General features: G+C 44.2%; 2 protein-coding genes across 2 annotated transcripts; both read left to right on the top strand.

Annotated features, from left to right (window-relative positions):
* The first annotated feature begins 13,764 nt into the window (after positions 1–13,764).
* Positions 13,765–69,887, top strand: GUCY2F (guanylate cyclase 2F, retinal). Its single transcript, XM_036743925.1, has 18 exons — positions 13,765–14,542; positions 17,580–17,881; positions 19,646–20,000; positions 23,368–23,452; positions 23,957–24,047; positions 24,162–24,290; positions 25,455–25,535; positions 27,745–27,921; positions 29,211–29,367; positions 30,889–31,038; positions 37,353–37,501; positions 40,467–40,630; positions 45,424–45,616; positions 54,214–54,388; positions 56,064–56,162; positions 59,421–59,515; positions 61,869–61,954; positions 69,776–69,887. Exons 1-18 carry the CDS (start codon positions 13,765–13,767, stop codon positions 69,885–69,887), a joined length of 3,378 nt encoding a protein of 1,125 aa, XP_036599820.1.
* Positions 69,888–108,478: 38,591 nt separating this feature from the next.
* Positions 108,479–142,163, top strand: LRRC32 (leucine rich repeat containing 32). Its single transcript, XM_036746375.1, has 3 exons — positions 108,479–108,645; positions 123,275–123,365; positions 139,890–142,163. The coding sequence occupies exons 2-3, from the start codon at positions 123,279–123,281 to the stop codon at positions 141,813–141,815; spliced, it is 2,013 nt and encodes a 670-aa protein (XP_036602270.1). The 5' UTR covers positions 108,479–108,645; positions 123,275–123,278; the 3' UTR covers positions 141,816–142,163.
* The last annotated feature ends 2,016 nt before the right edge of the window (positions 142,164–144,179 follow it).

Raw genomic sequence — 144,179 nt, forward strand, 5'->3', positions numbered from 1 at the left:
AAAAGGCAAGATTTGAACCTAGTCCTCTGACTCAAGTCCATTGACTTTCCCTCATGTTACAGTGGCTTCCATTACTGTGAGATTTCTGGATTCTTCCTTTGGTGTCTAACCTTTTGATGAATGGAGAGCATATCAAGGCATGTGAGTTGAAGGATCTGGGGAAATTTTACCCGGGAAAAAAAGCCCAGTGGAAAAAAGCTGTGTTTCTCTTAACAGGGACAGCCTACATTGAACCACATAACTCCTTAGCCTGGTATTTGAGGCCTTCCACAGTCTGCTCCAAGATTCCCTGCAAATATTATAGTACTGCCCTTGGAATCCCCCAATCTCAGCATTAAAAAGATCCTCAGTGGTTTGTCTAGTCCAACTCACACCAGAACAAGAATCCCCTTTACGACCTGCCTAACCAGTAGCATCCAGGTTCTGCTTGACAAAGTCTAGAAACAGAGAGCCAGCTACATCCTGAAAGAAGCCAGCCTACTTTTGGACAGCTCTAATTCAGAAGCATCTCCTGACATTAAGCCTAAAGTGATTTCTTCAGCTCCCACCCATTGTTCTTAGCTCTGCCCTCTGAGATCAAGCAGGCAAAGTCTAATCCCTCTACCATATGACAACTTTTTAAGTGCTTGAAGACAATTATCGTATTTCCCTGAACCTTCTCTTCTCCAGGCTTCTCCATTCCTTCTCCATTCCTTCAGTTGATCTTTAGATGTCATGGACTCAAAACTCTTCACCATCCTGCTTGCCCTGCTCTGGATACTTTCCAAGTATGTAATGTCTGCCTTAAAATACAGCACCTAGAATTAAACACAATACTCCAGATATGGTCTGACCAGGTCAGAGTACAGTGGAGCCATAATCTCTTTTGTTTTGAGTCTCTCTTAATTCTGCCCAAGATTGTAATAGCATTTATAGCTTCCATATCACACTGATGAATCCAACTGAGCTTGTGGCCCACTAAATCCACCAAATCTTTTCTAGATAAGGCAGTATCTAGAAATGTTGCACTTGGGAAGCTGATTTTTTTTTAAAACTCAAGTTTAAAACTTTATATTCATCAAATTACTAAAATTTCATCTGATTAGATTTGAGTCTGTCATTCCATAGAGATCATTTTGGACCTTCTCTCTATTATCCCATGTGTACTATACCTCCCAGCTTCTGTTCATCTGAAAATTCAATACGCATCTCATTTATGCTTTTGTCTAAGTTATTGATGAAAAGACTTTTCCTCAACTTGACATCAAACCATTAATAATTGTTCTCTTGTCTGGCTGTTCAACTGGTTTTGAATGAACCTAAAAGCCTGTCTCACTTACATCTTTCCATATTGTTCTCAAGTATAACACAAATGGCTTTATCAAATAGTTTGCTAAAATCTATGTAGATGATATATAGCATGCTGGTCTACCAGTCTAACATAGCTGTTAAAAAAGGACATAAGTCTACTATGGTACGACTTATTCTTGATGAAGCCATCCATCCAGTCTTCTCTCACAAATTGTTCTTGTTATCTCTGAAAACATGTCTCTTACATTCCAACTCCAGATTTTGCTCATGTAATTCACCTTCTCTGCTCTCTTCTGTCTGTCTCATTCCATCTTTCCAATTCTCCCTATTCTTCCCATACCCAGATAAAGTCCATCAAACTAGGACATTAGGGGCTAGCCCTAGAGTCAGTATGCGAAAAGATTTTCACAGACTAGACTAATAGGATGAATCTATTAGTTTGAAATTGCATAAGGATAAGTGTAAAATTTTGTGCTTGGGCTCAAAAAGTCAATGGCACAGGTAGAAGATAGGGAATCCATGGCTAAACAATAGTTTATCTGAAATGGCCTGGAGGTTTTAGTGGTTACAAGTTCAGTGTAAATTGGCGAAGTGACATAGCACACCAAAACACTAATTCAACCTTTGAAGGAATGTCATGCGAAAGAAGTATTAGATATGGAAATATGTTTTGCAAGATTTCAAATGTATAATTATATCATATTGCTTGCCTCCTCAATGTGTGGGGAAAGAGTAAGAGGGAGAGAATTTGGAATTCAAATTTAAAAAAAAAACTCACTGTTAAAAAAATAAATAAAATATCAGTCAGAAAAAAACACACATTAGATTCATTCTCATGAACCAGGATTTACTACCTGCCCTCCTACAAGGAGTAAAAGATGATCTCATCTAGCATCCTAAGTCTATAGATGGAGAACCTAAGGCTCAGAAAGGGGGAGTGCCTCAGTCATTATCATACAAGTTAGTAAAAAAAAAAAATAAAGAATTGGGTTTCAAATCCAGTTCCCCTCACTCCAAATCCAGTGCTCCTGACTCTTGAAATTATAGCAAGGTACATTTCAACTTGATGTGAGTAAAATTCTTAACAAAGAAAGGTGTCCAAAGTTGGCATGGACTGCTTCAGGGGACTGTGGGTTTCCAGTTACTCAGCAGAGGCTGGATGACTATTTGTCAGAGATGTAGAGATAATTTCTATTCAGGTGCAGGTTGGATTAGAAAACCTCTGATGTCCCTTACAACTCTGAAGTATTATGCCATGATCTCACCTCCTGGGAAGTTTTGTTGGTCCAGTCCACTCTACCCTCTAATACCAGAAGCTGCCTGCCCTTCTCCTACATTTAATAGAGCTGTCTGTGGTGCTGAAAGATAGCTCAAGTCTGTTACTGTCCTTCCTTCCCTCTCCTTTCCACCAGTGTTTCCATCATTAGCTTCTAGAAGGATATTGGGCCCTTGGAGTTCATTTTTCTGGATCATTTATTCTCTCCTGAGGCTTAAGGCAAGGTCAGGGAGGAGGAGAGTTGTAATCAGCCTCATATGAAAAACATACTGCAGAGAGCAAAGCATAAGAACTTCTCAGGGGTACCCAGTGCCAGAAGGCTTCACTGGAGTGTATCAGCAGCTCGCTGTTCAGGCATTTAGAAAGAAAATCAAAGGCATGGATGAACTGCAGCTGTAGATTGATTGTGACTCCCTGTGGCAGCATAGTGGAAATAGCCTTGGGTGGTTAGGCAGAAGTCCCAGTTGTTCTGACTTCTGTCCTTGACATACTGTGTGACCTTGGGCAAGTACCTTCCCCTTCTCTTGGCCTTAGTTTCTTCCTCTGTCAAAGATTGGACTGTTGACTTTTAAGTTTCCTGCCAGCTGTAACATTCTGTGACTATAGACTCAGATGTGGTGTACTTTCAGAGAGAAAGCAACAGGTTCACCAAGACTAAGGGAGCTAAACTTGGATTTGGCATCCAGGCTGATTTAACTCCCCCCACCCAGACATGGCAGGTAAGTGTCTTGAAATGGTGGGTAAAGGGGATAATTCATAGCAGACCCATCAGGGATGCTCCTGAATGCAGCACACCTTCCCTATACTTCCATGATTTCTAACATCTGAAGGAGAAAAAGTCTCTGAATAACTTGACCTTTATTTCCAAGTGTTAGATCTGGGGCAAGGGAATGACAGAATAATTGGGTAGCAAAATAAAGAATGACTCTGAGGGGAAGGCTTGAATTGCTTTGACAGATCTTACTCTGCTTATTTTCTTCTCTTCTTTCCCCTTCTACTTCCTTCCCCACCCCCTCCTTTTACTTCTTTTTTTTTTTCCCTTTTTTTTCTCCCTGTACTCCAGTATGAATCCTTTCTACAATATTCCTGATGAGTAGTCAACCAGCCTCTGCTTAAAGTGAATGGAAATTCCCAGCTTCCTGAAGCAGATTTAATCATTAAGAAGTTTATCCTTATATTAAGCTGAACTCTGCCTCTCTGCAATTTCCAGAGTCAAGAACACTGGATTTGGAGGCACGAAAATTGGATTTGAAATCCAGCTCTGCTCTTTACTAACTTGTATGACTGAGGCACTTTCTCTTTCTGGGCCTAAGTTTCTTCATCTGTAAGTGGAGGATGTTAGATGAGATGATGCCTTGCCACTGGCAAGAAGGCAGGTGCCTGGTCTGCTACTGAAGGTCAGTCTGAACAAGTCTAAACACCTCTTTTGTGACATCCCTCTGAGGACTGAATTGGCATTTTGGTGGGCCATGTTGCTTTGCTAATTCACATCAAGCTTGCAGTCCACTCAAACCCCCAGGGCATTTTATATAACTATTGTTTGGCCATGACTTCCTTATCTTTTACTTGTGCCATTGATTTTGGGGGGCCCAAATGTAGGATTTTTCCTTCACACCTACTAAATTTAATCCTATTAGATTCTGGCCATTATTGGTCTAAACTAATTTTCAAGGAGATTGTTACTCAAGTAAGGTTTTGCACCTCCTGCTTTAAGTTGTTTATTTTTCTAATTCTTTCCTCTTGAGTCCTCATTTCCTTTCCCATTTTTATCTCTAGGGGTCTCATTTCATTTAGATGATCACTCATTTCTTCCAGGAATTCCAGTACAGCTTGTGGCAGATTTGTGATTTTCTTTGAGGCTTTACTTATAGGTGATGTGGAATTATTTTCTTCTCCTGAGTTTCTGTATTGGGCATTTCTGACTCCATACTTTTTTAAAAAAAAAACTTTTGGTGTGTTTATTCATTTTTGCATCACTACTTGCTGAATTTGGACCTTATTTTGGGGCCAGGCTGTACATGGAGGTAGTCTGTAAGGAGTGGCCTGTAATGATAATAATGATTTTTAACCTCACAGAGAACAAGAGATGAAAACCAGCACCAACCTAACCCATAGGTTGACTAGTGGGTTGTCTATTAGGCTCTATGTAAGGGGCCCTGGAAAGACTCTCCTTCACCCAAGGCCCTAGACTGTAAAATATCTCTCCACCCACCCAGGTGCCAGGAGAGCTGAAATTCCATAATTAGAGTTTCTCTCCTTTGGCGCCCTCCATTTTGGGTGCACCTTCAGAATTCAAATACTTTGGGATGGTCAGAACAATAACTCACATTTTCTAGTGCTCTGTGATTTACAAGGCACTCTCCTTCTACAACTCTATGAGATAGGTTGTACAAATTTTATTTCCCCATTTCACAGAGGTTGAAACAGAGACCTAAGAGGGGAATTGACTTACCCAATATATTCAGAAGGTATCAGGACCGAGACTCCAATCCAGATATCCTGACTCCAAGATAACTGAACATTTTATTACATTGAGCTTGTTAGAGAATCAAAGACCCAGAATCAGAAAGAGATCTGAGAGGATATCTACCACAATTTATATCTGAACAGATATAAACAGGTATACCTTGTACCATCTCTACTTCTGAGACACACACCTTTGCTATCTTTATCCCTGATTTTTCTCCAGCCTTATCCGTCTAGTTTGCCCAGCCTTTTCTTAAAGTGACAGGAATGTGAAAGGAAACTTGCTACTTTTTTGAGACAGGGAATGGGCTATTCTATGACCAGACCTGCCAGACTGTCAGATCCATTTGGGCAGAGGCCATATCTAAATCATTTTTGGATCATATGCAATGCTTAGCACAGGTTCCCACGCACAGCGGGTGCTTAATGGGTGGTTCCTGAGTGAATGAACAAATGAACGAATGAGTGAAATTAAAACACACCCAAGTAATAGTGGTATAGCAGATTTCTCTTCTTTTCATAGAGTTCCAGCAGGAAAAAAGGCCTGGGAAAGCACATGAAAGAGAAAGGGGAAGGAGTTCTTATTTCAATAAATTGATTTATAGACAACCATGGGAGATAAATGGTGTGAGTATCATTATCCTCATTTTAAAAAAGAGAAGAAACCAAGGCACAGAAAGGACACATGACTCCCTTGCAGTTACACAGCCTGTAAGTGTTAGAGCCAAGACTAGAACCCCAGGTCTCCTTAAACCTAGTCCAGTGCTCTTGCCATTATATTGTGCCAAGGGAGAAGAAATTCTCAAGAGGAAGAAGGTTTCCTTTATTGCCCTAGATCTGACTTGGTACAGGACTGTGCCATGGAGCAATAACGGTAGAGTTTCATGTATTGTGGCTCTAAGTGGCAAGAAGGTTGATTCACTGAGGACCCCTACTCTATTCCAATCGTTATTAGTCAATTTGATGTGATTTCACAGGGGTGGTGATTATAAGTTCTGTGTGTCAGGCTCCAGAGCTGTGAGCTACAGATTGTAAGATCACTTGCTTAACCATAGGAAGTTAACTAGAAGACCTCCACTCTTGTTTTCCCTTGTTATGGTGACCAGACCCAGGGTGATGGAGGTGATTTAACTACATGGAAAGTCTCCCCAATTTATTTTTGTGCCCCTGGACCATTCTCTCTTGTCCAACAGAAGCAGGTGACCATCTTCTGACCACTTAGTCAGTGGAGATGCCCCATGCTTCACCCAACCTGTGACCCTGCTGATATATTGTTTGTTTATTTTAGCCTATGCATCACATGTCAACCAATGGAATTATTCTGTATTTGGTATAGGTATTCTTGAATGTCTAGCTATCTAACCCCATAAAATTGGCAAGTAGAGAGAAGTCCCCTGCTCAGGATCACATCTAGTAAGTACACATGGGGTAGGATCAAACCTATCTGGCTCTTGCTGAGTCCAATCTAGCACCCTATCCACTGTGCCAAAATTTGGATAATATCCAAGAACTAGTCTGAAGGCCCTGGAGCCCTAGAAAAAGAGCAGCAGAGGGAATATTACAAATTATTTCACCTACTTCACAATTTTCCCTTCAACCAGTCCTGCACCTGGTCCCAGATGGTTGGAATAAGTGGAATAATTGCCAATTAATCCTGGGCATGCAAGCACATATGGTTCAAGGGCACATAATCATCATTCATATCTATATTGTGCTCTCAAACAGAGGGTTTGGATTCCCATCATGACTATAATATTTACTGGCTCTGATAACCCAGGCAAGGCACTTTCCCTTGCTGGGACTCAGTTTCCTTAGCTGTAAAATGGACATAATAATCCCAGCCTTGCCTCCCTGACAGGGATCGGTCAATCTATCCACAAGTATTCATGCAGCATTTATTATGTGCTAGGCACTGTACCAAGTTTCAAGGTATAAATACACAGTGAAATAGTACCTGTCCTCGAGGAGCGTATATTCTACTAGGGGAGACAACATGCATAAATATAAATATAGAGAGAATCTACACAAAGTGAATACAAGGTAATTTGGCACTAGCAGCTGAGGCAGATATCAGGAGAGGGTTCATGGATTCTAAGATCATAGATCTAGAGCTCAGAGGGATGACAGAGATCATCTAGTTTAACCTCCTCATTTTACAAATTGGGAAATGGAGGTCAATGGGTGAATTGATTAGCTTAAGATTGTGGAGGTAGTAAGTGGCTGAGGGAAGATTTGAACCCAGGTTGTCTGACTCCAAATCCAACACTCTTTCCTGGAGTCCTACAACTCTTCCCTTCATTTTTATGTAGGTGTCCTTCCAGGTCCCAAAACATAAACATATCGCAAACTGAGTACAACACCTCCATTCCTCCATGACCTTCACCTGGAATATGATGGTTCTCTTCAAGTGTTTTAAGGGCCAAAGTGAAAGAAGGATCAGACTTATTCTGCTTGACCTCAAAGAACAAAATCATCACTAATGGCTACGTGTAGGGGATCTGGAACCCTCTAAGTCTTAGCCTACTGCCATCTTCCCACAATCCCCAAATAGAGGCAATGGGGGTAGAAAAACTTACTAACTGTTTATTGTTGCTGTTGCTGAGTTGTTTCAGTTATATCTGACTCTTCACGACCCCATTTTTGGGTTTTCTTGGCAAAGATACTGGAGTGGTTTGCCCTTTCCTTCTCTAGCTTGTTTTACAGATGAAGAACTGAGGCAAACAGGGTTAAGTGACTTGCCCAGGATCACACAGCTGGTAAGTGTCTGAGGCCAGATTTGAACTCAGGAAGATGAGTCTTCCTAACTTCGGCCTCAGAACTTTGTGCACTATGGTGCCACCTAGCTGACCTTGCTAACAATTAGAGATATACGAAAAAGTGATATGGGCTACTTCAGAAGCTAGTGGGTTCTCCCTCACTTGTGGTCTTCAGACAGAGGCTAGATTTGCCAGCAACACAGTAGAAGGTAACATTATGGGTTGGGTTAGAAATTGACCTCTGAGATTTCTTCCCAATTTGGAGATTCTAGGATTCCTCAGAGTCCTCTTTGCCCCTTTCCTCTCCCCCACATCCCTGTGTCCAACCAGCTGCCACATTCTGTAGGTCCCACATTCACAGGATTTCTCACACTTGTCTCCTATTCACCTGGTGCCACCGCTCTAACCCAGATCCTCATCGTTTCTCACTCAGACCATTTCAGTAGCGTCCCCAAAAGGTCTCCTCACTTCACTTTCTCCTTCTGATGAACCTTTTAATAATTACCCAAGTGATCTTCCTAATGCATAATTTTGATCATGTCACTCTCCTGTTAAAACAAACAAACAAAACAACCTTTAGCAGCTCCCTATGGCTTTTAAGCTAGATTTCAAACTTTTTATCTTGGCATTCAAGGCCCATCACAGTCTGTCCCCAACCTACCTTTCCAGCCTTATCTCTCAGCATTCAACTTCACATATATTTTATATATGTGAATTCAGACACTGTTTCCCAGTTTTTTCCTTCTGTCTTCTACCAGTACACCTCAGCACACGATGTATCCCCTATCTGGAATAGATTCCCTCACCTATTGAATTTTTCCTCCCTCAAAATGCAGCCCAGAGCCTACCTCCTACATGAAGTCTACTTTGGTTGCTCTCAGGCAGAATTGAGTTCTCCTCCAAATCTCTTAGGCCAATCTATTTTCTCTTTTATCCTTAAGCATATTCTAGAGTCCAGGGGTAGGGAACCTGTGATCTCAAGGCTACATGTGCCATTCTAGGTCCTTGGGTGCAGTCTTTCGATTGAGTCCAAGTTTAACAGAACAAATCATTTTATTAAGGGGATTTGTCCTGCGAAGTTTGGATTCAGTCAAAGGGCTGCACTTGAGGACCTAGAGGGCCACATGTGGTCTCAAGGGTGCAGTACCCCATCCCTATAACTAGGCCCTAAGCTAGGCCTAATGGATCCAAAAATAAAATTAAGCTGGCATCAGAAGCTTACAGTTTTCCTGGCAGGATGGGTGATGGGGTGGAACATTTATACAGAATTAAAGTGGAAAATAATTTAAAAAAAATTTAAACCCCAGGAGCCTTGTCAGGGAAGGTTTTGGACACTGGAAAGAACAAAAGCAGAGCATATGAAGTGCACAAGAGTTGGAAGGAATCTTAGAACATGGAAAGCCAGAGCTGGAAAGGACTTTAGAAAATAGAATGTTAAATGGGAAGGACCATAGAGATTGTCCAGTCCAGTCCTTTCATTTTGTAGTTGAGACAATTGAGACATTTTTCTAAAAGAGAAATGACATACTTTAAATCACTTGATGAGTTTGTTAGAAAGTTAGTCTGAAGCTCAGGTCCTCTGGCTCTTAGTCCAGCCCTTGTTCTAGATTCCACACTGCAGAATGGTCTGCACTTGAAAAGGACAATAGATTCAGAGCCAGAGATGTGGGTCCAAATCCCAGCTTTGCCACTTACTTCAATCAATAAATTAATAACCAATCAATAAAAATCTGTTAAGCACCTACTATGTACCAGGTGTTGTACTTACTTCCCCGTATGAAGTTGGGTAAGTCACTTCCCTGCCCCTCTGTGGCTACCATTTTCTTATGTGTAAAATGAGGAGGTTGGACAATGTAGTCTATAAACTCCCCTTCAGCTCTAAATTTATAATCCTATGAAGAAATCTATTTATTCAGGCTAAAAAGAGAATTGGGGCTAATTTCCATAAAAAGTACAGTTCTTGGAAACATATCAATGAAATTGGACTCTGTCCTATGCCAATCCAAATCCCTAAAAAATCATCAGAATATCATGTACCTCCTTCCTGGAAGCCTTTTCTGACCAGCTCAGTGCATGACCTCCTTCCTCTGAAATTGAATCAAGTGGTAGACTTTGATTTGATAGTGTGAGCAGTTTCTTAACAGTAATAGCTGGGGAACAGATGTCATGTGCCTTGGAGATAGTGAGTTCCCTATCACAGGAGGTCTTTCAGCAGAGAAGGAAGGAATGAACATTTATTAAGTACCTACTATGTGCCGGGCACTGTACTAAGTGCTTTACAAATACTAGATCATTGGATCCTCACAACAATCCTAGGTGGTTAGGTACAATTACTATCTGAATTTTACAGTTGAAAAAAAACTGAGGCAGACAGAGGTAATTTACTTGCCTAGGGTCACATAACTAGTAATTGTCTGAGGCTGGATTTGAATTCAAGTCTTCCTGATTCCTGTACACTGCGCCACCTAGCTACCTGTAGGTTAACTGACCACTTGTCAAGGATTTTGTAGAGGGGACCCTTGTTTAGGTATAGCTTGAATTAGTTGCTTTCCGAGGTCTTTACTTGTGGGAGATTCTGAAATTCTATAACTTTTCCTAGAAAATAAAAGAATTGGCTAAGGATGTCTCCAAGGTCTGTTCCATCGCTGTTACGATTCAAAACCATTCAGAATTCCAGAATCTCATTCACTTGGTGCTTCTGTCCTGTGTTGTGTGATTAACTATCTTTCTATGTGTTTATAATTGATGCTCCCGAATAGATGGTCAATTCTACCTCCACAGCACCCCTTGAATTGGTCCCCTCTCAAATTATTTTCCACTTTAACTCTGTATGAATGTTCCACCCCATCACCCTTGCTCCCAGGAAAATTGTAAGCTTCTGATGTCAGCTTACTTTTTTTTTTGATTCATTAGGCCTAGTTCAGGGCCTAGTGGATGGTAGGGGTGTGATCATCTATAATTGGATTAAACTGGAAGGATCACATCTTATTTTTCTCCTACATACCTCACCTGAGGTATGGGTACCTTGCTCATTGGAGGTGCTCAACAAATTGTTGCTTCATCATTCAGTCATTCAACAAACATTTATTGAGGGTCCTATGGCCCATTCCTGGGTGGGAAGGCTTTTCTCTCATGGGTCTTATAATCAGACATGGAAATAAAATACACAGTTGCTATACGAGGCTGGATATGGTAAGTTCAAGGCAAAGGTACAAACAATGTATCCTGGCCTGTGGATTCAATGAGATCATGTAAGAAAAACCTTTTGTTAACCTGTAAAACACAGTAAAGATGTTGACTCTCATTGTAATTGTGATTCAGAAAAAGGAAAGAGTTTTTTCAAATGGGAATTTGGGAAGGCTTCCAAGAGTAGATGGCACCTGAGTTTGTTCTTATAGGATAAGTAGGATTTCAATAGGGAGGGATAGGTATGGGATGAAGGGACAGGCCATTCCAGGGAATGGGGGCACTCTATAAACAAATGTGTGGAGGTAGTAAAGTATAGGTGTGTTTGGAGAAACCAAGTTCAGTTATTGTCCTAGTTAGAAACAGTATTTAAAATCCAGTTTATACATAAGGAAAAGAAATGCTTCCCTATCTAAGGTCATTAGAGGTTAAGAAAACCCTATGTCCAATGCAGTAGGAAATTAGTCTATGCATCCCAAGTTACTTTTATCCTTCAAGGATCTGTGATTACATGAGTGTGGCTTCTCCCCTTGCAGATGCAGATACTGTATAAACATTCCCTTCTGTGTCTTTTTTGCTTGGTCCAGCTGTTTTTCTCATCTTTGTTTTCTTCAGTTCTATTTCCATTTCCTCCATAAATACATCTGAGGCTGGGAAATGAGAGTCTAAATGAGGTGGTGCTCCCTGTGAGACCCCAGGAGAGAGGGCAGGTGGAGTCACTGTCCTTGATCATAAAAAGAGTTTGGTATAGAAATCTTTGAAAATGGTTCCCATAATTTGTCTGTTACCCTTTGAATCTCATCCTCAAATTCTCTTGGGATGACTTTCATTAGTGGGTTCTCTCATCTAACTTTCTCACCAGAAGGTACTCCTCTGCAGCTTCTCACAATGCTCCTCAAGGTCTTCCATCATTCTTCCTTGTAAAATTTTATGAAACAATTTATACTCTTTGGCTGGAATCCCTTTCTCTGCTTGGCAAGTAAGTCAAACATTTGCTGACTGTGGCTATATATAGGCTCTTTGATTTCTAAATTGTGGGGAATTGATTTAGATGAGTTAAACATTTGTTTGAAATAGTTGTAATCATTGTCTGTGTCTTTTCCTCCATCCATTTCCCATTTCTTGGCATCAATTACTTGTTTAAATAGGTCAGGGTGCAGTTCTTTTAATAGCATACCATCCTTTTCTTAGTTTTGTTATTTCTAGCTTTGTAATAGTTTTGAGATTTTTTTTCTAACATGAAGGTGGCTTAACCGTATTTGGGAATGGTCCCCACATTAGAAACAAATTGTTTTCTTTAAAATACAATCAGTATTATTCTTGTGATGTTCTTAAGTACTTTTCATGTTAACCACCTTCTGATTATTTCCTTTAATTCATAACAAATAGGGCAGGAGGTTTCTGGACAGTATACCAGTCCTTACTCCTTAATCATGTTTTCCAACATATATTTGCCATCTTATCCTAGTCTTACCTTTGCATTGAGATCACTGAGTATCAGTTTCTCCCTCTGTCCATGTGGGGAGGCATAACCCTTACATGTCGGTGCTTTGTCCAAAGGAATACAAATTTTAATTGCTTAAACTTTACAAGGTATCTTGGGGTTTGGGGGCTAGATTTTTTTTCTTCCATACTTATTTATTCTACCATTGTTGGTTTTTTTAAACTGGGACAATTAACTCTTTTGTCTTCTGTAATTTTCATATATGATTTCTTAAAATGTAGCTCTGGAAAACCAGGCTTTGATAAAGCCCCTTGGTATTCAAATAGAACTACTTTACTGTGCCTTTAACCCCAAATCACTCTGGCTCTCACTGAGTATCCAATAATAGGTCCCAGCCCAAGCCTCATTTTCTCATTGTTTTGGTTTTGATGGCTCTGCAGGGAACATAAACAGCAAACTGTTTCTGTTCTAGCCGGAAACTCTGAAGGTTTTCCCCTCCTAGACTTATTATTTTGTGAAGGTTAACTATGCCATCTTTTGCCTCCATTCTTACCTAGCCTTTAATTAGTGAATAGGCATCGCCTCAGACAAACTGAGAGCTGAGAAAGACCTTAGCTTAAAAAGGCCAAGGTGTCCCTCTGCATCTGGGTCCTGATCTATATCTTGCCACTGGACTCTGATGACTCTGGAGGAGAGGGTGAGACTGGTGACTCTGCACAGCTCTGCTCACTTAAATCCAATTTGCTTGCAAGTCAAAACATCATCCTCCTGATGTCAATGGTCCTCTTCGAGAAGGAAGGACAAACAACAAATGAGTATCAAAAACATGTGTTGATTTCATTTGGAGGGTCTTATTGAGCTCTTCCTAGAATTTCTCTAGCTCTCCAACCTCCAAAACTGATGTCAACACATAAACTGAGATTATTTTCATGGTGGTCTTTTGCAAAATTTTATCTAAGCATTGCCACACAAAATGACTGAATGCCCTGTGAAATGTTGTTTTGTTGATTGCAACATAAAACTAACTCCTTTATCTGCTCCCCACATCACCCCAAGAAGACTTGGGGAATTATCCTTGTGCTCAGCTGCATTTTTTTTGTCTTTTGGTTTCATTTATAGTAGGAATGCCAAGGTTGGTGTGCTTCATTTCTTCCAGGATTATATCCACTTGCTGTTCATTAAACAAGGATTTTAGAGGACCAATAGGGAAGCCAATAATTATTGATGTCTTGGAAACTGCTGTTCTTGGCAAATTCCAATCCTTAGCATAGTGCCTGGTACAGAGTAGGGGTTTAATAAATGTTTGTGGATGACTGACTGATCTTTTCCCAGGACCATGGGGGACCATGACATCTGAAGCCTTTCTCTGGGATCGTCTGAATGGAAAGACCCTGGATCTTCTCTGCTTGGCCCACCAGGGCCTGTGGCTGTGGCTTCTCAGACCCTTGTGGAGTTTTCCCTTCAGCTTTTTGAGGGCCCCTTGGCTGATTTTACTCAGTGTCATGCTATGCTGTTTCCTCTTAGGTGCTCCTTTGAGTCCAAACTCAACACAGGAGGAGGACTCTTTCACTGTGGGGGTGTTGGGTCCATGGGAGTGTGACCCCCTCTTTACCAAAGCTCTCCCAGATGTGGCTGCCCAGTTAGCTATCATGAGAGCCAAGAGAGATTTCTTGTTGGAGCTGGACATCCAGCTCGATTATGTGATCCTTGAGGAGGGCTGCAATACCGCCCAGGCCCTGGCTGCTTTCCTCTCCTATAGAGGTGCTGTGGCCACCTTTGTGGGACCTTCCAATCCTGGCTACTGCCCAGCAGCAGCGCTCCTGGGCCAGAACTGGGGCAAGGCCCTTTTCTCTTGGGCATGTGGGGCCCCAGAGTCAGGAGGCACGTTGGTCCCCACTTTGCCCTCCACCATCCATGTCCTATTGGCTGTCCTGAGGCACTTTGGCTGGGCTCATGTGGCTGTCATCTCCTCCCACCAGGATGTCTGGGTGGACACAGCCCAACAGGTTACCTCAGCCCTCAGGACTCATGGGCTACCTGTGGGGCCTGTAACCTCTCTGGGGCCTGGAGGCCAGGGAGCTGTCGGAGCCCTGAAGCAGCTTCAAGACACAAGTAGGTTGAAGGGTGAGTAAGTTTATGGCCTGTTCCCTCCTCCATGGTGTAAGACTGTTCTTTATTTTGAGGCAGAGGCAAACATCCTCCAAACTAAATAATACATGGACTATCTTCCTCAATATTCTGATGTAGGCTAGATCATAGCACCGTTAGTGAATGCAGAATATGTTGAATGACTGAACTCAGAGACTACTCAATAATGGGTCAAAGTCAACAGTGCAGTGTTCCAATGATCTATCCTTGGTTCTTCAGTCAACATATTAATCAATGATTTAGATGAAGACATTAATGGCCTATCAGATTTGTGGGTGACATGAGAAACTTGGAGCGATGGTTAATATGTTGGATAACAGAATCACAATTTTAAAAGATTTCAATAGCCTAGAAATGACAGACTGAATATAATTGGATAAAATTTAAAGAGAATAAATATAAATCCTGCACTTGGGTTAAAAAAATCAACTATACAAGTACTAGATGGAAGAAACATCAGTCGGTCAACGAGGAAAAGACCTGTTTTAGTGTGCTGAGCCGATAGTGTAATATGGAAGCCAAAAGGCTGTATTAAGAAAGGGAAGCCCAGAGACTTGAATAAGGAAGGTGATAATCTCATTGTCCTCTGACAGTTCACATCTGAAGTGTCATGCCCAGTTCTGGGCACCAGGCTTCAAGAAAGTCATCAGGCAAGCTAAAGTCTTCCAGAGGAGGGAGATAAGAATGGAGAAAAGACTAGACACCAAGTCAAATCAAGTCATGCCAGCAAGTGATTAATAATTGTCTACTACGTGCCTGATACTGTGCTAAGTACTGGAGATACAAATTAAAAAAAAATAGTTTCTGCTTTAAAGGAGCTCATGGGGAAGGCCGCATACAAATTGCCCATGTACAAACAAGATATAGGCAAGATAAATTGGAGATAATATTGAAGCATTAAGGGGGATCAGAAATGGGTGCGTATTGAAGGTAGGATTTTAGCTGAGACCTAAAGGAAGCCAGAGAAGCCAGGATATGGAACTGAGGAGGGAGAGAGTTCCAGGGATGGGAGACAGCCAGAAAAAAAGTGACATGAGTATAATAACAACTTAGATTTGAAGATCTTTCCCACCCATTAATAGGCCATGTGACCTGCTTACATCACAGGAAGCCTAAGTCACATGTGGTGAGAGAAGCTTGTTGAAAGGAAAAGTGTGTCACAGGAAATGCTGAGAGAGCAGTTAGAGCTAAGGGAAAGAACAGATGTGCTGGCTGTGCTGTGTGTGATTTGTCAGTGGCAAGGCCCCAGCCAGGGGTGGGAAGGTTATGGGATGGAGTGGTTCTGTGTGTGATATTGTGTATTGAATTCTTCGCTGCTGTGATGGCTTGGGCTTACTGGTTTTGGGACCTGGTTCTCTCTGGTGTTTGAATAAATGGTTTGCTTCTTCTACCTTCTATATGGAGAGTCTCTTATATTTTGCGATACAGAACCACGTAGGCATATTAACAATTATCATCTATATTGTGATTATTGCCTTGCTAATATAATGAGATAGAACAGTGTTCTAGAGTAAGTGAGGGTGAAAGGAGCAAGAAGGAAGTAGCCTGGAAAGTAAGAAGACTAGACAGTAGGAAGGGGACAGATTATGAAGGGTTTTAAAGGCCAAACAGGATTTTATTTTTGATCTTGGAGATAATAGAGATCCATTAGAGTTTATTGACTAGCTGGTGACATGGTCAGACCTACAGTTTAGGAAGATCAATTTGACAGCTGAGTGGAGGAGGATGGACTGGAGTTGAAGCAGAGAGACTGACTAGCAGGTTATTGCAAGAGTCTAGACATGAAATGATGAGGACTGCACCAAGATGACAGACCCAAGAGAGAAGGGCAGGACATCTAGTGATAAGCTGAAAGAACTGGCTATATTTGGAACAAGATACTAAAGGGGATTATAACTTTCTTCCAATACTGGAATTGCTGTTATATGGAAGACAGATAACCCTTGTTCAGCTTGACCCTAGAAAGCAGAATCAAGCACAATGGGAAGAAATTGTAGAGAGATAGATTTCTACTTGCTTTAAGGAAGGATTTCCCAAATTTGGTGCTTCCTCAAAAGAGGGATGAGGGCAGCTAGGTGGTGCAGTGGATAGAGTGTTGGGCTGGGAGTCAGGAAGACTCATCTTCTTGTGTTCAAATCTGGCCTCAGATACTTACTAGCTGTATGACCCTGGGCAAGTCACTTAACTCTGTTTGCCTCAGTTTCCTCATCTGTAAAATGAACTGGAGAAGGAAATAGCAAACTACTCCAGTTTGTTTATCAAGAAATTCCCAAATGGGGTCATGAGGAGTTGGACATGACTGAAAAGACTGAACAACAACAAAAGAAGGCTGAGCTGGCTCAGGAGCTTAGAGTTTTCTTTCACTGGAGGTGCTTCAGCAGTGGAGGTTGGATGGTCGTTTGTTTTAGGGGTGGCATAGAAGAGATTTCTGTCCAGGTGCAGGTTGGATTCTCCATCCTCTGCACTACCTCTGACTCTGAGGTCTAGGATGATATGATCCTTTTAACTTGTAGTAGGCTATTGGAGTTGGAAGGAACCTTAGACATCATCACTTCCAACCCATTATTTTATATATGAGAAAATTGAAATGAAAGAGGTGAAAGGTCTTTCCTAAGATTATGTAGTGCATTGGCGGTATGATCAGGATAGGATTTGAGCTCTACAAACTCCATTTTGGGGTTTAATCCAACCACTCCCTGAGAAAAAATCTCCTCTGTGATACTTTTGCTGTCAGGTTTTTTTCCTTCTTTTTTTGTATTTTTATTTTTTTATTTTTGACAAATATTAAAACTTAAATACATAATAATAAAAGAAAAAGAAACATTATAAAACAAATATTAATTTAAATATAAAAGAAAAGAAAAAACATGTCATGTGCACAGCAGAACATAGGAGAGGATTCAAAATATATAGCAATAATATATCATTTCAAGAATGCCTATATATTTTTTTTCCTTCTTGGATCTATGGGGTGGCCTTGGGCCTTATGTCCTTTTGCCTCTTTGCTTTGCAGTGGTGGTGATGTGCATGCACTCGGTTCTCATTGGTGGCTCAGAGCAGGCAGTCCTGCTTGCCCAAGCTCATGCACTTGGCCTGACTGATGGCAGGTATGTCTTCATCCCCTACGATGCCCTGCTTTATGGGATGCCCTATCGCAACCGGTCCTACCCAGTGCTGAGGGATGGTGGTGGCCTTCAGGAAGCGTATGATGCTGTGCTGACAATCAGTCTGGAGTCTGGTACAACTGACTTCGATGGAGCCTTCTCAGCTGCAAGGAAGAGTGGGGAAATCACTGCTGACACAGAGCCTGAGCAAGTCAGTTCCACCCCATGGGGGTTAACTAACAGCATATGGGGAGCAGAGATCCCTCTGCTCCCTACCATCTAGCTACACAACTTCAGGCTCTCCACACCCCCAAATCCCCACCAAAGTGTGTGTGTGTGTGTGTGTGTGTGTGTGTGTGTGTGTGCATACACACACACCTATATGTGACTTGCCAGTGTATGTGCTATTTGGTGTGTTAACTCTTTTTTCTCTTCTTCTTCTTCTTCTTCTTCTTCCTTTTTTCCTTTTCTTCCTCTTTTTTCTTTCTTTCTTCCTTCCTTCTTTCCTTCTTTCCTTTCTTTTCTTTTCTTTTTTTTTGCCTTTCTGAGACTAGGATTTCTTTTTTCCTTTTTCTTTGATAGACAGCTCATATTGGAACCAGGGAGACCTAGGTTAAGTCCCGCATCTCATACATTTTGCCTGTGTGATCTTGGGCAAGGAACTTAACCTCTCAATGCTCTAAGATTGATTCCTTAAAAATATAAACTGCAGAGCTGGTGCTGATATGCATTGGTGGAGGGGATTTACCTATCTGGGAGTTCTCTATACCCAAAAAATCATAGGTCCCAGTCTCTATCCCTATGTCTTTCATTCACCCTTTTGGTGGGAGTGTGTACTTTTTTTGTCTCTTTAGTCTTCCCCATCTCTTCTATCTCTCTAAAGCCAGAGGAAGAGGGCTTGGTTTCATCTCTTTCTATCTCTGTCTCTTCCTTTGTCTCTGTGTCTCTGTTTGTCTGCCTACGTGTCTGGCAATTGATTTGCCTCTGTCTCTCTCTTACCAAGCTGCTGGGAAAGGAAGGAAGAGTTTGAAATGGAGGCAGGGGAATGAGGAGTGAGGTTTCTAATGTTTCTAGTTTCTATAATGAGGAGAGATAGGCTGGAATTTTCTTTTGTATTAAATGGTTTATCTGGTGTTGCCATTAATCATGTTCATAGAACAAATGCTAACTAACCCTATCCACTCAGCTCCCTGTATCTTTTTCATATTGGAGATTAGAAAATGGATTTAGGGGCAAGAGCTTGGGAATGGGTCCGGGAGGGGAGAAGGTGGGGAAGGAAAAAGAATAAACATTTATATAGTACCTACTATGTACCAAGCACTGTCCTAAGTACTTTTTACAATTATCTCATTGGTAAAATTTGACGATAGAGTAGAGGTGTTAATGATGATGACACGATAAAGATGATAATGGTGGCAGTGGTCATCATTGGGTGGCAATTAGGGTGTGGTGGTGATGGTGGCACTGATGCTGAAAGTTACAACAATAGTGATGATGGTGGTAGTGGTGGTAATGATGGCGGCTATTGATTCCAATGATGGTGGTAATCATGATAACCATGATGAGTATTAGTGGTGATGGTGGTGATGATGATTGTAATGATGATGGGTATTGTGATGATGATGGTGACAGTGATGAGTGTTAGTGATCATGGTAGTATTTATGACAGTAGTGATGATATTATGTTATGACATTAGTGATGATAGTAATAATGGTATGGATAATGATGATGGGGATGATCATTGTAATGGTAATAATAGTGATGGAGATGGGGAGAATGGTCCTGAGGGTCCTAATGGTCCTTATGAGAAGATGAGGTCAAACCAACCAAAAAGGATACTTAGAAATAGTAATAGTGATAAAGCTGATGACAATGAATATACAAGGCTTAAATCCCTTGATTTTTGCGTAGCCTAAGCCGGGAAAACTTTTCTTAGTATCTGCTGGACTAGTAATACTGCCTTTTATCCTACAGGTGTCCCCACTCTTTGGGACTATCTATGATGCCATCTTTCTTCTGGCCAATGCTCTGAATCACTCTAAGAAACAAGGGGGTCAGCTCTCAGGAAAACACATTCAGGATTATGTTACGTCTCTGGACTTGGCTGGCTTTAGCCAGAGGATCCAGACAGATGAGAGGGGAAATAGATTGGCCAGCTATGTGATCTTGGACACAGATGGTCAGAAGAACCAGCTCATTCCAACCCATTTGCTGGACACATCCACTCAATTAGTACAATCACTTGGCAGACCTATTCACTTTCCACAAGGAGAACCACCTCCCCCTGACTCTAACTGTTGGTTTGATCCAGATACTCTGTGCACAGAAGGTAATTCTTTTACTTATTCAATGATTTCATTATTCTCTCAACCAGTATATATTAAAAATGTCTTCTATATGCACAGCCCTATGCTTTATCACACTGTGGAGGAAACAGAGGAAGAAAGAAACACAATCCTTGCCTTTGGGGAACTTGCATTTTAGTTGGGGACTCAAAATTGACACATGAGAAACAGACATGCAAGAATCACACACAAGAAACTCAACTGGGGGATTCAGATTCTGAGTTCTAGGGAGTCCCAGAAGAAGGAAAGCTCACCAAGGCCCAGAATAGTTAAAGCTTTCTTGAGAAAGTAGGATTTGGGCTGGGCCATAAAGACAGGGAGAATTTGATTAAGCAGAGAGACACGATTGAGAAAGTTCATTCCAGGAAGAGGAAAGCATGTACACAAAGGCACAGAGGATATATTTAAGTCAGCAAGGAAGGCAGGAATCCTCACCAACTGAACTGTTGTCCACAAAGGGAGATAACATTAGTCAAGAAAAAAGGACATATTTAAAAATAAATGCTTCAATACCAAATAGGCTTCATGGTGGAGGGAAAGGGGAGGAAGGGAAAGATGTGAAAATAGAAGAGGAAATCAAAATCACATGGGAGAATGATGAGACACTTGTCATCCCTATAATCTTGTGGGCTACTGGAGTGTACCTAGGACAGGATGCCTTCCAGGGAGCCTACACATGATAAGCTTATAGCCTAATATCTTTATGTAATTACAAAAAGCATTTATTTATCCCCTTGCACAATAATTCATAGACTATTAACTATAAAAGCATAATAGTGGGATCATAACTTGGCCCTGGGCTGTTTCTCTCAGAATCCCATTGAAAAAAAAATGAGCATGACATAATAAGAGCCACAATGCAACAACAGCAACTGGCATGCACATAACAGTAAAGTTTTCAAAGTGCTTTAGATAATATTATCTTTGAGCCTCAGTTTTCTCATCTGTAAAATGTAATCTCTCAGGGGTCTGCTGGCTCTGACGTTCTATATTCTCCAGAGAATGCTAACTGCATCTAGCATTTATACAGCATGTTCAGGTTTGGGAAACACTTTATTTCTGTCATTTCATTTGATCCCCACAACAAAGCTGTGATATCGTTGTGGCTGTTGTCTGTCCTTTATTCTGGAAGAGGATCAGGACATGGGGAGGTGATGCCTTGAAAATGCAAATGAATTGGATTTCAGTGAGGGAGGGCTGTGCAAAGTCACCAGCCTCACTTTCTCCTCTGGAGCCATCTGGGCCAGATTTAGATCAGGATGACTAGAGATTGTCCTGGATGCAGTGAAAGAACTTGGCCTTTTAGAGCTAAGGTCTTAAACAGGACTCAGTTTGACTGAGGCAACACCCATCCGATGATTAAGGCTAGGTAAGAGATGAAGTACTGTCATTATACTTACTTTACAGATGAGCAAAACTGAGTTAAGTGGCTTGCCTAGCGTCTAATAGCTAGTTAGTACCAGAGGGGTTGTTCTAACTCAGGTCTTCCTGATGCCAATTTCATCCTTCTATCCACAATCCACTTTGTTTTAGGTTCTTTCCAGCTTTGACATTCTGTGTTTTAGACTCTAAGGACCCTTCCAGCTTTAACCTTCTGTATTCTAAGGTCCCTTCCAGATTTAATATTCTATTTTTCTAAGGGCCCTTCTAGCTTTGCCTTGCCATGGTTTCTGTTCTAAGGAATTTCCCCAGCTTCAATATACCACATGTCTATTGAACAGAACACTAGTTCTTGACCCCTGCACTTGGTAACAATGGAAGACATCTCCAGAAACAACTAGATCCCTTGGGGCATAAATTCTGCATAGCTTTTTATTAACATAGGGTTCCTAAGGGCTAAAGCTGTCTGCCACACATTTCTGATGCACATTCTTATAAAACCCCCCTGCTCTCCTTTCTCCCATCCCCCAAGGCATGCTATAGGCTCATTGTAATATATTTAAACATATTAATGTACTCTGATTTCTCCAAACTCCCCCATATAGACTTTATGAATTTTTCAATGGGGAAGAGGCAATTCTTTCTGTTTAAAGGGTTGGTTGTCTCCACCATCCATAATCCCCTGCCAGCCCCACACCTTACCAGGACAACTCCTAGTCAAAGAATGTTCGCTTTTCTATAGGGATATGATTCTCTGAGCAAGCACAGGTGTAGCCAAGCCCCTCAAGAATAGCCTTGGGGGTGGGGGACTGACAGAGAGCATTTATAATGATCTTCTAATTTACATCTGTAAAGTAGGAAGTGAAAGTATTTATCATTGCCATTCTAAAGATAAGAAAGTAGGCTTCAGTGAGGGTAAGTGACTGGTCCGAGTCTCACCGCTTGCAAGTGAAGGAGTTGGGAGAATTTGAATACAGGTCTCCCGTTACCAAATCCTGAGATTTTCTCACTAGACCACAGTTACCTTCACTGAATCAGCCCTGGCTTTTGCCCACTTTCCCCTGGTTCATTCACCACAACACTAGCCAGGTTGTACGTCAATATATCAAGGACCTAACCTGTTGGTCCCTTACAGTCTTAGGAGTTTTGTGAGGCTCAGGTGATGTGACTTACCTGTGGCTACATAGCTAGTAAGTGTCAAAGGAGGGATCAGAACCCAGGATCTTCCTAACTCCAAGCCCTACACTCTATGCACATCTTTGATCCCTTGGTTGCCATGACAAAACGGGGATTTTTAACTTTGTGACCTTGGTTGGGCGACCCCGCTTCCCTTCTGTGGGTTCTCGGTGTTACCTTATATGAGGGTGGTGCTGAGCAGTACCTTCAAGATGTCAGAAAATTGGTAGATCGAAGAGAAGTCTCATTCCTTCCATGTCCATCTCAATTCAACTAGCCCTTCTAGATGGCTTTTCAGGAAACCCTGAGGGACAGGTGGGCTGGTCCAAGCCTGCAGGGAGAAATTGGGTCTGAAAGAAGCAGGTTCTCTTTGCTGTGCTTTCTGCTCCCAGCACTAGGACCACACACATCAAACCTCTACATAGAGCAGCAGAAACTTCATGAATAAGGTCCTCTTTAAGTTCCCTCCTCCAGGGACTGGAATCACAGAATGTTAGAGCTGGAAGGACTCTTAAAATGATCCAACCTCCTTCTCTTACAGAAGAGAAAACAGGCCTAGAGAGAGGAAGTGATTTATCCAAGGTCACACATTAAATTAGTGGCAGAGCTGAACCCAGAATCCATTATCTCTTGACTCCCAAGTCAATCACAATAGCTATTTTATCACGGCTACCCACAGGGCAGCAACTTAGCCACAGATGCAGGCCCAAATAGCCCTCCCCAAGTCCCACGTTCTTTGGGCTCTTCATGGATATTCATGCCAAATGACCCCTCTGTTCTCTGGTCTCTCTGCAGATGGGTGGTCCTTGGTTCCCCTCTTGGCTCTGATATCTGCATCTACCCTAGTGCTTGGAGGCCTGGGGCTCATTTACCTCATCAGGTGAGAATTCTCAGGTGGAACTAAGACCTTGCATGTAAAAGATGACTTCTTCATCCCTTTTAAGGATCCCCTTTTCATCTGCCTCAACATTTGCCTCATTGACTTATACAATGTCAGGACTGGAAGGGACCTTAGAATAGTTAGGGATTTAAGAGATCTTAGAATGGAGAATTTCAGACTTAGAACAGACCTGAGAACATCCGATGTTAAAACTGAAAGGGACCTTAGAACACAGAGTGTAGTGTCAGAATACAGAACGTGAATTATCAGAGCTTGAAGTGATTTTAGAATATAGAATGTAGAATGTTAAAATTAAAAGCAAGAGGCAGAATCTTAGAATATAGAATCTTAGAGTTGAAATGGACTATAGGACAGGAAAAGAAATTGAGAACATAGAATTTCAGAGCTAGAAGGAGACCACAGAACACAAAATGTCAGAACTGGAAGGGGCCTTAAAGTAGAGAACACAGAATATTCAAGCTGGAATGTCTTTCCCACAATCAGGACTCTGCAGTTCCGGCCTGGAGGAGGCCCTGACAAGATTATGCTGACCCTGGTAGACCTCACCTTCACCCATCCTCGACTGAGCCAGAGGGTAAACTCAGCAGCTCGCCCAGGGGCTCTAGTGGTGAGGGCTGGGGTGGGGACCGTGGCTGTTACCCCAGTTGTCCTGAGGGGTTGGTTCTGACCCATGTCCTGGCCTTCCCAGAAACTCACCTTGGACACCCTCAGCAATTCCCGGAGCCCCTCAGATGGCAAAAGCCTCAACTCAGAGGTCCAGTCTCCAGGGAGGGTCCTCCCAGCCACACCAGAGACTTCCAACATGGCCTTGTACCGGGTGAGACCTCCCATCGCCAGTCCTGCGGGGGGAGCATTGTGTGAGCAACACTCTTAGAGTCTCTCAATGACACTATTACTGCCATTTCACAGATGGGGAAACTGAGGCTCAGTCAGGTAAAATGACTTGTCCAGAGTCATAGAGATTTTAAGTATCAATCATAAACATTTATTAAGTGTCTACTATGTGAGAGGCCTAAGCTAAGCGCTTTACAAATATTCTCTCATTACAACCCTGTGAGGTAGGTATTGTTATTATCTATCCCCGTTTTACAGATAAGGAAACTGAAACATACAGAAGTTAAGTGACTCGCCCAGGGTCACAGCTAGTAAGGCTGGATTTGAATTCATACCTTCTTGACCCTGAGTTCAGCACTCTAGCCACTGCACCACCTAGCTGCCTCAATTTTAGGATAATAAGATTTCAATAATCAATGATCTTATTAGTATGAGTCCTTTACCCGCTGATACAGATCAAAGACTTTGAGTTGCTGCGGCTAAAAATCTCCATCAGCTGGGGTGGCCAACTCCCAGGTGATGAGCCTTGGGTTCATCCTCCCCTCTTTGATCTCATTCACCTCACCTATCCCATTTGTTGCCAGATCTTACTTTGTACATTCACATCTCTTGTGTACGTTCCTTCTCTCCACTCCACCTTCTTTCTTGTACTACCCTAGTTGAAGACCTCATCACTTCATACTTGGACCATGGCAATGGCCTGCTGGTTGGTTTGTCTGCCTCAAGCCTCTTCCTGGTCCAGTCCATCTTCCACTTAGCTGCCAATGTGATTTTCCTAAAACACAGGCCTGTCCGGGTCACTCTCCAACCCCTTTAATGAGCTCCAGGGTCTCCTTGTAATTCCCAGGGAGTTCTAGGGTTAGTGGAAGGAAGGGGGTATATAGAAGAGATGTGGTGAAAGTACAAGTGATGAGATCTGGTCACAGATGGCATACGTGGGGTGAACAGAAGAGGATGGCCCCAAGATTCATCACTAGAAGGTTAGTCATCCCATGTCATGACTACATAGGTGATAACTATGTTTTTGGACACAGTTTGAATGCCAGGAGTCTTGATAAGGACCCACCAACTCAAGACTTAGGTGCCCAGGCAGGACATCTCTTTGGGAACGCTGGGCCTCGTGAACCATGCTGCTCTCTGTCAACAGGGAGACTGGGTTTGGCTGAAGAAGTTCAAGGCTGGGACATCCCCTGAGCTCCGTCAGAGTTCTGTGAAGCTACTGAAAAAGGTACCACTGAGGAGGGGCACTCCCCAGGCATGATTTCTGGGGGGGGGCAGGGATGGGGAAAGAGTACTTGGGGAAACCTAAACTCCTGGTCGAATCATGGAATTGGCTTTGTTTGGTGTGTGCATGTGCATGTGCATATGCATGTATGTATGTGCATGTGAGTGTGCATGTGCGTGCCTTGCATGAACATGTGTGTGTGTGCATGTGAGTGTGCTGGTACATTGTGTATGCATGTGCATGTGTGCACGTGTGTGTGTGGGGGGTGATCCCTGTGTATAGAGGGAACTTCTGCCAAGGTACTGGAGTAGTCTCAATAATTTGCTAGTTTCCTTTTCTCTAAAAAAGTCCTACTTATGATAGGAAGTTCTGGTCTATGAACTAGAGACACCATCATCTTCAGCACCAGTATATAGAAGCCATTGCACTAGTCTTGAAGTCAGAAAGATCCAGGTTCAAGCCTCACTTCTAACATGTCCTGTCTGTGTGACCCTGGGTAACTCACTTAACTTCTCAATGCTCTAGACAACTTTCTTTTCCATTTTTTAAAAATAAATTTTAGTGATACATTTTGGTTTTTATAGACAAAAATCTCCTAGGGTTCCTTCCTTTCCCCTCTCCCAGAGAGCTATCCCTTATAACAAATAATATTTTACAAGATAGAAAAAGAACAAGAGGAGGAAGAAAACAAAAAAAATCAGCAAATCCAATAAATACACTGAAAAAATTTGAAAAGCCAGGCATGTATTGCTTGCAATCCAGGAGGCTGAGGCTAATGGATTTCTTAGGCTCAGGAGTTCTGAGCTCAGTCAGCTTAGCCAATCAGGTGTCCACACTAAGTTTGGCACCAATATGGTGAACACCCCAGGAGTGGTGGGCCCCCAGACTGCCCAAGGAGGAGTGAACTAACTCAATAGGAAACAAAGCATGTCAAGGATCCTATATCTATCAGAATTTGATCAGGACTATTGAATAGACTTTGAACTTCTAGCCTGGTCGAGATAAGGAGACCCAGACTTAAAAAAAAATCTGCAAATATATGCAATGCTCTATCATGTGGAACAAGTACTTTTGCAAAGGATGGAGGGGAGTTGTCTTTTTGTGTAGCCAAGCTTGTTCTTTATAATTTTGCAGTATTCCATATTGGTCATTTTGTGGCTGTTGTTCTTTCCATTTACGTTGTTATAGTTACTGTGTATGTTGTTTTCTTGGCTCTGCTTACCTCATTCTGCATCAGTTCATGTAGATCTTCTCACACTTCTCTGTATTCATCACGTATATCATTTCTTACAGCACAGTGATATTACATTACATTCATTTACCACAATTTGTTCAGCTATTTCCCAGTGGATAGGTATCTACTGGTAGCTACCAGTTCCTTGCTACCACAAAAAGTGCTGCTATAAATGTTAGTGAATATGGAGACTATATTCTTATCAATGACTTCATTGGGATAGATGTCTAGACAACTTTCTAAGACTATGAGTTTCAAAAAAGGTGACAGACAGCCTGTATTGGTAAAGGGAATTTTCCCCCCTTGAGAATTCTCTATATCAAAGAAATTACAGATCCAGCCCTAGCCCTAGCTCCGTGAACAACAGTATTTCTATGAGCATATTTTCTATGACTTTGGGAAGTGACTTTCCATTTCAGATTCTCAATCTCTTTCTCTGTACAGTGAGGAGATGGAACTAAGAGTTTTTGGCAATTAAGAGATCATTAGTAACTTTGGAGAAAGAAGTTTCAGTGGAATGATGAGGGGGAAAGCCAGACTGGAGAGAGATAAGAAGAAAATGAGAGGAAGGAAAGTAGAGATATGTATTGTAGATAGCCTTTTCAAAGAGTGTAGCCATCAAAGGGAGGAGAGATATGAGAAGATAGCTAGTGGGGATGGACAGATCAAGAGGGTTTTTTGAGCATGGGAGAGACATGGGCAAGTTTGTAGGCAGTTGGGAGGCAGCCAGTAGACAGGGAGAGATTGAAGGTAAGTGAGAGAGTGGGGTTGACAGAGCGGGTAATCTGCTAGGGAAGATAGGATGAAATTGGATCAGCCCATTTCTAAGGTGCCTTACAACTCTAGGTCTGATGACTTTATGACTGGAGGGTTTCTAAAATCATTCTAACTCTGACATTCTAAGCTAATTAGGGCAGGAGAGACCTCAATTGCTTCCCACCAGTATATTCCATGTTTCGTCCTCTCTTGCTGCTACAGATGAGGGACCTGAGACACGAGAATGTGAATCTCTGCCTGGGCTTCTTTACTGATCTGGGTGTTTCTGCCATTGTGTTTGAGCACTGTTGCCGGGGCAGTTTGGAGGACCTGCTGAAGAATGAGGCTCTGCGGCTTGACTGGACTTTCAAATCATCCCTCCTGATGGATTTGATTAAAGTAAGGGAAATGATTCTTTAGGTGCCTGTGGTCATGGCCCCCAGGTCAATGGTCAACATTGTGAAGAAGAAAATAGGATGGTGCTTAATGGTCAGGTGTGAGCATTTGTTTATATAGGAGAGATTTTCTTCTACACCCTCCCCCCAAGTTAACGTAGTAAAGAAAGGTCCAGAATGTCATCACAGGATATTAATAAGATATAAACTGAAAAAGATACACAAATTCCTTGATCCATTTGTGAATACTAACAGACACCTCTGACTGAGTCAAGGGAACAATGTGATGGACTGAGCTAATGAAATAGCCACTCTTCTAAAGGATTTAAATGGTGAGGCATTGGAAAAAATCAGCACTTATGAGTGTGGGAGAGATTTTTAGCTGGTAGCTACATTGTGGGGGCTTATCCAGAATAATTTTGAGGTCCTGTATGCATTTGCAGAGACCCATTGGAGAGAATTTCCATCCAGAACTTTCCTTCTTGAATACTCTAATTTTTCAGGAATTTATTCTTTGTTCGCTTTTACTATGATCACACAGCCTATTTTCCAGTGCATTTCCTTTACAAATCAGACCACTTCTTTATTGAATGCTTATGTATTGCATTATTTTGTCTATCATGACCATCAAAGCTAATATGAGCAATATAGAGTTTGTACCATTAGAAATGTTGTGTCCTTAGCAATTCACCAAGAGCATGCTATGGGAGTTCATTCATATTCAGTATTTGGTTCTTTTAAACTTTTAAGCAGATCTTATTTTGACATGACAGCAGATAACTTATCTGAGATCCTTATGGACTATAGGTCCAAAGGGTAGAGTTTGTGCATTAATCCAGAAATCCTGAATAATCAGTCCTAAACTCTTAAGTCCTTTTGGGAAGCCCCACAATCTTTGCAGCTAGTATGTAGTAGAGCCAGGATCCAAAGCCAGGTCCTTTCACTGTGAATCCAATGCATTTCTCCATGAGCATAATTATCTCAGTAGAGAGCATGTTCTAATTGGAAGGGCCCTAGCTAGAATGGGAATCAGAAGACCTGTTCTTATCAGGGTTCTGGAACTAAATTTGGACAAGTCAGTTACCTTCTGTCACTTACACATCTGTAAAATGAGATTATCCTGGGTGGTCTGGAAGGCCAGTTTCACCGGTAGTATCATACATTTCACTCCAAATTACTCTCTCCCCTCCTTGAGACTCTACCATTATATGGGGTGTGAGGCATGCTGGGCTTGAAGGTCCTGTGTCAGCTCCACAGCATATTACAGGAGAGTACGTTCTCCTCATCCTCCAGGGTGTCCGGTATCTCCACCATAGGGGGTTTCACCATGGCTCCCTCAAGTCTCGCAACTGTGTTGTGGATGGGCGATTTGTTCTGAAGGTCACAGACCATGGCTATTTGGCACTCTTGGAGAGGCAGCGGATTCCTCGTTCCCAGCCCCTGCCAGAAGGTCGGTATCCACCAGGGGCCATTCAGAGCCCTTCCTCCCTTCAAAGCTATTGTGTCTAGTAGGAGGTATCTTGACCGACAGGAGGCTGAAAGACTGTTCCTTAGAGAACTCTGAACAGATAGGTATTTCTTTTTAATTTGGTGCTTAGGGCCACCCCGTAGGAACTACAAGCAGCATGTTATAATTCATGAGATGATGTAGACCGGTAATCATAACCCTTCTACCCAAATATCTCCTTTACTCATCTTGTATAATTTCTTAAAATTTTACTCTTCAATCATTTGGATGGATATTTTGGAGGACTCAATGAAAAAGTGTTCAATGACTCAGTCTAACAAACATGTATCAAGTACTTATTGCATGCCAATCCTTGCTCTAATCTGAAGGAGATGGAGAGTTTAGATTAGATCCCCCTCCCTACATTTAACTCATAGTCTATTAGGGAGCCAACATAAGCACAAATAACTATAATGCATAACAATAACACATATTACATGCTACTGGGGAGAAGGGATCAGGGAAGGCTTCCCAAAGGACATTGTGGGCTCCCTATAAAAAGTCTGGTTCCCTTAATGCTTATGTCTAGTTCCATGTTCCTCTTAGGTGCCCCATTGATCTTCATCATAACTATCATCATCATTATTATTCATGCTGTTGCCTCCTCTTCATAGGTTTCAATTAATTACTGTGAGTCATAGTGGATAGAGTGATGGACATGGAATCAGAAGACCTGACTGAGTTCAAGTCTTGCCTTTGACAAATCCATGACCCTCAACTTCCTCATCTGCAAAATGGGTGTACCTTCCAGGGCTGCCATGAGGATAAAATGAGATATTTTTAAAGGGCTTGGTAAACCTTTAAGTGTTATACAAATGCTAGCTATTATTATTCTTTCAACCAATAAACCCTAACCTTATGATCTATAGAGCTAGAGTAATAAGGAACCTTTGACAACATCTAATCCAATCTCCTCATTTTTAATGAGAAAAAAATGAGAACGCGAGATGTGAGGTGATATATGTACTACCTCAGAGAGGCAGTGAGTGGAAAAGCTGGGATTCGAACTCAGGTCCTGTGATTCTAAATTCCTCTTGTTTCCACTGCCCCATGCTGAGCTTCCTTCCCTATAATGGACCTATACTTAAGTGCTAATGGGAAGACAGAAATCCCTCATCACGTAAAGTTTGTAATCTAGTAGGTGGGATAAGCTTAGGGAGCACCTTGCCCACTTCCTTGAAATTATAGAAAGTTGGAACTGGACATTCGTTTAGAACACTGAACAGTTAGTTCCATTCCATGGAACATGGAATGCTAGAATTTTGAATTTTAAAGCTAGAAGGAATCTTAGAGACCATTTAGTCCATATCACTCATTTTATAGGGGAGACCTGGGGAAAGAAAGTAAGTTTCACAAGGTGGGTCAACTAGGCAGTGTCAGAGCTTAGGCTCGAACAAGGGTTTCCTGATGGCCAGCCCAGTCATCTTTCTACCCTGTCCTATTGGTCTTCTGCCTTCTTTGCAGAGTTGCTGTGGACTGCACCAGAATTGCTCAGGGAATCTGAAGGGCCTTGGAGAGGTACTTTCAAAGGTGATGTCTACAGTTTTGCCATCATTTTGCAAGAGGTGTTGGCTAGGGGGCCACCGTACTGCACGTCAGGACTCTCTGCAGAAGGTAGGACCTCCTTATTCTCTGCCATTTTCTTACCTCTGTTCTCTGTTAGGCTAGGGGACATTCACCACCTCTCAGAGATCCAAAATGATCTCTCCCACTAATACCTCAAATGCCACCATTAGAAATCTATTCCTTCAGATTAATGCCAGTCTCGGTGACCTCTGTCCATTGTGCTGAAAAGAGCTAAACACCACTGAGAATTGGCTTGTGTCCATCTGGTAACTGACACACTCCCAGTTGTTTCTGTTGGAGGTCATTTTGAAGAGATGTCCCTTTCCTTAAAATTGGTGCCAACTGTGGGCATTGATGAATGTGACTATACTGTAATCAAGGATAGAAAAGCAGCATAGCACAGAGGACAGAGGCCTGGCCAGTCAGGAAGCCCTGCCTCAGACATATACTATCTGCATGACCCTTGGCAAGTCACATAATTTCTGAGTGCCCCCTGGCAATTCTCTAAGACTTTACATTATGGACAGTTGTCTGATCTGCATAGAGGAAGGAATGTCCGTACCTGGAGTTCCCTATGCCAACACCAAAAAGCAATAAACCAAATTCAAGGATCCATGAGAGTTCCTCTCCACTGACCAGGATCCTAGCCTCATCTCACCATAGGAGATCATGTGTTGCTATGGCTCCCTCAGAATTCACCATCTAGTGAGGAGGCTTCTCTGGTCACAAATAGGCAGGTCTGAAGATAATATGTGTCCAGTCTTATTACAGCGGAACCTGAACCCAAAGCCTTTACAATTTGGAAGGAAGGAACTCCTAGAGCTTTTCTTTGCTCCCCTGACATAGTATTTGAGCCCTCAATGACACCTTCACACAATGAGGAGGTCTTGAAGAACCTTGGTAAATATATAACAATGCAAAACAAGGACTTTGCAAATTGTAAAACACTAAAGAAATCATATTTGTTCAAAAGTGCTATTCATCCCCAGAGAAAGAACTGATGCAGTCTGAATATAGATCAAAGCATACTTTTTTAAACTTTATTTTTCTTGCATTTTTGTCTGTGTTTTCTTTCACAACATGACTAACGTGGAAATGTTTTGCATGGCTACACCTATATAACCTTTATCAAATTGCTTTCCTTCTCAATGAGGGGGAAAGGGATGAAGGGAGAGAATAGGAAAATAATTTTTTTTCTTTGCAAGGCAATTGGGGTTAAGTGACTTGCCCAGGGTCATACAGTTAGTAAGTGTCAAGTGTCTGAGGCTGGATTTGAACTCAGGTCCTCCTGACTCCAGGGCCAGTGCTCTATCCACTGCACCTCTTAGTCATCCCCAAAATTCAGAAAAAAATTGTCAAAAATTTTATTTGCATGTAATTGGGGAAATATAAAATAATAAATAATATTTAAAAGAAATTATACTTATTCAGTCATACACAAGCCACTCTGACTCATGACCATATGTATGTAAGAACTTCCATTGCTGTAATTCTTTACAATTTACAAATCCCTTTTCCCCTGACAACTCTATGAAGAAAGGAAGTTAAAGGTTATTATCACCATTTTTAGGGACAGCTAGATGGGTCAGTGGATAGAGCACTGGGCCTAGAGTGAGGAAGACCCGAGTTCAAATCTGGCCTCAGACACTTACTAGCTGTGTGACTAGCAAGTCACTTAACCTCTGTTTGCCTCAGTTTCCTCATCTGTAAAATGAGCTGGAGAAGGAAATGGCAAACCACTCCAGTATCTCTGCCAAGAAAACCCCATGGACAGTATTGGTGTGCTATGGTCCACAGTGTTATGAAGAGTCAGACATAACTGAACAACATCCCCATTTTAGGGGAATCGAGGTCCAAGTAGGTGAAATGATTTTTCCCATGGTCACACATTCATTCATTCAACAAGCATTTATTAAATACCCACTAAATGGCAGATATTGTGTTAGATTCTAAGTGACACAAAGACAAGAAGAAATAGTCTTTGTTCTCAAGGAGTTTACATTCTTTTGGGTAATAAATGTTTGAACTAGTCCTCAAACTGAGATTTCTTGCACTTAATCAGGCCTGGCATTCTTGTACTACTCCACGCTGCCATATATAGGGTATCACAAATTGTGAGGTCTCAGTAACTGGTGTCTTATGGAGGTGGAGGCAATCAGTATCTTTTCAAGCCTCTAATTATAAGGCTCTTCTGAGTTCTGACTTTTATGAAGCCTTAGGGAAGGGAGAAGGAATCCTAAAGATTCACTAATCATATTTATTATTGCTACATCCCCCTTTCTTTGATCTCTTTGAGATACAGATTTATTCCTGCTACTGCTGGGTTAAAGGGCATGAACAGTTTTATAACCCTTGGGCTGAGTTCCAAATTAGAACTATGGTCAACTTGAGGGGAGATTCAAAATATAAGTAAGATATTCACAGTCCCATTCTTCATAGAGCTTAAAATCTAATAGGATTTAAACAACAGGAAGAAGCTACCTTCATTAAAAGTCTGGTGTCTAGATCAAGGGACCCTCGAATTCTACTGTCCTCTGCCTTGGGGGCCTGAGAACATGGAAGATGGAATGTCAGACCTGGGAGGGGCCTTAGAACATGGAACACAGGAAGTAGGACTGGGAAGGAACTTGGAACATGGAACATGGAAGAACAGGGCTGAGAAGGACCTTATAACATGGAACATGTAATGTTAGAGTGGGGAGAGATCATAGAGCACAGAATGTCAGAGCTTGAAGGAACCTTAGCACCTAGAATGTTACGACACAGAACATAACATATTAGGTCTAGCAAGGTCTTCAAATAATAGAGCATAAAATGGTAGGTAGAATTGGAAGAGACCTTACCATGTTGACTATTGAAGTATAAAACATGAAATGGAGAGGACCTTTGAAATAGAATACTGTGACTGGAAGGAACCTTAGAAACGACCTAATCCAACCTTCCTCTTCTTTTCAAAAACTTCTATTATGTTTTTTCAATTAATAGCATTTATTTTCTCTCCCTACTAACTCCCCACCACCCGCAATGAAAAACAAAAAAGAAACTAAACCCTTTTAACAAACATATATAGTCAACTAAAATAAATTGATTGCGGCCAAAATCCCATTCTACATCTTGAGTTGATCACCTCCCTATCAAGAGGTGCAATCCTTCTCCTCTTACATATGGGGAAACTGAGGCCCAGAGAAGGGAAGTGACTTGTCCAAGTTCACACAGTAATTCAGTGGGACCTGGGGTCTGACAACTCTCAATCCAAGTGTCTGTCTATTACACCATGGTCTTGACATTATAAGAAAATAATGAACCACTTTGCTGTGGTTTCTTCTCTCTGTTAGCGTCAGACGTCAACCTGGATGCCTGGGGACCAGGCTGAATGCAACACTACATCCCCTTTCATCTTATCCATCATGGCAGTTATATTGTCAAGGAATCCCTGTAGACTAAGCCCAGCATGATCTCTCCCCCCTGCTTGGGTCTGTAGCCTATTTTTCCAGATGTTGCCCTGCTCCCTCCTCTAGCAGTGCTCCTCTCCTCCCACCCCTCCCCCAGCAGAGAGTTTTCCCCAGGCAAATGTTAACCTCTCCTCACCCAGCGCAGGGGGCAGAGCAGAGTTATGTTTGCCACCTTTCAGTCTTGTACAAGCATCCCTGAGGCTGGGGCAGTGAGCCTCTGGTCACCCCTCAGCCGCTTACACTTCCCTCTCCCATCCACAAACACTTACCCAGAGGCAAGACTGTGTGTTCCAGGTGCTGGGGATCCTGCCAAATATTTATGAGGTGGAGGAGAAGGAAGGAGGAAGGGGTTTTAAGCAGCCATTTGTCCAACAACCCCCCCTTAGGCCTCCAGAGATCAATCCCAGAGACTTAGAAACGAGGCCAGACATCACTCCTTGGAAGTGTATGTAAAACTGGGCTATCTATCATCAAATTAAGGAAACAAGGAAAATGTCGTTGGCAAAGCCAACTCAACAACCATTTATTAAGCACCAACTATGTGTTTAGAACATGGGACATGGATGTAAGAGCCGGGGGTGATGGAATGTACATGTTGGGGGCTGCAGCTATGAAGACAATACTACAGACCTTGCTCCCAAGTAACTGACATTCTATTGAGGCTGGAGGGGTACAACATGGCCACAGATAAGCCAGAAGAAGGCAATTTGAAAAGGGAGTGAACCCTAAAAATTGGAGGGAACAGAAGAGGTTTCTCTTAAGAAGTAGTTCCTCACAATACTCTAAGATGACCCGTGTTAATACTCTAAGATGACCTTGTACAAGTATTATGGTGCCCATTACATAGATGAGAAAATTGAGGCTCAGGGAAGTAAGGTGAAATGAGGCATATAGCCGGTCATCACAATAATAACACCAACCAGTTCTATGGCGCTTTACAGTTTGCAAAACACTTCCCTCGCAACTCTCTAATGCAAGCGGTATAATTGGAATTATGTTCCTCTTACAGATGAGGAAATTGAGGCTCAGAGCATTGTACCCACTATGTGCCAGGAATGGTGCTGAGCACTTTACAAATATTGCCTCATTTGATCCTTACAACAATCTTGTGAAGGAGGTGCTGCTATTGTTCCATTTTACAGTTGAGGAAACTGCAACAGAGGGTACGTGACTTGCTCAAGGTCATACAGCTAGTAAGTGTCTGAGGCCAGATTTGAACTTCCTGATTCCAGGCCTAGTGCTCTATCCACTGGAGTAAGACAGTATACCAAATAAACACACACATGCATGCATGTGCACAGACACATATACATATACACATATATACATACACGCATACATACGTGTGTTGTATACATATATGTAAATATATGTACACATATATTTATTTACATTTACATATGATTTTTTTTAAAAAAACTACCTTAGCAGGGCATAATTATTTTGCTTTCTTCTTTTAACTAAGAAGTGAATAAATAACTGTTTACCTTTTATACTCTGGCTGCAGGCATTGTCTCAGTTTTTCTGTATTTTGTCATTATTAACTATACATATTTTAAGATTTATTTAATTTGTCATAAATTATTTTTTATTTTATTCAGAATGAAAATTTCTGACAGACTATTGCGCAATGAAAGTTGGGTGTTTGCTTTTTAAAATATTGATTAAATAAATTCCAAAGATTAATTTTTCATCAAAGTCTGCTCTGAAGCTTCCTCCTGGCATGGAGGGCATCCTCTGGCTTCCCAAAGGCTGTGCTGGCTGTACACAATTACTGTAGACCCTACCAAGCTGGAAAGGGTTCAAGGACAGGCCCCTCAGTAGACTGTGTTTGCTGTTTGAAGCCCAGCTTAGCTAAATGTAGAGAGATTCACCACCAGAGGGCAGACCACCAGGAATGAATTTTTCAGCCGCAGAAACACAAAAAGACTTTCCTCTAAGGCATGGAGTGCTTGGGATCTGTACTGGTGGATTCTTGAGATAGCTGCCCATATTAATGAAATCCCAAGATCCTTGAAGACAACAAACAAGTTTGAATAACATTTCTTAAGCATCTGCCCTGTGCCCCACATTTGGGCACCGGAGACACAATAATAGAGAAGACACAGATGTTCAAAGGGTTGATCATTATACTAAGCAGTGTTGCCTGTACTAGACTTGGAGGGAAGAGATCTCAGATTAAGTCCCAGCTCTGCTGTGCTCCAGATGTGTGACCTTGTATAAATCATTTTTCCTCTCTAAACCTCAGTTTCTCCAACTGTTAAATGATGTGGCTGGAATCAACAAAGTCTTAGGTCCCATTTAGCTGTAACTTCCTATATTTTGAGGTTCCCTCTGGTTCTGATGTCCTAGATTTCACTATCTTTCTCTGTAAAATGAAGGAAGGTGATAGCATAGCCTTCAAGAACCCAGGATCACCTCTGTGCCTCAAGATGGTATCTGAGGAAGACCCTAGTAGAAGAGACCTATTTTACAGGTAGGATAACAGGCTTAGGCAAGCTATATAACTCACCCTAGGTTACACAGCTAATAAGGGGATTCAGATTCTGGTCTCTTAAGTCTAAGCCTTGGTGCTCATTGGCCTTCTCTCTATTACAATCTAATTAAGTGCTAAAGGAGTGGAGAGGCACATGTATGGACATGTACATAAATAAATATGACACAAGCTAGAGCATATTAAGAGCTAAAGAGAGATCCATACAAAGAACGAGGAAGGAGAGATGACCTTGAGCTAGGGAGGGAGGAGAGGGGAGAACCAAGGAAAGCTTTGTGGAGGAGACATCATCCAAGCTAGACCTTGAAGGATAAGAAAGACTTCAATAAGATGAGTGAATACATTTCAAGCATGGGGTGGGGAGGGTCACCCACATGAATACTCAGAGGAGGCATCCCCACATGTCTGTCCTGCAGAAATCATCAGGAAGGTGGTGTCTCCCCCTCCCCTGTGCCGTCCAGTGGTGTCACCAGACCAGGGACCACCTGAATGCATCAGGCTGATGAAACAGTGCTGGAGTGAGGATCCAGAAGACAGACCTAGCCTGGATGACATCTTCAGCCAGGTAAATCTCCAGGCCCTCCTCCCCATCACCCTACTTCCCTTCATTAGCAGCTTGCTCTATCTTCTCTCCTCCACAGCAGTGCGATGAAGGGAAAAGGGAATTAGGCATGGAGTTAAGAGGGTTGGCTTTGAAGACTGGTTCTTATTAGCTTTAAAATGACCCTGGGAAGTCACGTGACTGGTGACTTGGGCCTTAGATCCCTTCTCTGTAAAATGGGTATAATAGTTAAACATCCCTCATCGCTTTTAAAAAAAATTATTAATCTATTTTTTTTAGTTTTCAACATTCGCTTCCCTAAGATGTTGAGTTCTTAATTTTCCCCTCTCTCCCCTCCCCCCTCCCCAGCACAGCATGCAGTCTGATACAGCCCCTACATATACATTCATATTCAACATATTTTCACATTAGTCATTTAAAGAACCAATGGGAGGAACCATGAGAAAGAAGAAACAAACAAAAGAAGTAGGACTTGATCTGCATTCAGACTCTTCAGTTCTTTCTCTGGATGTGCATAGCATGTTCCATCATGAGTCTTTTGGAACCTCCCTCATGTTACAGATGAGGAAACTGAGGCCCAGAGTGGTGATGGGATTTGCCCAAGGTCACATTGCCCATGAGCAGGATTGGAACTCTGGTCCTCTTACTATCTTGTGCTCTTTTCACTAAAACACTGATGAGTAAAAAATTGGGCATAATAATATTTGTGCTATCTCATAGTGTGATTTATAAGTCTTCAGGTACTATATAATAAAAGCAACACCCATAATAATAACTCACGCCTTTTTATTCATTCAGGACTTGGAATGCCATCTGTGTAGGGAACTCCTCGTACACAGAAACTCTCCTCCTCCCTTGGCTATGGATCAGCCACCTAGTCTTAGAGGAATGCCTTTAAGAGAATAAGTGACTCACTGCTCTGTGGTCACCTAGGCTGCATTTGAACCCAGATCTTCTTTACTCCGAGCTGGCCCCCGCCCTCCACTGCTCCAGGCTGCCTCTGTGGCTCATACTTATATAGATGCTATTATGGGCCCTAGATTGTTACCTGGTGGAGGTGGCCATGTGGTCTCTATCACCACTGAGACATTCATGGGTGATGGAGACAGACCTGGCCTGCATCTGGTCCTGTCTGTGCCATTGAGTGACCCCTCAGTGACCTTAGGATGACAGCTCTAAAGCTGGGGGAGGCCTCGGAGGCCATCTAGTTCATCAGCCTCATTTTATAGATGAGGAAACTGAGACCCAGAGAATTTAAATGACCCAAGGTCACATATAGATTGTGAAATATCTGAGGTGAGATTTGAACCCAGGTCCTTGCATGGCAGAGCCAAAGCTCTTCCCCTTGTGCTGTACTACCTCTCCAGTCCCTTCCACTCTCTGGGCCTCCATTCTCTCTCCTGTAAAATAAGGGGCTTGGACAGCTTGGTCTCTGAGGATCCTCCCAGTGCTAACCTTCCTTAATTTTAATCCTAGTGAGGCCTTCTGTTGTGGTCCGTGATGTAGCAGCCCCAGGAGGGCAGAGATTAGGAGGGGAGGGGACCCAACAAGTTGGAACATGTAACATTCCTCATGATGATGGATGGTGTGAGATTGACTGAGCAGGGCAATGACTCCTGGGGGACCAGTGGATTTCTCTTGGTATGACGCCCTCTCCTGATTCCCCTCCTCCACCGCCTCCCTCCTCCTCTCCCCAGCCCCACCTGGTCTTAGGAAAATTGATGAAAGGAGGTTAACCAAGTGAGGCAAGGAATGTGGTAAGAGGCCTAGACTGGGAGAAAGGAGAGTGGCCCCAGCTCTGCCACTGACACATTGTGAGGCCTCGAGCAATTAATTTCCCTCTTGGAGCCTGTTTCTTTTTCCATTAAATGAGGGGGTTGGACTGCATCAGGAAGGCATTCTTAACCTGGGCCCATAATTTCAAGGTGGGGGAGTTGTCTATTCACTTGGAAATTTTAATATTTTGATAACTATTTCAATATAACTGATTTTCTGTATGTTGTATAATTGAGTTGGTGTTGTATATATTTATTTGTATAGTGTCCTCCCATTTGATTTTAAGCTCTTTGAGGACAGGGATTGGTTTTTTGGGGGGAGGGGGTTGGCCTCTTTTTGTATCCCTAGCACATAGCAGAGTGCCTGACACATAGTAGGCAGTTAATAAGAGCTTATTGACTGACTGATTGATATAAATCTTTCCTATGTATTTTGTTTGAAAATATTATTTTGACAAGGGTTACATAGACTTGTGAAGCCTGTTGACAAATAGGTTATGTGACAAAAAAAAGATTTAGGACCTCTATACTAAATAAACTTGAAGGTCCTGCTCAGTTCCAACAGTCTATGTTCTAGAGCTCCTTCTTAGCTCTGACATTCTGTGTTCTAAGGTCCCTTTCAGTTCTGATATCTTGTGTTCCAAGATCCCTTCTAGCTTTGATACTCTGTATGCTAAGGTTCTTCTCAGTTCTGCCATTCCTTATTCTAAGAAGCTTTCTGTCCTGATAAATTGTGTTCTATGGTCTCTCCCAGCTCTGAAAGTCTATGTTCTAAGGCCCCTTCCAGCATCTATGTATCTCCCTATAATCTCTGTCTCTGTCTCTTTCTTTACCTTTTTGTGTCTCTATCTCATCTTTGTTTCTCTCTCTCTGTCTTTGTCTCCGTCTCTGTCTCTGTCTCTTTCTCTCTCTCTGTCTCTCCAATATATGTAGTCCCTACATATGAGGATTATAGCAAGGACCAAATGAGATAATTTATAGATAGCTCTTCGAAAATGTTAAAATGCTCCATAAATATTATGGTGATGATTATGGCACACCACTGCTACATAGGCTGCAAAATTCTCTGCTGGTTGAAAAGCACCTTGGGACTCTGTAAAGCATTCTCCAAGCTGTAGAGCACATCCCCAAGGAAGGGGTCCTGCTTTTTCATTGGGAGGGGGAGCTGATCTACATCTCCCTCCCATCTTCAGTTTAAAAGCATCAACCAAGGCAAGAAGAGCAGTGTGGCTGACTCCATGCTGCGGCTGCTGGAGAAGTACTCCCATGACCTAGAGGACCTGGTCCAGGCGAGGACAGAAGAGCTGGAGCTGGAGAGACAGAAGACAGAAAAGCTGCTCTCACAGATGCTTCCCCGGTAAGTAGGAAGGACTAGGCTTAAGTCTTTGCACTTGGCAATTGACAAGACTGGTACCCACCCCTCCATGGTTACTTCCTTGGGGTGAGACTCAAGGCCAATTGTGGCCCTCTGGCTCCTCAACACTTCACAGAACAAATCCCCATAATAAAAGAATTTGTTCGTAAAACTTGAACTCGGTCAAAAGGCCGCATCCAAGGACCTAGAAGCCACATGTGGCCTCGAGGCTGCAAGTTCCCCACCCCTGTTCTAGGCAAATCTGTTATTATTACTGATCACAGCTTCTGTAAATTAAATGGGGCAGCTAGGGGTCGCTGTAGTGGATAGAGCACTGGGCCTGGAGTCAGGAAGATGCATCTTTCTGAATTCAAATCTGCCCTCAGACACTTACTAGCTGTGTGACCCTGAACAAGTCATTTAATCCAGTTTGCCTCAGTTCCCTTGTCTGCAAGATGAGTTGGAGAAGGAAATGACAAACCACTTCAGTGTCTTTGCCAAGAAACTCCAAATGGGATCACAAAGACTCAGACACAACTGAAAAATGGTTGAACGACAACCAAAATAAATTAAATAGCTTTCTTCTGTTTGCCTTAATGTTTCCAAAGTACTCTCCTCCCATCTACTCTGAGTGAGGCAGGTAGTGCACATATTGTATTCATTCTACAGATGAGCAAAAGAAAAATGACCTTGGAGAGTTTGTGGTCACATGGCTAATACGTGGCAAAATGAAGATTCAGAACCAAGCTTCCTAACTCCCAAATACACCTCTAGAGTGCTCCTGGGGGTCTTGTCCTGGGAAGCCACAGGAGCTCTTAGGAGGTGACAGGATGGAGGAAAAAGCACTAGACTTAGAATCAGGAAACCTGGCTTCCCTCATGTAAGCTCTGACACTGAAGAGCAAGATAAACGATGCACAAGCATTTATTAGGCACCTATTGTGTGCAAGGGGCTGTGTTAGGGATTACAAAGCAAAACCGCCTTGGCCTTCAAAGGACTTGCATTTTAGAAGGGAAGAAGACATGCACACATTACAGAATAATAGAATTAAAGAGTGGAAGGGACCTCTGCAACAAACTGTTGCAACTTATACATGAAAGGGGTCAGGCAGCTAGGTGGTGCTATGGTGCACAGACCGCTGGGCCTGGAGTCAGGAGGACCTGAGGTCCAATCCGACTTCAGACACTTCCTGGTTGCATGACCTTGGACAAGTCACTTAACCCTTTTTGCCTCAGTTTCTTCATCTGTAAAATGAGCTGGAAAAAGAAATGGCAAATCACTCCAGTATCTTTGCCAAGGAAACCCCAAATGGGGTCAGGAAGAGTCAACACAACTGAAATGACCACACAAAACATGAAATGTAGCCTCACTCTTTAACTTACCCAACAAAGGGTCATCCAGCCCCAGCTTGAAGTTTTCCAAGCAGGGAGAACCTACCACCTCTCTAAGGTAACCCATTCCACTTAGGGACAGCTCTGCCTCTTTGCCACTTCCTCCCATTGTCCCTTGTTTGGAGGAGATGGATAAAGTGCTAGACTTGGAGTCAGGAGGCCCTGGATTCCAAGCCTGCCTCAGACATGTCTTGGCTGAGTAGCTATGGACAACTCACTCTCTTTGCTCATCTGTAAAATGGGGATAATAAATAGCACCTCCTTCGCAAGATTATTGTGGGGAGACCAAACGACACAGCAGGTATGGAGGCTTTTCAGGTCTTCAGAGCTCTACCAATGCTAGCTCCTCTTCTTCTTCTCTTCCTTTCTGGGACTAACAGAACAAGTCTCGTCTGTCACCACAAGACCACCCTTCAGATACTTGAACACATGATGATGGCCCCTCTGAGGCTTTTCTTCTCCAGGATAAACATGCCCAGTTCCTTCAACCAATCCTTAAGTAACAGGGACTCGGAGTATATCTAACACACACACAAAACAGGGCAACTTTGGAGGGAAGAAGGGAAGAAAGGGCCTAACATGGGGGGAGGGGTAGGGACAGAATGTGTAGGTAAAGCCTTTTGCACTGGGTGGGTTTTGATGTGAGCCTTGAAGAAAACTAAAGATTCCAAGAGGCAAAGGGGAGGAGGGACTATGTCCAGGCCTGAGGAATGGGTAAGTCATTGAGTCCAGCCCCCTTATTGTTGAGATGAGAAAAACAAAGTCCTCAGAAAGGAGGCAATTTGCCCAAGTTCTCATGCACATGGGAAGGGGTATCCATAGGCTATCTCTATACTTACAAAATATCTCATTGGTGTTCTTTGTTCACTCTTTTCTCATTTTATTCTTTCTTACACTTAAAAGGTAGACTGGTTCATGACCAAAAAAAGAAATGGGAGACAAATTGGATAATTTTGATTATATTCAATTAAAAAGGTTTTGCACAAACAAAACCAATGCAGCCAAAATTAGAAGGAGAGCAGGATATTAGAGGAAAATTTTTATAGCAAGTTTCTGTTTCCACAATCCAGCTAGCAGCTTCTGTGGGGGTGTAAGATCCACCCACAGCCAGCACCCAGAAAGCTGCCAACAGCACAGGTTCTTTTGATCTGCTTAACTAAGGAAAGCAAGGTGAAAGGGTTGACAAAGTTTACCTCAATCCAGCATACAGACAGCATTCACTTAGTTCAGGGGAAAAAGCCAGCACCCTGAACTTCAGAACAAAATACAAACAAATTATAAACATCAACAGACAGACCAAATACAGATTCATAGTTACCAACATCTAGGTTCAGCCCGGGAGCTCAGAACAAGGGCTGGCCCAGAGTCATGCGCCACCACTGCTGTGGCAGAGAGCTCCAAGGAACAGACAGCCAACCCCTGGTTTTTATATCTTTTTCAGCATCAGGGGTGAGTCACACATGCGACTCACCCACGTGACCTAGAATCGGCACAGAGAGTTGACTTAAACCCACGTGGTCTAAAAGCCTCTGGTCTCCCAGACATGTAAACTAGGCCCTCCCTGGAGTTAGCCCCACCTTGGGCCCCACCTTAGTTGCCGATCCACACCCACATAGGTTTTACACCTAATAGGGGTTTGGGCCTGGGGCTTAGCACCTAGTAAGGCTCAATAAATTACTCAAAGGGAACAAAAACCAAACTATTCAAGGGCACTTGTTGAACTAAGTGCTAAGGAGCCCATTTTTGGTTACCAACACACTTTCTCTGATTAAGGTCTCATTTCTCAAATATATAGAGAGCTGAGCCAAATAAGAGCCATTCCCCAAATGATAAAAGGTCAAGGATATTAACAGTCAGTTTTCAGAAGATATCAAAGCTACTAATAGTCATGAAAAAAAGACATTCTAAATCTCTAATAATTAGAGAAATGTAAATTAAAACAACTCTGAGGTACTACCTCATACTCATCAGATTGGCTAAGATGACAAAAAGGAAAATGACAAATTGAGATGTAGATATAGTCATGCACTGTTGGTAGAGCTGCGAACTGGTCCAACCATTCTGGGGAACAATTTGGAACTATGCCTGGAGGGGTACAAAACTGTGCATACTCTTTGATCCAGCAGTACTACTAGTAAGTGTATACTCCCTAAAGAGATGAAAGAAAAAGGAAAATTATACATTTGTCCGAAAACATTTATGGTAGCTCTTTCTGTGGTGGCAAAGAATCGGAAACTGAGGGGATGGTATATGGACAAGTTGTGGTATATGATTGTGATGGAATATTATTGTACTATAAGAGATGACAAAGGGAGATGGATTCAGAAAAGCTTGGGAAGATTTATATGAGCTGATGCAAAGTTAAGTGAGCAGAAGTAGAACATTGTACACAGTAACAGCAATGTTGTAATGATGATCAAATGTAAAAGACTTAGCCACTCTAATCAATGCAATGATCCACAAGAATTTCAAAGTACTCATGATGAAAAATACTATCCACCCCCAAAATGGTAACTGATTAACTGAGTGCAGATTGAAACATGTTTTCTTTTATTTTCTTTATTTTTCTTGCTTCCCCCACCCCACAATATGGCTAATGTTAAAACAGGTTTTACATGACTTCATATGGAGAGAGACAGAGACAGAGACAGACAGACAGAGAGAGACAGAGACTGGGTAATCACAGTTGCTATGACAGGGTATACAAAGACAAAAATGGATTCATGCAAATAAATGGGCTCTTGGAAATATGAAAGATATACAAAGTAATTGGGGAGGGGTAGCAGTAACTGGAGGCATTAGGAAAGACCTCCCATAGGACTTGACACCAGAGTTGATCTTTCAAAAGAGGTAAGTAAAGAGTCTTAAGAGGCTAAGGTGAAGAGGGAATGCATTCTAAGCATGGAGAGATGAGCCAATTTAAAGGCACAGTGATGGACATAGAATGAAAGCTTAGAGGACCAGGAAGCATATTGTAACAGGGTGCATGAAAGGGAGCAAGTATACCAAATCTTGAAAGGCTAGCTGGAACTAGAATGTGCAGGGCTTTAAATGCAAATGGAGGTATTTGTATTTTGTCCAAAAATAAATAAGGAGACATTGGATTTTTTTAGCATTATTGTGACATAGTCTTGTCTTGTGTTTTAATCCATAGGTTTGCTTAGGTGTAGATTGGAGAGGGGAGAAGTTTGAGGCAGGGAGACCAATTAGGAGGTTATTGCAAGAGTCCAGGAGAGAGGTAATGAGGACCTGAACTAGGGGAGTGGCCATATCAGTGAAGAGAAACAAGTGTGTGAAAGATGCTGTGGAAGGATTTGTAATACTACCATGACCATTCACACCCTACCTTAGAGCAAAGCCTTTTCTCCCCTGGACTTGGTTTGATTCACTCTCTTCTTCTTCCAGGTCTGTGGCAGAGGCACTGAAGGCTGGGACCACTGTGGTCCCAGAGTACTTTGACCAGGTAACCATCTACTTCAGTGATATCGTTGGTTTCACCACCATCGCAGCTCTGAGTGAGCCCATCGAGGTGGTGGACCTGCTAAATGACCTCTACACGCTGTATGATGCTGTCCTGAATAGCCACGACGTGTATAAGGTGAGCTGAACCTCCGAGGCGGATTAGCCCTAATAAAAACCTAAATCTCTGTCTTCTCTCTCTATCCTATTTCCCTTGCTGATCTCAGCAGCTCCCATGGATTTAATTATCATCTCTCTACTAATGATTCTCAGATCTGCTTATCCAGCCCTAACTTCTCTCCTAATCTCTAGACTCACATTTTCCACCTGCCTATTGGACATCTCTAAATGGAGATCATCAGCAAGATTTACAAAGTATTTTCTTCAAAATAGCCATAGGAGGCAGAAAGCACAAGAAGGATTCTCCACACTCTACAGATGAGAACACTGAGAGTCTGAGACGAAGGGAGTTGCCCATTGCCACTCAGCCAATAATTATCAAAGCCAGAGGGTGATGTTTACTGCTGTGGCCTTGGGGGTAGGGAGGGTGGGAACATATGGGTGAGTTAAAAGACAAATGCACACAATCAGTTCTATTTGATTTAATTCAACAAATGATTTGTTTGTCACCTACTATGTATGGTGGAAATACAAAGATTACAATACCCATTTCTCCAGTACTTCAAGTTTACGAAGTGCTTTCCTCATAGCTGCCCTGTGAGGGAAAGAAGGAGCGAAAGGATTAGTATGCCTGTTCTATGAATGATGAAACAGGATCAGGGAAAGGAAGCGAGTTGTGTAGGGTGACGCAGCTAATGATCAGAAGAGCCCAATTTGAAGCCGGGTCTCTTGACTGCTACTGCTACAACTACGAGGCAGTATTCATGCCTACAAAAACCCTTCAAATACACAAGTGGATTTGTGATCTTATCTATTCGGGAATTCAAAGACACAAGTTGTGACCCATCCCTCCATGCCTGCCCCTCCAATGCAGTGCTTGTCTGTGCTGTCCCAAAAGCTCACCCTAAATTGTCCACCCAATGTGCTAGAGATTTTCTTCACTTTCTAGCTCATCAACCAGTCATGTCCTTCAGAGACAGACTGACCTTAACAAGAGCTGGGACTCTAAAGAGAAATTAGAGAGAAAAGCCTGGATTACAAATTAATGATTAATAGTATAACAATAATTTCTCTCACCTGTTTACATCTTGTTTGTACCTAGTTGTTTGCATGTTGCCTCCCCAGACTGTGAGCTCCTTGAAAGCAGGGACCAAAGAGATTACTTTTTTTGTATCCCCAGTGCTTAGTATGGTGCCTGGGACATAGAAGGTGCTCAATAAATAATTGACTGGTAAAGCTAGTAAGTGTCTGAGGCAGGATTTGAACCTAGATCTACCTGTCTCAAAGTCCAGTGTCCTACCCACCAGGCCCCACTGTCCAAATCATACCTCAAAGCAATTCCCACTGGACATGTCTACCTAGTGGTCATCCAGGCCACTGCTTACAGACCTCCAGTGAGGGAGAATCCACCCCTTCCTGAGCCATATATTCTACTTTTGTATTTCTGTATCATCTGTATTTCTAATACAGTGCTTTTGCCATGAAGTAAATAGCACAGATATTAATTATCTCTATTTTATAGGTGAGAAAATGAAAGCAGAGAGATTTGACGAAAGTCACATAGTTACTATGAAACAGAGATGGGGTTCTAACCCAGGACTTCTTCAAGTCCAGTGTATTTCTAGTACACTATTCTGTCTCCTAATTTCCATTAGGCCCTTGTTGTTTAGTTTTTCAGTTGTGTTCAACTCTTCATGACTTGTTATGGGGTTTTCTTGGCAAAGATACTGGAGTGGTTTGCCATTCTCTTCTCCAGCTCATTTATAGGTGAGAAAACTGAAGCAATCAGGGTTAAGTGACTTGCCCAGGGTCACTCAACTAATGAGTGTGTGAGGCTAGATTTGAATTCAGGTCTTCCTGACTCCAGGCTTGGCACTCTATCCACTGTACCACCTGGCTGCCATTAGACCCTTAGTCACAAATAAAAAGAATTATAGAATCTCAAAAGCTGTGTGGCCTGATCCATACCCGACCAAGAATCCCCTTTATGGTACATCTCTTCATTGCCTGCCTATCCTTTTCTTGAAGATGGTCAGTGAGGGGGAACCCACTGTCTCCTGAGGCAGCTGATTCCACTTCTGTATAGGAAAGTCTTTCCTCTTACAGGGCCTACATCTGCTTCTCTGTAACTTCCTAGTTCTACTCTCATGGACAAGCACAATAAATCTAATCTCTCTTCCATAAGACAGGTCTTCAAATATTTGAAGACAGCAGATGTGTCTGCACTGTGCCTTCTTTTCTCCAGGCTAAATAAATACCCCCAGTTCTTTCAACTATTTGGTAAACAGCACTATGTTCCTGGTCATCCTCTTTGGGACATGCTCCATTCATCAGTTTCCTCTGGTGCTTGTAAGATGTGGTCCCTGCCCTCAAGGACCTTACAATTTAGTAGAAGGAAAAGATACAAATAACCACGATGCAACGTCTTTGACTATCTTTAGACTTCTCGTTTCATCTGTATGTGTTCTCCCTCTGCTGATGGAGCATCCAACCTCTCTGTTCTTTAGTAGAAGACAACCTAAGGTCGCTTTTACAATGGCCAAAAGGACATACTTTAGTTGCCTTTAAAAGGGCTCATCCTGGCTCGGCAAATCCCCAGGCCAGAGTCTTCGAGGAGTTTAGGAGGCTGGTCCTTGATGACCAATGTACACGTCTGCCGTCACAGGTCTGCATGCCAAGCCTTTCCAAACTGGATGAACCTGACAGACCTTATGCTATGCTAACATAGCCTTCAGGAGGGACTCAGGACGCTCTCCATACCACTATTCGATATTGAAGGAGCTTTAGTGGAAAAAACCAGAATTGTGGAGAGTCTGAATGCAATAAACATCCAACAGTTCAAATGACCCCCTCTACCAAATGGATTTGTACAGGGGTAGAAATTTTTAAAAAATGTAATTTTAGAGGCAGAAAGAACTTTAGAGCATAGAATATTAAAACAGAAAAATACTAGGATATGGAATGTCAGGGGTGGGAGGCCCTTTAGGACATAGAATATCAGAACATAAAGGAAATACAGAATAGAGAGTATCAGTACTGGAAGGAACCTTAGAACAGAAAATGTTCTGGAAGGGACTTTAGAACAGAGAATATTGGGGGGGGGTGGGAAAGGAGAAGGATCTTTAAATATATAATGTTAGAGTAAAAACTGGGCATTGGAAGAGAGAATAGAGAATGTTAGAAGAGACTTAGAGATTAAGATGCTCAGAACTCCCTGTCCCCTCTTGCAGCTGATAGCACTGAGGTCCATAGAAGAAAAAAGACTTTCCCAGGATCACACCGCATCATGCCTCAACTTCCCCAACCATGCCCTCCAGACTTTGATGCAGTACTGAGTCATTCCTGCCCCCACCCTGTGCTGGGCTGGGGTCAGTTCATTCCTTTTCTGTTAATCTTTCCTTACACAGAGATCTCCCCTTTTCCTGAATCATCCCTCCTGCTGCCCTTCTCTGATCTCTCTCCAATCACTCCGTAGCTTTCTGCCAAAGAATGCACACCATTTTCCAGATGTCCAGAGGCCCGTTCCTTCCAGCATTAGAAACCTTTCTTCACAGCTCATGCCTCAGGGGTGGACTTTCTCTCCATCGGGATCTTGTTACTGTTTATCTGGTACTGTTTGCAAAGCAGGCTGGAAACCATTTTCATGTGTTAATCCTCACAGTGGTTCTAGTGGAATAGTGAAGGACGATTAATTCCATTGAATATGAGTTATTTGTGACCCAAAATGGAGTGTATGAGCACAAAGAGGCTTGACACCTTGGCCAGAGCCACACAGCATGTTCATGACCAAGATAAAATTGGGGCTCTGGTCACCCAGAATTTAATAGCCAGTGAGCAGCATAGTCAATTTTCTATAGCACTATAATCCACTCTTTTTCTCCTTTGTCTTTATCTCTCAATTATTACTATTTCTAATAACCATTGTTATCATAATGCGTAATACCGACCGCAAGCTTCTACTTTTATGGCATTTTAAGATTTACAAACACTCCTCTAAACAGTTCTGGGAAATAGATAGTTTTATAGGAGAAGAAACTGAGTCTCAGACAGATGAAGCAACTTGACCAAGGTCATGCAGCTGGTTAGTTGCAATGTTAAAATTGCATGTTTTGGCTCCAATGTACTTTATATGTCACTCTTTTAACTGATTCTCACCACAATCCTGTGGGTAGTACAGGGATTCTAATCTCAGAGTTGGAAGAGTAAAAAGGAAGAACCATTTCCCAACCCCTATTAATTCCGGTGCCTTCCGTCTGTTAATTATTTCCTAGTTATCCTGTATATACCTTGCTTTGTATGTATTTGTTTGCATGTTGCCTCCCCCATTAAATTGTAAACTCTGTGAGGGCAGGGACTGCCTTTTGTCCCTTTTTGTATCCCCGGCACTTAATACACTGTCTAGTACATAGTAGGTGCTTAGTAAATGTTTATTGACTGATCAATTGATTGGGAGTTGGGGATCTCAAAGGTCACCCAGACTCTATACAGGAAGTGAAAACATATACAATGGTAGAGACAAAATGGGCTTTATGAACCTGAACAAAAACGCTTTCTCCAGCCTACCTGACACGTGGTCATCTAGGTTTCACTGGAAAACCTTCAATGAAGGGTGGAAGGTGGCGGATTCTTATACTGGAGTAGAAAGGAGATAGCCTGTTATCACTGGGAGGACTTCAGAACATGGAACAGAGAATGATCAGCTGGAGGGGACTTTAGAACAGAGAATGTCATGACAGGAGGGGACTTTAGAAAAGAAGAATGTCGCAGCCAGAAAGGACTTTATAACACAAAGAACAGAGGATAAAGGGGTTTTGGAACAGAGGATGTCATGGTTGGAAGAGTCTTTAGAACAAAGAACAGAATATGTCATGGCTTGAAGGGCTTGAAAACAGAGGATGTCACAGCTGGAACGGACATTAGAGATCATCCATTCTGACCGTTTCATTTTTATAGAGGAAGCTCAGGACCAGGGAGAGAAAGTAACCTGCTCAAGGTCACACAGCTTTGTGTTAGAACTTGGTATTTCTGACGCAAAGTCTGGAGTTCTTTCCATTAAACCAAAGTGGCTGAGTCTCACCCTCCCAGCAGTGAGAATGTGGGGAACCACAACGTTCCTGGGCAGCAGTCATGTGCATTCTTGTTTCTCAAATCATTTAGTGAAAGGAGTGAGTCAAGCCTGACTTCAAAGTAGTTGAAGGTGAAAGTTAAGAGCCGGGAGTCTCTTGCTAGACACCAGCTAAGAATCACAATCCCCAGCCCTCTTGAGATGCCTCAAGGGATGCTAATGGAAAACAGAGATAGTACCACAAAGACCCCTGGGCAAGCCTGCTCCGGCAAACGCTGACTGCTTGGGACATCGACAAATTGGAATATATCCAGAGAAGTGACTGAACTATAGAAGGTTTTTTGGGGGGGAAGGGAGGCAAGGAGGCGGGGCTGAAGGTGGGTAGACATGACGGCTGTCATCACAGAGGAGAGAGATTAAAATTGTTCGGCTTGGCCTCAAAGGGCAGAATCAGGCACAAAGAGTAGAAATTCCATGGAGGCAGATTTCAATTTAATAGAAGAAAGAATTTTCTACCACAGCTGTTCAACAATAGAATGAGGTACCTCGGGAAGCTGTGAGCTGTTGGCTTCACTGGAAACGCTTGAGCTGAGGCTCGATGAATGTAATAATGGGAATTTTTGCGCCAAGAGTGAAGTTCCGCCAAATGACCTCCATGGTCCCTGCTAGCACTAACATTCTTGGATCTCGTGTTTCTGTGATTCTAAGCATCAAAAATACTAGTATTTTCAACTCCTAGATTCTGTGGCTTTTAAAAAATCATTAGTAACTTTTATTTTTATGTCACCTTCATTTCCAAATATGACTCCCTCTTCACCTACCCAGAGGCCCTATCCCTTGCAATATAAAATAAAAAAGAGGGGGAAAAGTGGGTCAGCAAAACTCAGTGATCAATCAGCCGAGTGTGACAGTATATGTTAAATAGTCTGCATTCAGAGTCCCCCACCTCTGTAAAGGAGGGCAGGAGGGGCATCATGTCTTCTTCAGGGACAGGCTTGGTTCTCCAACTGTTTTATTCTGAATTTCCATGACTGATTCTAATGTTCTCTGATTTCTAAGATTCAATGGAGAAGCACGCGGTAAAGTGGAGAGAGAAATGGCCTTATAGTCAAGAAGACTTGGATTTAAAGCTACCTCTGACACATACTGACCCTGGGAGCCTGGGCAAGTGACCTAACCTTTCAGTGCCCCTAGGGAACTCTCTAGGAAGGAAGAATAAAAAAGGGAACGAGCATTTATTAAGTTCCTGCTGTGTGGTTGTGTGACGGAACTGTGCTAAGAACTTTATAATTATTATCTTATTTCATCCTCGAAACAACCTTGGGAGGGAGGAGCTGTTCTTACACCCATTTTACAGATTGGAAAACTGAGGCTAATGGAGATTACGCGACTTGCCCGCTGTAACACAGCTAGTGTCTGAGGTAAGATTTGAACTCGGGTAATAATGATAGCTAACATACACACACACACACAGACACACACACACATATGTATATACATACATACACACACACACATATATGTGTGTATATATATGTGTATATATACATATATACATATACATATACATATATATATATATATATATATATATATATATATATATATATATATATAATTTCATCTCATCATCATGAAACCCTGGGAGGCAGGTGCCTCATTTTTTAGGTGAAGACACGGAGACAGGGGTTAAGTGACTTGCCCAGGGTCACACAGCTAGTATGCGTCTAAAGCCACATTTGAACTCAGGTCTTCCAGATGTTAGGCCCAGAGCTCCATCTACTGAGCTTACCGACCAAACTGCTTCTCTGAGACGATAAGGTCATTCGGTTGTTTCAATTGTGTCTCATCCTTTGTGACCCTGTTTGGGGTTTTCTCGGCAAAGATACTGGAGGGGTTTTCCATTTCCTTCTCCAACCCATTTTACAGATGAGGAAACTGAGGCAAGCAAGCGGCTCACCCAGGGCCATATAGCTAGCAAATGTCTGAGACTGGATTTGAACTCAGGGAAAGGAGTCTTTCTGACCATAGGCCCAGCGCTCTACACACTATGGCGCCACCTAGCCACCCAAGCAGACGAGGTATCGTTCTGCATTGGTAGATTATGTTTCTTCACCAGGAATTTCCTACACCAATGAAATCGAAGGTCTAGAATTTAAAAAAAAAACCCATAGGCTCATAGATTTAGAGGTGGAAGAGACCTTAGAAGCCTTCAAGTCCAACTTCCTCATTTTACAGATGAGGAAACTGAGTCTCAGAGAGATTAAAAGTCATATTGGGACAGCTAAGTAGAATTCTGGGCCTGGAGTTAGGAAGTCCTGAATTTGAATCCGACCCCAAATGAGTACTAGTTGTGTGACCCTGGGTAAGTTACTTAAACCTGTTTGCCTCAGTTTCCTCATCTGTAAAATGAGCTGGAGAAGGAAATGGCAAACCAGTCCAACATCTTTGCCAGGAAAACCCCTAAGGTGGTCATGAAGAGCCAGACACGACCAAAACAACTAAAAACAACTGAACCACAATAATAAGGGGCACAGAGCTATGTCCATGGCCATACCGCTAGCATCATGGGCAGAATTTGAACCCAAGTCTTCTATTCATTATGGTATACCTCCTCTTTCAAGTATTCCATCCTTGGAAATAGCTTGACCATTCTTAGTACCACCCTGCCATTCTACGTACTGTACAGATGAAGGTGTGTTGCATGCGTGCTCAGGAAGGACCAGCCCTCTGGTGTGAGGGCTTGTTGAGCCCTTTTCAAGGCTGCTCACCTATCTTGGGTGTGCCCCTTCACCCAAGGTGAAGGAATTGTAGCATGCACAGCAGCCACACCTTGGCAAACTGTCTTGGCAGATTTGCTAACTCAGGTTAGGGGCAACTGACAGGCCTCAGACCCATTGGTTAGTTACCTTTGGTTAGTGTCTTCCCCAAGCATGTGAAGACTTCCCCAGGCAGGATGGGCAGATGAGAACAATCTATTCCAATGACCACGAAGGTGGCTGAAGCAGGTGCTGTGAAGAGCTCGGAGCTTGGTGAGACGCCAAAGACACCAAGGTCACCCACTGCATCCTGGGCCGTTCCAGTCATCCTGACTTTTGTCCTGCCACTGGGCTTTGATGACTCGGGAAGAGAGAGTGAAGCTGATGACTTTGTGAAGCTCTGCTTCTCTTCAATCCAATTCATGCACAGTCCAGACATCACCCGTGGTGTCATTGGTCCTCTTTAAAAACAAAGGATGAAAGCAAGAAAGGAAATTTATGTGGGCCTGATAATGAAGAGTCAGTGCTTCATGAAAAAGATGAAACTGGAAAACACCATCAGCCAAACAATGGGAAGTGGGACATCTGTAATTTCTCTAACAATGCTGGTCTCCCACATCTGTGGGGGCAGGCAGGGTCAGGGATGGACCAGGAAATTGAGTCCAGCTCTTTGGGTGGGCTTCCTGGAGGAGGTGTCCTTAAGCTGTAGGGTAAAGAAGGAGCAGGATGAAGGAGGGAGGCATGCTCCCTCCTGAGCCGACTCTTAGAAGTGATGCCCTGACTGTCGTGCAGGTGGAGACCATTGGCGATGCCTATATGGTGGCCTCGGGGCTGCCTAGGCGGAATGGCACCCGGCATGCAGCTGAAATCGCCAATCTGGCACTGGACATCCTCAGCTCCGTGGGGGACTTCCACATGAGGCATGTGCCCGAGGTACCCATCCGCATCCGGGCTGGCCTGCACTCAGGTAAGTGGGTGCTGGTGGTCCCAGCCTATGGGCACAGGAGTGTCCAGTCCTAGGACTGTGTACCCTGAGCTGTGAGTGGGACATATTGTGGGAGCCTTGGGTGGGGGGAGATAAAGAAGGAAAGAAATAAATATTTATTAAGTGCCTACTATGTGCCAAGAACTATACTAAACACTTTACAAATATCTCTTTTGCTCCTCACAACAGCCTTGGGAGGTGGGTGCTGCTATTATCTCCATTTTACAGATGGGGAAACTGAGACACAGGTTAAATGTCTTGGGTCACACAGTTAGTGTCTGAGGCTGGATTTGAACTCAGACCTTCCTGGCTCCCAGCCTAGAGTTCTATCCAGTTTATCAAACCATTTGTGAGGTGTTTTGTATAAAGATGGTTTTTCTCCTTTGACAGATGAGGTAACAAGATGTTGAAGCATATCCCATGGGTTCTGGAGATCAAAACCTGCCTCAGACACTTTCTGGCTATGTGTCTCTGGATAAACCATTAAATCTCTGCCTCAGTTTACCCAACTATAAAATGAAGATAGTAATAGCACCTCCCTCCCAGGGTTGTTGCAAGGATCAAATGAGATAATGTTTGTAAAGCACTTTGCAAACCTTAAAACACTATGTAAGTGTAGGTATTTTATTTTATTAATTTTAAAATAAGGTTCAGAAAGGTCACCTGGCCCAAGGCCGCACAGCCAGGAAGGCTCAGTGTCTGGATTCTGACCCATGTTTCCCGGATCCATCTTCAATGCTTTTCCCACTGCCTTGAGGCTTTCTCTGGAACATTTAACAATTTACAGAAGAGAAAATGGTAGCCCCCCAAATTAAGTGACTAGCCCAGCATCACACCTAGCTCATACTTAGTAAATATCAGATCTGAAATTTCAGCCTAATTCTCCTAACTTCAAATCAATCCAGCCTGTGTTTCAGAGGGGCAGCTATTCCCGGCACTGCTGAGTCCCCCAAGTGGTCAGAGTGGGAGAAGGGGCACAGGGTTGGAAAGGAGGGGAGGGAGGAAGCAGCCAGTGCTGAACATCCAATAAGGAGACTAGGTGTAGAAGGCATGGGCTGGTCGGAATGCCAAGGCCATGGTCCTTGTTTAGCCTCCAAATGATAACTCCCCCTGCCCCAAGTACCAGCTGAACAGGAGGGAGACGCTAGCCTCATCTCTGCATTCTTCCCGGATCCCGAGACCAGGGAGAAGCGAATAAGGATTTATATAGCCCTACTATGTGCCAGGCACTGTGCTAAAGTCTTTTAAAAATTATTGTCTTGTGTGATTCTTGCAACAGCCCTGAGAGACAGATGCTGTTATTACTCATTTTACGGTTGGGGAAACTGAGGCACACAGAGGTTGAGAGATTTGCCCAGGGTCACACAGCCAATACGCATCTGAGGCCAAATTTGAACTCAAGTCTTCCTGACTACAGGCCTCACTGTATCACTGAGCTGCCTCTCTATGGGGGCAGGGGAGGCCAATGAGATGTAGTGGAAGGGCCACTACATTTGGAGTCAGAGAACCTGGGTTCAGATCCCCACTTTGCAGTTGATCAGCTTTGTGACCTTAGCCATGCCTTTGCCCTCTCTAGTCCTCAGCTGCTCTAAGATGGTCTATAAGGTCCCTCCTGCTTCTAATTCCTCTGATCATGGGGTGGGGTTTGGGATTTCAGGGCCCTGTGTGGCAGGCGTCGTGGGCCTCACCATGCCTCGCTACTGCCTCTTTGGAGACACTGTCAACACTGCCTCCCGGATGGAGTCTACAGGACTGCGTGAGTAATGATGCCAATGAGGATGATGATGATCGTGTGTCAATACTTCAATCATCAGCGTAGCTCCTCCCTCCACTGACATGGAGCACAGACCCTCTATACCTTTGTAGATGGGTTGGTTTTTTTTTTCATTTTCTTTGTTTCCAAACAACCTGAGTGGCCACACTGAGCCATCTAGAGCCTTGATAGAGAGACAGTCCATTGGCAGGTCCATATTTGAAGCTCTTTCTTGAGCTTGTAGGCCCTAGCAGACTCTTAGAGAGCCTAGGATGGCAGCCACACCATGAGAAAGCATGGAAGTAGGGCTTCAGTGGAAAAAAAAAGAACATAAAAATCATTGTTTATACTTACAGAAAGCCAAGATAAATTCCTTCTTTTTCTTAATTAAACATACTCAAGCCAAGCAGTTCTGCAGACTGTAACAAACCACCCCTTGTGGCAGCATGTAGGCTGTTACTGTTTGGTCATATCAGTCATATCTGACTCTTTGTGACTCCATCTGGGGTTTTCTTGACAAAGATACTGGAGTGGTTTGCCATTTCCATTTCCAGCTCATATTGTAGATAAGGAAACTGAGGCAAATAAGGTTAAGTGACTTGCCCAGGGTCACACAGCTAGTAAGCGTCTAAGGTCAGATTTGAGCTATGAATCTTCCTGACTTCAGGCGCAGCACTGTATCCACTGAGCTACCCAGCTGCCCATCTCTTGACACTCATTCTGGAACCTTCTCAACATCAAGAGGACTGGATATGGATTGGCCTGGGAGGTTCAAGCCTCCATCTTTTTCAGACTTGCTGCTCTCTAGCCATGCCTGCCTCATCTTGTACTCACCAAGCTGATTTTCTGGAGCCCGAATGTGAGACTTTAAATTTCTCTCTGTTCATTTCTACCTTATTAGGTTCAGCTCATTGTTCTGACCTGCCGAGATCTCTGGGGATTCTGATTCTGTCATCCAATGTGTAGCTGTGATGCCTCATTTTACGTCCTCTGCCAATGTGATAAGCATGCAACCTATGCCTTTACCCGAGTCAGTGAGAAAGATGTTGGGCCCCACATAGGTCCCTGTTATGCTCCACTGGGCATCTAGGTGGCACAGGGGGTAGACAGCTAGAACTGGAGTCAGAGGGATCTGAGCTCAAAGCTGACCTCAGACACTTACTTGCTACGTGCCCCTTTAACTGCCTCAGTTTCTTTTTCTGTAAAATAAGGATAATAACAGCAGTAACTTCCCAGGATGGTCGTGAGGACACAATTAGATAATATTGTTAAAGTACTTTGCAAAACTTAAAGCACCGTATGAAATGCTATCATTGCTTTTATAGACTTTCTTCTCAGATGACGTTGAACCATTAAGGACTATTCTTTAAACCAGCTCCCAAACGACCTGACTGTAGTATCATCTATCTAGCCCAGTGAGGTCAAACTCAGGTAGAAATGGGGACCACCAAGCCTGGGCATATTGACTTAGAAATCCACCTATTAACATTATCTGCATTCTATTATATTTTTACTCATTTTGTTAAACATTCCCCAATTGTGTTTGAATCTGTTTCAAGACACACAGCAAGCCACGTGTTGTACACCTCTGACTAAGCCTGCATCTCATCTTTTCCTTAAGAATTGAAGGAAAGACTTTATCAGATGCTTTACTAAAATCTAGGTAAATTACCTCCACAGCATTCCCCTGATCTACCACCAGTCTAGTAACCCTGTTTAAAAAAGGAAGTTTGTCTGGGATGACTCGTTCTTGATGGAGACACAGCTTCCAACGCCATTTTTGCATTAAATCCAAGTGTGTTCTATAGCAACTTCTATTGCCCGTTGTCTATGTCCACTGTGTACCTACATACATTTTTCCTTGAAAGTACAACTCATTTTTGGGGCATGGCATGCACACATACACACTTACATATACATACATACATACATACATACATACATTCATACATTCCAGGGCAATCTATACTCCAGTCAATATGGTAAGTCATTTTGTTTCCCAACATTACTACCCTCTGGGGGGTCGCTGGGGTTGTCATCACCTGGAGCCACTCTGCTGGCTTAGCCAGAGCAATTGAAGGGGTGTGAAGGACCTCAGCTTCCCGAGACCAGAAAGCAAAGATACTTGAAGAGGTGTTAAGGGAGCTTAACTGCTCTGACAATGTCTTCCAAGGCTCCCCCTAAGAGGACAATCATGTTTTTGTATGCAGTAGTATTCATGGTAGACTCCTCTCACTCAGCAGACACTCAACTGTTTTCAACCTGTCAGGTGACCTGCAGAATTGGGCTTCTCTGGACTCCACGTTAGGTAATCTCTCCTAAGGGGCTGAGATAAGAGCAAATAATGATTTAGAGGCAGAAAAATTAAATTTAAATCATGGCTCTGCTATAGACTGACTTGTGACGTTGAGAAGGTAATTTACTCTCGCTTGGGACTCAGTCTCCTATGTAAAATGAAGAGACTGAATTAGACGCATGCTAAGGTTCCTTCTGTCCCAAAGCAATATAATATTATAAATATGGCAGAGGTCTGGGCCTGCCTCTTCTTCCAGAGATGTTATTGTGGAGGCTTGGTGCGCTAGGGTATCTGCCTACTGGCTGGGCAGACATTACCCAGCAACCTCCTAATATTGTTTCCGGATTGTTTTAATGATCTTGAATGGACTTCCTAGGAAGAAGCCAGGAGGTAGCCATGCCAAGTCCAGCCTCTATCTCTCTCCAGAAGAATCGGAGGCAGCTGTGGCAGAGAAGATGTAGCCATGACAGCCCCACAGGGGTCAGCAGCAGCAGCAGGGTGCTTCTGACAGCTAATAGAATAACTGATCCCGTAAGGTTTGAGCTTTGTACAGCACAATTTAATGTGATCCCCACAACAGCCCCATGAGGTAAAGAGCACAAAGATTATTCCCCCCATTTTTTGGAGTGTAGGGTCAAAGATTTAAATCTGGAAGGACCCTCAGGGGTCATCTAGTTCAACACCCTCATTTTATAGATGAGAAAACTGAGGACTAGAAAAAAGGTCAAGGGATTTGCCCAAGGTTATAGTAAATTGACTAGCTCCGATTTGAATCTAGGTCCTGCAGTATCCAATCCACTGCCCCTTAAGGTAGGATCCAAGGTCACACAGGAAAGTGAGACCAGGTCCTCTGATCTCAAGTTCAAGGCTCTCTCCATTGGGTCACAGTTTTGTCGATATGGATGAACCTGCTGAGAAAGTAAAGCTCCTCCATGTCTTGACTCCTCTCTATCTTCTTCTGCCAGCTTACAGGATCCATGTCAACCGAAGTACTGTCCAGGCCTTGGTCAGCCTGAATGAAGGCTACAAAATTGAAGTCAGAGGCCAGACTGAACTAAAGGTAAAGAGAGTCCTTTCAGCGGGGTGCTGCAGCTTGATGTACACTCATGAAAGCCAGGCCAATTGTTAAATTTTTTGTGTGAGCATTTACACCTTGGAAATTGGCACATGTTACAAATAAGGATTTCTTGTATCTTTTTAAAAAAAACTATTATTTTTGTCACATTTGAGTTCCAAGCTATTTACCTCCCAATCCCACGTTAGAGAAGGCCAACATCTGACATATATATATATATATATATATATGCATATATATATGTGTGTATATATATGTATATATATATATATATGAAACTATATAATACATACTTCCATTTATCAATTCAGTTGTTTCTCAGTCGTGTCTGACTCTTCGTGATTCCATATGGAGTTTTCTTGGCAAAGATACTGGAGTGGTTTGCCATTTCCTTCTCCAGCTCACTTTACAGATTAGGAAACTGAGGTAAACAGGGTTAAGTGACTTGCCCAGGGTCACACAGCTAATAAGTCTCTGAGGTTGAAATTGAACTCGGGGAGAAGAGTCTTATTCACTCCAGGCCCAGCACTCCATCCATTGAGCCACCTGGCTGTCCATATTATAACACAGTATGCAATAATATATTATATAATTAAGGATAAGATCTCAGTTTCTCTTTCTTTTTTTATTGGTTTCTTGGAGGAGGAAAGGCAGGGCAATTGGGGTTAAGTGATTTACCCAAGGTCACACAGCTAGTAAGTGTGTCAACTGTCTGAGACTAGATTTGAACTCAGGTCCTCCTTACTCCAAGGCCCATGCTTTACTCACTGCGCCACCTAGCTGCCCCTCTGCTTCTCTTTCTCTGTTTCTCACTGTCTAATTCCTCTATGCTCAGTTACAGACATACCCACAGACTGGGAGCCTTCAATCCCAATCTGTTCATGAAGCTGGGAAATATACATTCTTCATCCACTTAGTTTTTTCCTGTGTGAATTATGAAGTTGATCCTTTGAATGGCCAGAGGCTTCATTGTAGAGACTTTGGGTGTCTCAGGGCTCAATGCCATTAGCAATGCAGTTATCATTCCTAGAAGTCCAGGAGCTGCTGGAGGGTCTCCCAGATTCATTGACACTAACCTGATCATATTTATTACAAAGGGCCAAGTGCTGAGGAGTCTTTACCTTCCTTGATGGTTGGTGGATAGAGTTTTCATACTAACAGAACTTCAGATGCTTGATATGTATGTGGGTCCCTCTCATAAAAATTTTACAAAAGTGTAAAAAGTTGGCCAGAAAGGGTATGTGGGTGGGTGGTTGGGGAGTGTCTGAGTCTATAATTCTAAAAATCTAAATTCTTAAAGCTATCTATAGTCATATGAAAAATGCTCTAAATCACTATTGATTAGAGAAATGCCAATTCAAACAACTCTGAGGTACCAGATCACATCAATCAGATTGGCTAGAAAGACAAAACAGGAAAATGATAAATGTTGAAGATGTGGGAAAATTGGAACACTAATGCATTGTTGATGGAGTTGTGAACTAATCCAACCATTCTGGAGAGCAAGTTGGAACTATGCCCAAAGGGCTATAAAATTGTGCATATCCTTTGATCCAGCAATACCACTTCCAGATCTGTATCCCAAAGAGATCATTAAAAAGGGGAAAGGACCCACGTGTACAAAAATATTTATAGCAGCTCTTTTTGTGGTAGCAAAGAATTGGAAATTGAGGGGATGCCCATTAATTGCAGAATGGCTGAACAGTCTGTGGTATATGAATGTAATGGAATACTATTGTTCCATAAGGAATGATGAGCAGGTGGACTTCAGAAAAACCTGGACTTACATGAACTGATGCTGAGTGAAGTGAGCAGAACCAGGAGAACATTGTACACAGTGATAGCAACATTGTGCGATGACCAACTTTGATAGACTTAGCTCTTCTCAGCAATGCAATGATCTAAGACAATTCCAAAAGACTCATGATTGAAAATGCTGTCCACACCCAGAGAAAAAACTCTGGAGTCTGAATGCAGATCGAAGCATGCTACTTTCTCTCTCTTTTTCTTTCTTGTGGTTTTTCCCTTTTGTTCTGAGTCTTCTTTCACAATGTGACTAATGTGGAAATATGTTTAATGTGATTGCACATGTATAGCTTATATCAGATTGTATGCCATCTTGAGGAGCGGAGAGAGGAGGGAGGGGGGAAAATTTAGAGCTTAAAATCTTATAAAAGCAAATGTTGAAAACTAAAAATAAACAATTTTTTTTAAAAATAAAAATCTAAATTCTGTGATTCTAAATTCTCAAAAAAAATCTCAAATTCTAATAAGTGATGAAAGATATGTTTGTTTTGATTTTACTGATAACATTAAGAGGTTTTCCATTTTCTTTCAGGGCAAAGGTATAGAAGAAACCTATTGGCTGGTTGGGAAAGCAGGCTTCCTGAAAGAGCTCCCTAAGCCCATGGATATCAAACCAGGGTGAGCACAAGGGACTTTGCAAGGGGGGCTGGTGGGTTCTTCCAAGGCTCAGATGGCTGTGGGTAGGAGGGCATGGCTCTGCCCTTCATCCCTAGAATGTCCTTTGTTGACCTCTTCATCTACTGAATTTACACCCATCTCCCCCAGGAAAGCTACCATGGTCCTACCCTCTCCCTCCAGTTGCTAAGAACCCCTCTGGCTTGGACTCCACACAGCATATGGTTGGCACATCTCTGATTTGCTTATTCAGTGCTATTAGACCATAAAGGCACAAAGGCATCTCTCTCCACTGTTGCTCACAGGAGCCCACGTGGTAGAAACTGGCTTAAAAAATGTTTCTTGATTTTTAATTGCAAATATAAATCTTGGCCTCAGGGAGCTCACAAACCAGTAGAAGCAAGGAGTAATCCACCATAGATTCTCTGAGACACAGGAAATAAAAGTCTTTTAAAAGTCCCATGGAGCTTCAGAGGAGGGAGAGAGGTCACTGTGGCCTGTGGTGGTAAAGGAAGGCTTCCTGGAGGAGGTGGTGTTTGAGTTAGACCTGGAAAGATAAGTGAGATTTGGAAAGGAGGTGGCCTTGTAGAATCTTCCAGAGTCAAGAACCTCAAGGGCTCCCCTAGAAAGCTTAGCCTTAGTTTAAGCAGATAAGCAGTGGTGTAATGACAAAACTGTAAAGACAAAACTTTGGGGACCAGGGAAGACCAGGGCTGCTTGTCTTGGTCCCAAGAGAATCTCCTCTTCCTCTCCCCAGCTCATGAAGTCTCCAGGTCTACATGTGGGAGAATTTGGTAAAGGCCAGAACTGAGCATCCAGAATAAGGGTGGGGGAAGGGGGAAGGGGGGGAGGGGAAGATTTGATCTCTGCATCGGCCAATTTTGCTGAACAGAAGGAACAAATGCTATGTCCCAGCCCCAAACTGAGCCCTGACTCCAGCCTTGTACTGAAGACTGACCTTAGGACCCAGACTGAGTCAATCTGGGCCCCAGGATGACCCCAGAAGCCAGATAGCCTTGATGAGTTTTGGACAAAAGGCAGGATGTTGTTGAAGGTGGGATCTGGGTAAGAAAGTGTAGACGGCTTTATGTGATGCATCCTGACTCCTGGGTCAGTCCTCCTAACGAGGGGTAGATTTCTACTCTACCTGTAGGCCAGTGTTTCTTTACCCTTTTTATTTAATGGACCCCTTTGGAGAAACCTAAGGAGATTCTACTCCTCAGAATCGTATTTTTAAATAATTGAAGGAAAGGCTTAACTTCAGTTTTTGTTGTTCTGTCATTTCAGTCATGTCCGACTCTCCACGACCCCATTTTGGATTTTCTTGGTAAAGATACTGGGTGCTTTGCCATTTTCTTCTCCAGTTCATTTTACAGATGAGGAAACTGAGGCAAACAGGGTTAAGTGACTAGCCCAGGGTCACACAGCTAATAAGCGTCTGAGACCAGATTTCAACTCAGGAAGATGAGTCTTCCTGATTTCAGGCCTGAGTCACCTAGCTGCCCCTAAAAACTTCAGTTAGAAGCTAATGAAAATAAAGATGCCATTTTTTTCCCTCCAAGTTCACAGACTTCCTGAAATCTATGGACCCCAGTTCAAGAACCCTTACCAGAGAAGGATATTTTAAACTCTAACCCTCCATAGTCACATCATTTATTGTGCCATGTTCAGTGTGTCATTGAGAGATAGAGTAGTGGATAGAAAACTGGTCTTGGAGTTAGGAAAACGTGGATTCGAGTCCTGACTCCAACATAGTGAGTGTGTGACCTTGGACAAATCACTTACAATCTCTAAGAATGTAAGTTGCAGAGCATGTGCCAATCTGCATTGGTAGAGAGGGGTTTCCTCATTAGAAATTTCCTACACCAATGAAATTGAGGTCTGGACCAAGGGAGGAAAAAGGCTGAAAGTCTAGAGAGGCTTAGTTAGGGTGAGGGAGAAAAAAGGGTAGGAATAACATAAATTCTTGAAAGTTCTGGCCTGGGCCTAGCTGTTTTCCTGTTGGGCTGCACCCCCAGGGCCTCCCATTCATCACTAGGGCTTAAGCAGAAGGTCTAGAGATGGGGAAACCAAATGGACAGATTAATGACGGGAGGGCGGAACACCCTGTCCCCCACCTCCCTGACCCCAGACAGGGCTGGACCTCCTCTGAAAGGGCCCAATTGTTTTCTCTGGGCAGAGGAAACTTACATCAGTCTGTACTTCCGCCCCGTGGATGCTGATGAGGGGTGCCAAGGCTATATAGGGCCTTGGACAGGGGTGCGGTGGTGGGGAGCACTTCCTGTTGACAGAGCAGTCTGGGCAACCTGCCCCACAACCCTGGACGTTTGAAGGTGGTCCTCCAATGGCTGGGGTGGGGGGCAGGCAGTGGTTCCCCAATCCTTTGCTGTACCATTTTGTCTCCAGGTACAGCTCACTCCTACTTGTGTTCTTCGAGAAAAATTACTCCTAGAATTGCAGAAAGTCATGTCTGAGAAGAATATGAAAACAAGGAAGACTCTAGTGTATAGATTTATACCCAGAAGGGACCTTGGAGACCCTGTGGTCCAGCACCCTCCTTTTATAGAGCAGGAGACTGAGGCCCAAGGCGAGCCATGACTTGTCCAAGATGTCACAGCTAGCAGGAAGTAAAGCTGACATTCAAACCCAGGACCTTCTTTCCACTCCGGCAGCTTGCCCGGGTGACACAGGGGAGGAGACACTGGACTTGATGGCAGAAAGACCTGGTTTCCCACCCTGCTTCAGATGCTAGCTCTGTGACCTTGGGCAGGTCATTTATCCTCTTTGTGCCTCAGTTTCCCCACCTGTAAAAATTAAACAACAAGCATTTAAAGTGAGTATAATAATAGCGCCTACCTCCCAGGATTGTTGGGCTGGTCAATGAGGTGATATTTGTAAAACACCTTGCGAATGTTAAAGTGAGTCTTCCCTTCTATAGCTACTATGTAACTACTCGGTATGTCTGTATCTTGTTTATACCTGATTATTTCCATATTGTCTCCTTCATTAGAATGCAAGCTCCTTGAGGGGCATGGACTGTTGTTGCCTTTGGGCGCAGAGTTAAGTGCTAAATCGATGCTTGTTGATTGCTAATAAAGGATCTCTAATAGGCAATGTCACTTTAAACGCCATGATCCTTTGAGTTTGTGTGAGTTGTGTGAATATATATCAGTCTGAGTATAAATGCTTGTAGAAATGTCTGACTATGTGAATCAGTGAGATTATATATTAATGTTGGTTATTATTAATGTTATTATTACGGACAGCTAGGTGGCACAGTGGATAGAATGCTGGCCCTGGAGTTAGGAGGACCTGAGTTCAAATCCAGCTTCAGATACTTACGAGCCATGTGACACTGGGCAAGTCACTTAACCCTGTTTGCCTCAGTTTCCTCATCTGTAAAATGAGCTGGAGAAGGAAATGACAAACCACTCTAGTATCTCTGCCAGGAAACCCCAAATGGGGTCGTGAAGAGTTGGACATGACTGAAACGACTCGACAATAACGAAATTATTATTCCACATACTTGTACAAGCATTCACACTCACACATTCATTTCCGCACATTCATTCACACTCAGGGACATCTGTTAGCCACCGATTCACATCTGCATACACTTTGACAAATGATTTCATTTACACAGGCTCACACACAGACCCTCACCTCTGAAAGACAGTCCTACGTATACACGTTTATACTTAACATTCACATTTGCAGGTCCATGTGCACTCCTGTACATTTTAACTCATGGTCTCATACACACACACACACTCACACACTCACATACACTCACACACACACTCTCTCACACACACACTCTCATACACACATGCACATACACACTCTCTCTCTCACACACACACACACACTCACACACTTCAACCACTGAGTAAGGATTCTCTGAGGTCAGGGAATTCAGGGCCTCATCTTCGTCTCCTCTACAGCCCCAGCCTGGACACAGGGGGGATCTCAATTAATCCATGTTGCTTGATTGCTATGCTCATACCCAGAGGTAGCCAGGGTATTACTAGAGGAGCTGGGTGGCACAACGGATACAGGGCTGGAGCTAAGTTCAAATCCTGCCTCAGATGATTTCTAGCTGGGTGAGTCTGAGCAAGTCACTTAAACCTTGCTCAGCCTCAGTTTCCCTATCTGTAAAATGGGAATAATAACACCTTTCTCATAGGATTGTTGTCAAATGAGATAACCTATGTAAAGCACCTACCCAATCTTAAGGCCATACACAATGCATAGCTATTTTTAATTTTAAAAAGTTTTTATTTTTACATTTTTATTTTTCTCAATTACATGTAAACAAAATTGTTTAACATTTATTTAAAAAAAATTGAGTCCCAAATTCTCACCCTCCTGCCTTCCTCTCTTCTCTTTTTAAGAAGGCAAGCAATTTGATATAGATTTGCTATAACTTGTCATAGCTATTACCTTTTGTAAATTTGAGAAGGAAATATTGATCCTCAGTATACACCCATTCCTATAAGATGTTCCTCTTGCCCTTCCCAGTACAGAGGACTTCAAAATCATAATCACAAGGGGTGATTTTAATAGTGGTCACTTCTGACACCTGGGCATCAAGTGGAGGAGGTGGTTTTGGTACAAGAGACCTTTCCATTTTCTGCAACTAGACTCCGTAGGTGTTGTGCTCCTGTCTCTGCCACTAACCAGCTGGGTGATTTGGGGCCAGGCCTTTACACTGTCTGGCTTTATCATTTGCAAAATGAGAGGGTCGAACAATTTGATCTCTATTTTTTCAAAGACTGGGTCTGTAGAGTATGCATTGCCCTTTCCTTTCCAACACTTTTGTGATGTAGATAGTATAAACATGGATTATTCCCATTTTACAGGTGAGGAAACTGACTTTGAGAAAGAGAGGGACTTGGGACAGGGCACATAGCTAGCACCACCTGCCTGAAATACACACAATGAGTTTGCCACTGGCTCTGTCCCAAGGGTGGTCCAGCTGCAGAGGCAGGAATGGTACTGGGGATTCCTCATCTTGGGTACTTAACAACAGGTTTTTCACTCCTAGATTTGGAAGACAAGGAGAGGCCCCTTGGACCTAGCTCTGAAGGTTAGAGAAAGTCAGGGTCAGGGGGTTAAGGGGGGGACAACATTTGCCTATGATCTTAGATTTCTTACCCCTTTTGTTGTTGTCCAGTAGTTTTTCAGTCATGTCTGACTCTTCATGACCCCGTTTGGAGTTTTCTTGGCAAAGATACTGCAGTGGTTTGCCATTTCCTACCCCTGTCCCCATCCAGTTAGGACTGGAGCACATAGGAATAATTGTGTTTGTCCGTTCACGAAGAGGACCATGACATCAGGGAAATGATGACATGACTTGCAGTTGACTTTGATTTGAGTGAGGGAGGGCTGTGCAAGGGCACCAGCTTCACTTTCTCCTCTAGAGCCATCTGGGTCCAGTGACCACATATTCATCAAGATGACTAGAGATGGTCCAGGATGCATTGGGAGACTCTGGCCCTTTTAGGCTATGGTCTTTTCAGGTTCTCACTTTGAGTGAGATAACGCCTATTCATTTTCCATAGGAGTAATACATTCCCTCTCAATCAGCTAAAGGATGCTTTGTGTAAGTACTTGGTTTCAGGATCTCACAGTCTTTCCCATCAATACATCCTAGGGCAATGGTCCAGAGAGTGCTGTCATAGGCAGCTAGGTGGTGAGGGGGATAGAATGCTGGATCTGGAGTCAGGAAGACCTAAGTTCAAACCCAGTCTCCGATACTTACTAACTGTATGACCCTGGGTAAGACCTCTGTCTGTCTCGGTTTCCTCATTTGTAAAATGAGAATACTATTCCTCCCTCCCAGTGCTTCTGGGAACATAAAATGAGACGATGTTTGTAAAGTGCTTTGCAAACCTTAGAGTGATACAGATGTGCTAGCTATTATAATTATTTATACTGGTATCGTCACGTAAAGGGAGCCAGATTTGGAGTTAACAGACCCTAATGTATGCTGCCGACTAAGGGAAATCAACAAGGTCCGAGGAGGTGACCCACTTCAGGAAAGAGTATGTGATACAAGTTGTGATCAGAGAGAGTAAATGAGAGACCTTTCCGTGTCAAGTCGGAGGTCACCAGAATAGCAAATCTAACAGGAGAGATGGGAGGTCGGAAATGGAGTTCATTCCAGTGACCACAATGCTGGGGAATCAGCAGGGAATCTCTCAGGGTGAGTGCACTACAGAGAGGATCATGTTCTGTGAAGGGGAAGTGAGTTTGTCTCACATGACTTCCCCACCCAAGATATAGTGCTTTTGTGCTGCTGTGACATGCTCCCCACGCCCCCGCCTCACTCCGATGCATCAATCCAGCCACGGGCCCAGACACAACCTTCCCCAAGAGACCGACGATGACATCTGGAAAATGCATTCAGCTCCTTGGGTGGAAGGTGATTGGGACAGGCCTGTCAGAGACGGGAGCTGGGAAGCTCTGATGGGTTTGCCAGATCGCTTTGAACTCCCATCGAGAACTGATCTCTTTGGCATTGTCTCTTGTGTGAATCAATCAATAACTTCTCTCCATCTTTCTTACTCTTTGCCTGGGACATTTTGATGTCTTAATAATTCGAAGGTCAGTGGTTGCATTCATTCATTTGGCAAGCATTTACTGTGTACCTACTGTGTAGCAGGCACTGTGACATAGTGGATAGAGACTCAGCATCAGAGCTAGAAAGACCTGGGATCAAGGTCTGTCCTTATCTGGTATGTTTACTACCCAGATCCAGGCAGCTTTGTGAGAGCCTTTCTTTTTGGAGATTACTGATTGTCAGCTTTTGATGGAAGCATCTTAGGCTAACCTCCCAACTGGTGAACTCTGTAACAGACTCCTCCCTTCCGTATGTGGACATTACCATTGAATGCAACATTAAGGTAGCTTACTCATTAGGTCTGGGGTGGGGGGTGTCAACCCATGAAGTCCTCCTGCATGCATGGTGCCATCTCCTTGAACTTAGAGAGTATCTACTGGCAGGAACTCTAGCACACAGAATGTTAGTGCGGGGAGGGACCTGGAACATGGAATGTCAGAGATGGAAGAGGTCTTAGAACAGAGAATGCCAGAGCTGGAAGGGAACCAGAATGTCAAAGCTAGAAGGTACTTTAGAACTCAGAATGTCAGAGCAGGGAAGGACTTTAGAACATAGAATGCTAGAGTTGGGAGGGACCTTAGAACACAGAATGTCAGGACTGGGAGGGACCTTAGAACACAGACTCTTAGAGCTAGGAGGGACCTTAGAACACAGAATGTTCTCAGAAGAATCAGAAAGCAGAACTAGAAGGGGCCCTTAGCAAATAGAATGTTAGAGATGAAAGGGACTGGAGAACATTGATCCACAAGGGTCTTGAAAGAGCATTCAGTTCAATTCCTTTCATTTGACAGAGAGGAAAATTGAGGCCCGGCAAAGGGGATTGCCTTGTCTAATATCATGTAGCTAGTTAGTGGCCAAATGAGAATTAGAACCTAGGTCTCCTGAGACATGGGCCAGTGTTCTGTTCATTATTCTATGCTTATAACAGCCCTTATTTCTACAGTATGTTTTTTAAAAGCATTTTAATACACGTTCTCATCTGATTCCATAATGCCCCCGAGGTAAGGTAAATGTCAGTAGCCCCACTGGGTAGATGAGAATCCTGAGATTCAGAGAGATGAAGTCCAAGGGCACAACCGGGAGTGTCAGAGTCAGATCCTATATCATCATATGGAGTGCTCCTGGCTCCTCTTTGCCAAAGTTCCTTTCTCCTCTTGTGCTGACCTGCCTACCCCTCGAATGTTTGTCTCCCTTCCCAGAGATGCCTGGCAGGAAATGGTGAATCAAGAGATCAATACATCCTTCAGGAAGGCCAACCGAAGCGATGGCAGACCCAGGAGCTCCAAAAAGGCAGAAGAAACAGGCCCCTAGAGGAGAAGACACAAGCAAGGGACATGGCATGTGGCACAACGCTGGGGAATGGCTTCTATGAACCTGACCTCAGCTCCTCCACAGCTCCCTGCCCCATTAATTATCCTGTTTATTCCTCCCTTGATAGGAAACAGACAGCTCGTTAGCAAGTGTACTGCCCTGAGGCTAATTGCGTTGATTTTTTTTTTATTATTATTTTTAGCTGAGTCCTCAAAGGGACTATCATTATAATATTAACAATTCCCACGTCTACAGAACTTGGTTGAAAAAGCCTTCTCCCACTCCAACCCTGGGAAGGAGGTAGAGGAAGGATCCTTATTTCTACTTTGCGGATTAGGAGGCTGAGGCTCAAAGAGCCCAAGGTCACACAGCTAGTAAATGTCTGAGCCAGGCCTGGCCCCCGGGTCTTTGAATGCTAAGTCCAGTTCTCTTTTCAGGAAGCAGAAAGCATCCAAGAGTGTTTGCAGAAGGCCCAGAGCACTGACCCTAGGGCCTTTGACTACCACAGATCCCCTTGCTCCAGAGCTCCCAGGTAACGAAGATGCTGCAATCCAGGGGGCAGAGGGGCTTGCTCTAGCTGCCTCTGTCAGCTTCCTTTGCAGGGACTTTGGGTCCTTCTCTCTTGCATCCTCCTGCTTAGAGTCATCGGGATGGACTGATTGACTTCTCACCTGGTGTATCTCAAATAACTTTTCCTTTCTCTTTCTGTGCTTCCAGAGTTTCCCTTAAATCTCCCTAAAGTCCAGCCCCATCTATGTCCCTATGCTGCCTACTGGGTACCATCTAAAGGCCTGCTGGTATAGGCTCTCCACAATCTGACTTCAGCCTGATTTTATGCTGCTTACAATTTAGCACTCCCTACTTTCCTCCCACCATGCCTTTGCTTCCACTATTCTCTGTGCCTGGAATGCTTTTCCCCAAAATTGAAAAACTCTCCACCTATCAAGTCTCAGTGCAATTACAGGGTGTCCCAAAAGTCTTGGGGCTGTTTGCCCTAAGACTTTTGGGACACCTCGCATTATCTTCTCCATGAAGCCTTCCTTGATACTCTCCAGCTGGGAGTGATGCCATTGTGTTGTATCAAATCCCACCCCTGTTCCCAGCCCTGTGACAATATCTCTCTTTGTCTCCTTATGCCTGTATGTGTCCATTTATTTTCTTTTTTTTTTTTGTAAAATGAAGCATTTTATTATTCATTTACCTTAAAATTTAACATGCCTCTATTCACAACTGTGAGCTTTGGTCAATAACTATGCTTTATTAAATCTTTGTAACTCTCCCAGGTTAGAGCACAGAGACCTTATAAGTGTATAATAAGGGTTTGTTGACTGGGTAGAGAAAGAAGGAAGGAAGGAGGGAGGGAGGAAGGATAAAGGAAAGAAGGAAGGAAGGGAGGAAGGAGAGAAGAGGGAGGAAGGAGGGAGAGAAGAGGGAGGAAGGAAGGAAAGAAGGAAGGAAGGGAAAAAGGAAGGAAGGGAAGAAGGAAGGAAGGGAAGGAGGAAGGAAGGAAGGGAAGATGGAAGGAAAGAAAGAAGGAAGGAAAGGAAGGAAGGAGAGGGAAGAAGAGAGAAGGAAGGAAAGATGGAAGGATAAATTCTCATGTGCTATAGGGACATAGGCCTCCCCAAACATCATATGTTGTATCTTTGTTGAGCTTTTATCCATCTGAGGAGGGCGGTGGACCTACAATCATAATGATATAGAATAAAGGGCTCAGCCATTACTTACCTGTGTGACCTGTGTGAGTGACTTGTCCCTGTTTGCTCTTCTATCTAACCAGGAGCTAACTCTAGATGGACTCTGAGGCTCCTTCCAGGTTTAACATTCTTTTCACCTTCTTGAAATCACCTGCAGCCAATGCCTTCACCTCCTTTCTCTCCCATCCGTCTCAGTATGACTTCTGCCCCAATCATTCTACTCAAGCTTCTCTCTCTAAGGGATAAATCCATTAGACTTTTTTCAGGCATGGAAAATTAGAATGGTTTTCTAAAAGGCCTTACCACTTTCCCTCTGCCTCTCCACCCCAACCCATTCTTTTCCAACTCAGATTTATCTTACGTAAGAGCAGTCATATCTTCTGCTCAAAATCCTTCAGTGACTCCCTATTGCCTTTCAAGTAAAGTTCAGAATCCTGGCATTTGATGCCCTCCCCAAGCTAGTGACCACCAGCATTAACTCATATTTTAGCCCTTTATTATAATTTTTACTCTAGAGAAACTGGTCCACTTCATCTCCCATCTCTGTGACTTTGCTTCAGCTGTTCCATATCTTCATAAGACTCTCCCTGCCCTTCTTGGCCTGTTAAATTTTTACGCAACCTTTAAAGTACAACTCAAAGACCACTTCCTCCAAGAAGACTTCCCTGACACCCAGCTGGTCAAGCCAGTGTCCCTCAAACTCTCATTTAGCTCTTGAACCCATTTCTCAAATAATGCTGTGGATTATCGTTTTCTGTGTCTGTAGTTTATTTCCCTCAAAACTCTGTAAAAAGGAGGCACTCAATAAATGTTCAGTGAATTGAATCCTACTGGAGTAGTCATGTCTTTTGAGAGTTTGTGGGGAGAATGTAAAATCTTCATCTAAACCAACCTTGACAATGTAAACAAACTTCCCAGTACTGCCCCCTTCCCAATCCCTGTGCCCAGAGCGATGCAGATAAATGTTTAACAACTGACTCTTCAAAAAACCCAAACTCTAAAAATAAGACATTTTTAAGTTTAATGCATTATTCACATTTTCTCCATCACTTTATTAAATCTAGACTCTAAACATTCAACAAAAATAAATCAAGCCCTCATTTGTAGCATTTGCTGATTTCTGGCACCTGGAGCTGATGAGATGCTCACTACTGGGTCCATCTTGCTTCCAATTCAATGACAAAAGGAAGCATGAGGAGAGAAAAAAAATCTGCGTTTCCTTTCAGCCGAAGCACCCAGTGCTCATTTATCTTCTCTTACTGTTGTCATATACGTCCTACGTCTGATTATGAACAAAGAAAATCCAAATTCATGCCTGGTGTGATTAAAGCTGGTGTGCTATCTAGGAGTTGTTTTGATTTGCATTTCTCTAATCAGTAGTGATTTAGAGCATTTTTTCATATGCCTATAGATATCTTTAATTTCTTCCTCTGAAAACTGCCTGTTCATATCCTTTGACCATTTCTCAATTGGGGAATGACTTGTATTCCTATATATTGGGCTCACTTCCCTGTATATTTTAGAAATGAGGCCTTTGTCAGAGATACTAGTTGTAAAGATTTTCTCCCAATTTTCTGCTTCCCTCCTAATTTTTGTTGCATTGGCTTTTTTTGTACAAAACATTTCAATTTAACATAATCAAAATTATCCATTTTGTACTTTGTAATGCTCTCTGTCTCTTGTTGGGTCATGAATTCTTTTCTTTTCCATAAATCTAATAGGTAAACTATTCCTTGCTCACGCAAATTACTTATAGTATCAGCCTTTATTCCTAAATCATGAACCCATTTTGACTTTATTTTGGTATATGGTGTAAGATATTGGTCTATGCCCAGTTTCTACCCTACCATTTTCCAATTTTCCCAACAGTTTTTGTGAAATAAAGAATTATTAGCCCAGAAGCCGGCCTCTTTGGGTTTATCAAAGAGTAGATTGCTATAGTCGTTGACTTCTCCATCTTGTGTTCCTATCCTATTCCACTGATCCACAACTCTGTTTCTTAGCCAGTACCAGGTAGTTTTGATGACTGCTACTCTATAGTACAGTTTAATATCTGGTCAGATTGGCGAAAATAACAAAACAGGAAAATGATAAATGCTGGAGAGGATGTGGGAAAATTGGAACATTATTACATTGCTGGTGGAGTTGTGAACTGATCCAGCCATTTTGGAGAGCAATTTGGAACTATGCCCAAAGGGCTATAAAAATGTTCATACCGTTTGACCCAGCAATACCACTTCTGGGGCTGTAGCCCAAAGAGATCACACAAGTGGGAAAAGGATCCATATGTACAAAAATATTTATAGCGGCTCTTTTTGTGGTAGCTAAGAACTGGAAATCGAAGGGATGCCCATCAATTGGGGAATGGCTGAACAAGCTGTGGCATATGAAGGTAATGGAATACTATTGTGCTATAAGAAATGGGGATGATACGGACTTCATAACAACCTGGAAAAACCTACACGACATAATGCTGAGTGAGTGGAGCAGAGCCAGGAGAACATTATACACAACCACAGATATATGGATTCTGTGAGGATTAACCCTGACAGACTTTGCTAGTCTCAGCCACACAATGTGCAAAGACAACTGCAAAGGACTGACGATGGAGAATGCTATCTACATCCAGAGAGAGAACTACGAAGTATGAATGCAGATTGAGGCACACTACATGCTTGCCTTTTTCTCCCCCCTTTTTTTTCTCTCTTTTGTGTTTGTTTTTGGGTTGTGTTTTTTCTTTTTGGTTCTGTTTCTTCTTTCTCATGATTCATTCCATTGGTCACAATTCTTCTCCATAACTTGACTAGTGTGTAAATTAATTCAATGGAAAGTTATATGTGGAAGTTATATGGGATACCATGCTGTCTTGGGGAGGGAGGGGGGGAGGGAGGGAAGAAAATCTGGAACTCAAAATTATGTAGAACCGAGTGTTATAAACTAAAAATTAAAAAAAAATTTAAAAAAAGCTGGCGTGCTTAGAGATTTGAGAAGAAGTTTTGACCCCTTTAGAGAGACAGAAGACACATCCCCTGCTTTCGTGTAGAGCAGCTAAGGTGAAGTGAGAGAGCAGTCGACCTGGAACCCATTTGAAAGGCCTTCATGCAAGAGACACATGATCACAGCCCTAGGCAAGCATAAGTTTCCAATAAATAAGGGAACTTATAAGCAGAGAGCCATAAATGTTTATATATAGCCCTAGACCAAATGGCATTTGAGGCAGATGAGAGATGAGCCTGGGCAGGACCAGTTTCTCATTGGGTGTTCGTAGCTCATTGAATTGGGGATAATTTTCATATGACTTTGAGGATGATGCCCCAAATCAGGGAGACTCCTCTCCAAGTTCAAATTTGGCCCCAGACACTTGCTGGTTGTGTGACCCTGATCAAGTCTGCCTACCTGTTTCCTCTTCTGTAAAATGAGCTGGAGAAGGAAATGGCTAACCACTCCAATATCTTTGCCAAGAAAAATCCAAATGGTGTCAGAAAGAGTCAGACATGACTTAAAATGACTAAAAGAAATACCCTAACATTTGTTATACAGTCGCATTCTACATGGGACAACACCCCTCTGAAACCTTACCCTTGAGTGCTGTTTTATGTCCTTCATGATGTACACATACATACACACCCACATATACACACCCCCCCCACATGTGTGAGCACACGTGTGCTTCAGTCAGGATTGCTTCCTTTTCTGCCCCAGTCTCACCAAAGCCTTTGAATGTCAAAGACATGGAGTAGGTTCCTGGGTCAGGGTCCTCAGCCCCTAGTCTCCTGGTCTGTACTCAGAAAACTGGGGCAGTGTGATACAGTGGAAATAGTATTGACCTTATGATCAAATGACCTGGAACACAGTCCTGACTTTACCACTGAGCATTTCTGTGACCTTGAGTAAAGTTAAGGGAGATGCCCCCATCAAGGACTGAACCTCCCCTTCTTTCAAATGAGGGAGTAGAACTAGATAATTTTTAATCTTCCTCCCGGCTCGGATAATCTATGTTCTAAGGTCCCATCCAGCTCTGTTCTTTGATTTAAGGTCCCTCCTAGAGAAGACAAGTCAACAAGCATGTATGAACCGGTCAATAAACTTGTGTTTAGTGCTACCACATGCCAGGCAATGTGCTAAGCACCAGGGATGCAAATAGAGACAAAAGACAGCCCCTGTCCTCGAGGAGTTTATAATGGAATGGAGGAGATAACATACAAACAGTTATGCACAAACAAGCTATGACAGGATAGATGGGAGGTGATCTCATAGGGGAGGCACTAACAAAACTCCATTCTGTTTCTAAAGGCCATTCCAGCTCTGACGTTTCCAATTCTGAAATTCTCCGTTCTTAGGCCCCTTTCAATTCTGACAGTCTATAATTATATATGGAGGAACTGAGGTGGTGGAAGGGGAGGGGGATGGCGCTTCTGAGGGAGATTAGGCTGCATTGGCTCACAGGAAACAGTAACTTCTGATTTAAAACAACAAAAGAACCCCTCCAAGTTGGCTTCAGACATCAAAGAGCTTTCATGGAATCCTCCTTCTGACGCTTGCCATGCAAACGAGACTGAAACACATGGAACTGATTTCCGAAAGATGCAGAGAAGGAAAGGGTGAGAGGCAGGGTAGAGAGAAGAGGGAAAACTTAGGGGCTAAAGAAAATCTCATCAAAGGGCTTTTGAGATTTCACTAAACCTTGAGCATTTGGAAACTGGTAAGAATGATACCCTCAGAATGATTTTCTCTCCCCATAAACTGTCCCTGGTGCCCTTATGTGCGTATGTGTTGTGTTCCTCTGTCTGTGGTTACAGGTATAGTTGAGTCACTGTGTGAATATAACAATAACAGTAACAGTCATCATTATTACTTAATTCAGGATAAGTAATTTCAGGATTACTGGCATCTTTAAATCAAAGAGAAGTAGGAAGAACATATTTAAAGCCACCAACACCTACAAGATATCAGTCTTAGTGAACATCTTCAGAGCTGTAAAACTGACCATGGCAGACTTGGAAAGTGCCCTCATAAAAACCCGTGCAGTGTTAACAAGACACAGAGTGCATCCCTTTAAGGCAGCTATAGGAAGGTCAACATTTCTTCTCTTCCAGATATAAATCTATGTTCCTTTCATCCTATCAAAATAGATGTTGACTCTTTTTGGAAATTCTTATTAAATTCTTCATATTTCTTTGGCTCTTCTCATCCTTGACTCTACAACAGTCTCTTCTCCTCCTGGGGGTCTTTTTTTTTTTGCAAATACCCATGATAAGCACTTGATGACCAAGTATCCAATGAATTAAGTTTCTTATCACCTGTGAATTCACAATTAACCAAACAACCATCTCTTTTTCATTTGCCTCTCCAAGGAGAACCAATGTACCACTTAGCTGTGAATTCCTTTTGTCTCGTGCTTTTCTTTATCATAAAAATATCAACATAGATGGAGTTCTGGTCTTCCAATAATGTGCCAAATGTTTAGAGTAGCAACCGTCAGTCAGTAAAAATTCATTAAGCCCTTACTATGGGCTGGGCACTGTGCTAAGGCTGGGAATAGAAATACAACATGAAAGACAGTCCCTGTCCTCAAAGAGCTTACATTCTAATGGTGGAAGATAACACAAAAAAGAAAACTAAAAGTGGGGGTTGGTGAGGCATGGTGGAGAATTCCGGAGGATAGCCTGGTAAGGAATGGAGAGATGATTGGTCTGGGTGCCCTCCTTAAAAGGAGGTTCTGGAGGAGCCACCTAAATGTAAGACAAGGCACTGTCGAGGTAGGGATTCTAGTTCTGGAATGATTTTCTAGGATGAAGAGGTTTCTGAGGCATGATGCAGTCCAGAGTATAGCTTGGTGAGAAATGAAGTTAAATTCAACCATCAAATTCATGTTTGTATGTGGCTTAAAAAATATGATACTTAGCACCTTCTACCCCCTTCTTCCACTACTCCCTCATTGCAACTATGGAAATGGCCACTCTCCTGATAAAGAAGCATCAGGGGCTTCCCAGTACTTCTAGGTTAAAATATAAAGTCATCTGCCTGGTCTTTAAAGCCTATCACAAACTGGATTCAGGCTGCCTTTCCAGATTTATTACATATTACTCCCTTCATTGACTCTATAATCTAGCCATTAACCTACTTGTTATCCCTCACATAGGACATTTCATCTTCCACTTCCATGCCTTTGCAAAGGTTGGCCCCTATGAATTCATCTTCTCACTTCTGCCTCTTGGAATTCCTAGGCTTCTTCTAAGCCCAGCACAAGTACCCCTTCTTTATGAAGCCTTCCTTAAGTATCTCTATGCCACCAAGAACAAAATAAAACAAAAATAAGAAAAAATATATTTTTTAATCTAATCATATACAAACAGGTTGTTTCTGATAGAATGCAAACTCCTTGAGAAGAAGGGCTGCTTTTGGTTTTGGCTTTGTATTCCTAGCACCTAGTACAATGCCTAAGCATATAGTAGGTTCATTGATTGATAGAATATTTGTCCATCAATTGATGATACTCCCAGCAGTGGAGAACCTAAGGCCTCAAGGCCACATGTGACCCTCTAGGTCCTCAGGTGGAGCCCTTTGACTGAATCCAAACTTCACAGAATAAATCCCCTTAATAAGAGGATTTGTTCTGTAAAACTTGGACTCAGTCAAAAGGCCACACCCAAGGACCTAGAAGGTCACATGTGGCCTCAAGGCCACAGGTTCTTTTTTTTTTTAAGTTGTTACATTTTCTTTTTTTCAACATTCACTTTTACAAGACTTTGAGCTCCAGATTTTTTTCTCCTTCCCTTCCCTTCCCCCTCCCCAAGACAGCATGAAATCTGATACAGGCTATACATGTACAATCTTATTAGACATATTTCTACATTAGTCATGTTTGAAGGAAGAATCGGAACAAAGGGGAAAAACCACGAGAAAGGAAAAAAAGTGAAAATCGTATGCTTCAATGTGTATTCAGGCTCCATAGTTCTTTCTCTGGATGTGGAAAGCATTTTCCATCATGCGTCTTTTGGAATTGTCTTAGATCACTGTATTGCTGAGAAGAGCTAAGTCTGTCAAAGTTGGTCATTGCACAGTGTGGCTGTTATTGTGTACTATGTTCTCTTGTTCTGCTCACTTCACTTAGCATCAGTTCATGTAAATTTTTCCAGAAAACCTGGACTCATTTAGAGAGCCCTGTGCTATTTTTCAGTTTGTTTCATGAGTTACCATAGTCAACAAATTCAAGATGCTCGCCTGCTAGGGCTGAACTTCTCCATACTTACCTAGACTGGTCCTAAGCAGGACTACAATGGAAGTCTTTCTACCTGGTAGAACCAGCCAGGATTTATACTCCTTGGGCTAAGCCTTTGTGATCCTAAGCTCAGCTCCATGTCGCAATAGGAATAACTTCAGACATACAGCTAGTAAATGCTGGAGTTTAAACCCAAATTCAGGTCTATAGAGCTGTAGCTCTGATCAATCCATCAACTGTCAGAGCTGAAAGGCAGCTCAGAGAGCAGCCAGCCCAACTGCTCATCCCATGCAGGAATCTCCTCTGCCACTTCCATGTTTGGAAGAGGGGAAATCATCAAACCTCTGCCTGACAGGAAGCTCATTCCTTCCTGAAGCCTCCCTTCTGAGGCAGCCTGTTCCATTGTGGGACGGTTCTGAGTTGTAGGAATTTTTTTTAATGGAGCCAAAATCTGCCTCCCTGTAATATTCACCTCCCCTGACCCACTGACGATAATTTTGCTCCCCTGTGGACAAGCAAAGCAAACCTGTGTTCTTTGTTGCCACAAATTATGCACTTGGGTGTTTGGGTACATGTGCATATACATATATCTAGTCATATGTGCATGTTGGTGACCTGCATGTGCTTACACATACCTATGTCTATATCTGGACCTACTTTTCTACATGTATCTCTTGGTGGGTGCTTCTTAGTAAAGGTCAGATGCTCAATAAGAATTTGTTTGAGCCAATGGAATTGATCATTTTTCCCATGTAGGTGCCTTCCACTTTACAAGAAGGTCACACCCACATTAGTGTGTATCACATTTATATTATGCATGACACAATAAGACATTTTTGTATATTATATGTTATATTTACATTATGTATGACAGAATTATATTATGCATGATACAATACACTTACTGTATTGCGTATTCTATTTATATTGTGTATGACATAATACATTTGTGTGTATTATAGGTTACACTTGCATTATGCATAACACAATTACATTTATATTATTGTGACATGATACATTTTATGTATTGCATGGTACATCTTTATTATGTATGACATAATACATTTGTGTGTATTATAGGTTACACTTGCATTATGCATAACATAATTACATTTATATTATTGTGACATGATACATTTTATGTATTGCATAGTACATCTTTATTATGTATGACATAATACATTTGTGTGTATTATAGGTTACATTTACATTATGCATGACCCAATGCATTTTGTGTATTATACTGGGTGTCCATAAAGTCCATGTACAATTTACAAGTTACAACTATTTTAAATTGCACACAGACTTTATGGACACCCTGTATATTATATCAACATTATGTATAATATAATATATTTTATGTATTGCAAATTATGCTTGTGTCTCATAGTAACATAGTAAAGCAAGCAGGGGAGGTATTATCATCCCCATCTTGTAGATGAAGAGAAAAGGCAACCTTGTGTTGTCGCTGTTGATGGAAGGCCAGCCTTGGAGTCAGGAAGACCTAGGTTCACATTTCGCCGTTGACACATACTGGTTTTGTGACCCTGAACAAGTCTCTCAACATCTCTACAGTGATAGGTAACTCTCTACAATGATAGGTAACAACCCTCTCTGGGCTCATTTGCCAAATCCTAATACATATTGGCAGGTTGGGTCCCCAGAGGGATGGCTGCTACTGCTTTCAGTGTTCTAGGGGGTTAATACTATGAGTGACTATCATCCTAACACTATCTTCTGAGCCCCTACTAGTGTGTGTTCCCTTAGCGATGAGCCAATGGACATAGTTCTTTAGCAAAGGCATTTACTCAAATGGCATTGCAAGAACAGTATTTTATAAATAGTATTTTATAAAACATTTCCCCCCAAACTAGGGCTATACTGTCCCAAAAATATATGGGAAATCCATGGGGAGAAATAATGGGCATAAATTTAAAGTACAATGGTAGCAAATGGTACAATGGTAGAGCAAACACAAAACACAATTCCAGAACTGAATGTCTTTTCTTTCTCTGGCGGGTCCTCACAGAGGGCTAAGGCATCTCTGGGTCCCTCATGAATGAGTCACTTAGCTGGGCTGGCTCCTCATAGGGCATGATGTCTTGGCTGGACAGGGCAGTCTATTTCTGGGCTGGCCCAAGCAGGTTACTGAGCTACTGCTCTGGACATGGCCACTATTGGAGAGGGTCAGGCAGGTCACTCTTCCACTGGACAGCCAATGCCAAACAATGTTGGGCATACTGCTCTGTCATAGGACAGTATCTACTGAATGGTGCCAAGTAGTCAGTTCTATTGCTGCTGTCCTCCAGGACTGGACAGGCCACTCAGTTTGCTCATCTCTAAAATGAGGGGGTTGGCCTTGATCTCTATGACCCTTTTTAGCTCTAAATCTCTGATCCTGTCGCCCAGATCAATCTGCTTTCCACTCCTACAGCCTGCCTGTAAAGAGCTATATGAGGGCAAGGATGGTTTTTGCTGATTCTGTGTATTATCCCCAGAGCCTAGCACATAGTAAGCACTTAATAAATACTTGCCGGTTCACAGGTTGATTGATTTATACACTGGAACACATGGACACAAAAGCCTTTCATATATGAGCATACATATATTTATATGCTCTTTAAGATTTATAAAGAATTTTCCTTTAAATCTTATTTTTAGGAAATATCCTATAAATCTTCTATGCGCAGACATTGCAGGGCTTATATAAATCCAACGTCTCAGAAGGAATTCATCGGCTGGTGGTGTCACGAAAGAGATAAATGGATGCTATTTGCCCAGCCCAGGGGAGAATCCCAGGGGCTTGAAGGTGGTCTGAGGGATGCTTGAAGGTGGTTTCTAGTCCCTAACGTTCCTATTCAGTGAAGAAGGGCTATCTAAGGAGGCCTAGCCTATGAGAAATTATAAAAGATTCTCTTTGTCAGCAGGTCTGTCCACTCTGCCATCCCCCTTTCCTGATAGATGCTATTCTCCTATAGTCATAGTGCAATGGACAAAGCCCTAGACTTGGACTAGACTTCAGTTTAAAATCCCAACTCTGTTACTTGATAGCTGTGTGATCTTGAGAAAGTCAAGTCACTTCTATGGGCTTCAATTTTCTTCTCCATTCAATGAAGGGATTGGACTTCAGGATGTCTATGATTCCTTCCAGCTCCAGGATCCCCTTATGAAGGGCCGTGCCCCAGAGCCTAGACTGGTTTCACTCTGACCTGAGAGCTGGAGTCTGTTCTTTGTGGTGAGGCTGTCAGAACAGTAGATATTGAAAGACAGCCCCTTCCCCACCTTCCCCCTCCTACCCCACTGCATCTGACAACTGCCCCACTTTGGATGACATTATTAAGAAGAGAAAGTGCTGTGTGCTTCTGGCCCCTGGATTTATGCTCCGACCGGGGCTTTTTCTCAGGGTAGATTCACATCTTAAGTGAATCTGCAGATAGGAGCCTTCCCTTTCCTTGGGGGATAGAACAAAGATAGATCAGAGCCTTCACTCTCAACATTTCACCAACTATTTTTCTCCTGAATCATCTTCCTTCATTCTTCCAACTCCCTCACCTCCAATAGGCCCACAACGCCCCAGAGATTCAGCGTTTTGTTTTGTTTAATCTTAAATCATAGAATATAAGAACTTGGAGATATTCTAGAGTGCAGAATGCCAAAGATGGAAATGACCTTAGAACTCAAAGAACAGAATGTGAGACCTGAAGGCACCTCCCCACCACTCTGGCCCCCATACGATGTTACATACCATCTTGGAAGGGACCTCTGGGCAGGGGGCTTGGCATGAAATTGCTGGAGGCTGGAGAGTTCAATTCAGTGTGAGATTTGAAATGCTGTTTCCATGAACTCATATTATCCAGCCCTGAGCCCGACGAGCATGTCTGGTAGGACCCAGGATTGACGTTCACCTTTTGGCAAGTGGGCAGCAGGGTACAGGGCTCATGATCTTAGGAAACACTACTGTTTCCCGGCCCTAGCTAAGTCATGACTCCAACCATGTACTTTATTCATGTTCACCATTGATCCTGGTCAGTTAGACTGCATACCTGGGGTCAGAAAGACCTGAGTTCAAATCCAGCCTCAGACACTTCCTAGCTGCATGACCTTGGGCAAATCGCTTTGCTTGTTTGCCTCAGTTTCCTCAACTGTAAAATAAGGATAAAAATAGCACCTCCCTTCCTGGATTGTGGTGAGGATCGAACGTGATAATTATAAAGTGCTTAGCACAACGCCTGACACACAGTACGTGCTATACAAACGTCAGTGTAGTTTCTAAAAATTTTCGGCACCAATTCATAGGCTCCCTCCTGGTGTGATCTATTTCTGTGTGTGTGCACGCACTCAGGTGTGCGCTCTGACAACAGGGGTTTCCATTGTCCCCCCCACAGTGTATGTAGCCTAGTTCAGCAACAGGGAAAAATAAAAAAGCAATTGGATGGAACTTCACTGTACTGATCTGAACTCTAGTCTTCAAGTATTTATGAGACATCTACCTACTGTGGGCAGGCCTCTGTGCTTCACTGGGAAGACATAGTTCCTGACCTCAAAGAGCCTAATAGCATAGAATTATTCTTAGATTCTTAGAACTGGAAGGAGTGTGTGAGGTCATCCAATCAGCCCCTCCCTGACCAGGAATCGGTTCTGCCGTCATGACGGGGAGCTCAGTACCTTATGAGGTAATCCATCCTGCTTTTAGATAGCTCTCCTTCCGCCACAAAATGTTGCCCCATTAGAAACTGTTAATGAAGAAGAAAAGGGGAGGGAGGGATGGTTAAGAGGCCAAATAGAGAGCTCATGAACCAATCCAGAGAGTTATTTGTACATGTTTCTTCACTCCTAGTTGAGTACAGGAACGTGATGTGTACAAATAAAATACAAAGGAAACGATAATGCATATATAAGATGATACAGTCATAAGAGAGGCCTAAACAGATTCCCCCTACCAAAAAAAGAAAAGATTCAGGAAAGAAGAATTGGCTTCTAGCGAAGAATCTAGGAAGGTTTCATAGAGAAGATACTCGAACCAAACTCAGAGAGCCACAAAATATTAGAGTTTGAAGGGCCTTAGAGACCACCTCTTCCTTGCTATTTTAGGGAGGAGGAAGCTAGGGCTCCGAGAGAGGGAGTGACATTCCCAGGCTCACATAGCAGTTAGGACACAAACCCAAACCTTCTGACTTCAAGTCCATTAGTATTCAAATTATGCCTGGGCTGCACTGCTTGGCACACTAGCCAGCTGTGTCCACACCCACAGAAGCCAGCAGTGCATTTGCATGCCTTTGCATAAGGGAAGTGTGTGATTCCCAGAGCTATGCCATAGCCCCCTCCTTCCCCCAGGGCATGGGTCCCCAGGGGCCACAGTCATAATGCTGAGCAGATTCTAGAAAACACAGTCCTGAAAGGGTCTTGAATGGTCTGGTATTGAATGGTCCAAGGGTGAAGAGCCTATGACTTTCGTGTTCAGTCATGACCCACAGATTGCCTAAGGAATTCCCCCTAGCTACCCAAATTACTTCTTACTAGCAATCACTTCAAACTTCCCATAAGTAGTGACTCTTCCGAGTATTCTATTAAGGTACTCTGATGGCCTGGGATTTCTGTTAGATGCTCGTTGGACAAGTGGGGCAACAGACACAGGAGCCAAAAATGACCTCCCAAAGGCCAGAGAGCAAGGCAGCGGGACATCGGTAGTTTATTCTGTTTCTTCCTGGGTCCAGTGGTCCTAGATTTATAGGAAGACAGAGGAAACCAGGAGAAGAGGAGGCAGACTATTAGATGACTGAACAGGCTTGTTTCCTTGGGCTGGCACCATGGAACTAAGTCATAGAGCACAGGGAACAGACTAAACCTGATGCTTCCTCTCCTTTCTAATGGGAAACCAGGCAAAAAGCTGAAGTTGTTCAAGTTTGTGAAGTAACTGCTCCATGGGACTGAAGGTCACTAAGAGAAAGTGGATGGGAGAGGGATGAAAGAAGGATAGAAAATGGAGGGAAAGGAAGAAAGAACAGAGGGAGCTAGAAGAGAGTGAGGAAAGAAAGGAGGAGAAAAGAGAGGGGAGGCTCATAGATTTAGATCAACAAATTTTACATATGAGGAAGTTGTGGTCCAAGAAGATTAAACAATTTGTCCAAAATCACACAGATACATTTCAAAAGCAAGATTTTAACCCAGGTCCTTTGTATCCAGAGTCAGTGCTCACTCCCCTGGAAGAGCCAAAAAGCACAGAGGTCTTATAAGAGTACAATAAGAGTTTGCTGACTGTGTGGAAAGAAAGAAGGAAGGAAGGAAGGAAGGAAGGAAGGAAGGAAGGAAGGAAGGAAGGAAGGAAGGAAGGAAGGAAGGAAGGAGGAAGGATGGGAGGGGGGAGGGAGGGAGGAAGGAAGGAAGAAGGGATGGAGGAAGGAAGGAAGAAGAGAGGAAGGGAGGAAGGAAGGAAATGAAGGAAAGGAAAGAAGGAAGGAAGGAAAGGAGTAAGGAAGGAAGGAGGGAGGAAAGGAAGGAAGGAAAGAAGGAAGGATGGAGGAAAGGAAGAAAGGAAGGAAGGAGTGAAGGAGGGAAGGAGAGAGGGAGGGAGGGAGGAAGGAAGGAAGGAAAAGAAGGAAAGGAAAGGAAAAAAGAGAGGGAAGGAGGAAGGAAGAGGAAAGATGTGAATAAGGGAGGAAGGAATGGAAAGAGGGAAGAAGGGAGAGTGGAAGGGAGAGAGGGAGGGAGGAAGGAAAGAGGGTCATTAAAGTATTTTTAAATGCACGGTAGAGAAAGAATCATGGAGAAACAGGAAAATTTTGAAAGTTACATGTTGAATTGATACATATTATTAATTAAGTAATTCTTCTGTTGTACTCTATGGAAAAGCTAATTCTATTTAGGGTTAATTCCATTCCATCTGAGTTTAGGATTCTCCATTGAGAATTTTTACCAGACCACTAGGGGGCAGACGAGACATGTGAAAATTGATTGCAAGATCCTGCAGACCAGCTTGGGGTTAGTTTGAGCTAGACAGAACAATTTGCCAAAGCTCAGAGTCCATACTGATCACCTGTTCTAACCCCTTCATTTTAATGTGAGGAGATTAAGTCCCAGAGAGAGTCAGTGCCTTGGTCTGGGTTATGCAACATCCTTAGGTCCTGGAGACCCAGGGCTTCTGACTCAAAATTCAGTTTCCTTCCAATCAATCCTTTAACAAGCATTTATTAAGCACCTACTGAGTACCAGGCTTTGGGAGTACAAAATCAAAAAAATAAAACAGTCTCTGCCTTCAAAGAATTTACATTCTATCTGGGTGAGCACATGTAAACATACATACATATATATATATATATATATATATATATATATATATACACACATATCCCAAATAATAATTCGTAATTTCATATAGTACTTCAAGACTTACACTTTTCTCACACTTTTCTCTCTGTGAGATAGTACCAACATGGTTGTACTACACAGACCTGATGTGGTGTAGTGGTTAGAGGGCAGGACTTGCAGTTAGGAAGACCTGGATTCAACTCCACCTACTAACTGTGTGCATCTGGGCAAGTCACTTAATCTTCCTCACCTGTAAAATGGGCGTGATACATAATCCTTGTAGCACTTACCTCATAGGGTTGTGATGAGGCTCAGAGAAACTCCTGTTGATAAAGGACTGTATAGATATCAGCTATTATTCATTATCCCCATTTTACAGGTGAAGAAACTAGGGTTTGGAGACCATCTGAATCTGCAGAACACAGAATGTTAGATCTGGGGAAAACTTTAGAACTTGGAAAGTCGGATCTGGAAGGGGATTTGGAGATAATCCAATCTAACTCCCTCAGTATGCAGGAAGGAAATTGAGGTGGGGGAGGGCAGGAGTAGAATGACTTGCCCAAGGTCATTTGGTAATATGATGCTGAGTCAGGACTTGAATCCTGGTTCTTAGTCTTTAGATCAGTGCTCTTCCCCCTCTGCTAGACAAGGCCATGACAGAGTTGGAAAGAGGACACAGGTTCCCAAACTCCCAGCCTAGGACCTTTTTCCTAACAGAATCACAGAAAACCAGAGGTAGAAGGAACTTCAGAGATCATCTCTCCCTCATTTCACAGATGAGGAAACTGAGTCTCTGAGAGGAGAAGTTACTTGCCCAAAGTCATCCATCTAGGAAGATAGCCAAGCTAGGACTCAAATCTGGATGTCTCCTGATCCTGACACTCCCCTCCTCATTGCTGAGACCTAGAAGCTGGTGTTCTGATTGCCCTGTCTTACCCTGCCCTCTTGGGACCTGGGGATTTCTTTGTTCCTGCCTGCTCAGTCTTTGACAGAGAGTCCTGCTCCCCTATTGGATCTTGGTGTTCTCCAGATTCCTGACTCCCCTACTGGTCTCCACCCATTCTTTGATAGGAGGCAGGAATGCAGGAATGGTTCCTCAGTGTTCTGGGAAGCACTATGTTCTCTAGCCCCCTAAAATATTACACTCCTTCAACAAACCTCAGCCCCTCACATATAGCCTTTTACATGGTAGGCATTCAATGAATATCTGCTGGACAAATAAATAAATATATCTCAGAGAAGGAGGGAACTTTATAGCCCTCTTACATCCATTATTATATGGGAAACAGAGTTGAGATAATATTCTTCCCATAGCTGTGTGACCCTGGGCAAGTCATTTAACCCTGTTTGCCTCAGTTTCCTCATCTGTAAAATGAGCTGGAGAAGGAAATGACAAACCATTCCAGTATCTTTGCCAAGAAAATCCTAAATAGGGACACAAGGAGTTGGACATGACTGAAATTGTCATGACAATTTTATAGAGAAGAGTGTTAAGGTCCAGGGCGGAATCACACAATGATTCAGTGGCAGGTCCAAGATGATGATGATGGTGGTGGTGATGACGTGGAGTGGGGAAGGGGGAGGGAATGTAGAGGGGAAGGGCATCCTTCTGGCAGATATTCTTCAACTGGTGGCCCAGGATTGGGTCTGGACAATGAAAGTAATCCAAAGAGGGGTTGAGGTGGGCCAGAGAAGGGGAAGAGAAAGCAAGAAAGAAGAAAAATCAGCAGGATGCTTCCATTACCTTGCCTTCCCCCTCAGCTAGGGCCTTGGGCCACCTAGACCCCATCTTTCTGCTGAGAGAAAAGAGCCTCCCCCAGGGGAGCCCTTCCCCTAATCTTTCCCTCCTTTTCCAATCTCTGTTTCCCCTCCCCCTGCCCCCAGACTAAAGCAGAAACAGCCAGATGGGAGGAACAACATGGTACCTCACACTGCCTGTATGTGCTGGGAGGCACTAACTACAATCCACTGGATGAAATGGAGGCCACCCATCCTCACTATCTGCCCTCCCTATGGTCCCTTCCCAATGGAGCAGCACTTCCATCTGACCTGCTGATGCACCTGAAGGACCTCTAAGTCTTGTGATCTGCCTGACTCTTAGCCATTCTTAAGGCTTCCACGGCTTCCATGGGTCCTGAACTCTTATATATGTTGTCTTCCCTAATTAAGAGTAAGTTCCTTGAGAGCAGAGATTTGGTCTTGATTTCTCTATTCGTCCCCCCAGTTCTTAGCAAAGTGCTTGGCACATAGTAAGCATTAATACACTATTTTTCATTCATTCATGATCATAATTATCCTTTTTATGGCACGTTCACATTACAACATATATTTCTCAAAATAGGCCTGTGAGATAAGTACTGTGTTTACTAACCTTATTTTACAGATAAAGAAACTAAAGTACCTAGAAGGAAAATGATTGGCCCATGGATCCATGATTAAATGGTGGAGCCGAGACTAATCAGTCAGTTAATAAGCATTTATTAAGTGCCTACTATGTGCCAGGCACTGTGCTAAGTGTTCTGGATATTAAAAAAAAAGGCTCTACTAGAACCCCACCATCTGCTCTTTTCATCAGAACCTAGCTGGCCTTGACTGCCCACATAACAGATGATATGGAAACCACCAGCTTTATTCCTTCTAGTGAGGTGGGGGACCGCCAGGCCTTACCCTCTCCCCTCTCCCCTGTCCCTGTGCTCTGCATTCTCCCCTCCTTCCCTTGTCTTCTGACTTACTGTTTTAACCTATGAGGTTCTGGGCTTTTCCATCCTCCCCGAAGCCAAATTTTCTTTAATGTGTTGTCTTCCCGAATTAAAGTGTGAGCTTCTTGAGAGCAAGAACTGCCCCTGTGTATGTGCTTGGAAGATGCTTTGGCACATAATAAGTGCTTAATAATAGGGTTTTTTTTCGTTCATTCATTCAATCATTCATTTATTCTATTCACAATTCCTTAACCCCCACCCAGTGATCACAATTGTCCATTCTCTAGGCCTAGGCCTCTCCAAACTTCCACTCATCTGCTATAGATGACTCCCCAACTTTACTTCCCATCAATATTATTCCTCCTCTCCTCTCTTCTCCACTCCTTTTCTCTCCCCTCTTCTCTCTTTTCTCCTCTCTTCTCCTCCCCTCTCTCCTCTCTCAGCCTTCTCTCTGTCTTCTCTCCTCTCCTTTCCTCTCCTCTCTTTTTTCCTCTCTTTTCTTCTCCATAACATCTTGTTCATAGAACCACAGATTCTCAAGCTCAAAGGCCTTTGAGATTCTCTAGTCCAGCTTCTCATTTTTAAGGAGGAAGCTGGGCTCCAATGGGAAGGAAGATTTGCTCAAGGTCACGCCACTGGCCTCATCTCCAGGAAATCATCCATCAACAGATTTTTCTTCAGGGCTAACCAACTAACTGGACTCTTCTGGGTGAGTTCCCTGAGGGCAGGGATGTTGTTTGAACAATCCAATTCTATCCAATTAAAATTAGTGCATAGTAGTGAAGTTCAGGCACTGGGCAATATGCTGGGGATACAAAACCTTGCCTATAAAGAGAATCTTATTCTCCCACACAGAAGAGTATGGCTACTTCCTAGGGTGGGTGTTCGAAAATAGTTTTTGAATGAATGAATGGTAATGCCGGTGGGCAGAAAAAATGACAGATTTAGAGTCAAAGACCTAAATTTGGATCCGGGCTCTGATGCTTTGTTATGTGCCTCTGTGACTTGGAAAAATCATTCTCCCTCTCTGGGCTCAGTTCCCTTATCTGTAAAATGAGGGGGTTGGACCTAAAGTCCCTCCCAGCTCTGATTGCAATAATCCTGATCACCCTCATTCCTAAAGTGCTTTACAGTTAACACGTGTTGTGGTTTTAAAGGCCCTTTTATAGTGTCTAAGACCTTCATAATTTCTCTATCACCTTCGCAATTTACATAGGGCTTCCTAGTCAGAAAAGCACTTTGTAGTTAGAAAGTGCCTTCTATTTTCAAAGCATTTTACAGTTTATGAAGTCATCTAAGAGGGTTTTCTGTTGTTTTTAGAGCTTCCTTGATCTAATTTCATACTCACAAAGTGTTGGTAGGATAGACAGGGCAGGTATAATTATCTTCATTTACCAATCAACGGAACTATGGCTCTGAGAGCAGAAATGACTGTCTCAAAGTCACATCACTAGGAGCTGGCAGGGTCAGTAGTGGAGAGCAGAAACCCTGACTCCCTCAGCCCAGGACTTTCTCCCCTCACCCTGCTCTGTAGTTTTAATTCTTAGTCCCTTAGGAGCAGGACAGATGCTTCCATAAGACCTCAGTTTTGACTTCTCATCTCTTCTTTACTCTTGTCTTTAGGCTGGCAAACCCAACTCCTCTGGCACGGGTGCTTTCCTTGGATAAAAATGGGTAGGAGGGGCACTCCTGCCCAGGGAGGAGAGGACATCAGGTGGGAGGTGACCAAGACAGCATATGGTGACAGGTGTCACTGGAGGGTGATGCCGAGGGCACAAGGCAGGGCTAGAACAGAGGATTTGAGTGACGGGCTGGGGGACACAGAGAACGAGATGGAGAGAAAGCCAGAGAAAGACACTCTCAAAGTGACAGAACACAAAAAGAGACAGAGAAAATGACAAGGAGATAGAAAAGGAGAGTCAGATACGTAAACAGCACAGAAAAGACGGGATGGAGAAAGAGGGAGGCGAATAAAAAAGGAGAGAATGGAAAGAGAGTGACAGAGAAAGAGGGTCAGCTTTGAAAGGAGAGGAGAAAGGGAGGAAGGAAGGAAGGAAGCGAGGTGTGTGTCGGTGAGGGGAAGGGAGGAGGTGTCAACGAGAAATCAGCAAAACGCCTCGGGTGCGCTCCTGGTGCCCTAGTAGGCTGCTCCGCTGTGCCCTGCGCCGGGGAGTCTGAAGCTATGCCCGCAACCCCTGACCTTCATCTCCTCCGAGCCGCGCCCTGAGACCCCATTTCCCAGTCTCTCCCAAGACGATCCAATGCCAAGGTACGCCGAGGCTGAATAATACGAGAGGGAAAGGGGTGGAGGTCGAGGGGTTAGGAGCCTGAGGAGGGGGTTGGTCATCTTTAAGAGCTCTTTTGCTTGAGGCTGAGGGATATAGGTTTCTTTGCGGTTTGGGGGTGGGCTGAGGCAAATAAGACACTCTTCGTTATCAGGGTGCGGCTTATCCGCGGACAGCCTCTCTCCTCAAGGCTGGTTCTTTAACACCACCGCGGACCATGGGAGTGTACCGTGTATCAAGAGGTCCCATTTTCTCTAGCTCTTTGTAAAATTCAAGGTTTACAAAGTCCTTTCTTCACAACTCCAGAGGATGGAGAGAATTAGTACTCTGATTTTCACTGTTGAGATTGTGCCGCAGGCCCGCGAAAGTTACTCGCCCAAGGTCACCCAACTAGGAAGTGTCTGGGTGAGAGTTAGGGCTCAGATCCAGACGTCCTGGATCTTAGCCCGGGGTCTGACCCACTCCACTGACCGCCTCTTCAAAAACAAAAATACACAGCACTTAAGACCCAAAGGGAAAAAAGTGTCTGAGCAAGAAGAAAACAGCAAGCATTTTTTGAAGGCGATCTCAGTGCCTGAGCATGGGCTGCCTTGAACGCACTGGGTGGTTTGGAATTAGGTAAATCCGATGGTGTTGGGTGGCGCGGGGGTGGGGGTGGGGGTGGGGGAGCGGTGCGTGGTGAAGCGGAAAAAGGGGAAAGATCTGGAGGCCAAAGACCTGAGTTCAAAACCCATGCAGGCCTGCCACTTACTACCTCGAGCCTTGGTTTCTTTAGCTGTAAAAATCAATGAGGTTAGGCCCCTTCCAGCTCTAAATCTATGGTCCCACGGGTTCTTCTGGGTAATCTCTTGACTCAGTCCAACCACTGGCACGAATCTAGAGGTGGTCGTGCTCTCTGAGGCGCGGAGGGTGGGGGGGGGGGGTGGAGAGGGGGCGGGGGAGACACACAGCCTGAAAGAGTTAGGGGGATGAGCGGGAAGGAGGCGGAGAATGCAGATGTACGGAGCTCTCCAGTGTCGGTAGCCCTTGCAGAGGAGCCGGGCAAGGAAAAGAGGCCTGGTCTGGAGGTCCAGAGACCGGTGCCAGTCTCAGCTCCGCTGCAGGCTCACTGTGTGACCCTGCGGAAGCCATGTCCCCTTTCTTTGGCCTCGGTTGCCTTATCGGTAATATGCAGCTCCCTGCTCTCCTGTTCACAAAGGAAAGGAGTGAGGAAAGCTCGAATTGCACCTGAAAGCTTTGGGACAGAATCGTTGCGTTATCCATCTCTCTCCATTAGATCTAGACCCGAGAGAACAGGAATCTTCTGTGCCTCCTAAATGGAAGGAGCATCTGCCTCCACATGGAAGTCACACAGCCTGTGGGGGCTGCTCTTCTTAAGGAGCAGATCAGAAAAGGAATTCTCAGTATTGACGATCTTCGCCTGCTTTCCATTAGACGTGAATGTAGGCAGACATGAGAAAGCACATGCACAGTGTGAGTGTGTGTGTGTGTATTAGCGTATGCATGTGCGCATGGGAGAATGTCTGGGCACTGTGTATGCATGTGTGTGTTGTAGATCATCATATTCAGCCCTAGAAGGAACTTGGTCCAGCACCTCCTTATTTTATAGAGAAGGGAGCCCGGGGCTTTGGGGTTGGGGTATATAGCTTGTCCAAGATCACAAAGGGGATAAGTGACAGAGCTTGGATTTGAACCGGGGGCCTTTGACTCCAAATCCATTGCTGTGTTTACTTGTACATTTCATATGTGATGTGCCTCATGTTTGTGTGTGTTGTATGGGGCACGTATCGTGTTGGTTGGCATGTAGATTGTCACATACACGCATGTATTGGTTGGTATGTGTGTTGTTGCATATACGCCTTTATCAAGTGGCATGTACATGTCTATATATACATGCATTGTTTGGTGTGTGTAAATGGGTTGCATTACGTGTGTATTGGGTGGTATGTACATATATGTATAGTATGTATATTATATTCTACGTGCGTGCATACTGCTTTGGTGTGTACATATGTTATGTGTGTATATTGGGTGGCATGACCAAAATCTAATATGTAAAGCATTCCGTACATTTCAAAGTGCAACATAAACACCCACACAGCAGCAAGGCCATCTTGCCTGAGGCCCTCATTTCAAGTGTCAAGTCTACCACTGTGGACACGTGATCTTGCAGTGGGGTAGCTCAGTGGATAGAGCACCGGACTGGAAGTCAGAAAGATCCGAGTTCCGATCCTGCTTCATGGCCGTGTGACCCTGGGCAAGTCACTTAACCATTTTCAGCTTCGGTTTCCTCATCTGTAAATTACAGGGATAATAACAGGACCAAACTCCCGGGGTTACTTTGAGGATCAAATGAGATAACAGAGGGAAGGAACTTTATAAGACTGAAAAGGCTATGTCGATGTTAGCTATTACTATTACAGTTTATCTCTTTGTGCCTCAGGCTCTTCATCTGTAAAATGAGAGGTTTGGACTCTCGGGTCTCGTGGGTCCCTTTCCGGTTCCAAATCCGGTTCCAAATGCGACCCAATATCAGCTGTTCTATATGCATACAGTATGTGTGGTTTCTGGGTAAATGTATCCTTACGCACAAAACCTTATTCCTACAACATCTGCATTGGTGCATGTATTCAGCCATGACTGGAAATGACAGAAGAACAAATGTGAAATACACATGTTCAATGTGTTGTACAGTTATGTGCGTTGTATGTACTGTGTAGTCTATGTCTGTGCATTGTGGGCATTGTGTTTCTGAGTGTGTCACTCACCTGGGATTAGAACCATGTTGAGAGATGCTCACCTGGCTGGAAAAGTAGTCCCAGGTGGGGTGAGTGAGCACCTGGATCCCTCCCCTCCGTGGAACCAGTGAAACCATCTCTCCCCCCCCCCCTCTCTCTCTCTCTCTCTCTCTCTCTCTCTCTCACACACACACACACACACACACACACACACGCTCTCTTCTTCCCTCTCCCTGTTGGATCTCAGTAGCAGTTGAGAGGACTGGTGGGAGAATGACTGGGAGCTGAGTCTTGAAAGAAGGCAGGAGTTTCAAGAGTCGGAAGGGAGGAGGCAAAGCATTCCTGGTATGGGCATAGCCAGGGCAAAGGCATGGAGTTGGGAAATGAGGCATCATGTGTGAGGAACCACAAGTAAGCTAGTGTGGCTGGACCACAGAGTACGTGGTTTGCAGTCATATATATCTCTACAAAAACATGGACAATCCCTAGCCAAGCACTCATTTAGTTTGTTCACTGAGAAAGACAATAAAGAAAATCACCATGCTGGAAAATACACACACACACACACACACACACACACACACACAACATGCCAGAGCCAGATAGGCAGGACTTGTACATTATTTTCTGGTTGGGACTCTGTGCTGGGTCCCCATGGACTCCCTGCCCCTGCCCTTTGCCATTCCCATGACAATGGAGAGTCGACCCTCCAAGTGTTTGTATAAGCAAAGAAGACCCTCTTGGGACTCTAGCCCAATCTGATTCCCTGCATGATCCTTGGGTCTCTGTGTGCCTCAAGTTTCAATGCTCCCCTAAAGAGTACAGGAAAGTGGAGGCAGATCTACTATCCCTGAATCTCTGGGAAATATCTTTCAGCCCCTGGGGACTACCTGGGAACTCCTGAATTTTCACAGGGATGGAGAGGGACCAACTTCTATAATGCTCACCTTGAGCCTTGATTGTCCTATTCAGTGGCGAGAATACTAGATGGGCAATTCTCCTATCTCTGCCTACTGTGAGGAGAGGTTATGAATCAGCAAGTGGAGGGAATGTTCCTATGAGTAACAGAACAGTAGAGTCATGGAGAACCTTAGAGCCACAAAGAGCCCTAGAACCTAGAACATAAGATGCCAGCACTGGAAGGGACCTTTGAACATGTAAGAACTAGAAAGGACCTTGGGTATAAAAAATCAGGGCTAGAAAAATTGTTAGAACAGAGGACATAGAATTTAGGACTAGAATAACACGTAGAAACACAATGTACACAATGCACATAGACTACATAGTACATACAATGCACATAACCGTAATACACATCGCACGTGTATGTGACACATTAAGTGCTGGGATGATAACAGTAATATTCACAAAGCACTCGAAGGTGTGCAAACTACTTTACAAAGATCTCACTTTATCCTCACAACAACCCTGGGAGGAAGGTAGTGCTTTATCCCCATTTTATAGATGAAGAAATGGAGGCAAGCAGGGGTTGTGATTTGTCCGGTGTTATAAGGATCTGAGGTAAGATTGGAATTCAGGTCTCCCTGATTTCTGGTCCAGCTCCCTAGTCACTGTGCCACCTGGTTGAAGTGATCTTAGAGATCTCACCTTCTTATCTTACCAATAAACAAACCAAAACCTTAGGTGGCACAGTGGATAGAGCACCAGCCCTGGAGTTAGGAGGACCTGAGTTCAAATCCAGCCTCAGATACTTACTAGCTGCATGACCCTAGGCAAGTCACTTAACTCTGATAAGAAAGGAAGAGAGAAAGGAAGAAACCAAAGCCTAGAAAAGTGTCTTGAATTTGGAGTCAGAGAGCTGAGTTTGAAATCCTGGTTTGACTACATTCGACCTGGGCAATATTGAGCAAATCATTTCTGCTTCTGGGACTCAATTTCTCCCTCCATAAAAGGAAGGAATTGGAAGAGATGATTGCTAAGTTTCCTTTCCTCCTTAAATATGTCAAGTTGATTTGATGAAGTCACTTGCCCAGTCAGCCATATAACAAATGAATGTCAGATCCAGGACTGGAATCCAGATTTCTCAACTCCCCTTCTCATACATTTCCTTTCCAATATGCCAGTGGTTCCCAATGATTTTTGTTCCTGGAACCTCTTTCAACAACAAAAAAGACTGTGTTGTGAACTTCCAGGGTAATTTAATATACTACTTATCTAATACACTACTCAGTAATTCTTTTAGATTTAGCCATTAAGTGCTTGAAGTAACTAAATTAAAATTTATATGACCTAATTATAAAAATTCTAATTTATAAAAATTGTAAATTAAAAATTATTTTAAAAACTAAGAAATTATATTATTGCTATAATTATGAAATATCTAAATATAAAATTATAAAACTCTAAATATATTTGTAGCATAATTGGGAATTATTTACTGCTTACAACGTCATTTAAGAATTCTTAGCACAGAAGGCTTAAACCATCATTGAGAACTCCTAAGCACTCAGAAACCATTAAATGTGAACCATTGCACTGTACCCTATTCTTCCCCCTAAGAACTAGGTCTTTATTCTCAAAACTCTATATTCTGTGAAGATATGGGGTGAATTGTACTCATTCAACCAACACACATTTCTTTAGTGCCTTCTAAAATCATGGGCTTCCAGAGCACAGAGCTACTACTACCTCTCACCCAGGCCCAGAATCACCTCTCTAGTGAGGTCGTGGCCAAGCAGATTTGTGAGAGTAAGGGTCCCTCGAGGACACAGACCTTAGAGACAATTTACTTTGATTCCCTCATTAGATGGAGAAAGAGACTGAGCACAGGAAAAAGAAAATAAGCTCAGTGGATAGAGCCCTGGGCCTGGAATCAGGAAGAACTGAGTTAAAATCAGGCCTCAGAAACTAGCTGTGTGACTCTGGGCAAGTCATTCAACCTCTGCTTGCCTCAGTTTCCTTAACCATAAAATGGAGCCAATGGTAGCACCAGCCTCCCAGGGTTATTGTGAGGGTTGAATGAGTGAATATTTGTAAAACAATTAGCACTGTGCCTGGCACATAGCAGGTGCTTAACTAATGCTTATTTCCTTCCTTCTTTTCTTCCTCCCTCCCTTCCTTCCTTCCTTCCTTTCTTCCTCCTAGCATAAGTGAGTGGCAGAGTGGAAAGAACACCAGAATTTTAACCAAAGTCTAGGCCTCCAGTCTAGCTCTACCAGTGACTCTCAGTGAACTCATGGGCAAATCGATTCCTCTCTGAACCTCAGTTTTTTCATCTTCAAAATGGGAAGAATAATCCCTGCCCCTGCCTCCATCAGTGAGCTATTGTGAGAACTGCATTAGGAACTGTAGTATAAATTGAACAACAAACATTTAAGGGCAATTAGGTGGTACAACAGCTAGAGCCCAGGACTTGGAGTGAGGTAAACCTTGGTTCAAATCCTGCCTGGGGTACTTACCAGCTGGGTCACCCAGGGCAAGTCATTTAATCCCCTTCAGCTTCAGGGCTTTCATCCGCAAAATGGGAAGGATGACCTTCAAGGTCCCTGCCAGCTCTAAATCTGTGATGATCCATGGAAAGCCCCCACTGTGGAGTATAAACACAAAACTAGGGTCCCTCACTCTTCGCCTCTGGGCCGCCCCTGATTTGAGGGCCCATGCCCTTGACAGACTCCCTTATCTCCTAAATCCTTGCCAGCCCAGCTCCACCCCTTAAGACTTTTCAAATCTCCCCCATCCTTCAAAGCCTGGCTCATTCCTGCTCTAATCATTCCTCACGCCAACTGTGTGCACAGCTGTAAAGATGGAGGTGGAGTGATTGAGACAGTCCCTGTCCTCGGGGAGTTCACAGTCTAGGTGGGTTAGCTCACGAGCTCCTTGGGAGCAGGGACTGTCTTTTGTCTTTCTTTCTATACCAGTGCTTACCACAGTGCCTGGCACATAGTGGTTGTTGCTCAGTTGTTTCAGTTGTGTCTCTCTTCATGACCCCATTTGGGGTTTTCTTGGCAAAGATACCAGAGTAGTTTGCCATTTCCTTCTCCAACTTATTTTACAGATGAGGAAACTGAGTCAAACAGAGTTAAATGACTTACCCAGGGTCATACAGCTAGTAAGTGCCTGAGGCTGGATTTGAACTAGAGTCTTCCTGACTCCAAGCCCAGTGCTCTATCCACTGCTTCTCTGAACACAGCTTCCTGACCATAGTAGCGGTTGAATAAAAATGTTTATCGACTATTGACACATAGAATATTTGAAAGTAGAACTTTATCACTGCATGAGAAAGATGCAGACAAGGTCCTATGGAAATTGTGAGAGCGCAACAGCAATTCCAGCCTCCCCCCACCCCCGCCCCACCCAGGAATCCAGGAAGGCCTCCTCCTATCCTTGGCTGAAGATATGGTAATGAGACAGTTGGGGTACATAGGGAAGAGGCCTGGATTTGGAGTCCAAGGGCCTGGGTTTAGACACTGCTTCACAGTTGTGAAGACCCTTAATCTCCTTGAGTCTCAGTCTTTTCATCTGTAAAGTGGGGATCATAATAGCACCTACCTCATGGGGTTGTTATAAAAATTAGATAATATCTGTAAAGTGCGGTAAGCATTGAGGGGAATGGGGACCGGACTGTGATTTCATTGGTACAGAGAACTCCCAGGTAAGGAGAAACTTCCTCTACTCATGCAGGTGGGCACCTTCTCTGTAAATTTCTTAGAGAATTGCCCAGAGCACTGAGAAGTCAAGTAACTTGCCCAGGGTCACACAGCTAGTGAGTGTCTGAGGCTGGATTTGAACTGAAGTTTTCCTGACTCAGATCTGGTGCTCTATCCACTGCACCACCCAGCTATCCCTATTGATACACAGTAGATACTTAATAAAAACTTGTTGATTGACCTGCAAATGTACAATAATAGTTCCCAGGTCTCCTGTTTTTTTTTTTAAGATTTATTAATCGAGTTCCACTCCAAGTTCCTTGTGAAAGATAATATAATAGCTTACATGTCTATGGTGCTTTGTACAAATTATCTTCATATTCTATAATGAATAGAGAGTGGGTCTGGGAGCCAAGAATATCTGAGTTCAAATCCAGCCTCTTGACATTTCCTGGCTGTGTGACCCTGGGCAAATCACTTAACCCTGTTTGCCTCAGTTTCCTCATCTGTAAAATAAGCTGGAGAAGGAAATGGCAAACCATTGCACTATCTTTGCCAAAAAAAAAAAAAAAACCAAAAACCAAACCGGGTCATGAAGAGTTAGACCACGACTGAAACAACTGAACAAAACAACAACAAGAAAGCCTGAATTCGAATCCAGAATCAGACACTTGATAGCTGTGTGAACCTGGCCAAGTCACTTCACCTTTTCCTGGACAGAATAACAGCGCCCACCTCCAAAGGTTGTTTTAAAGATCAAATGAGATAATATTCATAAAACACTTAGCACAGTACCTGGCTCCCCTACCTATGGAGAGAGGGTTGTCTCACTGCAAGATAATTCCAGCCTGAGATAGAGTGGAGAAAGAACAAGATATGAAGTAAAAAACTTATCTTTATCATTCCCTCCCCAGGTCATCTTGGGGAAGACTTCTAAGCTCCCTAAGCCACAATTTCCTCATCTGTGATATCAGGGGAGTGGATTAGATGGAGACAACATGACAGTGGAAATCAGAGATTAAAGCTCCCACACTGGAAGGGACCCTAGGGTTTTCTAGTCCAACTTCTTCCATTTTACAGATGGCAAAGCTGAGGCACAGGATGTAACTTACATAGGGTGTAAGTGTCAGAAGTGAGGCTTGAACACAGGTCCTCTGGCTTCAGGGCTACTGTTCTGTCCACTACCTCATAGTACAGGGGTATGCTGCAGGTAAATGTTTAACAATTGGCTCTCCAAAAAAAAAAAAAGAATGTACAACACACTTTTAAGCCAAATCTGCATAATCAACTTTCTCCCCATCACTTTCTTAAGTCTAGATTATCAAGAACATAATAAGTCAAGCCCTGATTTGTTGCATTTGTCAATTTCCAAGGCATAAACATTTCCACCGAAAATTTAACAATCGACTCTTGGGAGCAGGTTTGAGGTATCTCCATCACACGCTTGTCATAGTACCTACACATGATAGTGGCCGTGGTAATAGTGGACATTTCAGACACAGTACTTAAAGGTTTTCAAAGCCCTTCACGCACATTGCTTCAGCCCTATGAGGTAGTCAGTCAGTCAATAAAAGTTTATTAAATGCTCACCCTGTGCCAGGCTGGGCATACGGAAAAAGGAAAGAGCAGTCCCTGCCTCACAGAGCTCACATTCTAGTACTGGTGGACATGGATCCAGTTACATACAAGATACATATAGAGTAGGTGGAAGGTAATCTCAAAGAGGAAGGTACTAGCAGATGGGGGCACTTGGGAAGAGTCTCGTGCAGAAGGTAAGATTTCAGCTGAGCCTCGAAGGAAGCTGAATGTTACACCCTTTAGGCTCACAATGGTGCCTCTTCCCATAATGTTGCTTGTGTCAGAGCTGCTAACCACACCAATGAGATGGCATTTCTAGTTCTCGGTCAAGGTGATCTTTCTGCAAGGTTCTTTCCAGCTCTAAATCTAACAGTCCTATGAGATAAGGTGATTTGCTAGTCCAGGACATATAACCAGTAGGAAGTGGAGAGAACAGAGTGAACAAAGCCACTCCCTCAAGGGGGATTGCACCTTGGGACCCGGGGTCTCTCCTGGTGATAACAGACTTTCCCTTGGGCTAAACAGAGGGTCTGAATGTGGAGCGCAAAGTAAAAGCCCCGTAGTATTTAAATCCGGAAAAGATGCAAAAAAGATCCCCGAGCTGACTCTCGATTTAAGAGTCAAGATGCAAGAGAAGGAAAGGAAACCTCAAAACAGGGCAGTGACTCGCTCAAGGTCACAAAGAGCCGGATTATAACCGAGCCCTCTGATTCCCATCTGCCTGGATTTCCACAACAGCGTAACCCTCCCTCACCCTACTGAGGGGATGGACCTTCTGCTCATCTCCTTGGGGTCTCCGTAGCCACGCTGTTTGGGGCAGCAGTGGGGCTGGCTGAGCACGCCTGATTGCTTCTTCAGTTTCATTCTGTAGGGGAGCCCCTCGGGGGTGATGAGTGAGACGAAACCCCGCCACCCGGCTAACCACAGCATTGCTCGCCCGTGAGGACAGGGCCCGCCCCGGGAAGAACTTTGCATGCCAACTCCGGGCAAGGGGATTCCAGGCCTAGCTTGACTGACAGGCCCCCTGGAGAGGAGGGAAGGGGGTGGGGGAAGGGGATTACCCCAGTCGGACGTGTTGAGAGAACTCGAGATGAAGAGGAGAGGGAGATCACGTTTCAAAAGCACTCTCTCCCCCTTTTCCTTCGCAGACCCCGACAATAACCCTAGGACGGAGGCAGGGGAAAGGTTTAGAAGACAGAACTGGAAGGAGCCTCAGGCATCATCTGGTCCAGCCCCTTCATTTCGCACAGGAGGAAACAGTCTTCTCCATACATCATGTTCAGCAGATGCGGAAACTGAGGCCCAGAGAGGGGAAGCGGCTTGCCTGAGTTTACCTGGTGAGTTAGAGTTAGAACTGGGTCTCCAGGTCACGGGGAGCTAGATGGGATTGAGAGATCATTTAGCCTAACCTTCCCCCACCCCCATTTGACAGATGAGGAAACTGAGTCCCAGAGAAATGAAATCGTTTGCCTGATTGGTCACAGGGGAAGTAAGCCAGAGCAGGGGTTTGAACTTAGGTCCTGTGTCTCCAGGAGCAGGGCTCTGTCGCTTGCCCACTGCCTTCCTCTCTCCTGACTCTGTGTCTTCTGCCCTCCTGACATTGCCTCCCTCTGCTTTCATTTCCTGGGAATAGTGAGACTAGAACCATTCCCACTTCTAAGCCGGTATCAGTCACATCTTTGCCTCTAGAATGTGAGCATATTCAGGGCAGGGATAGTGATTGTGTTTGTTTGTTTTTTGGGGTCTTTGTATTCCCCAGCACAGTGCCTGAAACATAGTAGGCACTTACTAAATACTTGTTGACTAGCTAATTTGACCAGCTCACTGTTTGACCTTGGAAAACTCACTTCTCTTCTCAGACCTCAGTTTCCTATTTATTAAACAAGGAGGTTTGGACTTGATGTTTTTTTTTAAACAACTCCACTAACCCTAGCATTCGTTGTTCCAGCTTTAATTCAATTTAGTTCCATTCAACTCACATTTATTAAGCTTGAAGGATAGGGAGCTCTGACATTTCCAATTCCGAGTCCCTCCTTGCTTTGATATCTTAGGGTCTGGGAGTCGGAGAGGGTTTAGAGAAAGCGGCCTATAAAAAGACCAAACCTCATCAGTCTGGAAAGATCAGTGTGGGCTCTCTGGGCTGCAAGGGACCCTTACAGCTCCTGTAGTCCACCTTTGGTACAGAAAAGGAAACAGGTTCAGATTAGGGCAGTGATCTGTCCAAAGCCTCATAGCAAGGCAGTGACAGAGGGCTGAGAGAAAACAGGTTTAAAGTCCCTCACTCATTCAACAAGTATTGTCTGAGCACCCAGGGCAATAAAAATGAGGGCCTTGTGGCCAAACCACAAGGAGGATGCTGAGCTGGAAGACAGGTGACACATGTAAGGTCACAACGATAATAAGTAGTAGGTCCGGGACTCATATCCAGGTTTTCTAATTCCCAAATCATCGAGAGTGCTCTTTCCCCCGCACCTTCCTTCCTCTCTACTCTATTCAGCATTGTTGGGGAGACAGAATGCATGCAGGGCCGTACACAGAATGCTGGACTGTAAAATGAGAGGGTCTTCTCAGTGACCCCTGAGGCCCCAGCCAGCTCTAAATGTGTGATCCTCTGACCTGCCCTGGGGCAGGGGAGACCTGGAGTCAGGAAGACCTGAGTTTCAAGCTGGCAGGGGACACTCGACCCCCACACAGGAAACACTCAGAGAAAGGTTAAGCAGAAAATGATGTGGACCTTGGTGCAAAAGGAAGTGAGATGGCCGGTTTGGCTGCTCAAGGAGCATTTCCTAAAAAAATAATAAGCAGCTCGAGCACTTTATCAATTACAAAGCACTTTCTTTATAACCACCTGGGAGGGAGGGAGTGCAAGGATTATTCACTTCCACACATTTGAATAGACGTTTTAATATTATTATTGATAATAGCAATATTATTGGTAATAATATTATGACTGATGAAATCAATAATATTGATAATAGCATAATACTTTTGCAAAGTCATTTTATTTTCATTGCATTATGTATCCACTTATTTACTTATTCATCATTAATCCATTTTATCCTCACAACAATCCTGGTATCATTATCCCTAATTTACAGATGAGGAAACTGAGAGCGAACAGAGTTAAGTAACTTGTCCAGGGCCAACACAACTTGTAAATGTCACAGGTTGGATTTGAACTCAGGTCTTCCTGCTCCAGGTCCAGTGCTCTTTATCCATCCGGCTGCCATTTCAATCACCTTCTCTACACAAGGCATCGTACTAGTAGCTGGAGATAGACAAAACTCAATAGTTCCTCCTCCTTCGAGGAGCTTACATTCAGATTTGGGCATCCAACACATAAACAAGAAAGTAAAGGGTGTGTACAAGGTAATATCAAGAGGGAGACAGTGCTTATCAGTGAGGGAGAAATGTGTATATTATTCCCATGTTACAGATGGGAATACTGAAGTACAGGAAAAGGAAGTGACTTGCCCACAGTCATATAGTTAATGTGTTGGCATTGGAATTAGGGTCTGTCAGGGAGGGGGAACCTTCAGCCATGAGGCCATATATGGCTCTCTAGGTCCTCATGTGCACAGAACAAATCTTTTTTTTACAGAGGAAGAAATTAAGGCACAGACAGAGATTAAGTGACTTCCCTGGGGTCATACAGCTAGTAAGTGCCTGGGGCTGGATTTGAATACAGGTTTTACTTACTCCCAGGCCAGTGCTCTGTGCACTATGGCACCCCCTAGCTGCCCAATGAGAAGCTGTATTAAAGTAGTAACTAGACTTGGAAAAGGTTATTGCAAGCAGAGGGAAGATCATTGAGGACCTGGATTCAAATCCTCTCTCTGTGAGATACTACGTACACATCTTGGGCAAGACACTTTAAACTCCTTAGACCTCAGTTTCCTCATCTATACAATTAGGGGGTTGACTAGATGGCCTCTGAAGACCCTTCCTGCTCTAGAGCCATAAATCCTAAAGGAAACATGCAAGAAATTTTTGAAGTAGAATTATTAATGATGCTATGACAATACCTGATTAATCGACTGGCTATGAGATGGTATAGAAGAGTCAAAGATAACTCCAAGGTTTCAAACAAGTAAGGGAGTACAGAATCTACTCTCACACATGGCACAGTGGATAGATGGAGCCCTAGATTTGAGTTTAAATTCAGCCTCAGACACTTACTAGCTACGAGACCCTGGGCAAGTATCTGCCTCAGTTTCTTCATCTGTAAAATGGATTGCTCATAATAACACCTACCTTCCAGGGTTGTTGTGAGGACACCTCTGGATGAGGATCATAGCCGAGGTCTGGGTCTCTACAAGAGGAAATGGGTAGAAATTTATTAAACAAGGAATTTAGGTTATATTAAAATTCTGAGGAACCTTGAAGAAACGAAATATTTAGCCTAGAAAGGAGAGGACTTAGAGCCCTTCAAGAAATGTGGCATAGAATGGGGTATAGACTTGATTAGTTTGATCCAGAGAGCAAAAGTAGGCACTATAGGTAAAAGTTACAAAGAGGCAAGTTTAAACTTGGTATCAAGAAAAATCTCAACTATTAGAGAAATCCAGCAAGAATGGACTGAATCAGCTTGATGTTGAGGGGCTGGGGGGAGGGGGGATGGGGAGAAGGGGGATAGGGGGTACAGGGGGAAGAGGGGGAGATGGGGGGGACTGTAAACCTCTTAACAATCATCGAGCTGTCCAAAAGGAGGATTGGCTGCATCTCTGCAGGTCTGGAACCCAAGGCTCCAGGATCACTTGGCAAGGTCGCAGGTTGTAGCAGGGATTGCTGTTTAGGCATGAGTTGGACAAATGCCCTCCAAAGCCCCTTCCAACTCTGAGAGGATATGATTGATTCTGTGAGTAATAAGATAGATTTGCAAGAAGACATTGACTCTCCTCTGTAGGCAATTATTTCTCTTCATTAAACTCTGCTCCTCTAGTAAAGTCCTCCCTAGAGGACTCATTGCAAAATGAAGATGATCTTGGGCTCTTGAACGCTGTGCCAACAGAAAGGGGGCACTTACAGGTCCTGCCCTTCTGGAAAGGCTGCAGGAAGGGGCCGTTGCTCTGTAGTCTGAGGAGCAGCACAGTTGAGGGCTTGGGAGGCTTATCCCAATAGCTGGTAACCAAAGCATGAATTTTCTGACCACAGCAACTCATGAAGGAAGACCTTTTACTAAGGTGGAGATTGGGGGCGGGGAGGAGGTATCAGGGGAATAGTCTGAGTTAGATGTCACTATATGGAATCAAGGGCACCTTAGAATATTGTTTGTATCAGGTAGTGAGGCTTCCATGCCCCAGTGGAATCTATTACATGCCAAGAGATGTAGATGAAGGATGCACCTGGACCCTGACCTCCTCCCCGCCCCATGCCTTCCCCCCTTCCATTTGCAAGAAGACTTGGACAAAAATCATATGGTATGAGAAAGGTCAGGAGGGGATACTTTGGGGGGGGGGAGGTTTACTTATATCAATGAGATCTCAGATTCATGAAAGTATTTACAATGAGGTGTATACCTGGTTGGTATGGTTTAAGTATGATCCTGTGCAAAGGTGAAGGGGTGAAAGCATATTACTTCTTGTGGTCTGGTCTGTTTCTATTTAGGCAGATAGATTAGAAATAATACCCTCAGCTCTGAAATGGGAGAGCTGCCTGGACTTGGCAAATGCTCGTTAGGTGATGGCAGTGTCCAAGGACCTTACAGGATATTAAAGGTTTAGAATGAGTTGGCTTCTTTCTTCCCACTGGTAAACTTAGATCTCTCCAGACCCACTCCTTTTCAAAATTAATTAATTAGCAGGTCCCTAAAGGATATCTACTGGTCCAAATACCAGCCAACACATATGACTAATTAGCTCTAGAAAGTGGTTGAGAAATTGCCAGGAGACCTATCTTAACTCAAAAGAAAGTTTTTATTAATTAGAGCTGATGTACAATGTAATGGCTGCTGCCTCGGGAGGTAATACTCTGCATATTATATGTATACATAAATGTGTCTATATATATGTATATATATGTATAAAACTTTAACATTTGCAGAGCCTTTTTCTTTTAATAAGCCTGGGAAGTAGAGCATTATTTTCCCCCATTATTCATATGAGGACGGTGAAGATCAAAGAAAGTAAGCAACTTGTGCGTGGTCACACAGTTAGTATGAGAGTCAGGATTTGAAGTCAAGTCACCTGACCTTAAATCCAGCTCATTTTCCACTTAATGAGCTCACTGTTACAGGAACTATCCAAGTAGAGACTAGATCCTTGTCAGGGATATTGGAGAGGGGATCCCTGCATTGTACAGGGAATTGGATCAAGTGAGTTCTAAGGTCCCTTCCAGCATGGAAATTCTACTATTCTATGATTGAGAGGCAGTGGAGGGACACCTGGGTTTGGACCAGACAGAGGCTGCTGTTTACTTTCCGGGTGCCTCTGGGCAACTCATTATACCTCTGTGGACCTCAGCGTCCTTGTCAATAAAATAAAGAGGTTGGACTAGAGGATGGCATCTTGGGGTCCCCGCCAGCTCTACTTTCTTAGCCTTTCCTTTGCAGGCTCTTCCAGGAAGCATTCCCTGATCTTTCCCTACAGCCCTCTTACTGTTTTCCTCTTTTGGCTTTAGGGTAGGTTTCCTGGTGTTTTATGTTATATGTCTCAATTTCTAGGTCTGTGGTGTGAAGGGCACTCGACTATATGTCGGGAGAACCAACTTGGAATCCTGGCTCATTAATTTGGAATAGTTACTTCCTCACTCTGGGCTCCATTCACTTTCCCCATATGTAAAATGAGTAACATTGGAATCCACAAGATCTCCAAGCTTCCTTCCACTTCTGATATTTCCATCTTAGAAAAACACAGTCCTCAAAGGATTGAGACCTATCCATCTATCTATCCACCTCATCTGTCTATCTATCTATCTATCCATCCATCTACACACACACACACACACACACACACACACACACACACACACACACGAAGGTATTTTAGAAAGCCCACAGCCTATGAGAAACAGCCCATTTGAAGGTGCCTTGGGTGTTTCTCCCCTTATCTTCTTTGCCTTCTATGCTGGGACTTCCCAACTCCTCCCTCCCCCTCCAAACTGCTCTTGCAAACATCCAATCCCCTGTACTCAGGGAAGTGGGTATCAAGGATTCCTTTCTGCTCTCTGCCACAGGAACACAGAGTATCTGAGCAGGATAGGACCTCTTAGGTTGTCTAGGCCAACCTTCTTGTGCACCCAAAGAAACTGAGGTTCAGAAAGGGGAAGTCAGTCAAGAAACATTAAATGCCAATTATGTGCTAGGCACTGTGTAAAGTGGATACTTAACTGTATCCCCACTGTGCTGGGGATTCAAAGGAAGGCAGCAACAGTCCTGCCCTTAAGGGACCTTACAATCTAATGAGGGAGAAAAAATAAACAGGCTATATCTAGGTGACCAAATGGAGAGTGCTGGAAGTTAGGAAGACTCTTCTCCTTTAGTTCAAATCTGGTCCCAGATACTCACTAGCGGTGTGACCCTGGGCAAGTCACTTAACTCTTTGCCTCACTTTCCTCATCTGTAAAATGAGCTGCAGAAGAAAATAGCAAACCACTCCAGTATTTTTGCCAAGAAAATCCCAAATAAGGTCGAAAAGTCAGCCACGACTAAACAACAACATATCTATCTATCATCTATCTACCTAATTTATAACTCAATCCATCTATCTGCCTAGCTCTCCACGGTAACTTAGGAATCAGAGGGAAGGCATTAATATTAAGGAGGATCACCAAAGGCTTTCTTGCAGAAGTCGAGATTTTAGCTGAAACTTAAAAGAAGTCAGGGAGGACAGGAGCATCGCAGGCCAGTGAAAATGCGGAGTCAGCAAACAGAGAATTTTTGTGGAAGTAACAGCAAGGAGACCAGAGATCACTGGAAGTGACTTTCCCAGGGTTGTAAACACAGTAAGAATCACAGAATCATAGAATGTCAGCTCTGGAAGAGACCTTAACGATCATCCAAACCCTTCATCGTATAGAGAAGGAAAACGAGACTGAGACAGTGTGCTTTGCTTACGGTGGTACTTGCTAGACAGAACCGGGGCCAGATAGATTCCAGATCCAATTCTCCTTACTCAAACCAGGCTTTCTCCGTTGAATATCCCTCCCCTTAATATCTCCGTGCCTTCCGCCCTCCCCCCGCCCCCCCCCCCAGTCCACCCCCAGACCTGCCGCCCAGCGCTAACTCACACCCCACCAGAGGAAGATGATTCAGGTTCTGGCTGCCCCCCAGAGAAACAGAGTCACGCGCATTTCCCTGAACGCCTCCCCCTCTAGGACCCAGCGTGCTCTCAGGGCGGGGGAGGGGGAAAGGGAGGGAGGGGGATGTGGCTGAGATACTGGGGACGTAATTTAAAGCAGAAGTTGTCCCAAGTCGGGATTACTGACTGCTCCTCTCCAGGGTCCCGGTTTTCTTGGAGTCTGTCTGCTCCATCTAAAGCCCGGCTCTGCGAAGGGAGGGATGCTCAGAGGGTTCCCAGAAGTGAGGAAGGGAGGTCTGGGGGGAGAACAGACGTCAGGGAGCCCTAATAACGTCGGGGCAAGATGAGCGCAGGGTTTCGGGGAGACAAACGGCGCCCCTGCTGAGTAAGGTAAGCGCCCAACCGGGGCTCCCTAGGACCTTTTTCCTCCCTTCCCCAGCGCCCCCCACCTCCTGCCTCTCTCAGACCCTATAATCCCAAACGGTGAGAAGAGTCAGTCCGGCCTCTGAAACCTACAACATGGGCTCGAAAGCCTGGCGCTTTTTCGGGGCGGCCGGGTTGAGTGGGGAGGGGGCTAGTAAGAACAATTGCCAGTGGAGTCCGAAGGCCCAGGGTCAACGCTGACTCTCCAAGTGATCTTGGACCGGTCACTTTGCTTTTAGAAACCTCCGTTTTCTCCTCGGTCAAATGGAGATACCTGGACCACTTCTGGAGCTGGGCTGCTGTTGGGGGAAGTAGTTTTAGACTTGTAAATCCTAAGAGGAATGAGAACTATTCCTGAAGCTGCTTCCCAGACCGGGGAGAACAACTGAGTGTCTCCTGGGCTGGTGGGTAGTACCCCTTTCCCAACCAACTCTGCTCTTTCTTTCCTTGCTAATTCACCGGTGAAACAGGTTGGAAACCCACTCCTAGACCCCGTAGACTGTGGGAAAGTTGGGGGAAGGGCTAAGGACCGGAGTCAGAGCCCCCTTGGGTTTGGTGAGGATGAGGTACCCAGAATTCAACGAAGGGAACCTGATCTAGGTGGCCGAGGCACGTGACCCTGGAGCAGGTGAATGGAGGTGGGTTGGAAGCAGGATCTGTGATGCCTGGGAACTGGGCTGGCAGGGGAGCTCTCGGAGCTAGACAATAACTTAAAAAGAAGAATTTTAGAGTTGGACGAAACTTGAAAGCCATTTGGCCCAGCCCCGTCGATGGGGAATCTGAGATCCGGGGAGGACGAGTGATTTGCCCAAGCAGACAAGATCATGAGACGAGTTAATCTTTAGCCTCGCCAAGGTAGCCCCGGAATTGGTAGACGGGATAGTGGCCCAGCCTTTCTTATCCTGTACTGAATCTCGGAAAGAACAAATTTCCTTTTACTTAGTCTCCCGAAGCCTGTCCGAGGTCCTCTCTTTCTACACTCTCCTCCCCAGCTTCATCTATGACCCCCTCCCCAATACCTCCATCCTTTATTACTCTCTTGAGCCAGTCTCTGTATCTTCAGCTCTGACCACTCCCCGAAGTTGGATCTCCAACTGCCTATGAACATCTCTTCCTGGATGTCCTCTCAGCGCCTCAAAAATCAACATCCCCAAAAGTGAACTTACCCTCTTTCGCCATAAACCTGCGTGTCCGTGTCCTTGCAGTTGCCCTGTTTATGTTCCCGGCATCCACTGTCTCTTCCAGGCTCACCACCTAGGAGTCTTCTTGGATTCTTTCTTCTCCCCCCGCCCCCCACCCTCCGTCCTTCACTCCCCATTGCCTAGTGCCCATGAACTTCTCATCCTCAGTTTGGCTATCTTGGCCCTCCACACCACGTTCCAACCTACCTTCTCAGCCTCTCTGCCCCTTACTCGCCTCCATACCCTAAGCCAAAGATGAGCTGACCTGGCCAGACTGCCCCCAAATTTCCTACGCGTGTGCCCTTGCTCATACATTTTCCTTCTTCCTGGAAAGCCCTCTCCCCACCACGTCCTCTGGTTTAGACTCTAGCTCTTTGCCCCCTCTTCATTTCCCTGGCTTCCTTCAAGACTCAGTTCAAAGCCCAACTTCTGCAGGAGGCCTTTGCCTGCCCATCCCAGCTGCAGATGCCTTCCCCATCTGACAATGCCTTCCATTTAGTAATTTTATTTCGTGTTTATACCTGATTATTTACACTTGGTCTCTCCCGTTAGAATATAAGCTCCTGCAGGGCAGGGTCTGTTTTGCCTTTCTCTGTGTCCCCACAGCTCTGTAACTTGAAGAAAGCCCTGAGGGTCTTCCCTCCCAGTTTGTGGTTGTGTTGTTGTTTTTTAATTAAAGAAGCCATCCTTTGACTCACTTCTTAAAGAGGCCTATTACTGAATGGGCATTACCTCACCTTAGTGAGAACCTGAAAAGACCTTAGCTCAAAAGGGCCAGGGTCTCCCATTGCATCCTGGGCCATCTCCAGTCCTCCTAGTACATATGAGGCCACTGGACCCAGATGGCTCTGGAAGAGAAAGTGAGGCTGGTGACCTTGCACAGCCCTCCCTCACTCAAATCAGTGTCAACTGCAAGTCATGTCATCATTTCCCTGATGTCATGGTCCTCTTCGAGAATGAAGGACAAACAGTAGTACACAGGAAGTGCTCCATAAAAGGTTTTTAACTTGACTCGGATCTCAGCCCATCCTCTCTAGGAAGCCTTCTTGGACCAAAGACCAAAGCCTACATATCTGTTTCACCTCCAAAACTTCAGTGACCTTTTTAATCTCTTTCTCCCTCCTATTATAATTATTGTGTATCTCTAGCTTACCTGCCAATGAATTGTAAACTCCTGGAGGGCAGGGAGAGTTTCTTTCATCACTCTTCACCCCTCCCTCCCCCCCTTCTCCATCCCGAGATCACACTAGGCCTGGCATGTAACCTAGAGGGGCTTACTTAATGTTAATTGAAGTGTATTAGCCCATTTTCTCTTTCGGGGAAGGAAAGTGAGGAAGGCAGAGGGTTGTTATTCAGAGTAAGGTGGGCCTTCGTTTATTATCCCCACTTAAAAAGAATTATGTAAGGTAAGAACGCTTTTTGATTACAAAGCGCTACTTATTGCACCTAAGCATCTACTGGGATTCTGGGGTTTACTGGCGAGGAAACCCAGAAAAGAGACAGAAAGGGACAGTGATTTGCTGGAGGCCACGTAGCCGAGCTGTTCATCTGCACCAATATCACCAGGCTCCTAGAGCAAGGGGTAACAAGAATACAAAAAACATTTTTAAAAAAGGCCTTAAAGAAAGTGCTTTCTTTACCATTTCTTTTACTATGAGGTCAGTAGTATAAGTGCTGTGATCTCCATTTTACAGATGAGGAAACTGAGGCTTAGAGAAAGAAAGTGACATTCTTGGGGCCCCTCCAAATCCAGGTCTCCCGTCTCTGAGGCCAGGACTTTCCCATTACATCACAGGTGATCTCTATATGCACAAAGTATCCTTCTTTTCTGGGTAACTTTCTAGACGGGGTAGATAGAACACAGGACTTGGAATCAGAGGAACTGAGTGTGAAGGCTAGTTCTGATGTCTATTATGTAGCCATCAAGGAATCATTTCAACTCTGGGCTTCAGTTTCCTTATCTGTAAAATGGAGACTATAGTACTTGAGAGTTAACATTTTTTAAGCCCTTGCTATGTCAGTCAATAAGCATTTATTTAATACCTACTGTGTGCCAGGCTGTGTGCTAAGTACTGGGGATACAAAGAAAGGTAAAAGTTCCTGCCCTCGATGAGTTTAATGGAGGAGACAACATGTAATCAGGTAGATACAGGATAAATTAGAGCTATTCCACAGAGGGAAGGCACTAGAATTAGTCAGGAAAGGATTGCTGCAGTTAGGTGTCGAAGTGGATAGAGTTCCCTGGTCCTGGACTTAGGAAGACCTGAGTGCAAATGTGACCTCAGAACTTACTAGTTGTGTGATCCTGGGCAAGTCATTTAACCCTGTGTGCCTCAGTTGTTCACCTCTAAAATGAGCTGGAGTAGGAAATAGCAAACCGCTCTAGTATCTTTGCCAAGAAAACGCCAAATAGGGTCACAAAGAGTCGGATACGACTGAAAAATGATTCCACAACAAGAAGCTGGAATTTGAGCTAGGACTTAAAGGAAGCCAGGTGGTAGAAACAAGGAGGGAGAGCATTCCAGGCACAGGGGACAGTCAGAGAAAATGCCCAGAGTCAGGAGGTGGAGAGTATTATTCAAGCAGCCCCAAGGCAGCCAGTGTCACTGTATCACAGAGTACATGGCGGGGGTGGAGAGGGGTGTAAGGTATAAGAAGACTGGAAAGGCTTATTGTGAGTGGGTGGGGGCAAGGGGTTATGAAGGGCTTTGAACGCCAATCAGAAGATTTTTATATTCAATCCTGGAGGTGTTAGGGAGCTGCTGGAGTTTATTGGGGAGGGGGGGGCACACAATCATTTTTGACAGTTTAGTTGAGGATGGACTGGAGTGGATGGACATTGGGAAGAAAGTGTCTTTTTAAATTTGAAGCACTATAAAACTGAAAATTTTTCATTATTATTTTTGTTGCCTGTCATCTGCTATCCCAGATGGATAGTAGTCAGCAGGGCCACCTCTACCTTCTCCCCACCCAACCAGAACCAGAAAGAAAATGAAAAGGCAAAGTTTGCCTCTGCTCTATCTACTTCCCAGAGGAAGAGGGAGATGGGGATGCCTCACGGTCTTAGGGTAGGTTTCAGTTCAATATTAGGGAGAACAATTAAAAAAGAGAATAACCCCATGTCACCGGTGGTGATTGTGTTCAGACAAAGGCTGAAGGATCACTTGTTGGGGAAACTGTAGACCCACGATGGATGTTTGGACTAGGTGCAACCTGTACCTTCCCTTCTAGCTCTGAGATTCCGAAATTCTAGGATCCCCGACTTCCAAGAGCCTCTCGAGCTGGAATTTTGGCATTCTAAGTTTCCAAGACTAGAAGTTCTGGAACAAAGTTGTCTTTGTTGTTACTTCTTTCAAGGACTCTCCCACTTTTGCCTTGAGCCTGTGAGACACCTTGTTGGTGGAGAGCCTTAGGAGGCAAGGCTCTGCTGAGCTCTGTGGAGTTATATGTTGTTTGGTGGGTCTGTTTAATAGTCAACAAAAAACAAGCCCAGCCTGGGATCTTATCCATGTTGTATGTAGTTTCAGTCAATTATGTGACTCAAGGTCTGCTCTGATGTAGAGTCTCAGTTAAGGTAGAAAATAGGCTAGCTAGCACAATAGACTGCTGCACCTTGAGGAAGACCTGAATTCAAATTCTGCCTCAGACACTTATTAGCTGTGTGATCCTTTCAGCCTCTGCCTCACTTTCCTTATTTGTAAAATGGGAATACTGATAGCACCCATCTCCGAGGGTGATTGTGAGGATCGAATGAAATGACGTATGGAAACTCTTTGCAAACTTTAACGCGCCATATAAATGTACTACTACTACTACTACTATCACTACCACCACCACCACCACCACTACCATCACCATCACTACTACTACTACTGTCACCACTTCTACCACTACTATCACCACCACCACTACTACTATTACTAGTACTACCACTACCACCCCGTCCACATAAAGTGTGTCTAAACATTTGACTCAATTACAGGGTTCTCTCCACCGATTACTGTCCAGTTCTTGCAGCCCAACATTTCCAGGATTCTTGGAGCAGCCAAAAGACACTGAGAGTTTGAGTGAAGAGGGGAGTGGAATTTGGAGTCAGGAGGCCTGGGTTCAAATTCTGGCTTTACTTTTTCTTAGCTCTGTTATTTTCCAGCTCAATCCCTGGACCCAACCCCTCCAGTCCCACCTCTACTTTCCCCCTCCTCCTCCACCCCCAGCACAAAAGCTGTGCAGCCCCAGGCAGTAGGGGTGGGTGCCGACCTGATGAGTCAGTCTCCTGTGTGTCTGATGGGGCTCCTTAGGGCCAGGCTGCCCCGGCCTGGCGGAGGCTGATAACAGCTTCATGCCTCTATTCGTTCTCCTTCCTGATTGGTTGTAAGCTGTTAACAGTTTTGGTTTTTAAAAACTGTTTATGTCCACTCTCTCCTTAGAGCCCCACTGCTCATCATCTGTCCATGAGTAAACTGAGGCCCCAGAAAGGGGAAGGGACTGACTTGTTCAAGGTCATCAGGCAGTGTGGGGACTTGAGCCCTAATTACCTTAGCCCTTCGCTGTATGCCAGCCATCATCATCATCATCACAGCTCACATTTATAAGTGCTTTATGGTTTATAAAGAACTTCTCATTTATTTCTCATTTCTACCTAGCTTTGTCTGGGTGTTCTTCCCTCTAACGCTCAAATTACTTTGTATTTACTTATATATGCACTTATCCCACCCCCACCTCCAGTTGACTGTAAGCGCCTTGAGGGCAGGGTCTATTAACTTTTTGTCTTTGTATTGTAGCCTAGCTCTGTGCCCCTTCTTATCCCCACTCTATGTATGAAAAACTGAGGCTGCGCTAGACTAAGTGGCTTGCTTATGGGTGCACAGCTAATACATCCCAAGCTTTCCTCACTCCAAGTCGGTCCTCTCTGTGCACCCCATTGCACTGGCTCACATGATGCTACTTCTTTTATATTCTGGGAGATAGGGAATCTTTTTCCAGTGGATCTAAAATGACATTGAGTTCGTGCATGGCTATTCTGCTCATGTACATAGTCTGTTGGGTTCTCAATGGTTGGGGGTTGGGAGGGGATTGGGGAAGAAGGTGTGATGGCCAGGCTAAGAAGGGTAGAGATATCCAGACACCCATCTGTGAAACTCTTACATTCTAGTCCCATCTGGAGCCTGAGTTTGCTGTGTGACCTTAGGCAAATCACTTCCCTGGTCCATAAAGTGGAACTAAGAACATCTCCACTAGTCATTTCCTGAAATTGTAGTGAAGCTCAGATGATACAGGAAAGCCCATCACAGAGGTCAAAACCTTATTATGTAAGTGTAAGAAATTATATTCATTGTCTTGTTGTCATTTCCTTCAATGGGAGAAATAAGGAAAGGGAGAGGACTTTTCTCTACAGTCACATGAAATCTGGAGGGGGGGTGGGGTGGCATTGGGAGAGTACCACCCAAAGTTAAGTGGGAACACTTCCATGCTGCCGCTACCACACCCCCTCCCATCCTGGCCCCTGCATACACAACAAGAAGATTGTGTATGTGGACTCAAGCATAACTCACTTATTGAAGGGACCTTGAAACCCAGACTGTCAGAGCTAGAAGAATCCTTACACCCTAGACTGTCATAGTTGGGAGGGACCATAAGAAACAGAATTTAGAGCACAGAACACAGACTTTCAGAGCTAGAAGAAACCTTAGAACACAAAATGCCAGAACTGGGTGGGATCAGAGAACACAACTTGTCACAACTAAAAGGGACCTTAGAACATAGATTGTCAGAGCTAGAAGAGACCTTAAAAGACAATCTAAGCTGGAAGGGACCTTAGAACACAGACTATAGAACACAGAGCGGAATGTTAGAGCTGGAGGAGGACAAAGAGCAAATGTAGAACACAACTTATAGAATGTCTGAGTTGGAAGAGACCTTAAGACACAGCATGTCAAACCGGGAAGGGGCTTTAAAACACAGAATGTCAAAGCTGGGAGAGACTAGCTGTGACCAGAGATCTAGTCTAATCTGTCTATTCTGTCGAGAGGCAAAGTGAAGCCCAGACAGTCCAGATGATTTGTTCAAAGTCTATCCTACCTCATTCTCCAAGCAATCAATTAATGCTTGGCTGAGGGAGATCCAAGTTCAAGTTTCGTCTTTGCCACTTGTTTCACTTTGTCCCACTAAATTTAGTTCTCCAGACAGTTAGGTGGTGCAGTGGCCTGGGAGTCAGGAGAACCTGAGTTCAGATCCAGCCTCAGACACTTACTAGCTATGTGATCTTGGGCAAGTCACTTTACCCTGTTTACCTCAGTTTCCTCAACTGTACAATGAGCTGGAAAAGAAAATGGCAAACCACTCTAGTATCTTTGCCAAGAAAACCATAAATGGGGTCATAAAGAGTTGGACATGACTGAACAACAAAAACACATCTATGTAAGCCGGCTATTTCTATTACAATCCCCCAAGCTGGAACAGAGCTCGTGAGGGAACAAAACCCACTTAGGGCAAGACAATGACAAACAGAGGAGAGAACGAGCTCAGGAAGACCATTTGGGTACAGCTTGATTGACAGTAACTAAACCTCTCAGCATAGATCCCTAGGCTCAGTCCTGGACTTTGCCCCTGACACATCCTTCTGATCTTGGGCAGGCCCCTTCCCTTCTGAGCCTGTTTCCTCATCAATCAGATAAGGGAGTTGGACCAAAACACCTCTAGGTTCCCTTGCATGTCCATCATTCCTCTTTGGGTTGGTCCAAATGCCTAAGGTTTGGTATTCCTACCAAATCTCTCCACTGCTGTTCTCTGCCTACACCATCTACCTGGCTTTATAGACACTGACCCCATTTCTTCTTGGCTTGAATCTATGCCGACTGTCCTGGCCTTTCTGGTCCCAGCAGTACCTGGGACTTGCTTTGTGGCCTCGGCCAAATCACCACCTCTCTGGGCCTCACTTTCCTTACTTGTGAAATTGGACTTGATGGTCTCTAAGTTCCCTCCAAACTCTTACATTTCATAGAGATAAATGTAAATTCTTGCAGTGGGTTTAAAAAAAACCCAACAAACTACAAACAAACAGCTACTTGACCAGGGAGGCAGAGCCAAAAAAGAGGTCATGTGAAAAAGATCTGAGGGTGTCAGTGAACGGCAAGTTTAATATCAGTCAGCACTATGATAAGGAAGGAGGGAAACAAGCATTTATAAAGCACCTGTTGTGTTCTAGGCACCGTGCCAAACACTTTTCAAATCTTATCTCATTTGATCATCGAAGCAACTCTGGGAGATAGGTGGATCATCTCCATTTCATAGATGAGAAGATTGAGGCAGACAGAGGTTAAGTGACTTTCCCAGGATCACACATCTAATAAGTATCTGAAGCCAGATAGGAACTCAGGTCTTCCTGACTCCAGTCTCAGATGCTCTATCCACTGCCCCACCCAGCCTGCTTATCAAATAAAAGACAACTCCATCTTTGGATACTTAAATAGAAGCCTGGTCTTCAGAAAGAGGGAGGTGGTGATAGGCCTATGTCCTCTGCTCTGGTCAGACTATACTTGAAGTATGTTCAGTTCTGGAACCAGATTTTAGGAGAGATGTTGCAAGGCTGAAGCCTGTTCAGAGAGGGGTGACCAGGATGCTGGCACACTTGGAAACCATTCATCCCGCTCTCTGTGCTCAAGGCTGCATGGAAGAGCAGAGCCTTTGAGCAGAGACAACTAGGATCAGTGGTGGGGTTAAAAAGTGGCTGATTTTGGTTTAACATAGGGAAAAACTACCTGACAACAGAAGCTGTTCAAAATAGTTGGGGGTGGGGAGTTGAGTGGGAGGAAGGTGAGACCTCCCCATCATTGGAAAACTTGAAGCAGAAACCTGCCAGCCACTAGCTGGAGATATCATTATTCCCACCTCTGCACTGCTGCCTTGGCCGTGCCTTATGCTTGGAATGCCCTTCCTCCTCACCTTGCACTATTGGAAACCCTAGTTTCCTTTAAGACAACTCAAATATCTCTTCCTCCAGAAGGTCTTTCCCCAATTCGCCTAGCAGCTAGCACTTTTCCCTCCAAGTCAACCTTTATCTGTATTTATCTTGTATGCACCAATTTATCTATGACATCTGTTGCTCAGTTGTGTCTGACTCTTCATGACCCTTGAACCATGACACCAATAATGTCCATGGGGTTTTCTTAGTGAAGATACTGGAGTGGTTTGTCATTTCCTTCTCCAATGGATCAAGGCAAATAGAGGTTAAGTGACTTGTCTAGGGTCACACAGCTAATGGGTTTGAGGCCAGATTTGAATTCAGGTCTTCCTGACTTCAGGCCACCTGCCATATATACATATATGTGTATATCTATATATCTATATATATATATATCTATATATATATATATACATACACATATGTATATACACACACACATACGTATATACAAACACATATATATATATATACACACACATATATACACATATATTTTATACATCTATTTATTAGAACGTAAGCTTTGTGAGGGTAGGTGCTGTTTTGACTTTCTTTGTGTCTTCAACACTTAGCACAGTGCCAGGCACATAGGAAGCACTTAATAAATGCTTGCTGGTTGATTGATTGATGATTTGGACAAGTGTCAGAGTACACTATCAGAGGATTCTTTTGAAGTTATCTATACTTTAGCTCAATAACATTCTGTGCTCCAAAGTCCCTTCCAGTTCTGCCAAAAACAATCCAGTCTAATGTTACACTGCCTCCTCTATCCCCCTTTCTCAAGCTTCCCATCTTTCCCTAAGGCCTACAGATTGGGAGCTGGAGAGGGGTCTTCCTGAGGTTGGCTAAGGCTGAGCAAACAGCCCAGGGTAAGTGAAAGGCAGGGCTGCCCTTGGTTCATACAATGCCAGGGCACTTAGCTCCCGCCTTCACAATGGGACTTCCTGACTAACCTGGCCAGGGAGCTGCCCGAACAATGGGGAAGAACCCAAGTTTCAAAGGCCAAGGAGCCTTTATATAACAGGTCCCCAGAGGGAGGAAGTGAGAGGAGGGATCCTGTTGGGGGCAGAGCAGGGTCAGGGAGGGCTGCAGGAGCTAGTACAGGGAACGAAAGCATCTTGGGGCCTGCACAAGGTGGGTGCTCCCAGACTCAAGCACATCGAGGTCAAGGGGCCCCCACCTGAGGCCCCTGTAGATGGAGAGAGTGTAAGAAGGGAAGGGGAGGGGATATTAGCAGCTTCAGTGTCAGCTGCTGCTGAGTTATCTCAATGCCCCATATATCGAGCCATAGGTTTGAAGGTGGCTTTGTCTGGGAGCCCCAGAGAACATTTAGACTGAGGTTCAGATGGGAGCATCATTCTAATATCACTCTGGGGTTTGGAATTCATCCAGTCAGCCACGGAATGTCAGATCTGAGAGGGACGGCAGAGTGTCTGGGAGGGATTGGGGAAGATGGGACAACTGTGAGTCTAGCAAAGCACCAGGGAGAGACAGGAGACAGCATGTACCAGGCATGGCAAACCTCTGCCATCACCTTGACCACCACCTCTCCTCACACCTGGAAATAGCCCAGGACCCTGAATTCAAGAGCCTTGGGAATATCAAGCCCCAGACCATCAGCCCTACTATTTTCAGCCCAGGTCCCATGGTCATCACTGAGAGGTGTGGTCACTGGGGAGATCTTCCTTGACACCACCAAAACCAATTGCTGGCCTGCTGAAGGGTAGTAAGTCTAAGAGCCCAGGAGGTGGATCACCTTCCAGATTATTGGTTCTATACCTAACTCAGCCCCTAACTGCCATCATCCCAGAAACCAATCCAGGAGAGATGTCTTCTGGTAACTGCTTCTGTAGCCATAGTGACTGAAGAATCCAGAAAAGAGAGTCTTCATGCCAAAAATCCTCAGCCCTGTCAAATGCTTCAACATCAGAAATGGAGATGATTTTGTCAGTGAAAATGCTGTTACAGAAGATGCATCACCGTCTGCTTTGCTGACACTCACATAGGCCCTTTGCATTTGACTTGCAGCTGAAATGTCCTGCATGTGTTGTCTCCTCTGATTAGAATGTAGGGCAGGTAGGTGGCACAGTGGATAGAGTGTTGGGCCTGGATTCAGGAAGACCTGAGTTCAAATCCAGCTTCAGACACTTCCCAGCTGTGTGACTCTGGGCAAGTCTCTTAACCCTGTGTACCTCAGTTTCCTTATCTATAAAATGATCTGGAGAAGGAAATGGCAAATCACTCCAGTATGTTTGCCAAGAAAACCACACATGGGGTCATGAAGAGTTGGATACAACTGAAAAACGACCAAACAACAACAGATTAGAATGTGAGCTCCTTGAGAGCAAGGACTGTTTACTTTTTTTTGAGCTTTGTACCTAGTAAGCATTGAATAAATGCTTTTTCATTCACTTGTGAAAGGGAATGCTAGAGCTGGACAAGATGTTAGAATACAGAATGTTAGTGCTGAGATGAATCTGAGAGCATAGAATGGCAGAGCTAGGAGAGAATATAGATTAGCCAGTTTAGGCAGCTCAGTTATTTGTAGTATATTATCTTCCAAGATTGAAGATATTCCCTGAAAATATCGTGGGTCCTTTCTTGTTGTTTTTCAGTTGTTTTGGTGATATCCAGCTCTGCACGACCCCATTTGCAGTTTTGTTGGCAAAGATACTGGAGTGATTTGCCATTTCCTTCTTCAGCTCATTTTACAGAGGAGGAAATTGAGGCAAATGAGGTTAAGTGACTTGCCCAGGGTCACACGGCTAGTAGGTATCTGAGGCCAGATTTGAACCCGCAAAGAGGAGTTTTCATAACTCCAGTCCAGTGCTCTACCACTGTGCCACCTAGCTGTCCCCATGGATCCTTTGCAGCGATTCTTAAACTGTGGGTCTGACCCCATATGGGGTTGTGAAAAGTTTGGCAACAGCAAAAGGTTTCTGAATGTGCAATGACCAGAAATTAATTAAAAATCAAACGCCTAATGGATCAGAGGTGTTTCCGGCAGCGCTTGCCCGTGTTGCATCAGCAACTTCCCTGCAGCCTTGGTTCTGAGCACAAAGCATGCGCACTTTGTACTGTGCATGCCCTCAGGCCACACATGGGCAAGAAGCCCCACTTTGGGGACTGCCTTCATTCCTTAGACCTCAAGGCTAACCTGGAGTATACTAAGCAGTAATTCTATTCCCTAGGGATTTGACAGGGCAAGTGACTTTACCTTGCCAAGACTCCATTTCTTCAGCTGTAAAAATGAAGGACTTGGGCTGGGTGGTCTTCCAGGTCTCCTCCCCTGGTCTGTGATCCTGCCAAAGCTTTGCTGAGGCCTCTAGAGTAACTGGTCAGGGCTTGGCTAGTACCTTATGAAGTCATCATTAACACTATATCTGCAGGTGAGAGACAGTGATGCCCTAAAGGAGGGAGGGCTAATGCTGAAGGTCAGGAAGACCAGGGTGCAAACCCTGTTATTGACACGTTGGCTGTGTAACCCTGGATAAGACATTTAAACTTTCCAGTCTCCCAGGCAATTCTGAATCCATAAATTGTAGAGCAGTTAGAATATTAGGCAGCTAAATGGTATGGAGTAGATAGAGCACTGAGCCTGGAGTCAGGAAGACCTGAGTTCAAATATGACCTCAGATATCCACTAACTATGACCCTGGGTAAGACGCTTAACTTCTGCCTCAGTTTTCTCAACTGCAGGGATGGGGATAATATTAGCATCTACAGGTTGTTGTAAGGATCAGATGAGATAATATTTACAAAATGCTTAGTGTTGTGCCTGGCGTGTCGTTGGTGCTGTATAAATGTTTATCCCCTTCCTTTTCCCTCCCCTTCCCTGCCTCTAATCTGAATTCCCAAATGCAGTTTCCCAAACCAGTGACATCATAGCTCCAGCTTCCCCTGCAAAATACAGTCACATTCAGAGAAGGAGGGGATTTAGGTGAGGGAAGGACAAGGGTGAGAGGGTGATAAGTGGTATTTCTTAAGCCCAGAGAAATTCACATCTTCCAGGAAGGTTTTCCCAATTGACCTCGCCCCATTCTGATTGCTTCTTTATTCCAGACCTCCTCAGTATTCCCCTCTGCATTCTAAACTTTGCTGTCATAAATTTGTTCCCATAGTACGTTGTCTGCCTTGGAATTGTTCCATGAGTTCTTGAATTCAGAGACCATTTCTTAATCATCTTTGTCTCTCTCCGAAGGCTGAGCACAAGGCCTTGTATCTAGTAGGTTTGTAGGGTCCTGAAGGTTAGCTAGTCTGACTCCCTTTTACAATTTTTTTATATTTTGCATTTTACATGTTTACATTTTACAAAGTAGCCCAGAATACAGTGACTGGCATATAGTAGTAGGTGCTTAATAAGTGCTGGTGGAATGGTGAATGAAGAGATGAGATGCTGCCAGATTTATACTTACTACTCCAAATGTCCTTCACCAAGGCATTCATGAAGCAAGTGACCTGGGTGGGAATCCTGGCTTTGCCACTTAATATTTAGGTGGCCTTGGGACAATCATTTAAATTCTCTGGGCCTCAGTTTCTTCATCTATGAAAGGATCTCTGACTTCAAAAACATAGTTTATTCTTGGGGTGAGGAACCAGCAGCCTCGAGGCCACATGTGGCCCCCTGGGTCCTCAAGTGTAGCCTTTTGAATCCTAACTTTACAGAACAAATCCCCTTGATAAAAGGATTTGTTCTATAAAACTTGGACTCAGTCAAAGGACCACACTCCAGGACCTAGAATAGACTCTATTCTAATGTACCTGCTCACTGTGACCCTAGACAGGTCACTGTCTGGTTGTCAGGTCTGAGTTTCTTTATCTGTACCATGAACTAGGTGATAACAAAGGTGGCTCTTCCAAATCTTGTACTGTGTATTTTAAGTCCCTCTTCCAAGCTCGGGCATTCTGTGTTCTAAGCTCCCCTTCCCAGCTCTGACATTCTGTGTTCTAAGCCCCCCTTCCCAGCTCTGGCATTGTGTTGTGAGGCCCTCTTTCCAGCTCTGGTGTTCTGTGTTCTAAACTCCCTTCCCTAGCTCTGGCATTCTGTGTTCTAAGCCCTCCTTCCCAGCACTAGCATTCTGTGTTCTAATCCCCTTTTCCCAGCTCTGGCATTCTGTGTTCTAAGCTCCCCTTCCCAGCTCTGGAATTTTGTGTTGTGAGACCCTCTTCCCAGCTCTGGCATTCTGTGTTCTAAGCCCCCCTTCCCAGCTCTGGCATTCTGTGTTCTAAGCTCCCCTTCCCAGCTCTGACATTCTATGTTCTAAGCTCCCCTTCCCAGCTCTGGCATTCTGTGTTCTAAGCTCTCCTTCCCAGCTCTGATAATCTTTAATCTGACTCTATGATGTGATTGACATTCTGAGCACTGGCAATTGAGAGGATGGTACAAATAGATTGTTACATGCATTCTCTAAAATCTGTTGATATATCTCATTCCTTTCCTATCCCTGTCCAGAGCCATGAACCTGTGGGTCTTGCTTCTCCTGGCTGTGGTGAACCTCGGACGAGCCACCTACAGGCCCCTGGAAAAACCTCCCTGTGATATGGTAAGAAAGTCCCCTTGAGAGAGAAGACATTCCTGAATTGGGAGGCAAGGGTCAACCTGGAGAAATGAGAACAGGAGGGGCTTCATTCGGGACTCTTCCACTCCCCCACCCCTGGAAATATCCAAACAGACTGGATGACCAGTTAATGACATCACTAGTAAGAGTCATGCTTCAGGTAAGGGTTAGACAAGATAACCTCTGAGGTCTCCAGCTCTGTGATTCCAGCTAGGGAATGAAAATATCATTTTCTCTATTTTATAGATTGGGAACTGAGGCTCAAAAAGGTTAAGCAATTGACCTTTGATGGCAACTAGTCATTGGAAGAGCCAGGCCTGGGACTCCATTTCTCTGATTCCTAGACTAGTAAGCACAATCTATAGATAACAAAGTGTGTGTGCTATAAATAGAGAATTTTGTAGGGCCATTTACAAGCATCAAGATTAGTGAGGGAAGCAATTCCTTTCCCCAAGTGGGAACAAATGCTTTCCCTTTCTGCTGCCTTCCAAACTATCTAAACACAAGTGTCTGATACTGAAGGTCTCACAAATACCTTCCCATGGGTTTGACCACTATGTTTATTCCACTTACCCCAAGCTATAGGCAACCAATGTAACATTCACTTAATTCTATGCTTTATAAGCACAATATTCCTTTTGCTCCCCTCTCCTCAGTGGCACTTCTAGGTTGGATCTCTAGAAGGCAGCTGCCCTTCCCACAGATTTTAGGGGTATCCTGTGGGACTATATTCCAAAAACTATAGCTTAGAAGTCTCCGTGAGTGTGTTTCCTATTAACATTCAGCCAGTAAACACAATTAACTCAAAGCAAAAATATTTAATGAGATGTCATGCTAATAAAAGTAGCTGCAAACCCCCATAAAACCTGGGTATATTTTCTTCCACAAGTACACACAGACTCCATGAGAAGACTGAGCACAAACTTAGAGTACCTGAGCGAGGCAAACATGTAGGGATCCCATGTCTACAATCAGTAAATGCTCATTATATGCCAGGTACTACGGTAAGCATAGAGAACATGGGAATACAAGTGCAAGCAGAAAAATGACAGTTCCTGCCCTCAAGGTGCTTTTGTTCCAATGAAGGAAGACAACAAGTAAAAGGAAGCAGGTTGGGGGTGGGAGGTGGGGTGGGAGGACAGGAGGAGAAGTTACGTGCAGGAGCATGGTCTAGAAAATTTAGAGTCCAGAGTGGATCATACAGAAAAGGAGAGAAGACATGGGCTGGCTGGGCACTTTCCTTAAGATAGAGGTTCTTAGAGGAATCAACCAATCAGAGGAAGGGGCCACGGGAGCAGAGGGTGCTTTTTTTCCTAATAGAGTCTCTCCAAAGCTCCTAATGGATGCATCATTTCAGTTGGGCTGGATGTTCAAATCCTCTCTGTAGCTCAATTCTTGACTGCCGGGGCTAGCTCTCTCTTGAATCCATAGCTCTCTTCTCTGCTGCCAGAGAATAGCTTCTGGAAGCTATTTCCTCCTTTGAGCGACTGCCACTCTATATTTTGTATTTATATATATTACAAATGTACACATGTATATGATGCATGCATATATGTATATACACATAACACACACATAAAATGATTATATACACATTTGTATATATATTTATACATATGCGTACCTACACATGCATATGTATGTTATATTATAAATACAGATATGCTTATCTATATTCATACAAAAACATATAAATATGAACATTTATCTAGAAAATGTGTTTCTTTGCTTCCTCAGTTGTGATCCAAATTCTCCAATAGCTGAAAATGGTTATCTCCCTCTGGGCAAGTAGCTCTGGTATCCATGGCCAGTGGGGTGGGGGAAGAGAGAAATCCTCTTCTCCCACTCCCCCAACCCCAGGGCCATATTCTACAATTGCTTTGGTCCTGGGCTGCCTCAGACTCTCCAGCTGCCTTAAATTCCCCAACTCCTGGACGCTTTCACTATTGGCTCCAGGCTTGGCTACTTAAAGGCCTCCAGGCCTTAGCAAATTTTCTAGTCCAGATAATCAGAGAAAGGTGTGAGTACCTAAAAGGAGATCTCCCGTTAGTCACTTGGTCTACAAGCATTTTTAACACCTTTTTTTTTTTGTTTAGCATATTAACGCTTTTTCTCCTGTAATTATATCTTGTGACTCTTATCAGCTGAGATGGGGAGGGAGGACCCTTTCCTTTACATAAGTCACATTTTACGGCCCCTCTTCAGAAAAATCTTCCTATTTTGCAGATTTCTTATTTAGTCATTTTTGTCATGTCCCACTCTTCGTGACCCCATTTGGGTTTTCTTGGCAAAGATACCGGAGTGGTTTGCCATTTCCTCCTCCAGCTCATTTTATAGATAAAGAAACTGAAGGTTGAGTGACTTGCCTAGGTTCACACAGCCAGCAAGTTCCTGAGGTCAGATTTGAACTCAAGACCTGACCCCAGGCCCGGTGCTCTATCCACTACACCGCCTAGCTGCCCTTGTATCTGGGAGAGGCCAAATTAGTCTTGCCCCAGATGAAAAAGTTTATTGGTTATAACTATACAGAATATTCCAAAGCTGGAGTCTGGAGGTGACCTGTATTCCAGAGCTGATAGATGGCAGAGCTGGGTTTTGGAATCCAGGCCCCTTAAGACCCAGTGTGCTGTGTGGTATATTCAGCTTCTCTGACACCTTCTGTCCCTTCGAAGTGGCCCCAAGTGAAGCCTTCACCCTGGTCCCAGAGCTCTGATCCTGGCCTAGACTGAACCGAGGCTGGCCCCAGACAGACACCAATAATAAAGATAATAGCTAGTATTTGTACCATCCCTACTATGTGTCAGACATTGTGCCAGGCACTTTACAAATACTATCTCGTTTGAGCCTCACAACAAACCTGGGAGGTAGGTGCTACCATGATCCCCGTTTGAGGGAATGATGAGGAAACTTAGGACAGATGTTAGGTGACTTGCCCAAAGTCACACAGCTAATAAATGTCTGAGGCTGTATTTGAATTCAGGTCCCCCTGACTCTGGGGCAGCTGGGTGGTGCAGTGGATAGAGCGTTGTGTTCAGAGTTGGAATGACTCATCTTCCTGAGTTCAAATCTTGCCTCAGACTCTTACTAGCAGTGTGACCCTGGGCAAGTCATTTAACCCTCTGTCTCAGTTTGTACTTTTTTTTTTGTACTTGTCTATTTGCCTCCCTCTCCTTATCTGTAAAATGAACTGGAGAAGGGAATGGCAAATCACTCCAGAGGCAGCTAGGTGGTGCAGTGAGTAGAGCACCGGCCCTGGAGTCAGGAGGACCTGAGTTCAAATCCGGCCTCAGACACTTGACACACTTACTAGTTGTGTGACCTTGGGCAAGTCACTTAACCCCAATTGCCCTGCCTTCCCCCCTCCAAAAAAAAATACAAAGGAAAAAAAAAGCAAACCGCTCCAGTATCTTCACCCCAAGAAGACTCCAAATGAAATCTGGTAGAGTTGGATATGACTGAACAACAAAGAAATTTCCTGACTCTAGGCCCAGCACTCTGTCCATTGTAATACCTCGCTTCTTCTAGAAAATAGAAGTCTTCCTGGAAGAGGTGGACTTTAAACTTGGGTAGGGTTTGGAGAGGAAGAGAGAAGTATGGGGCCTCCACAGGCGTGGGGAAGCAACACCTTGAGGAAAGTCATAGAGAAAGAAATAAATAGAGCATCTAGTTCTTCTGTTCAGAATATAGAGTTGGGCAAGACCTGAGGACATAAAATGTCAGAGCTGGTAGGATAGTTTTAGTCTGTTACTTTACATAGAAGGAAACCAAGGCATACAGGGGGCCACACAGCTATTAGGCAACAGACTTAGGACTTCAATTCAACAGACGTTTATTAAGCAAAGCATGTGTGCCCTCTGCTCAGAGCTAGGGATAGAAGGGTGAAAGCCGGCATAGTTCCTGCCCGCCAGCTTACTCTCTACTTGTGAAATATTTGGTTTGGCGCTCTGACCTGGAAGCACGCAGGGAAAAGCGAGCACCCAGCCTGGTCAGAAGAGAGGGGAGATGTCGGAGGAAAATGGAAGAGAAGATTGGAAAAGGCTGATGGAGACAGATCAGGGAGAGCCTTAAATGCCAGATTCAAGAACCTGGACTCAACCCCCAGAGTTCTCGATCAGGGAGGAAGAAGGTGGCACAGGTAGTATTCTTAATATCAACTCTTTCCCAGCATCCATTTGCTCTGAACAAGTTCTGTGCTAATTCCAAATTCAAGCAGGCATCACTGATACTGGGACAGCTTTGTTAGACTTAGTTACTAAAAAGTAACACAAGATGTCTGAGTAGCCAAGATGTTCTCTCCAAAACTGTTTTCCTTCAACTCTTGTTGAAAACCTTTCCCAGTTTTTCAGCCAGGAAACCTCGGTTGGAGCTTTGGCTCTCCTCCTGCCTGGATGTGTGACCTTGGACAAGCCATTTTCCTCCCTCTTAGTCTTGGCTCCCTCTTCTCTCCATTGAAGTGGTTAGATTAGATGATGTCTAAGGTCCCTTCCCATGCTGACATTCTGCATTCTGTGTTCTTTGTTCTGAAAGCTCTTCCAGCCATTATCCTGTACCTCCAAGCCATGGGCCAGGAAAGGGAGCCCAGAATTGGGATCAGGAGCCCTGGGCTTCAGTGGTGCTTCTGACTGCCCTAAGCAAGCTCCCACAATCCCTACCTCCTCTCTGGGCCTCATTTTCCCCTTCTGTAAGATAAGGGGATTGAACTTCATGCTCCTTGCCCGTAACCATAAAATAGAGTTCTCTGGTTTTAATAATATAATGAAAGCAATAATCCCTGCCAGGGGCTTACTAGAGCCAGTGATGAGAAGCCATTATTAACTTTTCACTGTGAGCATTTAACATGGGAAGTCAGCCAACACTCTGAAACAGGACATGATTTATTGTTATTTCAATTATCTAGACTTAAAATGGACAGCTAGGTGGTTCAGTGGTTAGAGCCCTGGGCCTGGAGTCAGGAAGACTCATTTTCCTGAGTTCAAATCTGGCCTCAGACACTTACTGGCTGCGTGACCCTTGGGAAAGTCACTTAACCTGTTTACCTCAGTTTCCTCATCTGTCAAACGAGCTGGAGAAGGAAATGGCAAATCACCCCAGTATCTTTGCCAAGAAAACCCCAAATGGGGTCGTGAAGAGTCAGACACAACTGAACAACAAAGACTTAAAGTAATAGAGGAAATTTTAATAAGGCAGATTGGACTTATAAATGTGTCATGGTTATATACTTTTTTCAGAAAGCTGGTTGTTAAACATTTACCAGCATCTCATTGATCCCAATCTTTATTTCTATAGCCCTTTAATATCTACAGAGGGGTATCTTCAGAACCCTGAAAGATATGAAATGTGTTCCCACTTTATAGGTAAAGAAGCTGATGCTTAGAGAGATCATCTCTTGTGTGTAGTCACATATTTGGGAAACATCGGAACTAAGACTAGAACTGAGGTATTCTAAGCTCTTGCCCCGATAGTCATGCCCTGTGTCAATTTGGGCCAGGCATTTGACCTTTGGGCCTCGGTTTCCTCATTTGTAAAATCAGAGGGTTGGACTGAAGGGCATGTGAGGTTGCTTTCCCACAGCTAGAATTGATGTTCGTCCCACTCCTTTGTGCCGTGTCTGGGAAGATGCAGCTTGTGCCCCTGTATAGTGCAAGTGGGAGGCAGGAGATCACTGAGGTCACGCAGCTAGTGAGAAATTTGAACCCAGGTCCTCAGACTCCAAATCTACCATTCTTTCCATGGTGACACTACACTCTCTCCTACAGCCAGCTAGGAAGGAGGTGGCTACATGCATTTGGCCATGTGGAAATGATGACCTGGCTTAGTTAATCAACACCGGCCCCAAAGGCTGCATGCTGGGCCAAGCCTTGACAGTGGTAGAGGCCAGAACCCCGGGGCGGGCATGATGGCCCATCTGGCGGAGCCACCTCATATGGTTCCGATGTTCCCTCGCCTTTGACAGCCCAGGCCAGAAGCCCCTGACTCAGAAGCAGCTGTAGCAGGAGATCTATGGTTCTGGCCTCCTTCCTTCACCAAGCCCATCTCCGTTGGAGCTGCCCACTTCCACGCATCCTCCTTTCTTAAAGCCGCAGTTCCTCTCTTCCTGCTCTTCAGTCGTGAGCTATCTCTCCTCCCACCCCCCAGATGCACATGGGATGATCAGATTTAGAGTTGTAAAGATCTCTACCATTTCTTGACTTCCCTGCATGCCCGCCTATAGTCTTGTGCCTGGAAAGTACCTTCTCAGGGTAGCAAGGTGGCCCAGTGGAGTCAGGAGGACCTGAGTTTAAATTTGACCTCAGATACTTACTAGCTGTGTGACCTTGGGGAAGTCTCTTAACCCCAATTGTTTAGAAAGAGAAGTAAAGTGCTTTCTCCATATTTCCTCCTCTTTCTTCAAGGCTCAGCTCAAGTGCCACCTCTTCCATGAAGCCATCCCTGATCTCCTCACTGCAACTGCCACCCTTGTTGACAGTATCTTCTCCACTTCAAATTTTCAAAACTATCCTGTTTGAATCTCTCCTTTGCCCACATCACCCTCTGCCTCACACCGTCTGTGTGCCTGTTGCTCTAAGCTCCTTGAGGATGGGGACTATATAATTTGTTACTTTTATATCCCAAGAATCTAGCACAGTTTCCTGTAAATGGAAGGCAGTTAATAGACGTTTCGTGATTGATTCCACTGCTCCGATCCCTCCATTCTGTTATCGTTCATTTGTTTCTGTCGTATCCAACTCTCTGTGACCCCATTTGGGGTTTTCTTGGCAAAGATACTGGAGTAGTTTACCATTTCCTTCTCCAGCTCATTTTATGGAGGAAGGAACAGAGACAAACAGGGTTAAGTGACTCGCCCAGGGTCACACAGCTGGTGAGTGTCTGAGGCCAGATCTGACCTCAGGTCTTCCTGACACTGCCCACTGTTAACACTAGCTCACATTTATTTAAAGCTTTAAGGTTGACAATCCAATAAACATTTTTTGAGCACCTATGATGTAAGTGCCCTGGCATACATTAATAAAAACAAAAACAATCTGCAATCTAAAAGGAGAGACAATGCACCAAAAGAAGCAGGAGGAGGGGGATGGACTGGACACCAGGGTACCTGGCTTTGGAGCACCTTGTTCCAAGGAGTTTTAGCCAGGTGGGGCAGCAGATGTGAGGCCAGAGTCCAGGGAAAGCATTGGCAGGAATTTGGTACTCAACCTTCCCAGGGGAGAGGTGATTTCATCACCTTAAGGTGAGAGATTAGAGGTGTGAACTTAACCTGGGAGAGGAAACTCAGGTTCCTTGGAGTTGAAAGCAGATTGAAGGTGGAGTCTGCAGGGCATCTTTCAAAGAGCACATCATCCCATGTGATTCTCTAGGGTGGAATTCGAACCTGGGTCTTCCTGATTCCAAGACCAATGCTCCATTCACTATAATATGCTGCCTCCCTAGCCCAGAGAGAGGTCACAGAGCTTGCCCACACAGCTTGCCTATTTTATAGACGAGGAAACTGAGGCTTAAGTCTATTAATAAAGATTTATTGCTATGCGTGAGGCTCTGTTCTAGGTGCTGGGGCAAGTGTGAAAAAAAAATGATTTCTAAGGCTGAGGTTAAGTGACTTGCCTAGGGTCACACAGCCAGTAACAGATGGAATTTGAGCCACAGCCCTCTAAACCCAGATCTGGTGTACCTTCCACTATGCTAGAGTGCCTTGTCTTAGATCTCAGTAAGAATCCTAGCCTCCTTTGGCTTCCATTCTTGGCCCAGATGCGGGTGACAGGATAGGGGCCAAGTCAAAAATCCTCTTCCTTTTGAAAAAGAAAGTTATAGTTTGAGCCTCTCCGTAGTAGCAGGGCCAGGAGCAGAGGAAAAGGGTCCCAGGGAAGGAAGACAATCATTCCTTTCCTGTTGATCCACCCGGCCTCCACCGTCACTTCCCGAAGTTCACCACATGCAGCAGTCGGCCCTATAAATAGATTTCCTGGAAGCCACCCCTGGGCTTTTCACTGGATCCCCAACAGGGCAGGGACCACCTGCTGGAATGGCAATCTGCCTTCTCATTCACTGCAGCCTCCTCTACTCTGGACCTCTGGAGAGAGGAGTAACAGGAGCACTGAATGGGGAGCCAGAGGGCCCAGGCTTGGATTCTGGTTCTGCCCAGCTGTGAGCAAAATACTCATCCTCTCTTGGACTCAGTGTTTTCATCCACCAAATGAAGGTGCTCAGGCCTGCATTCCAAGGACCCTGCCAGCTCTAGACGGTGTCCTAAATTCTATGAGCCCTAGGCCAAACCAAGCCTCAAGAAGTAAGCGTGCTTCTGGTGAAGCTTGTGGTGAGTGCTCATAAGCCGCTCCACCACTGTCTGGTGCATAAAGCTCAGGGAGCCTTTTTTCAGCTATAAATAAGGAGCGCAAGCTCTCTATCCACATCTCTGAGAGTATTGGGGTCAAAACTAAGCAGGCCTGTTGGAACGAGAGAGGCAGCATTGGGTCTTGGAGTGTGAAGAGCTCTGCTTTGACTCAGGTGACCCCTGAGCACATCTTGTTTCTGACACTGGCTGGAAGGCCTTTTAAACTCTGACCCTTGGTTTTACTCACCTGTGAAATGGGTGTGATAATACCTCCAGCCCTTATCTCCCAGGGTAATTGGGAAGCTGAAATGATATGTTATGTTAATGATATATTAAAATGCTATGTTTAAAAAAAAGTATTTTGCAAACCTTCAAGGGCACTAGAAATGTTAGTGGTTATTCCTAGGGGGTGATGCAGTATAGTGGAGAGATCCCTGGGTCTGGAGTCAGAAGACTGTGGTTGAATCCCGCTATTGTGACCTTGGGCAGGTCATTTCAGCGTTCAATGTCTCCAGGCGACTTTCTAAGGCTACAGATTACAGATGATTGTCGATCTCCATCAGTGAAGGGGGTTTCCACATTTGGGAGTTCTCTCACATTGGTAAAATCATAGACCTAGACTAAAACCAAAATATTTTACTGCTTGACTTCCCAAGGTTGTTGGGAGGGAAGTGTTCTGATGACCCGATGTGACGATCAATGAGATAATATATGTAAAGTATAACTGCTACCTTAAAGCCCTACATAAATGCTAGCTAGCTAGCTGTAGTGGTGGTGGTAGTAGTAGTAGTTGTAGTAGTAGTGGTAGTAATGATGGTGAGAACAGTGGTAGTAGTGGTAGTAGTAGTAGTAGTGATGGTGGTAGTAGTAGTTATAGTGGTAGTGGTAGTAGTAATAATAATAATGGTGATGGTAGTAGTGGTGGTGGTGGTAGTAGTAGCAGTTGTAGCAGTAGTGGTAGTAATGATGGTGAGAATAGTAGTAGTAGTAGTGGTAGTAGTAGTGGTGGTGGTAGTAGTAGTAGTAGTATTGTTAATAGTGATGGCAGTAGTGGCAATGGTGGTGGTAATAGTGGTGGCAGTGATGGTGGTGGTAGTAGTAATAGTGGTAGTGGTGGTGGTGGTGGTGGTAGAAGCGGCAGCTAGGTGGTACCCTAGACAGATTGCTACTCCCGAAGTCAAGCAGACCCGAGTTCAAATCTGGCCTCAGACACCTATCTGTGAGACCCTGGGCAAGTCCCTTGGCCTGTGTCTGCCTCTTATCTATAAAACAGGAAGGATAATAGCCCCCTCCCTCTGAAGATGGTTGTGAAGCTCAGATAAGATAAGACTTGTAAAGCCCTTGGCACACAGTGTGCCCTCCATAGCTGTTACCTGCCATTATCATCGCAGGAGTGGGAGCATCAGGAACAATTCCCGTCCCCCTAAAGGTTTAGCGAGCACTCTCCTCCCAGCAGTCCTCTAAGGGAGGGAGGACGTAGCCAGCCTCCATTTCTGTAGTTCTCCTATGTGAGCCAATGCCTGAGCCTATAAAAGCCAAGATCTCAGCAAGCAGGTGCTGCTATGGCCTCTGGTTCCATAGGAACCAGATTAAAATATAAGTGGGAAATGTTTAACAAAAGAAGTCATAAATAGAGTAGAACAGAGATAATATTCTTTTGTGGTTTTCTAAGTCCATATGACTTAACCCAGGCTTCTAGCTGAGTTTGACACCCCAGCTGTAAAGAAAAGCTTCAGGCCTTGACCTATATGTATACTATTGACTGTGATATAATATTTGAAAAAAAATTTAGCTTGCCTCAGAATTTGTATCAGAGTATACATGTAATCATAGAGCCAAAATGTCCTTTTAACTCATGGGTTAAAAGATGTCATGTAAGAAATGTGTGTTTGAAGAAGATGGGAGAGAGCAGGGCATAGCTGATGGACGGGCCATGTGCTCTCCTGGTAGATGCCTTCACCAAGGAGAGACTAAGGAAGGAAGGCCCACAGGGAGGGGAGGGGTCCCCTGGACAAAAGCGGACAAGTCACGTAGGATGGGCAGGCTTGGAGGGGGTGAGAGCTGTGCTGATGGAGGGAGTAGCAACACTAATGAAGTCACAGAACCGGTGGAGAATTGCAGTCTTTTTGACTCAACATGAAGATTTTGGCACTGAGCTTGGTCACGGATTTGGGAGTGTGTGTGTGTGTGTGTGTGTGTGTGTGTGTGTGTGTGTTGCAGACTCATTTGTTTATTATGTGAAACATATGATAAATTAGAGGCCTGCATCTGGAGACAGAGGTCCTGGGGTCCTAACCCTGATACTGACTGCCTACAACAGATGGTGAAAGGCCCGCGCGTCATCCCGTGTGAGCCAAGAACTGGCGATGTTTAACCAGGAGGAAAGAAGACACGGGCTGGCATGTTGGCAAAGAGGGCTTGTGTGGACGCTTGGTTGGAATGGATCGGCTTTGTTCTTCATGGTCCCGGGGGCAGGAGGGAGGAAGCTTTGGAGAGGCTATCTAAAGGTGGTATGGGCTGCACAGAAGACAGTGAGTCCCCCCTCCCTGGAGGTCTTCAAGCAAAGGCTAAAGGGTTTTTTTTAACAAGAAAATGACATTGGCAGACCTGCGTATGAAGACGGAAAGGGGACGGGAATAAGCATTTGTATAACACCTACTGTGTGACAGGCCCTGTGCTAAATACTTTACAATCATTACTTCATTTCCTCCTCCCAACCCTGGGAGGTGGGTGCTATTATTATCCCATTTAACAGTTGAGGAAACTGAGGCAGATATAGCTTAAGTGACTTGCCCAGGGTCACACAGCCAAATGTTTGAAGACAGATTTGAACTCGGGTCTTCCCGATTCCAGGCCCAGAGCCTTATCCACCGTGCCACCTAGCTGATTCTGCCAAGGGTGGGAAGGATAGAAGGTAAAGAGATTGCCCAGCACCATGGGAGCTAGTCAGGAAGCAATTATTGCCATCATCTTAAGAAAGATACTGAGGACCTGACCCAGGGTGAGGACAGTGGGAATGGAGAGGAAGGGACTGATGGGAGAGATGGTTCAGAGACAGGATCAAGAGGCCATGGTAAGTAATTGGTTGTTGGGGGTAAGGCAGAAGGCAGAGTTCAAAGTGCTTCTGAGGTTTTGAGCCTTGGGTCACTAAGAGAGAGTGGATATCATAAACAGAAACAGGGAATATGGGAAGAGAGGCAGGTTTGGGGTGAAGGGACCTTAGAGGCTGGCAACTAGGTGCTCAGTGGTTAGAGCATCGGGCCTGAGTTGAAATGTGGCCTCAGACACTCGCTGACTGTGTGACCCTGAGCAAGTCGCTTAACCCTGTTTGCCTCAGTTTCCTCATCTGTAAAATGAGCTGGAGAAAGACATGGGAAACCACTCCAGGATCTCTGCTAGGAAAGCCCCAAATGGGGCCACAGAGAGTCAGACACGACCGAAACAACTGCACAACAACAGCGCCTCATAGGCTAGTTCACTCATTCCTCCTGAGGACCTCCTGGGCAGTCAACCCCACGTTAGGCTCTTCTGTGAAGGAGACAAGGGGAAGAGAGGAGACTTCCCACCTGCTCCTAGAAAGGTCTTCTTTTTGGCCACATCCGCAGTAAGACCCAAACTAGATGACCTTGGGCTCTTCTCTGTGCCTCAGTTTTCTCATTTGTCAAATGAGATCGGATTAGATAATCTCTGAGGCATCATGGTGTGATGGAAAAATCCCTGGCTCTGTAATCACGAGAACTGGGTTCAGATCCCAGCCTTTGACACTTCCTGCCCATGTAACCACCTATGGCAAAATCCTCCCTATTCCTCAGTTAGCTCCTCTGTAGAATAAAGAGGCTGAACTAGATGGCTTCTAAAGCCCCTTCTAGCTCCAAGTCATTGATCCTATGACCCCTTCCAATTCAGACCTTCTAGGTTCTCTGTTCTAACTCTGCATTTCTAAGGTCCCTTCCAGTTCTGCCATTCCATGTTATAACATTCTGTGTTTGAAGGTTACTCCAGCTGTAATATTTTTCTGTTCTTCTTGAGGGGAATATCTAGAAAGTGTCTAGAAAGCACTTCATGTGAAGAAGACTTGGAAGTCTTAATGGGCCACAAGCTTGATTTGAGTTAACAACGTGATTTGACAAAGAAAGAAAAAAGCTAATGAAAGCTAAGGCTGTACTACTATCAATCAGTCAGCTAGTATTTATTAAGCACCTACTTGTGCCAGGCACTGTGCTAAGCTCCGGGGGTGCAAAGAAAGGACAAACAAAAACATGCACACAAAAATTAGTCTCTTCTGTCAAGGAGTTCCCAGTCTAATGGGAAGGACAATATGCAAACCACATACGAAGATGCTATAGACAAGATAAATTGGGGGAGTCACAGAGGGAAGACACTGAGAAAGGCTTCTTATAGAAGACTTCAGCTGAGACTGGGAGGAAGCCAGGAGGCAGAGGTGAGGAGGGATAGGGACCAGCCAATGAAAACACTTGGAACGGGGAGACGGGGGCCATGTTCGAGGACCAGTCAGGAAGTCATGTCCAGAGCAGGAGGGCGGGTAGTCCTGCTCCACCCCACATTGCTCTTGTCGGGTCTCATCTGGAATAGCCTGTCTAATTTGGGGCAACACTGGCAAGAGAACATCGACTAGTATAATACAGAGATTGAAACTACACCATTCATGGAAGATAGGTTCAGAGAGCCATGAATATTTAGCCTGGCAAGGAAATGCGATGCCTGATTTTTGCCTACCAACATCTGGAGGGCAATCATGAGAGGGAGGGCATAGGCTTATTCTGTAATGCTCCAGAGGTTAGAATTAGGACCAGTGGAAGGAAGTTTAAGGATGCAGATTCATGCTTCATATGAAGAACAATGTCCTATTTGAACTGTCCAAAAATGGAATCGACTGTCTTGGGGAGTAGAGTGCCTTGTCATTGAGTTATTAAGCAAGGAAGAATGTTGTCCATTGGCCTGTGAGCTCCTTGAGAGTGGGGACTGTCTTTTGCTTCCTTTTATATCCCCCGCACTTAGAACAGCTCCTGGGACATAGTAGGTGTTTAATAAATGTCAACTGATTGATTGAAGTTATGATAAGGGGAGGAGTTGACCCAGGTGAACACTGAAGTCTGCTTCAACCCCAAGTTTCTATGATTCTCTTTCCAGGACTATTAAGGCCTCCTCCAGTTCTGATCTTCTGAAATTCTACTATTCTCCAGGGGGAAGCCCTCACCAACTCAGTCTGGGCTCTCAGTCCATAGGAAGGAGTGGTGCTTGGCTCATACAGAAGGGTGAGGCCAGCAGAGCAGAGCAGGGATGATATTACATCTGGGGAATGTCAGTTATGAGGGAAAAGGGTAAGGGGCCTCAATTTCTGCTCCTTGGAATGGGAATTTGGAAATAGCATATGAAGATATATGAGAGGCTAAAATAAAAATTGGATGACTGGAGAAAATGTCTTATCTTTTCTTCTTGTAAATGTTTTGCCTGCACTGACATTAGCTGAAGTCAGCCTGTAAGTGTAACAGCATCAAACAAGGGGAAAGCAAGTACCTGGGAGGAGGTGATGGTGTTTGTGAAGATTCCAGGACGTGGATGTCTGGGCAATGCATAGAAGCAGAGGGACCTAGGAGGTCACCTGGGTGTAGAATTCTAGAATGTTAGAGCAGATAGGGTACTTAGAACACAGAATGTCAGACCTGGGAGGGGCCTTAAAACATAGAATGTCAGAGCTGGTAAAGACGTTAGAACACAGAATGTCAGAGCTGGTGGGGGGGGGGCCTTAAAACGTAGAATATCAGAGCTGGAAGGGATCTTAGAACACAGAATGTCAGAGCTGGGAGGGGCCTTAGAACATAGAATGTCAGGGATGGAAAGGTCCTTTGAACACAGAATGTCAGAGCTGAAAGTGTCCTTAGAACAATGTCAAAGCTGGAAGGAACCTTAGAACACAGAACTTCAGAGCTGGGAGGGGCCTTGGAACATAGAATGTCAGAGAGAAAAGGGTCCTTAGAACACAGAATGTCAGAGATGGAAGGGTCCTTAGAACACAGAATGTCAGAGATGGACAGGTACTTAGAACACAGAATGTCAGAGCTGAGAGTGTCATTAGAACAATGTCAAAGCTGGAAGGAACCTTAGAACACAGAATTTCAGAGCTGGGAGGGGCCTTAGAATACAGAATGTCAAGGATGGAAGAGTCCTTAGAACACAGAATGTCAGAGATGGAAAAGTCCTTAGAACACAGAATGTCAGAAATGCAAGAACAGAGGCAAAGCTAGAAGGGAGGTGAGTCAGTGGCAGAGCTGACACATGAACTTGAGTCTCCTGGTTCCCATTCTAAGGCTCTTTTGTGACATCATTATTGGAGGTCTGCGTTGCCTACATGCAGCACCAGGCACTCGGCCTTGTTCTAGTCCCTGCTTCTCTTTGTGGGCCTTCAAGAGGCCCCTGCCCTTGGAGAGCACTTGTTGTAGTTGGCCAGACTAGAACAGTACCCATGAAGTGCTCAAGGAGAGTAGAGGATGTGATCAACTGTGAATCCGAGGCCCGAACTCTCAGGGGCCGTCCGAGGCTGGAGGAGGATGTAGATCCACACTTGCTGAATAATAGCAGCAGCAGGGCTAGAAATACAAATGCTGTTTTGCAGTTTACAAAGCACTTTCCTAGACATTCTCTGCCTGTAAAACAGGAATGATAATGATATGTACAGTAAGGAACTCACAGGGCTGCTTTGGGGAAAACGTTCTGCAAGCCTTTTAGAAATGTGAACTGGCTCATCATTGTTATCAGAAAGGCAGCATGATGTAGTGAATGAGGTCTGGGCTCAAGTGTTGCCTCTGACATAGACTGGCTGTGTGACCCCGGGCAAGTCATTGAACAGTTTAGTACTCCCAGCCAACTCTCTAAGAGTATATGTCATAAACAATTTGTCCAGCTCTCTGGAGGGAATTTTCTCGGTGGGAGATCCCTATGCCAGTATAGTGTGTTAGGAGGGCAGAGCTTATGATCTCAAAGAGGATCATAAACATGTCTGAAAGGTTCGGAACCGCCGGATATAAGAAACTCTCAAAGTAGAAGGCAGAAGAATCAAAACATATATTTAGGCTCCACAGTAACCAACCCATGAACCAGCAACCCCATTTTGATATATTGATCAAAAGCTTCCAGGCCCAATAAGTACGCCTGGAAAGAGTAACCAGGAGGCTACAGAGAAGCATGATTGCATAAAGCAAAATCATGCTTCCCCCTCTATGGTAAAAAGATTACCCACTGGCCTGAAGTCCTTGTTCAGCTTCCTCCCGCAGGTCAGCTCTGCCACTGGCAGCTCCTGCTTCAGCTGTGGCTGTGGCTATAGCAGCCTCTGGCTCCAACAGGAGCTGCTTTTAACCATCCGGCTTCTGCGGGGGTGTAAGGTACGCCGGGGAAAGCACAGGTTCTTTCAGTCTGCTTAAGCAAGGTGAAGGGGTTGACCAGGAAAGCACAGGTTCTTTCCATCAGCTTAAGCAAGGTGAAGGGGTTGACCGGGAAAGCACAGGTTCTTTCCATCAGCTTAAGCAAGGGAAGCAAGGTGAAGGGGCCGACAAGCTTACTCCAGTCCAACATACAAACAGCATTCAGTTCAGGGGAAAAAGCCAAACTAGTCAAGGGCACTTGTTGACTAAGTGCTAAGGAGCCCATTTTTGGTTGCCAACACATATAGTAGATAGAGTAGATATGAAATCAGGAAGACTTGGGTTTGAATCCCACCTTAGAAAGTTACTTACTACCTTTGTGACCCTAGGTGAGTCACTTAGCCTTTCTAGACCTCAGTTTCCTCATCTGTAAAATTAAGACAGTTAAACTCGATGACCTTTAAAATCTCTTTGAATTCTAAATCTATGATCCTATGAAATTGAGGTTTCCTTAACCATAAATACGTATCCATGTGTGTGTATATGTATGTATGTATATCTTCAAAAGAGCTGCAGGAAGTATGCAGATGAGGAGTCTGAAGTTCAGGATTTGCCCAAGGACATAAAACTATTAAGACCCAAAGCTGGGACAAGCCCATGTCCTAGAGTCTGACTTCAGCTCTGGTGCTCTTTCTGATGCCCTAAGAGGCTTCCTTGAGTACCACCAAACCACCATCTTTGTCTCTGGTGTCCCCAGGAGACCTTCCAGCTCATAATGCTCCAGTGTTCTCTCCCCTTCACTAGGTGGGCATGGAGGTCCTGTGCCACAACCGGGGGCTCCTGCAGATTCCTGCAGTCCTCCATGCAGACAGCAAGGCCCTTGATCTGTCTCAGAACCAGCTACAGAGCATCTTGGAGACTCCATTGATCTTTTATGCTGCCCTCCAACGTCTAGACTTAAGCTCCAACCAGATCAGTTTCATCCAGCCTGGAGTTTTTGCCAGCCTGTCTCAGCTTGAGCACCTCAACCTGGCCCAAAACCGCTTGGGACGGGCATCCCCACACGATGTCAATGTGGGTATTGGGCGTCTGCCTCGAGTGACTACCCTGGACCTCTCAGGCAATGGTTTGTACAATAGCCTGGCGGAGGCCTTCCTGGAGGATGCCCCTGACCTGCTCACTCTCTCCTTGGCAGAGAACAGCCTCACCCGAATCTCCCGCTGGACCCTGCAGGGAGTCCCAGCTCTCAAGGAGCTGGACCTGCATAGCAATGTGATCATGGAGATTGAGGAAGGAGCCTTTGACACCCTGCCCAACCTTGTCCGCCTCAACCTCTCCATGAACTCCATCACCTGCATTTCTGACTTCAGCCTCCCACAGCTGCAGTTCTTGGATCTGAGCCGCAACAGCATAGAGACCTTCCAGACTGCCACCACAGACCAGGAGTACCAGCTCTACTGGCTTGACTTGAGAGAAAACAAGCTATCGCAGTTCCCCGACCTACCCAGGCGCAACCAGCTCATTTACCTGAATGTATCCAACAACCTGATCCAGATGTACCCCACTTCCTCCCTCAGTGATGGGGACCCCAGGATGAAGGATTGGCCCAGTGGACCCCATCTGGACCCTGACCCAAGTGGGAATGATAGCTCCATGGCCCTCTCCCACCTCTTGTTCTTAGACCTAAGCTATAATGAGATTGAGGCCATCCCGAAAGGATTCTTGGATCCCATGACTTCTTTGCAATTCCTCAACCTCAGCAGAAATTGCCTCCGCACCTTTGAGGTGCAGCGAGAGCACTCCCTGCCCAGGCTGGACATCCTAGATTTGAGCCACAATGACCTTCAGAGTTTCACCGTGGGTATCCATGATCTAGCCAGCCTGCAGCAGCTCCACTTACAGCACAATGCTCTGGCAGCCCTACCACCTCTCACATTTGCCAGCTTCCCCAAGATCCAACAAGTGGACCTACAAAGGAACTGGATCCAGCTCTGTGGGGCCTCCCAGGACCTGGAGGAGCCAGCTGCCTCAGGCTGCGTTGTCTTCTCCAGCATCCCCACCCTCCGGGCCCTGAACCTGGCGGGCAATGCCATTCAGAGGCTCCCAGCAGGTGCATTCCGGCAAACCCCGCTGGTCACTTTGGACCTTTCAGCAAACCCAGGGTTAGAGGTCATGCCTGGTGCTCTGGCTGGACTTGAATCCTCCCTAGAGGTGCTGCAGCTCCAGGGGAATGGCCTGGATGCCCTTCATGTTGACCTTCCCCGCTTCACTCGGTTGAAGCAGCTCAATCTTTCAGAGAACCAGCTGAGCTGGCTCCCTGCCTGGACCTGGGAGGCTTCCCTTGAAGAGCTGGATCTCCGGAACAACAGTTTCAGCCACCTTGAAAGCCGTGACATGAGTGGCCTGGAGGGGAGCCTCCGGCACCTCTACCTGGCAGGGAACCCTCTGGCTTGCTGCGGCAACAGCTGGCTGGCAGCTGTGATCCAGAGTGGGAGAGTGGACATTGCCAACCTCGAGGAACTGACATGCCGGCATCCCGAGGACTTCAGCTCCCAGGAGCATATCCCCTTCCTCCACATCCGCCCTGAGGACTGTGAGAAAGAGGGCCTCAAGAAGATCAACGTGCTTATCATCCTCATCTTTGCCCTGGTCTTGTCGATCCTTCTCATCAGCTTGGCTCTTTTCTGTCGCTTCTGCCGGCAGGAGTTTAACCAGCATTTCAAAGCCTGATCCCCAGAAGTGTTCCCAAGTCCCTGCTGCAGGGTCATCCTCAGTTCTTGGGAATGGAGATATGTGGCTTCACTGGGATCCTGTAGACTCCAACCCTTCTTTTTATAGAGGGGGCTCAGAGAGGTTAAGGGACTTGCCTGAGGCCACATGTGGTCTAGATCTCCTAGGAGGTTGGACACATTTCCTTTTCCCAACTAGCCATGACCTTTATCCATTCAGCTATCCATTTGCTGACCGTGTTCAGCAAACGTGGGGATCCCTGAGCCTCTTGTTTTCCCAAGTCCCTGAGGCCTTTCCCCCACTATCCTAAGATCATTTGAAGGGACCACAGAGATGATGTAGTTCAACTCTTTCATTCTACAGATAAGCAAACTGAAGCCCAATGAGGCTGCCTGCCCAAGGTCACAGAGGTAATAAGGTATGGAGATAGGATTTGAACAAGGCCTTTTCCCGTTCTAGCACACTACCTCTAGCCCACTTGTGGTCTGGGAAGACCAAGGTCATCTCTAGGAGAGATTTTGAATAAAGTCATCCCAAGTGAAATTATTTACCCCCTTAGGACCAGAAAGTCACCTAGAAAAAAAATTCTTTAGAATTTGGCTCAAAGCAAAATAGTTGCAACAATTTAGATTAATTCTTATAACCCTTAAATATGAGAGGGATGAGAATTCCCCAAACTCCATTCTTCCTTCATCTGAAAACTAACACAGAAATCACCAGCTGAGGCCTCTGTTAGATAGTCCAGTAGAAGAAGATGGTCAAAGGCACCCCCCCGTCCCAAGATAGGGGCGTCAGATAATATGGACTGCCAGGGACTCTAGGACACAGAGCATTAGAGATGGGAGGCACCCTGGAAATAGCTAAGACCCAGAAAGAAGGAATAACTCGCCCAAGGTCAGAGTGCAAGGGTTGCACTCAGATTTCCTCCCTTCTTGGGCAGGGCTTTTTTCCTTCTAGCATGGATTAGGGGCTTGCTGTCCTCAGCTCCCTCCCAGTGGAGGGATTTCCATTAACCAATAGTGATTCACCCCTTTCCCATACTCCCATGGCCAATTTGAGGGATTCTGGGGCCAGCTTCTCCACTCCCTTGGGCCTTGACCCCAACATTGTTCCATTGTTTTTCTTTCTAGCAAAGCTAAGTGAGGAGGTTGATTGAAGAAAGCTATATTATGCATTCCCAAGCCAAATTGGTCCAGTGACTTGCAGGTTAACAAGCATTTTCTATCCATTCTTTTGTGGTTTCTGAATAGTCCTGTGAAGACTATACAGATTTTATTGTTTCCATTTCACAAAGGGGAAACTGAGGCCCATAAAAAGGAAGTGACTGGCCCAAAGCCATGCAGTGTGAGCCAGGACAGAAATTCAAATCCCAGTGCTGTTTAGGGGGCAGAAAGTTTTCCAGTGTGACTGAAGCATATACAAGTGTCTAGGGGGAGTAGTGTGAGCTAATGTTGGAAAAGTAGGATGCTCCAGACTGTGGGAGGCCTGGAAGGACAGGGATGGAAGGCAAAGTTCATGAAGTTTAGAATTGTCAGGAATGCTAGAAATCATTTAGCTTAAAGATTCTTAATCTGATCTCTACAGATCTCCAGGCGCCCAGGGAATATCTGTGAACTTGGATAAGAAAAAATTTTCCATCTTTATTTTCACTAAGCTCTCACTAAAATTGAGCATTTCCAACTCTCTCATTTTAAGGATGAAGAAACTGAGGCCACAAGGTGGACTTTTTCCATGGTAATCCCAAGGAATGATTAATTCCAGGTCCTAATTAATCCAGACGAATAGGCTGAATAATAAATAAGGACTGAGTAGGGGGAAGCTTTCAATTTATCAGCTATTTGTGGGTGCTGCACCGTGCTTTTTCTATTGCTAAAATTAGGGGGTTAACTATAGATTCTCACCCCAGCCCCATCTGTTGTTTCTTCCCATTCCAGTGTCCACTGCAGTAGCTGAGCTATTGTACCCTGAATTCTTGCCCCTGACAATCAGTAAATCATGGTAGAGTTTTGAGCCAGGGTCTTAGCAGGAGACGGGGCATTGCCACTTTCAACACCTACTTTGGCCATGTAGGATGACTCCAGTGCTGCTGTTGGTGGGTGTGCGGGGCTAAGCCAAGTAGAAACTATTCTGTCCTTACCAAGTTCCCTAAACTGGGGGTGAGGGAAACTGGCAGGCATCTGGTATCAGGCAATGTTGGCTGGGTCTGAAGGTAGTTATAGGGGCAGCAAGCGGGACATGGGGGCGAGATTAGAAACATTTGGTGTTCAAATGGAATGTAGACAGAAAGCTTGATTTGAAGGGGGAAATGTCTAAACAGTATTTTCCTCAACTTGTCTCCCTTTCTCTTTCTATTATACATTCCAC

Source organism: Trichosurus vulpecula, chromosome 2 (genome assembly GCF_011100635.1).
Source record: "Trichosurus vulpecula isolate mTriVul1 chromosome 2, mTriVul1.pri, whole genome shotgun sequence".
NCBI classification, from domain to species: domain Eukaryota; kingdom Metazoa; phylum Chordata; class Mammalia; order Diprotodontia; family Phalangeridae; genus Trichosurus; species Trichosurus vulpecula.

Excerpts from the sequence above, each read along its gene's own strand:
- GUCY2F (XM_036743925.1), top strand. The coding sequence starts at position 13,765 with ATGACATCTGAAGCCTTTCTCTGGGATCGTCTGAATGGAAAGACCCTG. Across the intron at positions 25,536-27,744 it reads CTGTGAAGCTACTGAAAAAG|ATGAGGGACCTGAGACACGA; the intron begins GTACCACTGAGG and ends TTGCTGCTACAG. Across the intron at positions 56,163-59,420 it reads GATGGAGTCTACAGGACTGC|CTTACAGGATCCATGTCAAC; the intron begins GTGAGTAATGAT and ends TTCTTCTGCCAG.
- LRRC32 (XM_036746375.1), top strand. The coding sequence starts at position 123,279 with ATGAACCTGTGGGTCTTGCTTCTCCTGGCTGTGGTGAACCTCGGACGA. Across the intron at positions 123,366-139,889 it reads AAAAACCTCCCTGTGATATG|GTGGGCATGGAGGTCCTGTG; the intron begins GTAAGAAAGTCC and ends CCCCTTCACTAG.